Source organism: Taudactylus pleione, unplaced genomic scaffold, assembly GCF_031769625.1.
Source record: "Taudactylus pleione unplaced genomic scaffold, aTauple2 ptg001248l, whole genome shotgun sequence".
Taxonomy (NCBI): Eukaryota; Metazoa; Chordata; class Amphibia; order Anura; family Myobatrachidae; genus Taudactylus; species Taudactylus pleione.
This window is the reverse complement of record NW_028285648.1, coordinates 64-141967: the sequence shown is the minus strand read 5'-3', so window position 1 is coordinate 141967 and position 141904 is coordinate 64.

Below are 141904 nucleotides of genomic sequence, written 5' to 3'. Positions count from 1 at the left end.
ACTGCATAGGGGGATTACTACTGGGGGAACTGCATAGGGGGATTACCACTGGGGGCACTGCATAGGGGGATTACTACTTTGGGCACTGCATAGGGGGCTACTACTGGGGGCACTGCATAGGGGGCTACTACTGGGGGCACTGCATAGGGGGACTACTACTGGGAGCACTGCATAGGGGGGACCACTACTGGGGGCACTGCATAGGGGGGACCACTGGGGCACTGCATAAGAGGGACCACTTCTGAGGGCACTGCATGGGGGGCTACTACTGGGGGCACTGCATAGGGGGCTGTATATGTGTCAGTGTGTCTGTATATATGTCAGTGTGTGAGTATCTGTGTCAGTGTGTATGTATCTGTGTCATTGTGTGTGTATATGTGTCAGTGTGTGTGTCTGTATGTGTGTCAGTGCGCATGTGTATCTGTGTCAGTGTATCTGTCAGTGTGTGTGTGTGTCAGTGTCTGTATATGTGTCTGTGTATGTGCGTATCTGTGTCAGTGTGTGTGTGTCTGTATGTGTGTCAGTGTGTGTGTGTATCTGTGTTAGTGTGTGTGTCTGTCAGTGTGGGTGTATATGTGTCAGTGTGTGTGTGTATCTGTGTCGGTGTGTGTGTGTATCTGTGTCGGTGTGTGCTTATCTGTGTCAGTGTGTGCTGTGTATATGTGTCAGTGTGTGTGTGTATCTGTGCCAGTGTGTGTATCTATGTTAGTGTGTCTGTATATGTGTCAGTGTGTGTGCATATATGTGTCAATGTGTGTGTGTCTGTCAGTGTGTGTATCTGTGTCAGTGTGTGTGTGTATCTGTTGCGGTGGGGAGGTGACGGTGTGGCTGAGAGACAACACGATGGGGAGGTGATGGTGTGGCTGAGAGACAACACGGTGGGGAGGTGATGGTGTGGCTGAGAGATGACACAGTGAGGAGGTGATGGTGTGGCTGAGAGACGACATGGTGGGGAGGTGATGGTGTGGCTGAGAGATGACACAGTGGGGAGGTGATGGTGTGGCTGAGAGATGACACGATGGGGAGGTGATGGTGTGGCTGAGAGATGACATGGTGGGGAGGTGATGGTGTGGCTGAGAGATGACACAGTGGGGAGGTGATGGTGTGGCTGAGAGATGACATGGTGGGGAGGCGATGGTGTGCTGAGAGACGACACAGTGGGGAGGTGATGGTGTGGCTGAGAGACAACACAGTAGGGAGGTGATGGTGTGCTGAGATGATGCAGGTGGGGGAGGCGATGGTGTGCTGAGATGATACGATGGGGAGGTGATGGTGTGCTGAGGGATGACGCAGTGGGGAGGTGATGGTGTACTGAGAGATGCAGGGGGAGAGGCGATGGTGTGCGGAGGGATGACGCAGTAGGGAGGTGATGGTGTGGCTGAGAGACGACGCAACGGGGGAGGCGATGGTCTGCTGAGAGACGACACAGGGGGAGATGTGTGCTGAGGGACACAGGGGGAAGGAAGTTACATAGTGGGCCACGAGTCTAATTGAAACGCTGTTGTATAATGATTCCTACACAAACAGGCACCTTCCGGACGATGTGATCTATATGAATAGTGAATACCGACTGAAGATGCCGTCTTCCCATGGAGGATACATTTCTTCAGAGGTTCCACATTGTGAGAAACCACCGTATAGGTAAGGTGCATATGGAAAGGAAAGGAAAGGAATGTTCCCAGAGCAATGAGTGACGAGGAATGGGTGGCGTGTCATGTTTGCAGGCTCCCGTTTCAGTGACCACGCCCCTTTGGGATGTAACCACAGCCATTTTCTGCTGCATTCCTTCGGCGCGCATATACATTTTGCTGTGTGTGTGTGCCGTTCTTCAACTTGCCCTGGGCTCCAAAGACCCTAGTTACGCCTCTGCCTACCACACACAGACACACATATACACACTAGGGTTAATCTTTGACCGAAGACAATTACCCTACCAGCAGTGGCGCCTACGCTATCACTTCATTGCTGTCCAGCCTTAGGGCCTGATTCAGAGCCGGACGCTATTTGCGGTCGTTCGTTCTGAAAAAAGGGGTGGCTATTCAAATGAACCGTTCGCTCTTTGCGGTCTGTTGACGCCTCTAGGTCTGAACGAGCGAACAAAACTTGCGGTCGTTTTTTTTTAAACTACACCCCCTGGCCGCTCACATCCTACGTCATGTCCGCTATTTATTAGATTAATCGAGTACATCGACCAGCGTATGAACTGCTCGCTGTTCTTGTGGCTGGTTTTTCCTACCGCAATCTTGCGAGCAGTCTCTGACTATAAAATAACCCAGTGACGTGGTCAATGACGCTGCTGTATTAATTATGCACACCCATAAAACGCCCGTTTTGACCTTTAAGCACGCCTGCGTTCGGATCTCCACTCCCCGTTTTCAAGCACCTTCCCCTGTTACCACCCACATACGCCTCCTCCTGTCACTCAAAATAGCAGGCACTCGCTATTTAGCGAACAAACGATTTTTGGCCGCACTGACTGGTTCGCGCATGCGTACTACGATCCGTACGCATGCGCAGTTGGGCAAACATCGCTCGGAACGAACGAGCGGCCGCTAACGAGCGGCTCTGAATCAGACCCTTAGTGTTCGGCATGAGCACTTACACTGCCTATAAGTTTAAACTTCCGCCACTAATAATTAGCGGTGAAAGTGTCCGTGCTCGGGCTCGCGGTCACATGCTTTATGAAGAAGCTTTCTTGCCATCTGAGCATTGCTATAGTATCCACGGGTGTAACTTGCAGCGAGTTGGATACTTGGGGCCTGATTCAGCCAGGAACGCAGATGCAAATACGTACGCAGATGGACGATGTTTGCTTTCTGCGCATGCGTATGCCTCGCAGTGCACGTGCGCAAGTGGCTCACCGCGAACAGGAAAGTGATTACAGAGATCACACAGATTCATTGTAAAGTGAGTGACAGGAAGAAGTGCCGTTTGTGGGTGGTTACGGGGAGAGGTCGGCTGAACACAGGCGTGCCAGTGCGTTTTAACGCCGTTACAGGGGCGTGCATAAATTAGCCGCTGCGATCCCATACGTAGCCTGAGTGTTCACTGCGTACAGGAAACTTAGCAATTTATAAATGAGGTCTGACCTGCCCATAGGAGGGGGGACCCGCTACTTGCCAAAGGCAGAAGGATAGTGGGGAAGGGGGGCTGCTGCTAGGAGTAAGGGTGCACAGCACCACTTAAATATGCTCTGGGTGTAGGCTGTGCAAAGTGGGTCCCTCCTGGACCCACCGCCTATTATAGACACACCTATGCATAAATCAGGAGTGTGGATTGAAAGGTCTACAGTCAAAAGGTAGACAATGTCTAGATAGATAGACACCAGATGTTAGATCGACAATTGGTTGACACGGACAGAAGGCTGAGACACTAAAGGTCAACATGTAAGAAGGTCAACCAGTACAAATGGTCGATAGGGTCAAAATGTCGGCACAAAAATGGTCAACACATTTTTGTTTGTTTTCTAACCCTAATCTTCACCCTAACCCTAACCCTCCCCTTGGTGCCTAACCCTAACCCTCCGGTAAGTGCCTAACCCCAAAAAAATACATGTGTCAACCATTTTCGTGTCAACCTTTTGTACCTTTAGACGTTCTTACATCCCTACCTTTAGTGTGTCAACCTTTTGTCCCTGCCGACCTTTTGTCTGTCTAACATCTGGCATCTACCTGGACAATGTCGACTTTTTTACTGTAGATTTATCGACCAAATACCAAAAGACTATTGCAGTGGCCATCAGGACCCTGAGGAGGATTTTGGAAGCCCTGTCCTCTATTTGATACATCTGCATGGTAATTGTTTAGTTATATTATTGCAAAATGCGGCAAATTGGTCCCGTGTTTCATTTTGCGATTTACCTCTAATATTCATAAATAAATTGGCCCCTATATGTAGTTTTTTTTTTTTTTTTTATAGAGACCTCGGGCCTGAATGAGAGCAGCACGCAATGCTGATTTTCACAGAGTAGAGCGATTAGTTTTGCTAGTGCACGTGCGTGAAAATCTCTAAACTCGTCCGGCGCATGCGTTGCACAGTGTGTACAAACAGAGGCGCGGTTGCAATTAAGACGTGTGGTATCAGAAATGTCTTGGAAAATGCTGGGAGTTCCTGGGCGGGGACTGGGAGGCAGCTAAAGAGACAGGTGACCGCAAAAAACACACAGAAGAGGCCGCCTTTGATTCAGCTCCCTAGTAACATTTCATATCCAAAATTAAACCCTGTATAAAGCTGCATACACACACAACGATTTAGTTAATGAACGATTTTAGTAAACGATTTTTTTCCCTTGAAAAAATTAACTAAAATCGTTTACTAAAGTTGTTCATTTACTAAATGTAATAAACGATTTTTTAGAACTACAAACGATTTTTGCATATTAACTTACTGAAAATCGTTCAGTTGACAAGTCTGACTGAACTACAAATTACAAACTACAAACGTGAACGCGCATGAACGGTAATCATTCATCGTTTGACTCAGAAAGTGAACGATTTTTTCAAACGATTATCGTTAAACGATATCGTTTAACGATAATCGTTAAAACAATCGTTGTGTGTGTATGCACCTTAAGAGATAGACAGGAATAGGTAGATATTAAAATGTTTCATTCAGTTGAGTTTCTGTATTTCTCAGCTACAGACACATAACCGCCTGACAAGGGTCACCTAGTAGGGAGGCTGAAAAGGTGTCGGTTGTTCAGTCACTTACCGTCGGCTATTGATGACTGGATAATTCAAGAGCCCTAAAGCACTAGTTTGAGACTCCATATTCTAATCAGGGCCCTGTGCAGGACGGTACCTTGTCACTCCTCAGCGACCGAAAATGGGTGTATGGCCTAATTACCATAGGCCATGCCCCCTAAATGACATTTGTGGCCGGAGGCCGACCACACGTGATTAAAATGGCTGCCACGGCGCAGAAGAGATTAACCCTCATGCCGCGGCACCATTTTTAAAAGGACCTTTAGGCGCAGTGAGCCACGTACTGCGAATGTATACGTAATGTGTTTGAACATGTCATTCAATGTGCTGTACGCAGTTGTGGAAATGTACTTTTTGAATCTATAGCCTATGCACTTATAAGGAATGTATAAGTTTTGTTTTAGACGGCTGTAACATTTAAGTTAAATGGTTATGAGACATTGTCACCTCCTAGTGATATGATAATTATCCTGATGTAGTGACCAAACCTTCGTTTACAGCACTGTCATTGAAATGCGGGCTAGGAAGGCTCCTGTGTGTCTCTATGGACAATACCCCTGCAAGTTTGGGGAAAGCAGGGATTTAGGAAGCTTCTATGTTGTGTAAGAACTTAGAAGGTGATAAGACTCAGAAAGCCAGAACTTGTTTATTCCTAGACATGTGAAAAGACGAATGCAATAGGAATTTGCATTATATTTACCTTGTCAGAAACAGTATATGCTAACTCAGTTTGTGCTTAGGAAACCAAATGTATTTTGGGTGGTATCGAGGAAATTGATATAATTTCTGTGAAATGTAAGACGTATTTATTTATGTTTTGTGAGACAGCCTGATTGGCTAAGAGGAACCCGGGGCGAACTTACCCCTGTAGTAATGTGTATTGGAGTAGCATAAAAGAAGGCTTCGTGCCTGGTAAAATTTGTACATCCTTGTAAATCCTGTGTGGAGAAGAATTGCTGTAACATCTTTTGTATGCTGATTATTCCCCTTCAATCCAAAGGGAGGGTCTTTTTTAAGACTTTGAGCAATAGACTCCTTTGCCTATTCGATTGTATCTGAATCCTGCGACCAACAGAATTGCGCCAAACACTATTCCGTTCTCCTACTGTTCCGGGTTGAGCCGAGCGTCTCCGAAGTTCAAGCCCTCTGCCGCTACCGTGCAGAGCCTGCTTCATTGCGAGGGATCAGGTGGGAACAGCCGACACCAAACAGGAGGTGTGTCCCCAGTTAGTCGACGCATACGCAGCAGAGCGGTTCCAGGCGCCGGCGGTAGGAGCCTGAGTGTACCTAAAAAGCGGTTCCAAACGCTGATGGTAGAATTTGGTGGTGGCAGCATAGTTACGCCCATGGCGCAGTGGGCGGAGTCAGTGACAGGCGATCACTGACGGTAAGCGGCAATCTCTGATACCCCAAGTTCCACTGGGGATCAAAACCCCAATCTGTGATCGGGAGTCCGGGCTGGAAGCCATCCGGTCACAACATTATTTGCCCCCAGCCCTCTTCCTGCACTGAATGGTGCGGCATCCATTCCTCTTCTGCGGGGCCCAACTTCCCGACCATCCACGGGACACTTTGCCTCGAGGGTAAAACAGCTGGGCAGTGCCTGAAAAACAGGACTGTCCTGCTGAAATCGGTTGTGAGGGGTGCACTTTCATTGGGTTGGCACCCCTGTTCGCCCGCACTGGTCGAACATGGCTCAAGCCGGCCCTGATTATATTTAAGCAGCTCATACTGGCTTGTTGCAGGTGACTACATAAGAGGAATCATTTTCACCAATTACCATTTTTTTATGTTTTCCAGGAGAAGAGCTCGGGTGCCGGTGGGAGGTGGCTGCTCAAACTGCGGGAGGAGGAAGAGTTAAACAGAAATCTCTTTTATTTGATGGAACTTTATGGAACCTTTAGATCTGATTCTGAGGGATTTTTTAGTTCTTGGGAAATGTCTGGAGTCTGTACAAATCCGGATGTCTATGTATAAAAGGCACAATCGCTCGTAGGATGCTCGGTAATCCAATTAATGTACCAGGGGCTGCCAGCCTGCTCAATGCCAACTCGGGCTTATATTGTCAGATCTCCCTTGGGCCGCGCAACGTGTGTTAGAGGGGACGAGCTGCAGAAGGGCTTCATAAGCTGCTCGCTCATCGGGGAATGTGGAATTTGGCTCTGGAGCAGCTGAGGGGCAGAACCAGACAATAACAGTGAGAAGAATTACACCTGCGTGTGGTCCCGGGTGATGTGCCAGCAGCCAACGCACTGAAGCCGAGGCCACTGGTGGGCAACTGGTTTCCGCTAATATGACAACAGACTCAGGGATAATCCCTCGGTGGTTGCTGTGAGGTTTCCTGTGCTTTTGTCCCTGCAGGCAGATTAACCCTTCCGTACACCACTGGCTGAAGATCATATCCCTTGCAGCTTGTGCCAGACGTGGGCTGGATGCGTTTGGGGTTCGTGGAAACATGTGACTCAGAGAGCGAATGCAGAGGATGGAACTAATGATTAGATCGGCCGTCATGGCTTCCAGGAGGAAGAGCATAGCTGTAATTTATGGATATTTGTGAAATAGTTTCTATGACTGTTGGTGTATATAATCCAATGCCAGCTACATAGGGAGCCCTGCCCTGGTCTACATACTGGCACGTGTACGGAAAAAGCAGAGCGCCCTGGGATAATTGCCCTCCTGGCCCCCTAACTAGCCCTTCCTTGGCTAATTGCAGGTCCCTGACAGCCGTCTATATGGTCCTCCTATCTCAGTTGTCACTAACACCCGCCTATATGGTCCTCCTATCTCAGTTGTCACTAACACCCGCCTATATGGTCCTCCTATCTCAGTTGTCACTAACACCCGCCTATATGGTCCTCCTATCTCAGTTGTCACTAACAGCCATCTATATGTTCCTCCTATCTCAGTTGTCACTAACAGCCATCTATATGTTTCTCCTATCTCAGTTGTCACTAACAGCTATCTATATGTTCCTCCTATGTCAGTTGTCACTAACACCCGCCTATATGGTCCTCCTAACTCAGTTGTCACTAACACCCGCCTATATGGTCCTCCTATCTCAGTTGTCACTAACACCCGCCTATATGGTCCTCCTATCTCAGTTGTCACTAACAGCCATCTATATGTTCCTCCTATCTCAGTTGTCACTAACAGCATCTATATGTTCCTCCTATCTCAGTTGTCACTAACAGCCATCTATATGTTCCTCCTATCTCTGTTGTCACTAACAGCCATCTATATGTTCCTCCTATCTCAGTTGTCACTAACAGCTATCTATATGTTCCTCCTATCTCAGTTGTCACTAACACCCGCCTATATGGTCCTCCTATCTCAGTTGTCACTAACACCCGCCTATATGTTCCTCCTATCTAAGTTGTCACTAACAGCCATCTATATGTTCCTCCTATCTCAGTTGTCACTAACAGCATCTATATGTTCCTCCTATCTCAGTTGTCACTAACAGCATCTATATGTTCCTCCTATCTCAGTTGTCACTAACACCCGCCTATATGGTCCCCTATCTCAGTTGTCACTAACACCCGTCTACAGTATATGGTCCTCCTATCTCACTGGGCAGTTTTTAGGATTCAGGATGCTTTGAGAAAAATACTGCAACATCGCCACGATCCCTGTTAATCGCTATTTCTAATTGAATCTTATATTTATAAGCTGCGCGCATTCACGCAATGTATGCAAGTTTTATGCCGTAAATTCATTTTTGCAAACTAGCATCTAATTGTATTGACCCCTAAACATACTGAGCCGCTGTTTGAAAAACTGCCAGTGCTGAGAACTGTCTCCTCTCCTCACTGCCAGTGCTGACAACTGTCTCCTCTCACTGCCAGTGCTGACAACTGTCTCCTCCTCTTGCTGCCAGCGCTGACAACTGTCTCCTCCTCTCCTCACTGCCAGCACTGACAACTGTCTCCTCCTCTCGCTGCCAGCGCTGACAACTGTCTCCTCCTCTCCTCACTGCCAGCGCTGACAACTGTCTCCTCCTCTCCTCACTGCCAGCTCTGACAACTGTCTCCTCCTCTCGCTGCCAGCGCTGACAACTCTCCTCCTCTCGCTGCCAGCACTGACTACTGTCTCCTCTCCTCGCTGCCAGCGCTGACAACTGTCTCCTCCTCTCGCTGCCAGCGCTGACAACTGTCTCCTCTCCTCACTGCCAGCGCTGACAACTGTCTCCTCACCTCGCTGCCAGCGCTGACTACTGTCTCCACTCCTCACTGCCAGCGCTGACAACTGTTTCCTCTCCTTGCTGCCAGCGCTGACAACTGTCTCCTCACCTCCTCACTGCCAGCACTGACAACTGTATCCTCCTCTCGCTGCCAGCGCTGACAACTGTCTCCTCCTCTCCTCACTGCCAGCGCTGACACCTGTCTCCTCCTCTCGCTGCCAGCACTGACAACTGTCTCCTCCTCTCGCTGCCAGCACTGACTACTGTCTCCTCTCCTTGCTGCCAGCGCTGACAACTGTCTCCTCCTCTCGCTGCCAGAGCTGACAACTGTCTCCTCCTCTCGCTGCCAGCGCTGACAATTGTCTCCTCTCCTCACTGCCAGCGCTGACAACTGTCTCCTCTCCTCACTGCCAGCGCTGACAACTGTCTCCTCCTCTCGCTGCCAGCGCTGACAACTGTCTTCTCTCCACACTGCCAGCGCTGACAACTGTCTCCTCTCCTCACTGCCAGCGCTGACAACTGTCTCCTCTCCTCACTGCCAGCGCTGACAACTGTCTCCTCCTCTCGCTGCCAGCGCTGACAACTGTCTCCTCACCTCACTGCCAGCGCTGACTACTGTTTCCTCTCCTGTCTCCTCTCCTCGCTGCCAGCGCTGACAACTGTCTCCTCCTCTCCTCACTGCCAGCGCTGACAACTGTCTCCTCCTCTCGCTGCCAGCGCTGACAACTGTCTCCTCTCCTCACTGCCAGCGCTGACAACTGTCTCCTCACCTCGCTGCCAGCGCTGACTACTGTCTCCTCTCCTCACTGCCAGCGCTGACAACTGTTTCCTCTCCTTGCTGCCAGCGCTGACAACTGTCTCCTCACCTCCTCACTGCCAGCGCTGACAACTGTCTCCTCCTCTCGCTGCCAGCGTTGACAACTGTCTCCTCCTCTCCTCACTGCCAGCGCTGACACCTGTCTCCTCCTCTCGCTGCCAGCACTGACAACTGTCTCCTCCTCTCGCTGCCAGCACTGACTACTGTCTCCTCTCCTTGCTGCCAGCGCTGACAACTGTCTCCTCCTCTCGCTGCGAGAGCTGACAACTGTCTCCTACTCTCGCTACCAGCGCTGACAATTGTCTCCTCTCCTCACTGCCAGCGCTGACTACTGTCTCCTCTCCTCACTGCCAGCGCTGACAACTGTCTCCTCCTCTCGCTGCCAGTGCTGACAACTGTCTCCTCACCTCCTCACTGCCAGCACTGACAACTGTCTCCTCCTCTCGATGCCAGCGCTGACAACTGTCTCCTCCTCTCCTCACTGCCAGCGCTGACACCTGTCTCCTCCTCTCGCTGCCAGCACTGACAACTGTCTCCTCCTCTCGCTGCCAGCACTGACTACTGTCTCCTCTCCTTGTTGCCAGCGCTGACAACTGTCTCCTCCTCTCGCTGCAAGAGCTGACAACTGTCTCCTCCTCTCGCTGCCAGCGCTGACAATTGTCTCCTCTCCTCACTGCCAGCGCTGACAACTGTCTCCTCTCCTCACTGCCAGCGCTGACAACTGTCTCCTCCTCTCGCTGCCAGCCCTGACAACTGTCTCCTCTCCACACTGCCAGCGCTGACAACTGTCTCCTCTCCTCACTGCCAGCGCTGACAACTGTCTCCTCTCCTCACTGCCAGCGCTGACAACTGTCTCCTCCTCTCGCTGCCAGCGCTGACAACTGTCACCTCACCTCACTGCCAGCGCTGACTACTGTTTCCTCTCCTTGCTGCCAGCGCTGACAACTGTCTCCTCCTCTCCTCACTGCCAGCGCTGACAACTGTCTCCTCCTCTCGCTGCGAGCACTGACAACTGTCTCCTCTCCTCGCTGCCAGTGCTGACAACTGTCTCCTCCTCTCCTCACTGCCAGCGCTGACTACTGTCTCCTCCTCTCGCTGCCAGCGCTGACAAGTGTCTCCTCACGTCACTGCCAGCGCTGACAACTGTCTCCTCTCGCTGCCAGCGCTGACAACTGTCTCCTCACCTCACTGCCAGCGCTGACAACTGTCTCCTCCTCTCGCTGCCAGCGCTGACAAGTGTCTCCTCACGTCACTGCCAGCGCTGACAACTGTCTCCTCTCGCTGCCAGCGCTGACAACTGTCTCCTCACCTCACTGCCAGCGCTGACAACTGTCTCCTCCTCTCCTCACTGCCAGCGCTGACTACTGTTTCCTCTCCTCACTGCCAGCGCTGACAACTGTCTCCTCCTCTCGCTGCCATCGCTGACAACTGTCTCCTCACCTCACTGCCAGCGCTGACTACTGTTTCCTCTCCTTGCTGCCAGCGCTGACAACTGTCTCCTCCTCTCCTCACTGCCAGCGCTGACAACTGTCTCCTCCTCTCGCTGCCAGCGCTGACAACTGTCTCCTCTCCTCGCTGCCAGCACTGACAAGTGTCTCCTCCTCTCCTCACTGCCAGCGCTGACAACTGTCTCCTCCTCTCACTGTCAGCGCTGACAACTGTCTCCTCCTCTCGCTGCCAGCGCTGACAAGTGTCTCCTCACGTCACTGCCAGCGCTGACAACTGTCTCCTCTCGCTGCCAGCGCTGACAACTGTCTCCTCACCTCACTGCCAGCGCTGACAACTGTCTCCTCCTCTCCTCACTGCCAGCGCTGACTACTGTTTCCTCTCCTCACTGCCAGCGCTGACAACTGTCTCCTCCTCTCGCTGCCATCGCTGACAACTGTCTCCTCACCTCACTGCCAGCGCTGACTACTGTTTCCTCTCCTTGCTGCCAGCGCTGACAACTGTCTCCTCCTCTCCTCACTGCCAGCGCTGACAACTGTCTCCTCCTCTCGCTGCCAGCGCTGACAACTGTCTCCTCTCCTCGCTGCCAGCGCTGACAACTGTCTCCTCCTCTCCTCACTGCCAGCGCTGACTACTGTTTCCTCTCCTTGCTGCCAGCGCTGACAAGTGTCTCCTCCTCTCCTCACTGCCAGCGCTGACAACTGTCTTCTCCTCACTGCCAGCGCTGACAACTGTCTCCTCCTCTCGCTGCCAGCACTGACAAGTGTCTCCTCACCACACTGCCAGCGCTGACAACTGTCTCCTCTCGCTGCCAGCGCTGACAACTGTCTCCTCACCTCACTGCCAGCGCTGACAACTGTCTCCTCCTCTCCTCACTGCCAGCGCTGACAACTGTCTCCTCCTCTCCTCACTGCCAGCGCTGACAACTGTCTCCTCCTCTCCTTGCTGCCAGCGCTGACAACTGTCTCCTCACCTCACTGCCAGCGCTGACTACTGTTTCCTCTCCTTGCTGCCAGCGCTGACAAGTGTCTCCTCCTCTCCTCACTGCCAGCGCTGACAACTGTCTCCTCCTCTCCTCACTGCCAGCTCTGACAACTGTCTCCTCTCACTGCCAGTGCTGACAACTGTCTCCTCCTCTTGCTGCCAGCGCTGACAACTGTCTCCTCCTCTCCTCACTGCCAGCACTGACAACTGTCTCCTCCTCTCGCTGCCAGCGCTGACAACTGTCTCCTCCTCTCCTCACTGCCAGCGCTGACAACTGTCTCCTCCTCTCCTCACTGCCAGCTCTGACAACTGTCTCCTCCTCTCGCTGCCAGCGCTGACAACTCTCCTCCTCTCGCTGCCAGCACTGACTACTGTCTCCTCTCCTCGCTGCCAGCGCTGACAACTGTCTCCTCCTCTCGCTGCCAGCGCTGACAACTGTCTCCTCTCCTCACTGCCAGCGCTGACAACTGTCTCCTCACCTTGCTGCCAGCGCTGACTACTGTCTCCACTCCTCACTGCCAGCGCTGACAACTGTTTCCTCTCCTTGCTGCCAGCGCTGACAACTGTCTCCTCACCTCCTCACTGCCAGCACTGACAACTGTATCCTCCTCTCGCTGCCAGCGCTGACAACTGTCTCCTCCTCTCCTCACTGCCAGCGCTGACACCTGTCTCCTCCTCTCGCTGCCAGCACTGACAACTGTCTCCTCCTCTCGCTGCCAGCACTGACTACTGTCTCCTCTCCTTGCTGCCAGCGCTGACAACTGTCTCCTCCTCTCGCTGCCAGAGCTGACAACTGTCTCCTCCTCTCGCTGCCAGCGCTGACAATTGTCTCCTCTCCTCACTGCCAGCGCTGACAACTGTCTCCTCTCCTCACTGCCAGCGCTGACAACTGTCTCCTCCTCTCGCTGCCAGCGCTGACAACTGTCTCCTCTCCACACTGCCAGCGCTGACAACTGTCTCCTCTCCTCACTGCCAGCGCTGACAACTGTCTCCTCTCCTCACTGCCAGCGCTGACAACTGTCTCCTCCTCTCGCTGCCAGCGCTGACAACTGTCTCCTCACCTCACTGCCAGCGCTGACTACTGTTTCCTCTCCTGTCTCCTCTCCTCGCTGCCAGCGCTGACAACTGTCTCCTCCTCTCCTCACTGCCAGCGCTGACAACTGTCTCCTCCTCTCGCTGCCAGCGCTGACAACTGTCTCCTCTCCTCACTGCCAGCGCTGACAACTGTCTCCTCACCTCGCTGCCAGCGCTGACTACTGTCTCCTCTCCTCACTGCCAGCGCTGACAACTGTTTCCTCTCCTTGCTGCCAGCGCTGACAACTGTCTCCTCACCTCCTCACTGCCAGCGCTGACAACTGTCTCCTCCTCTCGCTGCCAGCGTTGACAACTGTCTCCTCCTCTCCTCACTGCCAGCGCTGACACCTGTCTCCTCCTCTCGCTGCCAGCACTGACAACTGTCTCCTCCTCTCGCTGCCAGCACTGACTACTGTCTCCTCTCCTTGCTGCCAGCGCTGACAACTGTCTCCTCCTCTCGCTGCGAGAGCTGACAACTGTCTCCTACTCTCGCTACCAGCGCTGACAATTGTCTCCTCTCCTCACTGCCAGCGCTGACTACTGTCTCCTCTCCTCACTGCCAGCGCTGACAATTGTCTCCTCCTCTCGCTGCCAGTGCTGACAACTGTCTCCTCACCTCCTCACTGCCAGCACTGACAACTGTCTCCTCCTCTCGCTGCCAGCGCTGACAACTGTCTCCTCCTCTCCTCACTGCCAGCGCTGACACCTGTCTCCTCCTCTCGCTGCCAGCACTGACAACTGTCTCCTCCTCTCGCTGCCAGCACTGACTACTGTCTCCTCTCCTTGCTGCCAGCGCTGACAACTGTCTCCTCCTCTCGCTGCCAGAGCTGACAACTGTCTCCTCCTCTCGCTGCCAGCGCTGACAATTGTCTCCTCTCCTCACTGCCAGCGCTGACAACTGTCTCCTCTCCTCACTGCCAGCGCTGACAACTGTCTCCTCCTCTCGCTGCCAGCGCTGACAACTGTCTCCTCTCCACACTGCCAGCGCTGACAACTGTCTCCTCTCCTCACTGCCAGCGCTGACAACTGTCTCCTCTCCTCACTGCCAGCGCTGACAACTGTCTCCTCCTCTCGCTGCCAGCGCTGACAACTGTCTCCTCACCTCACTGCCAGCGCTGACTACTGTTTCCTCTCCTGTCTCCTCTCCTCGCTGCCAGCGCTGACAACTGTCTCCTCCTCTCCTCACTGCCAGCGCTGACAACTGTCTCCTCCTCTCGCTGCCAGCGCTGACAACTGTCTCCTCTCCTCACTGCCAGCGCTGACAACTGTCTCCTCACCTCGCTGCCAGCGCTGACTACTGTCTCCTCTCCTCACTGCCAGCGCTGACAACTGTTTCCTCTCCTTGCTGCCAGCGCTGACAACTGTCTCCTCACCTCCTCACTGCCAGCGCTGACAACTGTCTCCTCCTCTCGCTGCCAGCGTTGACAACTGTCTCCTCCTCTCCTCACTGCCAGCGCTGACACCTGTCTCCTCCTCTCGCTGCCAGCACTGACAACTGTCTCCTCCTCTCGCTGCCAGCACTGACTACTGTCTCCTCTCCTTGCTGCCAGCGCTGACAACTGTCTCCTCCTCTCGCTGCGAGAGCTGACAACTGTCTCCTACTCTCGCTACCAGCGCTGACAATTGTCTCCTCTCCTCACTGCCAGCGCTGACTACTGTCTCCTCTCCTCACTGCCAGCGCTGACAACTGTCTCCTCCTCTCGCTGCCAGTGCTGACAACTGTCTCCTCACCTCCTCACTGCCAGCACTGACAACTGTCTCCTCCTCTCGCTGCCAGCGCTGACAACTGTCTCCTCCTCTCCTCACTGCCAGCGCTGACACCTGTCTCCTCCTCTCGCTGCCAGCACTGACAACTGTCTCCTCCTCTCGCTGCCAGCACTGACTACTGTCTCCTCTCCTTGTTGCCAGCGCTGACAACTGTCTCCTCCTCTCGCTGCAAGAGCTGACAACTGTCTCCTCCTCTCGCTGCCAGCGCTGACAATTGTCTCCTCTCCTCACTGCCAGCGCTGACAACTGTCTCCTCTCCTCACTGCCAGCGCTGACAACTGTCTCCTCCTCTCGCTGCCAGCGCTGACAACTGTCTCCTCTCCACACTGCCAGCGCTGACAACTGTCTCCTCTCCTCACTGCCAGCGCTGACAACTGTCTCCTCTCCTCACTGCCAGCGCTGACAACTGTCTCCTCCTCTCGCTGCCAGCGCTGACAACTGTCACCTCACCTCACTGCCAGCGCTGACTACTGTTTCCTCTCCTTGCTGCCAGCGCTGACAACTGTCTCCTCCTCTCCTCACTGCCAGCGCTGACAACTGTCTCCTCCTCTCGCTGCCAGCGCTGACTACTGTCTCCTCTCCTCACTGCCAGCGCTGACAACTGTTTCCTCTCCTTGCTGCCAGCGCTGACAACTGTCTCCTCACCTCCTCACTGCCAGCGCTGACAACTGTCTCCTCCTCTCGCTGCCAGCGTTGACAACTGTCTCCTCCTCTCCTCACTGCCAGCGCTGACACCTGTCTCCTCCTCTCGCTGCCAGCACTGACAACTGTCTCCTCCTCTCGCTGCCAGCACTGACTACTGTCTCCTCTCCTTGCTGCCAGCGCTGACAACTGTCTCCTCCTCTCGCTGCGAGAGCTGACAACTGTCTCCTACTCTCGCTACCAGCGCTGACAATTGTCTCCTCTCCTCACTGCCAGCGCTGACTACTGTCTCCTCTCCTCACTGCCAGCGCTGACAATTGTCTCCTCCTCTCGCTGCCAGTGCTGACAACTGTCTCCTCACCTCCTCACTGCCAGCACTGACAACTGTCTCCTCCTCTCGCTGCCAGCGCTGACAACTGTCTCCTCCTCTCCTCACTGCCAACGCTGACACCTGTCTCCTCCTCTCGCTGCCAGCACTGACAACTGTCTCCTCCTCTCGCTGCCAGCACTGACTACTGTCTCCTCTCCTTGCTGCCAGCGCTGACAACTGTCTCCTCCTCTCGCTGCCAGAGCTGACAACTGTCTCCTCCTCTCGCTGCCAGCGCTGACAATTGTCTCCTCTCCTCACTGCCAGCACTGACAACTGTCTCCTCTCCTCACTGCCAGCGCTGACAACTGTCTCCTCCTCTCGCTGCCAGCGCTGACAACTGTCTCCTCTCCACACTGCCAGCGCTGACAACTGTCTCCTCTCCTCACTGCCAGCGCTGACAACTGTCTCCTCTCCTCACTGCCAGCGCTGACAACTGTCTCCTCCTCTCGCTGCCAGCGCTGACAACTGTCTCCTCACCTCACTGCCAGCGCTGACTACTGTTTCCTCTCCTGTCTCCTCTCCTCGCTGCCAGCGCTGACAACTGTCTCCTCCTCTCCTCACTGCCAGCGCTGACAACTGTCTCCTCCTCTCGCTGCCAGCGCTGACAACTGTCTCCTCTCCTCACTGCCAGCGCTGACAACTGTCTCCTCACCTCGCTGCCAGCGCTGACTACTGTCTCCTCTCCTCACTGCCAGCGCTGACAACTGTTTCCTCTCCTTGCTGCCAGCGCTGACAACTGTCTCCTCACCTCCTCACTGCCAGCGCTGACAACTGTCTCCTCCTCTCGCTGCCAGCGTTGACAACTGTCTCCTCCTCTCCTCACTGCCAGCGCTGACACCTGTCTCCTCCTCTCGCTGCCAGCACTGACAACTGTCTCCTCCTCTCGCTGCCAGCACTGACTACTGTCTCCTCTCCTTGCTGCCAGCGCTGACAACTGTCTCCTCCTCTCGCTGCGAGAGCTGACAACTGTCTCCTACTCTCGCTACCAGCGCTGACAATTGTCTCCTCTCCTCACTGCCAGCGCTGACTACTGTCTCCTCTCCTCACTGCCAGCGCTGACAACTGTCTCCTCCTCTCGCTGCCAGTGCTGACAACTGTCTCCTCACCTCCTCACTGCCAGCACTGACAACTGTCTCCTCCTCTCGCTGCCAGCGCTGACAACTGTCTCCTCCTCTCCTCACTGCCAGCGCTGACACCTGTCTCCTCCTCTCGCTGCCAGCACTGACAACTGTCTCCTCCTCTCGCTGCCAGCACTGACTACTGTCTCCTCTCCTTGTTGCCAGCGCTGACAACTGTCTCCTCCTCTCGCTGCAAGAGCTGACAACTGTCTCCTCCTCTCGCTGCCAGCGCTGACAATTGTCTCCTCTCCTCACTGCCAGCGCTGACAACTGTCTCCTCTCCTCACTGCCAGCGCTGACAACTGTCTCCTCCTCTCGCTGCCAGCGCTGACAACTGTCTCCTCTCCACACTGCCAGCGCTGACAACTGTCTCCTCTCCTCACTGCTAGCGCTGACAACTGTCTCCTCTCCTCACTGCCAGCGCTGACAACTGTCTCCTCCTCTCGCTGCCAGCGCTGACAACTGTCACCTCACCTCACTGCCAGCGCTGACTACTGTTTCCTCTCCTTGCTGCCAGCGCTGACAACTGTCTCCTCCTCTCCTCACTGCCAGCGCTGACAACTGTCTCCTCCTCTCGCTGCGAGCGCTGACAACTGTCTCCTCTCCTCGCTGCCAGCGCTGACAACTGTCTCCTCCTCTCCTCACTGCCAGCGCTGACTACTGTCTCCTCCTCTCGCTGCCAGCACTGACAAGTGTCTCCTCACGTCACTGCCAGCGCTGACAACTGTCTCCTCTCGCTGCCAGCGCTGACAACTGTCTCCTCACCTCACTGCCAGCGCTGACAACTGTCTCCTCCTCTCGCTGCCAGCGCTGACAAGTGTCTCCTCTCCTCACTGCCAGCGCTGACAACTGTCTCCTCCTCTCGCTGCCAGCGCTGACAACTGTCTCCTCACCTCACTGCCAGCGCTGACTACTGTTTCCTCTCCTGTCTCCTCTCCTCGCTGCCAGCGCTGACAACTGTCTCCTCCTCTCCTCACTGCCAGCGCTGACAACTGTCTCCTCCTCTCGCTGCCAGCGCTGACAACTGTCTCCTCTCCTCACTGCCAGCGCTGACAACTGTCTCCTCACCTCGCTGCCAGCGCTGACTACTGTCTCCTCTCCTCACTGCCAGCGCTGACAACTGTTTCCTCTCCTTGCTGCCAGCGCTGACAACTGTCTCCTCACCTCCTCACTGCCAGCGCTGACAACTGTCTCCTCCTCTCGCTGCCAGCGTTGACAACTGTCTCCTCCTCTCCTCACTGCCAGCGCTGACACCTGTCTCCTCCTCTCGCTGCCAGCACTGACAACTGTCTCCTCCTCTCGCTGCCAGCACTGACTACTGTCTCCTCTCCTTGCTGCCAGCGCTGACAACTGTCTCCTCCTCTCGCTGCGAGAGCTGACAACTGTCTCCTACTCTCGCTACCAGCGCTGACAATTGTCTCCTCTCCTCACTGCCAGCGCTGACTACTGTCTCCTCTCCTCACTGCCAGCGCTGACAATTGTCTCCTCCTCTCGCTGCCAGTGCTGACAACTGTCTCCTCACCTCCTCACTGCCAGCACTGACAACTGTCTCCTCCTCTCGCTGCCAGCGCTGACAACTGTCTCCTCCTCTCCTCACTGCCAGCGCTGACACCTGTCTCCTCCTCTCGCTGCCAGCACTGACAACTGTCTCCTCCTCTCGCTGCCAGCACTGACTACTGTCTCCTCTCCTTGTTGCCAGCGCTGACAACTGTCTCCTCCTCTCGCTGCAAGAGCTGACAACTGTCTCCTCCTCTCGCTGCCAGCGCTGACAATTGTCTCCTCTCCTCACTGCCAGCGCTGACAACTGTCTCCTCTCCTCACTGCCAGCGCTGACAACTGTCTCCTCCTCTCGCTGCCAGCGCTGACAACTGTCTCCTCTCCACACTGCCAGCGCTGACAACTGTCTCCTCTCCTCACTGCTAGCGCTGACAACTGTCTCCTCTCCTCACTGCCAGCGCTGACAACTGTCTCCTCCTCTCGCTGCCAGCGCTGACAACTGTCACCTCACCTCACTGCCAGCGCTGACTACTGTTTCCTCTCCTTGCTGCCAGCGCTGACAACTGTCTCCTCCTCTCCTCACTGCCAGCGCTGACAACTGTCTCCTCCTCTCGCTGCGAGCGCTGACAACTGTCTCCTCTCCTCGCTGCCAGCGCTGACAACTGTCTCCTCCTCTCCTCACTGCCAGCGCTGACTACTGTCTCCTCCTCTCGCTGCCAGCACTGACAAGTGTCTCCTCACGTCACTGCCAGCGCTGACAACTGTCTCCTCTCGCTGCCAGCGCTGACAACTGTCTCCTCACCTCACTGCCAGCGCTGACAACTGTCTCCTCCTCTCGCTGCCAGCGCTGACAAGTGTCTCCTCTCCTCACTGCCAGCGCTGACAACTGTCTCCTCCTCTCGCTGCCAGCGCTGACAACTGTCTCCTCACCTCACTGCCAGCGCTGACTACTGTTTCCTCTCCTGTCTCCTCTCCTCGCTGCCAGCGCTGACAACTGTCTCCTCCTCTCCTCACTGCCAGCGCTGACAACTGTCTCCTCCTCTCGCTGCCAGCGCTGACAACTGTCTCCTCTCCTCACTGCCAGCGCTGACAACTGTCTCCTCACCTCGCTGCCAGCGCTGACTACTGTCTCCTCTCCTCACTGCCAGCGCTGACAACTGTTTCCTCTCCTTGCTGCCAGCGCTGACAACTGTCTCCTCACCTCCTCACTGCCAGCGCTGACAACTGTCTCCTCCTCTCGCTGCCAGCGTTGACAACTGTCTCCTCCTCTCCTCACTGCCAGCGCTGACACCTGTCTCCTCCTCTCGCTGCCAGCACTGACAACTGTCTCCTCCTCTCGCTGCCAGCACTGACTACTGTCTCCTCTCCTTGCTGCCAGCGCTGACAACTGTCTCCTCCTCTCGCTGCGAGAGCTGACAACTGTCTCCTACTCTCGCTACCAGCGCTGACAATTGTCTCCTCTCCTCACTGCCAGCGCTGACTACTGTCTCCTCTCCTCACTGCCAGCGCTGACAACTGTCTCCTCCTCTCGCTGCCAGTGCTGACAACTGTCTCCTCACCTCCTCACTGCCAGCACTGACAACTGTCTCCTCCTCTCGCTGCCAGCGCTGACAACTGTCTCCTCCTCTCCTCACTGCCAGCGCTGACACCTGTCTCCTCCTCTCGCTGCCAGCACTGACAACTGTCTCCTCCTCTCGCTGCCAGCACTGACTACTGTCTCCTCTCCTTGTTGCCAGCGCTGACAACTGTCTCCTCCTCTCGCTGCAAGAGCTGACAACTGTCTCCTCCTCTCGCTGCCAGCGCTGACAATTGTCTCCTCTCCTCACTGCCAGCGCTGACAACTGTCTCCTCTCCTCACTGCCAGCGCTGACAACTGTCTCCTCCTCTCGCTGCCAGCGCTGACAACTGTCTCCTCTCCACACTGCCAGCGCTGACAACTGTCTCCTCTCCTCACTGCTAGCGCTGACAACTGTCTCCTCTCCTCACTGCCAGCGCTGACAACTGTCTCCTCCTCTCGCTGCCAGCGCTGACAACTGTCACCTCACCTCACTGCCAGCGCTGACTACTGTTTCCTCTCCTTGCTGCCAGCGCTGACAACTGTCTCCTCCTCTCCTCACTGCCAGCGCTGACAACTGTCTCCTCCTCTCGCTGCGAGCGCTGACAACTGTCTCCTCTCCTCGCTGCCAGCGCTGACAACTGTCTCCTCCTCTCCTCACTGCCAGCGCTGACTACTGTCTCCTCCTCTCGCTGCCAGCACTGACAAGTGTCTCCTCACGTCACTGCCAGCGCTGACAACTGTCTCCTCTCGCTGCCAGCGCTGACAACTGTCTCCTCACCTCACTGCCAGCGCTGACAACTGTCTCCTCCTCTCGCTGCCAGCGCTGACAAGTGTCTCCTCACGTCACTGCCAGCGCTGACAACTGTCTCCTCTCGCTGCCAGCGCTGACTACTGTCTCCTCACCTCACTGCCAGCGCTGACAACTGTCTCCTCCTCTCCTCACTGCCAGCGCTGACTACTGTTTCCTCTCCTCACTGCCAGCGCTGACAACTGTCTCCTCCTCTCGCTGCCATCGCTGACAACTGTCTCCTCACCTCACTGCCAGCGCTGACTACTGTTTCCTCTCCTTGCTGCCAGCGCTGACAACTGTCTCCTCCTCTCCTCACTGCCAGCGCTGACAACTGTCTCCTCCTCTCGCTGCCAGCGCTGACAACTGTCTCCTCTCCTCGCTGCCAGCACTGACAAGTGTCTCCTCCTCTCCTCACTGCCAGCGCTGACAACTGTCTCCTCCTCTCACTGTCAGCGCTGACAACTGTCTCCTCCTCTCGCTGCCAGCGCTGACAAGTGTCTCCTCACGTCACTGCCAGCGCTGACAACTGTCTCCTCTCGCTGCCAGCGCTGACAACTGTCTCCTCACCTCACTGCCAGCGCTGACCACTGTCTCCTCCTCTCCTCACTGCCAGCGCTGACTACTGTTTCCTCTCCTCACTGCCAGCGCTGACAACTGTCTCCTCCTCTCGCTGCCATCGCTGACAACTGTCTCCTCACCTCACTGCCAGCGCTGACTACTGTTTCCTCTCCTTGCTGCCAGAGCTGACAACTGTCTCCTCCTCTCCTCACTGCCAGCGCTGACAACTGTCTCCTCCTCTCGCTGCCAGCGCTGACAACTGTCTCCTCTCCTCGCTGCCAGCGCTGACAACTGTCTCCTCCTCTCCTTACTGCCAGCGCTGACTACTGTTTCCTCTCCTTGCTGCCAGCGCTGACAAGTGTCTCCTCCTCTCCTCACTGCCAGCGCTGACAACTGTCTCCTCTCGCTGCCAGCGCTGACAACTGTCTCCTCACCTCACTGCCAGCGCTGACAACTGTCTCCTCCTCTCCTCACTGCCAGCGCTGACAACTGTCTCCTCCTCTCCTCACTGCCAGCGCTGACAACTGTCTCCTCCTCTCCTTGCTGCCAGCGCTGACAACTGTCTCCTCACCTCACTGCCAGCGCTGACTACTGTTTCCTCTCCTTGCTGCCAGCGCTGACAAGTGTCTCCTCCTCTCCTCACTGCCAGCGCTGACAACTGTCTCCTCCTCTCGCTGCCAGCGCTGACAACTGTCTCCTCCTCTCCTCACTGCCAGCGCTGACAACTGTCTCCTCCCCTCACTGCCAGCACTGACTACTGTCTCCTCCCCTCACTGCCAGCGCTGACAACTGTCTCCTCACCTCACTGCCAGCGCTGACAACTGTCTCCTCACCTCACTGCCAGCGCTGACAACTGTCTCCTCACTCGCTGCCAGCGCTGACAACTGTCTCCTCCTCTCCTCACTGCCAGCGCTGACTACTGTTTCCTCTCCTCGCTGCCAGCGCTGACAACTGTCTCCTCCTCTCCTCACTGCCAGCGCTTGCAACTGTCTCCTCTCCTCGCTGCCAGCGCTGACAACTGTCTCCTCCTCTCCTCACTGTCAGCGCTGACAACTGTCTCCTCTCCTCGCTGCCAGCGCTGACAACTGTCTCCTCCTCTCGCTGACAGCACTGACTACTGTCTCCTCCCCTCACTGCCAGCGCTGACAACTGTCTCCTCTCCTCACTGCCAGCGCTGACAACTGTCTCCTCCTCTCCTCACTGCCAGCGCTGACAACTGTCTCCTCCTCTCGCTGCCAGCGCTGACAACTGTCTCCTCTCCTTGCTGCCAGCGCTGACAACTGTCTCCTCCTCTCCTCACTGCCAGCGCTGACAACTGTCTCCTCCTCTCCTCACTGCCAGCGCTGACAACTGTCTCCTCCTCTCGCTGCCAGCGCTGACAACTGTCTCCTCACCTCACTGCTAGCGCTGACAACTGTCTCCTCCTCTCCTCACTGCCAGCGCTGACAACTGTTTCCTCTCCTCACTCCCAGCGCTGACAACTGTCTCCTCCTCTCGCTGCCAGCGCTGACAACTGTCTCCTCCTCTCCTCACTGCCAGCGCTGACAACTGTTTCCTCTCCTCACTGCCAGCGCTGACAACTGTCTCCTCTCCTCGCTGCCAGCGCTGACAACTGTCTCCTCCTCTCCTCACTGCCAGTGCTGACGACTGCCTCCTCCTCTCCTCACTGCCAGCGCTGACAACTGTTTCCTCTCCTCACTGCCAGCGCTGACAACTGTCTCCTCTCCTCGCTGCCAGCGCTGACAACTGTCTCCTCCTCTCCTCACTGCCAGCGCTGACTACTGTTTCCTCTCCTTGCTGCCAGCGCTGACAAGTGTCTCCTCCTCTCCTCACTGCCAGCGCTGACAACTGTCTCCTCCTCTCCTCACTGCCAGCGCTGACAACTGTCTCCTCCTCTCGCTGCCAGCGCTGACAAGTGTCTCATCCCGTCACTGCCAGCGCTGACAACTGTCTCCTCTCGCTGCCAGCGCTGACAACTGTCTCCTCACCTCACTGCCAGCGCTGACAACTGTCTCCTCCTCTCGCTGCCAGCGCTGACAACTGTCTCCTCACCTCACTGCCAGCGCTGACAACTGTCTCCTCTCCTCACTGCCAGCGCTGACAACTGTCTCCTCCTCTCGCTGCCAGCGCTGACAACTGTCTCCTCTCCACACTGCCAGCGCTGACAACTGTCTCCTCTCCTCACTGCCAGCGCTGACAACTGTCTCCTCTCCTCACTGCCAGCGCTGACAACTGTCTCCTCCTCTCGCTGCCAGCGCTGACAACTGTCACCTCACCTCACTGCCAGCGCTGACTACTGTTTCCTCTCCTTGCTGCCAGCGCTGACAACTGTCTCCTCCTCTCCTCACTGCCAGCGCTGACAACTGTCTCCTCCTCTCGCTGCGAGCGCTGACAACTGTCTCCTCTCCTCGCTGCCAGCGCTGACAACTGTCTCCTCCTCTCCTCACTGCCAGCGCTGACTACTGTCTCCTCCTCTCGCTGCCAGCGCTGACAAGTGTCTCCTCACGTCACTGCCAGCGCTGACAACTGTGTCCTCTCGCTGCCAGCGCTGACAACTGTCTCCTCACCTCACTGCCAGCGCTGACAACTGTCTCCTCCTCTCGCTGCCAGCGCTGACAAGTGTCTCCTCACGTCACTGCCAGCGCTGACAACTGTCTCCTCTCGCTGCCAGCGCTGACAACTGTCTCCTCACCTCACTGCCAGCGCTGACAACTGTCTCCTCCTCTCCTCACTGCCAGCGCTGACTACTGTTTCCTCTCCTCACTGCCAGCGCTGACAACTGTCTCCTCCTCTCGCTGCCATCGCTGACAACTGTCTCCTCACCTCACTGCCAGCGCTGACTACTGTTTCCTCTCCTTGCTGCCAGCGCTGACAACTGTCTCCTCCTCTCCTCACTGCCAGCGCTGACAACTGTCTCCTCCTCTCGCTGCCAGCGCTGACAACTGTCTCCTCTCCTCGCTGCCAGCACTGACAAGTGTCTCCTCCTCTCCTCACTGCCAGCGCTGACAACTGTCTCCTCCTCTCACTGTCAGCGCTGACAACTGTCTCCTCCTCTCGCTGCCAGCGCTGACAAGTGTCTCCTCACGTCACTGCCAGCGCTGACAACTGTCTCCTCTCGCTGCCAGCGCTGACAACTGTCTCCTCACCTCACTGCCAGCGCTGACAACTGTCTCCTCCTCTCCTCACTGCCAGCGCTGACTACTGTTTCCTCTCCTCACTGCCAGCGCTGACAACTGTCTCCTCCTCTCGCTGCCATCGCTGACAACTGTCTCCTCACCTCACTGCCAGCGCTGACTACTGTTTCCTCTCCTTGCTGCCAGCGCTGACAACTGTCTCCTCCTCTCCTCACTGCCAGCGCTGACAACTGTCTCCTCCTCTCGCTGCCAGCGCTGACAACTGTCTCCTCTCCTCGCTGCCAGCGCTGACAACTGTCTCCTCCTCTCCTCACTGCCAGCGCTGACTACTGTTTCCTCTCCTTGCTGCCAGCGCTGACAAGTGTCTCCTCCTCTCCTCACTGCCAGCGCTGACAACTGTCTCCTCTCGCTGCCAGCGCTGACAACTGTCTCCTCACCTCACTGCCAGCGCTGACAACTGTCTCCTCCTCTCCTCACTGCCAGCGCTGACAACTGTCTCCTCCTCTCCTCACTGCCAGCGCTGACAACTGTCTCCTCCTCTCCTTGCTGCCAGCGCTGACAACTGTCTCCTCACCTCACTGCCAGCGCTGACTACTGTTTCCTCTCCTTGCTGCCAGCGCTGACAAGTGTCTCCTCCTCTCCTCACTGCCAGCGCTGACAACTGTCTCCTCCTCTCGCTGCCAGCGCTGACAACTGTCTCTTCCTCTCCTCACTGCCAGCGCTGACAACTGTCTCCTCCCCTCACTGCCAGCACTGACTACTGTCTCCTCCCCTCACTGCCAGCGCTGACAACTGTCTCCTCACCTCACTGCCAGCGCTGACAACTGTCTCCTCACCTCACTGCCAGCGCTGACAACTGTCTCCTCACTCGCTGCCAGCGCTGACAACTGTCTCCTCCTCTCCTCACTGCCAGCGCTGACTACTGTTTCCTCTCCTCGCTGCCAGCGCTGACAACTGTCTCCTCCTCTCCTCACTGCCAGCGCTTGCAACTGTCTCCTCTCCTCGCTGCCAGCGCTGACAACTGTCTCCTCCTCTCCTCACTGTCAGCGCTGACAACTGTCTCCTCTCCTCGCTGCCAGCGCTGACAACTGTCTCCTCCTCTCGCTGACAGCACTGACTACTGTCTCCTCCCATCACTGCCAGCGCTGACAACTGTCTCCTCTCCTCACTGCCAGCGCTGACAACTGTCTCCTCCTCTCCTCACTGCCAGCGCTGACAACTGTCTCCTCCTCTCGCTGCCAGCGCTGACAACTGTCTCCTCTCCTTGCTGCCAGCGCTGACAACTGTCTCCTCCTCTCCTCACTGCCAGCGCTGACAACTGTCTCCTCCTCTCCTCACTGCCAGCGCTGACAACTGTCTCCTCCTCTCGCTGCCAGTGCTGACAACTGTCTCCTCACCTCACTGCTAGCGCTGACAACTGTCTCCTCCTCTCCACACTGCCAGCGCTGACAACTGTTTCCTCTCCTCACTCCCAGCGCTGACAACTGTCTCCTCCTCTCGCTGCCAGCGCTGACAACTGTCTCCTCCTCTCCTCACTGCCAGCGCTGACAACTGTTTCCTCTCCTCACTGCCAGCGCTGACAACTGTCTCCTCTCCTCGCTGCCAGCGCTGACAACTGTCTCCTCCTCTCCTCACTGCCAGTGCTGACGACTGCCTCCTCCTCTCCTCACTGCCAGCGCTGACAACTGTTTCCTCTCCTCACTGCCAGCGCTGACAACTGTCTCCTCTCCTCGCTGCCAGCGCTGACAACTGTCTCCTCCTCTCCTCACTGCCAGCGCTGACTACTGTTTCCTCTCCTTGCTGCCAGCGCTGACAAGTGTCTCCTCCTCTCCTCACTGCCAGCGCTGACAACTGTCTCCTCCTCTCCTCACTGCCAGCGCTGACAACTGTCTCCTCCTCTCGCTGCCAGCGCTGACAAGTGTCTCATCCCGTCACTGCCAGCGCTGACAACTGTCTCCTCTCGCTGCCAGCGCTGACAACTGTCTCCTCACCTCACTGCCAGCGCTGACAACTGTCTCCTCCTCTCGCTGCCAGCGCTGACAACTGTCTCCTCACCTCACTGCCAGCGCTGACTACTGTTTCCTCTCCTTGCTGCCAGCGCTGACAACTGTCTCCTCCTCTCCTCACTGCCAGCGCTGACAACTGTCTCCACCTCTCCTCACTGCCAGCGCTGACAACTGTCTCCTCTTCTCGCTGCCAGCACTGACAAGTGTCTCCTCCCATCACTGCCTGCACTGACAACTGTCTCCTCTCACTGCCAGCGCTGACAACTGTCTCCTCTCCTCACTGCCAGCGCTGACAACTGTCTCCTCCTCTCGCTGCCAGCGCTGACAACTGTCTCCTCACCTCACTGCCAGCGCTGACTACTGTTTCCTCTCCTTGCTGCCAGCGCTGACAACTGTCTCCTCCTCTCCTCACTGCCAGCGCTGACAACTGTCTCCTCCTCTCGCTGCCAGCGCTGACAACTATCTCCTCTCCTCGCTGCCAGCGCTGACAACTGTCTCCTCCTCTCCTCACTGCCAGCGCTGACTACTGTTTCCTCTCCTTGCTGCCAGCGCTGACAACTGTCTCCTCACCTCACTGCCAGCGCTGACAACTGTCTTCTCCTCACTGCCAGCGCTGACAACTGTCTCCTCCTCTCGCTGCCAGCGCTGACAACTGTCTCCTCACCTCTCTGCCAGCGCTGACAACTGTCTCCTCTCGCTGCCAGCGCTGACAACTGTCTCCTCACCTCACTGCCAGTGCTGACAACTGTCTCCTCCTCTCCTCACTGCCAGCGCTGACAACTGTCTCCTCCTCTCGCTGCCAGCGCTGACAACTGTCTCCTCACCTCTCTGCCAGCGCTGACAACTGTCTCCTCTCGCTGCCAGCGCTGACAACTGTCTCCTCTCCTCACTGCCAGCGCTGACAACTGTCTCCTCCTCTCCTCACTGCCAGCTCTGACAACTGTCTCCTCCTCTCCTCACTGCCAGCGCTGACAACTGTCTCCTACTCTCGCTACCAGCGCTGACAATTGTCTCCTCTCCTCACTGCCAGCGCTGACTACTGTCTCCTCTCCTCACTGCCAGCGCTGACAACTGTCTCCTCCTCTCGCTGCCAGCGCTGACAACTGTCTCCTCACCTCCTCACTGCCAGCACTGACAACTGTCTCCTCCTCTCGCTGCCAGCGCTGACAACTGTCTCCTCCTCTCCTCACTGCCAGCGCTGACACCTGTCTCCTCCTCTCGCTGCCAGCACTGACAACTGTCTCCTCCTCTCGCTGCCAGCACTGACTACTGTCTCCTCTCCTTGTTGCCAGCGCTGACAACTGTCTCCTCCTCTCGCTGCAAGAGCTGACAACTGTCTCCTCCTCTCGCTGCCAGCGCTGACAATTGTCTCCTCTCCTCACTGCCAGCGCTGACAACTGTCTCCTCTCCTCACTGCCAGCGCTGACAACTGTCTCCTCCTCTCGCTGCCAGCGCTGACAACTGTCTCCTCTCCACACTGCCAGCGCTGACAACTGTCTCCTCTCCTCACTGCCAGCGCTGACAACTGTCTCCTCTCCTCACTGCCAGCGCTGACAACTGTCTCCTCCTCTCGCTGCCAGCGCTGACAACTGTCACCTCACCTCACTGCCAGCGCTGACTACTGTTTCCTCTCCTTGCTGCCAGCGCTGACAACTGTCTCCTCCTCTCCTCACTGCCAGCGCTGACAACTGTCTCCTCCTCTCGCTGCGAGCGCTGACAACTGTCTCCTCTCCTCGCTGCCAGCGCTGACAACTGTCTCCTCCTCTCCTCACTGCCAGCGCTGACTACTGTTTCCTCTCCTTGCTGCCAGCGCTGACAAGTGTCTCCTCCTCTCCTCACTGCCAGCGCTGACAACTGACTCCTCCTCTCCTCACCGTCAGCGCAGACAACTGTCTCCTCCTCTCGCTGCCAGCGCTGACAAGTGTCTCCTCACGTCACTGCCAGCGCTGACAACTGTCTCCTCTCGCTGCCAGCGCTGACAACTGTCTCCTCACCTCACTGCCAGCGCTGACAACTGTCTCCTCCTCTCCTCACTGCCAGCGCTGACTACTGTTTCCTCTCCTCACTGCCAGCGCTGACAACTGTCTCCTCCTCTCGCTGCCATCGCTGACAACTGTCTCCTCACCTCACTGCCAGCGCTGACTACTGTTTCCTCTCCTTGCTGCCAGCGCTGACAACTGTCTCCTCCTCTCCTCACTGCCAGCGCTGACAACTGTCTCCTCCTCTCGCTGCCAGCGCTGACAACTGTCTCCTCTCCTCGCTGCCAGCGCTGACAACTGTCTCCTCCTCTCCTCACTGCCAGCGCTGACTACTGTTTCCTCTCCTTGCTGCCAGCGCTGACAAGTGTCTCCTCCTCTCCTCACTGCCAGCGCTGACAACTGTCTTCTCCTCACTGCCAGCGCTGACAACTGTCTCCTCCTCTCGCTGCCAGCACGGACAAGTGTCTCCTCACCACACTGCCAGCGCTGACAACTGTCTCCTCTCGCTGCCAGCGCTGACAACTGTCTCCTCACCTCACTGCCAGCGCTGACAACTGTCTCCTCCTCTCCTCACTGCCAGCGCTGACAACTGTCTCCTCCTCTCCTCACTGCCAGCGCTGACAACTGTCTCCTCCTCTCCTTGCTGCCAGCGCTGACAACTGTCTCCTCACCTCACTGCCAGCGCTGACTACTGTTTCCTCTCCTTGCTGCCAGCGCTGACAAGTGTCTCCTCCTCTCCTCACTGCCAGCGCTGACAACTGTCTCCTCCTCTCGCTGCCAGCGCTGACAACTGTCTCCTCCTCTCCTCACTGCCAGCGCTGACAACTGTCTCCTCCCCTCACTGCCAGCACTGACTACTGTCTCCTCCCCTCACTGCCAGCGCTGACAACTGTCTCCTCACCTCACTGCCAGCGCTGACAACTGTCTCCTCACCTCACTGCCAGCGCTGACAACTGTCTCCTCTCCTCGCTGCCAGCGCTGACAACTGTCTCCTCCTCTCCTCACTGCCAGCGCTGACTACTGTTTCCTCTCCTCGCTGCCAGCGCTGACAACTGTCTCCTCCTCTCCTCACTGCCAGCGCTTGCAACTGTCTCCTCTCCTCGCTGCCAGCGCTGACAACTGTCTCCTCCTCTCCTCACTGTCAGCGCTGACAACTGTCTCCTCTCCTCGCTGCCAGCGCTGACAACTGTCTCCTCCTCTCGCTGCCAGCACTGACTACTGTCTCCTCCCCTCACTGCCAGCGCTGACAACTGTCTCCTCTCCTCACTGCCAGCGCTGACAACTGTCTCCTCCTCTCCTCACTGCCAGCGCTGACAACTGTCTCCTCCTCTCCTCACTGCCAGCGCTGACAACTGTCTCCTCCTCTCGCTGCCAGCGCTGACAACTGTCTCCTCACCTCACTGCTAGCGCTGACAACTGTCTCCTCCTCTCCTCACTGCCAGCGCTGACAACTGTTTCCTCTCCTCACTCCCAGCGCTGACAACTGTCTCCTCCTCTCGCTGCCAGCGCTGACAACTGTCTCCTCCTCTCCTCACTGCCAGCGCTGACAACTGTTTCCTCTCCTCACTGCCAGCGCTGACAACTGTCTCCTCTCCTCGCTGCCAGCGCTGACAACTGTCTCCTCCTCTCCTCACTGCCAGTGCTGACGACTGCCTCCTCCTCTCCTCACTGCCAGCGCTGACAACTGTTTCCTCTCCTCACTGCCAGCGCTGACAACTGTCTCCTCTCCTCGCTGCCAGCGCTGACAACTGTCTCCTCCTCTCCTCACTGCCAGTGCTGACGACTGCCTCCTCCTCTCCTCACTGCCAGCGCTGACAACTGTTTCCTCTCCTCACTGCCAGCGCTGACAACTGTCTCCTCTCCTCGCTGCCAGCGCTGACAACTGTCTCCTCCTCTCCTCACTGCCAGCGCTGACAACTATTTCCTCTCCTCACTGCCAGCGCTGACAACTGTCTCCTCTCCTCGCTGCCAGTGCTGACAACTGTCTCCTCCTCTCCTCACTGCCAGCGCTGACAACTGTTTCCTCTCCTCACTGCCAGCGCTGACAACTGTCTCCTCTCCTCGCTGCCAGCGCTGACAACTGTCTCCTCCTCTCCTCACTGCCAGCGCTGACTACTGTTTCCTCTCCTTGCTGCCAGCGCTGACAAGTGTCTCCTCCTCTCCTCACTGCCAGCGCTGACAACTGTCTCCTCCTCTCCTCACTGCCAGCGCTGACAACTGTCTCCTCCTCTCGCTGCCAGCGCTGACAAGTGTCTCCTCCCGTCACTGCTAGCGCTGACAACTGTCTCCTCTCGCTGCCAGCGCTGCAACTGTCTCCTCACCTCACTGCCAGCGCTGACAACTGTCTCCTCCTCTCGCTGCCAGCGCTGACAACTGTCTCCTCACCTCACTGCCAGCGCTGACTACTGTTTCCTCTCCTTGCTGCCAGCGCTGACAACTGTCTCCTCCTCTCCTCACTGCCAGCGCTGACAACTGTCTCCACCTCTCCTCACTGCCAGCGCTGACAACTGTCTCCTCTTCTCGCTGCCAGCACTGACAAGTGTCTCCTCCCGTCACTGCCAGCACTGACAACTGTCTCCTCTCACTGCCAGCGCTGACAACTGTCTCCTCTCCTCACTGCCAGCGCTGACAACTGTCTCCTCCTCTCGCTGCCAGCGCTGACAACTGTCTCCTCACCTCACTGCCAGCGCTGACTACTGTTTCCTCTCCTTGCTGCCAGCGCTGACAACTGTCTCCTCCTCTCCTCACTGCCAGCGCTGACAACTGTCTCCACCTCTCCTCACTGCCAGCGCTGACAACTGTCTCCTCTTCTCGCTGCCAGCACTGACAAGTGTCTCCTCCCGTCACTGCCAGCACTGACAACTGTCTCCTCTCACTGCCAGCGCTGACAACTGTCTCCTCTCCTCACTGCCAGCGCTGACAACTGTCTCCTCCTCTCGCTGCCAGCGCTGACAACTGTCTCCTCACCTCACTGCCAGCGCTGACTACTGTTTCCTCTCCTTGCTGCCAGCGCTGACAACTGTCTCCTCCTCTCCTCACTGGCAGCGCTGACAACTGTCTCCTCCTCTCGCTGCCAGCGCTGACAACTGTCTCCTCTCCTCGCTGCCAGCGCTGACAACTGTCTCCTCCTCTCCTCACTGCCAGCGCTGACTACTGTTTCCTCTCCTTGCTGCCAGCGCTGACAACTGTCTCCTCACCTCACTGCCAGCGCTGACAACTGTCTTCTCCTCACTGCCAGCGCTGACAACTGTCTCCTCCTCTCGCTGCCAGCGCTGACAACTGTCTCCTCACCTCTCTGCCAGCGCTGACAACTGTCTCCTCACGCTGCCAGCGCTGACAACTGTCTCCTCACCTCACTGCCAGCGCTGACAACTGTCTCCTCCTCTCCTCACTGCCAGCGCTGACAACTGTCTCCTCCTCTCGCTGCCAGCGCTGACAACTGTCTCCTCACCTCTCTGCCAGCGCTGACAACTGTCTACTCTCGCTGCCAGCGCTGACAACTGTCTCCTCTCCTCACTGCCAGCGCTGACAACTGTCTCCTCCTCTCACTGCCAGCGCTGACAACTGTCTCCTCCCCTCACTGCCAGCGCTGACAACTGTCTCCTCTCCTCACTGCCAGCGCTGACAACTGTCTCCTCCTCTCGCTGCCAGCGCTGACAACTGTCTCCTCACCTCACTGCCAGCGCTGACATCTGTTTCCTCTCCTTTGCTGCCAGCGCTGATAACTGTCTCCTCCTCTCCTCACTGCCAGCGCTGACAACTGTCTCCTCCTCTCGCTGCCAGCGCTGACAACTGTCTCCTCTCCTCGCTGCCAGCGCTGACAACTGTCTCCTCCTCTCCTCACTGCCAGCGCTGACTACTGTTTCCTCTCCTTGCTGCCAGCGCTGACAAGTGTCTCCTCCTCTCCTCACTGCCAGCTCTGACAACTGTCTCCTCCTCTCCTCACTGCCAGCGCTGACAACTGTCTCCTCCTCTCGCTGCCAGCGCTGACAACTGTCTCCTCACCTCACTGCCAGTGCTGACAACTGTCTCCTCTCGCTGCCAGCGCTGACAACTGTCTCCTCACCTCACTGCCAGCGCTGACAACTTTCTCCTCCTCTCCTCACTGCCAGCGCTGACTACTGTTTCCTCTCCTTGCTGCCAGCGCTGACAAGTGTCTCCTCCTCTCCTCACTGCCAGCGCTGACAACTGTTTCCTCTCCTCACTGCCAGCGCTGACAACTGTCTCCTCCTCTCGCTGCCAGCGCTGACAACTGTCTCCTCCTCTTCACACTGCCAGCGCTGACAACTGTCTCCTCTCCTCGCTGCCAGCGCTGACAACTGTCTCCTCCTCTCCTCACTGCCAGCGCTGACTACTGTTTCCTCTCCTTGCTGCCAGCGCTGACAAGTGTCTCCTCCTCTCCTCACTGCCAGCTCTGACAACTGTCTCCTCCTCTCCTCACTGCCAGCGCTGACAACTGTCTCCTCCTCTCGCTACCAGCGCTGACAACTGTCTCCTCACCTCACTGCCAGTGCTGACAACTGTCTCCTCTCGCTGCCAGCGCTGACAACTGTCTCCTCACCTCACTGCCAGCGCTGACAACTGTCTCCTCCTCTCCTCACTGCCAGCGCTGACTACTGTTTCCTCTCCTTGCTGCCAGCGCTGACAAGTGTCTCCTCCTCTCCTCACTGCCAGCGCTGACAACTGTTTCCTCTCCTCACTGCCAGCGCTGACAACTGTCTCCTCCTCTCGCTGCCAGCGCTGACAACTGTCTCCTCTCCTCGCTGCCAGCGCTGACAACTGTCTCCTCCTCTCCACACTGCCAGCGCTGACAACTGTCTCCTCCTCTCCTCACTGCCAGTGCTGACAACTGTTTCCTCTCCTCACTGCCAGCGCTGACAACTGTCTCCTCCTCTCGCTGCCAGCGCTGACAACTGTCTCCTCTCCTCGCTGCCGGCGCTGACAACTGTCTCCTCCTCTCCTCACTGCCAGCGCTGACTACTGTTTCCTCTCCTTGCTGCCAGCGCTGACAACTGTCTCCTCCTCTCCTCACTGCCAGCGCTGACAACTGTCTCCTCCTCTCGCTGCCAGCGCTGACAACTGTCTCCTCCTCTCGCTGCCAGCACTGACTACTGTTTCCTCCCCTCACTGCCAGCGCTGACAACTGTCTCCTCACCTTCCTGCCAGCGCTGACAACTGTCTCCTCCTCTCCTCACTGCCAGCGCTGACTACTGTTTCCTCTCCTTGCTGCCAGCGCTGACATCTGTCTCCTCCTCTCCTCACTGCCAGCGCTGACTACTGTTTCCTCTCCTTGCTGCCAGCGCTGACAACTGTCTCCTCTCCTCACTGCCAGTGCTGACAACTGTCTCCTCCTCTCTCTGCCAGCGCTGACAACTGTCTCCTCTCCACACTGCCAGCGCAGACAACTGTCTCCTCTCCTCACTGCCAGCGCTGACAACTGTCTCCTCTCCTCACTGTCGGCGCTGACAACTGTCTCCTCCTCTCGCTGCCAGCGCTGACAACTGTCTCCTCACCTCACTGCCAGCGCTGACTACTGTTTCCTCTCCTTGCTGCCAGCGCTGACAACAGTGTCCTCCTCTCCTCACTGCCAGCGCTGACAACTGTCTCCTCCTCTCCTCACTGTCAGCGCTGACAACTGTCTCCTCTCCTCGCTGCCAGCGCTGACAACTGTCTCCTCCTCTACTCACTGCCAGCGCTGACTACTGTTTCCTCTCCTTGCTGCCAGCGCTGACAAGTGTCTCCTCCTCTCCTCACTGCCAGCGCTGACAACTGCCTCCTCCTCTCCTCACTGCCAGCGCTGACAACTGTCTCCTCCTCTCGCTGCCAGCGCTGACTACTGTTTCCTCTCCTTGCTGCCAGCGCTGACAACTGTCTCGTCTCCTCACTGCCAGTGCTGACAACTGTCTCCTCCTCTCGCTGCCAGCGCTGACAACTGTCTCGTCTCCACACTGCCAGCGCTGACAACTGTCTCCACTCCTCACTGCCAGCGCTGACAACTGTCTCCTCTCCTCACTGCCAGCGCTGACAACTGTCTCCTCCTCTCGCTGCCAGCGCTGACAACTGTCTCCTCACCTCACTGCCAGCGCTGACTACTGTTTCCTCTCCTCACTGCCAGCGTTGACAACTGTCTCCTCCTCTCCTCACTGCCAGCGCTGACAACTGTCTCCTCTCCTCGCTGCCAGCGCTGACAACTGTCTCCTCCTCTACTCACTGCCAGCGCTGACTACTGTTTCCTCTCCTTGCTGCCAGCGCTGACAAGTGTCTCCTCCTCTCCTCACTGCCAGCGCTGACAACTGTCTCCTCCTCTCCTCACTGCCAGCGCTGACAACTGTCTCCTCCTCTCGCTGCCAGCGCTGACAACTGTCTCCTCACCTCTCTGCCAGCGCTGACAACTGTCTCCTCTCGCTGCCAGCGCTGACAACTGTCTCCTCTCCTCACTGCCAGCGCTGACAACTGTCTCCTCCTCTCGCTGCCAGCGCTGACAACTGTCTCCTCACCTCACTGCCAGCGCTGACTACTGTTTCCTCTCCTTGCTGCCAGCGCTGACAACAGTCTCCTCCTCTCCTCACTGCCAGCGCTGACAACTGTCTCTTCCTCTCCTCACTGCCAGCGCTGACAACTGTCTCCTCTCCTCGCTGCCAGCGCTGACAACTGTCTCCTCCTCTACTCACTGCCAGCGCTGACTACTATTTCCTCTCCTTGCTGCCAGCGCTGACAAGTGTCTCCTCCTCTCCTCACTGCCAGCGCTGACAACTGTCTCCTCCTCTCCTCACTGCCAGCGCTGACAACTGTCTACTCCTCTCGCTGCCAGCGCTGACTACTGTTTCCTCTCCTTGCTGCCAGCGCTGACAACTGTCTCCTCTCCTCACTGCCAGTGCTGACAACTGTCTCCTCCTCTCGCTGCCAGCGCTGACAACTGTCTCCTCTCCACACTGCCAGCGCTGACAACTGTCTCCTCTCCTCACTGCCAGCGCTGACAACTGTCTCCTCACCTCACTGCCAGCGCTGACTACTGTTTCCTCTCCTTGCTGCCAGCGCTGACAACTGTCTCCTCTCCTCACTGCCAGCGCTGACAACTGTCTCCTCCACTCCTCACTGCCAGCGCTGACAACTGTCTCCTCCCCTCGCTGCCAGCGCTGACAACTGTCTCCTCCTCTACTCACTGTCAGCGCTGACTACTGTTTCCTCTCCTTGCTGCCAGCGCTGACAACTGTCTCCTCCTCTCCTCACTGCCAGCGCTGACTACCGTCTCCTCCTCTCCTCACTGCCAGCGCTGACAACTGTCTCCTCCTCTCGCTGCCAGCGCTGACAACTGTCTCCTCACCTCTCTGCCAGCGCTGACAACTGTCTCCTCTCGCTGCCAGCGCTGACAACTGTCTCCTCACCTCACTGCCAGTGCTGACAACTGTCTCCTCCTCTCCTCACTGCCAGCGCTGACAACTGTCTCCTCTCCTCACTGCCAGCGCTGACTACTGTTTCCTCTCCTCCCTGCCAGCGCTGACAACTGTCTCCTCCTCTCCTTGCTGCCAGCGCTGACAACTGTCTCCTCACCTCACTGCCAGCGCAGACTACTGTTTCCTCTCCTTGCTGCCAGCGCTGACAACTGTCTCCTCCTCTCCTCACTGCCAGCGCTGACAACTGTCTCCTCCTCTCGCTGCCAGCGCTGACAACTGTCTCCTCTCCTCACTGCCAGCGCTGACAACTGTCTCCTCCTCTCGCTGCCAGCGCTGACAACTGTCTCCTCACCTCACTGCCAGCACTGACATCTGTTTCCTCTCCTTGCTGCCAGCGCTGACAACTGTCTCCTCCTCTCCTCACTGCCAGCGCTGACTACTGTTTCCTCTCCTTGCTGCCAGCGCTGACAAGTGTCTCCTCCTCTCCTCACTGCCAGCTCTGACAACTGTCTCCTCCTCTCCTCACTGCCAGCGCTGACAACTCTCTCCTCCTCTCGCTGCCAGCGCTGACAACTGTCTCCTCACCTCACTGCCAGTGCTGACAACTGTCTCCTCTCGCTGCCAGCGCTGACAACTGTCTCCTCACCTCACTGCCAGCGCTGACAACTGTCTCCTCCTCTCCTCACTGCCAGCGCAGACTACTGTTTCCTCTCCTTGCTGCCAGCGCTGACAAGTGTCTCCTCCTCTCCTCACTGCCAGCGCTGACAACTGTTTCCTCTCCTCACTGCCAGCGCTGACAACTGTCTCCTCCTCTCGCTGCCAGCGCTGACAACTGTCTCCTCCTCTTCACACTGCCAGCGCTGACAACTGTCTCCTCTCCTCGCTGCCAGCGCTGACAACTGTCTCCTCCTCTCCTCACTGCCAGCGCTGACTACTGTTTCCTCTCCTTGCTGCCAGCGCTGACAAGTGTCTCCTCCTCTCGCTGCCAGCGCTGACAACTGTCTCCTCTCCTCGCTGCGGGCGCTGACAACTGTCTCCTCCTCTCCTCACTGCCAGCGCTGACAACTGTCTCCTCCTCTCGCTGCCAGCGCTGACAACTGTCTCCTCCTCTCGCTGCCAGCACTGACTACTGTTTCCTCCCCTCACTGCCAGCGCTGACAACTGTCTCCTCACCTTCCTGCCAGCGCTGACAACTGTCTCCTCCTCTCCTCACTGCCAGCGCTGACTACTGTTTCCTCTCCTTGCTGCCAGCGCTGACATCTGTCTCCTCCTCTCCTCACTGCCAGCGCTGACTACTGTTTCCTCTCCTTGCTGCCAGCGCTGACAACTGTCTCCTCTCCTCACTGCCAGTGCTGACAACTGTCTCCTCCTCTCTCTGCCAGCGCTGACAACTGTCTCCTCTCCACACTGCCAGCGCAGACAACTGTCTCCTCTCCTCACTGCCAGCGCTGACAACTGTCTCCTCTCCTCACTGTCAGCGCTGACAACTGTCTCCTCCTCTCGCTGGCAGCGCTGACAACTGTCTCCTCACCTCACTGCCAGCGCTGACTACTGTTTCCTCTCCTTGCTGCCAGCGCTGACAACAGTGTCCTCCTCTCCTCACTGCCAGCGCTGACAACTGTCTCCTCCTCTCCTCACTGCCAGCGCTGACAACTGTCTCCTCTCCTCGCTGCCAGCGCTGACAACTGTCTCCTCCTCTACTCACTGCCAGCGCTGACTACTGTTTCCTCTCCTTGCTGCCAGCGCTGACAAGTGTCTCCTCCTCTCCTCACTGCCAGCGCTGACAACTGCCTCCTCCTCTCCTCACTGCCAGCGCTGACAACTGTCTCCTCCTCTCGCTGCCAGCGCTGACTACTGTTTCCTCTCCTTGCTGCCAGCGCTGACAACTGTCTCGTCTCCTCACTGCCAGTGCTGACAACTGTCTCCTCCTCTCGCTGCCAGCGCTGACAACTGTCTCGTCTCCACACTGCCAGCGCTGACAACTGTCTCCTCTCCTCACTGCCAGCGCTGACAACTGTCTCCTCTCCTCACTGCCAGCGCTGACAACTGTCTCCTCCTCTCGCTGCCAGCGCTGACAACTGTCTCCTCACCTCACTGCCAGCGCTGACTACTGTTTCCTCTCCTTGCTGCCAGCGCTGACAACTGTCTCCTCCTCTCCTCACTGCCAGCGTTGACAACTGTCTCCTCCTCTCCTCACTGCCAGCGCTGACAACTGTCTCCTCTCCTCGCTGCCAGCGCTGACAACTGTCTCCTCCTCTACTCACTGCCAGCGCTGACTACTGTTTCCTCTCCTTGCTGCCAGCGCTGACAAGTGTCTCCTCCTCTCCTCACTGCCAGCGCTGACAACTGTCTCCTCCTCTCCTCACTGCCAGCGCTGACAACTGTCTCCTCCTCTCGCTGCCAGCGCTGACAACTGTCTCCTCTCCTCGCTGCGGGCGCTGACAACTGTCTCCTCCTCTCCTCACTGCCAGCGCTGACAACTGTCTCCTCCTCTCGCTGCCAGCGCTGACAACTGTCTCCTCCTCTCGCTGCCAGCACTGACTACTGTTTCCTCCCCTCACTGCCAGCGCTGACAACTGTCTCCTCACCTTCCTGCCAGCGCTGACAACTGTCTCCTCCTCTCCTCACTGCCATCGCTGACTACTGTTTCCTCTCCTTGCTGCCAGCGCTGACATCTGTCTCCTCCTCTCCTCACTGCCAGCGCTGACTACTGTTTCCTCTCCTTGCTGCCAGCGCTGACAACTGTCTCCTCTCCTCACTGCCAGTGCTGACAACTGTCTCCTCCTCTCTCTGCCAGCGCTGACAACTGTCTCCTCTCCACACTGCCAGCGCAGACAACTGTCTCCTCTCCTCACTGCCAGCGCTGACAACTGTCTCCTCTCCTCACTGTCAGCGCTGACAACTGTCTCCTCCTCTCGCTGGCAGCGCTGACAACTGTCTCCTCACCTCACTGCCAGCGCTGACTACTGTTTCCTCTCCTTGCTGCCAGCGCTGACAACAGTGTCCTCCTCTCCTCACTGCCAGCGCTGACAACTGTCTCCTCCTCTCCTCACTGCCAGCGCTGACAACTGTCTCCTCTCCTCGCTGCCAGCGCTGACAACTGTCTCCTCCTCTACTCACTGCCAGCGCTGACTACTGTTTCCTCTCCTTGCTGCCAGCGCTGACAAGTGTCTCCTCCTCTCCTCACTGCCAGCGCTGACAACTGCCTCCTCCTCTCCTCACTGCCAGCGCTGACAACTGTCTCCTCCTCTCGCTGCCAGCGCTGACTACTGTTTCCTCTCCTTGCTGCCAGCGCTGACAACTGTCTCGTCTCCTCACTGCCAGTGCTGACAACTGTCTCCTCCTCTCGCTGCCAGCGCTGACAACTGTCTCGTCTCCACACTGCCAGCGCTGACAACTGTCTCCTCTCCTCACTGCCAGCGCTGACAACTGTCTCCTCTCCTCACTGCCAGCGCTGACAACTGTCTCCTCCTCTCGCTGCCAGCGCTGACAACTGTCTCCTCACCTCACTGCCAGCGCTGACTACTGTTTCCTCTCCTTGCTGCCAGCGCTGACAACTGTCTCCTCCTCTCCTCACTGCCAGCGTTGACAACTGTCTCCTCCTCTCCTCACTGCCAGCGCTGACAACTGTCTCCTCTCCTCGCTGCCAGCGCTGACAACTGTCTCCTCCTCTACTCACTGCCAGCGCTGACTACTGTTTCCTCTCCTTGCTGCCAGCGCTGACAAGTGTCTCCTCCTCTCCTCACTGCCAGCGCTGACAACTGTCTCCTCCTCTCCTCACTGCCAGCGCTGACAACTGTCTCCTCCTCTCGCTGCCAGCGCTGACAACTGTCTCCTCACCTCTCTGCCAGCGCTGACAACTGTCTCCTCTCGCTGCCAGCGCTGACAACTGTCTCCTCTCCTCACTGCCAGCGCTGACAACTGTCTCCTCCTCTCGCTGCCAGCGCTGACAACTGTCTCCTCACCTCACTGCCAGCGCTGACAACTGTTTCCTCTCCTTGCTGCCAGCGCTGACAACAGTCTCCTCCTCTCCTCACTGCCAGCGCTGACAACTGTCTCTTCCTCTCCTCACTGCCAGCGCTGACAACTGTCTCCTCTCCTCGCTGCCAGCGCTGACAACTGTCTCCTCCTCTACTCACTGCCAGAGCTGACTACTATTTCCTCTCCTTGCTGCCAGCGCTGACAAGTGTCTGCTCCTCTCCTCACTGCCAGCGCTGACAACTGTCTCCTCCTCTCCTCACTGCCAGCGCTGACAACTGTCTACTCCTCTCGCTGCCAGCGCTGACTACTGTTTCCTCTCCTTGCTGCCAGCGCTGACAACTGTCTCCTCTCCTCACTGCCAGTGCTGACAACTGTCTCCTCCTCTCCACACTGCCAGCGCTGACAACTGTCTCCTCTCCACACTGCCAGCGCTGACAACTGTCTCCTCTCCTCACTGCCAGCGCTGACAACTGTCTCCTCTCCTCACTGCCAGCGCTGACAACTGTCTCATCCTCTCGCTGCCAGCGCTGACAACTGTCTCCTCACCTCACTGCCAGCGCTGACTACTGTTTCCTCTCCTTGCTGCCAGCGCTGACAACTGTCTCCTCTCCTCACTGCCAGCGCTGACAACTGTCTCCTCCACTCCTCACTGCCAGCGCTGACAACTGTCTCCTCCCCTCACTGCCAGCGCTGACAACTGTCTCCTCCTCTACTCACTGCCAGCGCTGACTACTGTTTCCTCTCCTTGCTGCCAGCGCTGACAAGTGTCTCCTCCTCTCCTCACTGCCAGCGCTGACTACCGTCTCCTCCTCTCCTCACTGCCAGCGCTGACAACTGTCTCCTCCTCTCGCTGCCAGCGCTGACAACTGTCTCCTCACCTCTCTGCCAGCGCTGACAACTGTCTCCTCTCGCTGCCAGCGCTGACAACTGTCTCCTCACCTCACTGCCAGTGCTGACAACTGTCTCCTCCTCTCCTCACTGCCAGCGCTGACAACTGTCTCCTCTCCTCACTGCCAGCGCTGACTTCTGTTTCCTCTCCTTGCTGCCAGCGCTGACAACTGTCTCCTCCTCTCCTCACTGCCAGCGCTGACAACTGTCTCCTCCTCTCGCTGCCAGCGCTGACAACTGTCTCCTCTCCTCACTGCCAGCGCTGACAACTGTCTCCTCCTCTCGCTGCCAGCGCTGACAACTGTCTCCTCACCTCACTGCCAGCGCTGACATCTGTTTCCTCTCCTTGCTGCCAGCGCTGACAACTGTCTCCTCCTCTCCTCACTGCCAGCGCTGACAACTGTCTCCTCCTCTCGCTGCCAGCGCTGACAACTGTCTCCTCTCCTCGCAGCCAGCGCTGACAACTGTCTCCTCCTCTCCTCACTGCCAGCTCTGACTACTGTTTCCTCTCCTTGCTGCCAGCGCTGACAAGTGTCTCCTCCTCTCCTCACTGCCAGCTCTGACAACTGTCTCCTCCTCTCCTCACTGCCAGCGCTGACAACTGTCTCCTCCTCTCGCTGCCAGCGCTGACAACTGTCTCCTCACCTCACTGCCAGTGCTGACAACTGTCTCCTCTCGCTGCCAGCGCTGACAACTGTCTCCTCACCTCACTGCCAGCGCTGACAACTGTCTCCTCCTCTCCTCACTGCCAGCGCTGACTACTGTTTCCTCTCCTTGCTGCCAGCGCTGACAAGTGTCTCCTCCTCTCCTCACTGCCAGCGCTGACAACTGTTTCCTCTCCTCACTGTCAGCGCTGACAACTGTCTCCTCCTCTCGCTGCCAGCGCTGACAACTGTCTCCTCCTCTCCACACTGCCAGCGCTGACAACTGTCTCCTCTCCTCGCTGCCAGCGCTGACAACTGTCTCCTCCTCTCCTCACTGCCAGCGCTGACTACTGTTTCCTCTCCTTGCTGCCAGCGCTGACAACTGTCTCCTCTCGCTGCCAGCGCTGACAACTGTCTCCTGACCTCACTGCCAGCGCTGACAACTGTCTCCTCCTCTCCTCACTGCCAGCGCTGACTACTGTTTCCTCTCCTTGCTGCCAGCGCTGACAAGTGTCTCCTCCTCTCCTCACTGCCAGCGCTGACAACTGTTTCCTCTCCTCACTGCCAGCGCTGACAACTGTCTCCTCCTCTCGCTGCCAGCGCTGACAACTGTCTCCTCTCCTCGCTGCCAGCGCTGACAACTGTCTCCTCCTCTCCACACTGCCAGCGCTGACAACTGTCTCCTCCTCTCCTCACTGCCAGTGCTGACAACTGTTTCCTCTCCTCACTGCCAGCGCTGACAACTGTCTCCTCCTCTCGCTGCCAGCGCTGACAACTGTCTCCTCTCCTCGCTGCCGGCGCTGACAACTGTCTCCTCCTCTCCTCACTGCCAGCGCTGACTACTGTTAACTCTCCTTGCTGCCAGCGCTGATAACTGTCTCCTCCTCTCCTCACTGCCAGCGCTGACAACTGTCTCCTCCTCTCGCTGCCAGCGCTGACAACTGTCTCCTCCTCTCGCTGCCAGCACTGACTACTGTTTCCTCCCCTCACTGCCAGCGCTGACAACTGTCTCCTCACCTTCCTGCCAGCGCTGACAACTGTCTCCTCCTCTCCTCACTGCCAGCGCTGACTACTGTTTCCTCTCCTTGCTGTCAGCGCTGACAACTGTCTCCTCTCCTCACTGCCAGTGCTGACAACTGTCTCCTCCTCTCGCTGCCAGCGCTGACAACTGTCTCCTCTCCACACTGCCAGCGCTGACAACTGTCTCCTCTCCTCACTGCCAGCGCTGACAACTGTCTCCTCCTCTCGCTGCCAGCGCTGACAACTGTCTCCTCCTCTCCTCACTGCCAGCGCTGACAACTGTCTCCTCTCCTCACTGCCAGCGCTGACAACTGTCTCCTCTCCTCACTGCCAGCGCTGACAACTGTCTCCTCCTCTCGCTGCCAGCGCTGACAACTGTCTCCTCCTCTCCTCACTGCCAGCGCTGACAACTGTCTCCTCTCCTCGCTGCCAGCGCTGACAATTGTCTCCTCCTCTACTCACTGCCAGCGCTGACTACTGTTTCCTCTCCTTGCTGCCAGCGCTGACAAGTGTCTCCTCACTGCCAGCGCTGACAACTGCCTCCTCCTCTCCTCACTGCCAGCGCTGACAACTGTCTCCTCCTCTCGCTGCCAGCGCTGACTACTGTTTCCTCTCCTTGCTGCCAGCGCTGACAACTGTCTCCTCTCCTCACTGCCAGTGCTGACAACTGTCTCCTCCTCTCGCTGTCAACGCTGACAACTGTCTCGTCTCCACACTGCCAGCGCTGACAACTGTCTCCTCTCCTCACTGCCAGCGCTGACAACTGTCTCCTCCTCTCGCTGCCAGCGCTGACAACTGTCTCCTCACCTCACTGCCAGCGCTGACTACTGTTTCCTCTCCTTGCTGCCAGCGCTGACAACTGTCTCCTCCTCTCCTCACTGCCAGCGTTGACAACTGTCTCCTCCTCTCCTCACTGCCAGCGCTGACAACTGTCTCCTCTCCTCGCTGCCAGCGCTGACAACTGTCTCCTCCTCTACTCACTGCCAGCGCTGACTACTGTTTCCTCTCCTTGCTGCCAGCGCTGACAAGTGTCTCCTCCTCACCTCACTGCCAGTGCTGACAACTGTCTCCTCCTCTCCTCACTGCCAGCGCTGACAACTGTCTCCTCTCCTCACTGCCAGCGCTGACTTCTGTTTCCTCTCCTTGCTGCCAGCGCTGACAACTGTCTCCTCCTCTCCTCACTGCCAGCGCTGACAACTGTCTCCTCCTCTCGCTGCCAGCGCTGACAACTGTCTCCTCTCCTCACTGCCAGCGCTGACAACTGTCTCCTCCTCTCGCTGCCAGCGCTGACAACTGTCTCCTCACCTCACTGCCAGCGCTGACATCTTTCCTCTCCTTGCTGCCAGCGCTGACAACTGTCTCCTCCTCTCCTCACTGCCAGCGCTGACAACTGTCTCCTCCTCTCGCTGCCAGCGCTGACAACTGTCTCCTCTCCTCGCAGCCAGCGCTGACAACTGTCTCCTCCTCTCCTCACTGCCAGCGCTGACTACTGTTTCCTCTCCTTGCTGCCAGCGCTGACAAGTGTCTCCTCCTCTCCTCACTGCCAGCTCTGACAACTGTCTCCTCCTCTCCTCACTGCCAGCGCTGACAACTGTCTCCTCCTCTCGCTGCCAGCGCTGACAACTGTCTCCTCACCTCACTGCCAGTGCTGACAACTGTCTCCTCTCGCTGCCAGCGCTGACAACTGTCTCCTCACCTCACTGCCAGCGCTGACAACTGTCTCCTCCTCTCCTCACTGCCAGCGCTGACTACTGTTTCCTCTCCTTGCTGCCAGCGCTGACAAGTGTCTCCTCCTCTCCTCACTGCCAGCGCTGACAACTGTTTCCTCTCCTCACTGTCAGCGCTGACAACTGTCTCCTCCTCTCGCTGCCAGCGCTGACAACTGTCTCCTCCTCTCCACACTGCCAGCGCTGACAACTGTCTCCTCTCCTCGCTGCCAGCGCTGACAACTGTCTCCTCCTCTCCTCACTGCCAGCGCTGACTACTGTTTCCTCTCCTTGCTGCCAGCGCTGACAACTGTCTCCTCTCGCTGCCAGCGCTGACAACTGTCTCCTGACCTCACTGCCAGCGCTGACAACTGTCTCCTCCTCTCCTCACTGCCAGCGCTGACTACTGTTTCCTCTCCTTGCTGCCAGCGCTGACAAGTGTCTCCTCCTCTCCTCACTGCCAGCGCTGACAACTGTTTCCTCTCCTCACTGCCAGCGCTGACAACTGTCTCCTCCTCTCGCTGCCAGCGCTGACAACTGTCTCCTCTCCTCGCTGCCAGCGCTGACAACTGTCTCCTCCTCTCCACACTGCCAGCGCTGACAACTGTCTCCTCCTCTCCTCACTGCCAGTGCTGACAACTGTTTCCTCTCCTCACTGCCAGCGCTGACAACTGTCTCCTCCTCTCGCTGCCAGCGCTGACAACTGTCTCCTCTCCTCGCTGCCGGCGCTGACAACTGTCTCCTCCTCTCCTCACTGCCAGCGCTGACTACTGTTAACTCTCCTTGCTGCCAGCGCTGATAACTGTCTCCTCCTCTCCTCACTGCCAGCGCTGACAACTGTCTCCTCCTCTCGCTGCCAGCGCTGACAACTGTCTCCTCCTCTCGCTGCCAGCACTGACTACTGTTTCCTCCCCTCACTGCCAGCGCTGACAACTGTCTCCTCACCTTCCTGCCAGCGCTGACAACTGTCTCCTCCTCTCCTCACTGCCAGCGCTGACTACTGTTTCCTCTCCTTGCTGTCAGCGCTGACAACTGTCTCCTCTCCTCACTGCCAGTGCTGACAACTGTCTCCTCCTCTCGCTGCCAGCGCTGACAACTGTCTCCTCTCCACACTGCCAGCGCTGACAACTGTCTCCTCTCCTCACTGCCAGCGCTGACAACTGTCTCCTCCTCTCGCTGCCAGCGCTGACAACTGTCTCCTCCTCTCCTCACTGCCAGCGCTGACAACTGTCTCCTCTCCTCACTGCCAGCGCTGACAACTGTCTCCTCTCCTCACTGCCAGCGCTGACAACTGTCTCCTCCTCTCGCTGCCAGCGCTGACAACTGTCTCCTCCTCTCCTCACTGCCAGCGCTGACAACTGTCTCCTCTCCTCGCTGCCAGCGCTGACAATTGTCTCCTCCTCTACTCACTGCCAGCGCTGACTACTGTTTCCTCTCCTTGCTGCCAGCGCTGACAAGTGTCTCCTCACTGCCAGCGCTGACAACTGCCTCCTCCTCTCCTCACTGCCAGCGCTGACAACTGTCTCCTCCTCTCGCTGCCAGCGCTGACTACTGTTTCCTCTCCTTGCTGCCAGCGCTGACAACTGTCTCCTCTCCTCACTGCCAGTGCTGACAACTGTCTCCTCCTCTCGCTGTCAACGCTGACAACTGTCTCGTCTCCACACTGCCAGCGCTGACAACTGTCTCCTCTCCTCACTGCCAGCGCTGACAACTGTCTCCTCCTCTCGCTGCCAGCGCTGACAACTGTCTCCTCACCTCACTGCCAGCGCTGACTACTGTTTCCTCTCCTTGCTGCCAGCGCTGACAACTGTCTCCTCCTCTCCTCACTGCCAGCGTTGACAACTGTCTCCTCCTCTCCTCACTGCCAGCGCTGACAACTGTCTCCTCTCCTCGCTGCCAGCGCTGACAACTGTCTCCTCCTCTACTCACTGCCAGCGCTGACTACTGTTTCCTCTCCTTGCTGCCAGCGCTGACAAGTGTCTCCTCCTCTCCTCACTGCCAGCGCTGACAACTGTCTCCTCCTCTCCTCACTGCCAGCGCTGACAACTGTCTCCTCCTCTCGCTGCCAGCGCTGACAACTGTCTCCTCACCTCTCTGCCAGCGCTGACAACTGTCTCCTCTCCTCACTGCCAGCGCTGACAACTGTCTCCTCTCCTCACTGCCAGCGCTGACAACTGTCTCCTCCTCTCGCTGCCAGCGCTGACAACTGTCTCCTCACCTCACTGCCAGCGCTGACTACTGTTTCCTCTCCTTGCTGCCAGCGCTGACAACTGTCTCTTCCTCTCCTCACTGCCAGCGCTGACAACTGTCTCCTCCACTCCTCACTGCCAGCGCTGACAACTGTCTCCTCCCCTCGCTGCCAGCGCTGACAACTGTCTCCTCCTCTACTCACTGCCAGCGCTGACTACTGTTTCCTCTCCTTGCTGCCAGCGCTGACAAGTGTCTCCTCCTCTCCTCACTGCCAGCGCTGACAACTGTCTCCTCCTCTCCTCACTGCCAGCGCTGACAACTGTCTCCTCCTCTCGCTGCCAGCGCTGACAACTGTCTCCTCACCTCTCTGCCAGCGCTGACAACTGTCTCCTCTCGCTGCCAGCGCTGACAACTGTCTCCTCACCTCACTGCCAGTGCTGACAACTGTCTCCTCCTCTCCACACTGCCAGCGCTGACAACTGTCTCCTCTCCTCACTGCCAGCGCTGACTACTGTTTCCTCTCCTCACTGCCAGCGCTGACAACTGTCTCCTCCTCTCCTTGCTGCCAGCGCTGACAACTGTCTCCTCACCTCACTGCCAGCGCTGACTACTGTTTCCTCTCCTTGCTGCCAGCGCTGACAACTGTCTCCTCCTCTCCTCACTGCCAGCGCTGACAACTGTCTCCTCCTCTCCTTGCTGCCAGCGCTGACAACTGTCTCCTCACCTCACTGCCAGCGCTGACTACTGTTTCCTCTCCTTGCTGCCAGCGCTGACAACTGTCTCCTCCTCTCCTCACTGCCAGCGCTGACTACTGTCTCCTCTCCTCGCTGCCAGCGCTGACAACTCTCCCCTCCTCTCCTCACTGCCAGCGCTGACTACTGTTTCCTATCCTTGCTGCCAGCGCTGACAACTGTCTCCTCCTCTCCTCACTGCCAGCGCTGACAACTGTCTCCTCCTCTCCTCACTGCCAGCGCTGACAACTGTCTCCTCCTCTCGCTGCCAGCGCTGACAACTGTCTCCTCACCTCACTGCCAGCGCTGACAACTGTCTCCTCTCACTGCCAGCGCTGATAACTGTCTTCTCACCTAACTGCCAGTGCTGACAACTGTCTCCTCCTCTCCTCACTGCCAGCGCTGACAACTGTCTCCTCCTCTCGCTACCAGCGCAGACAACTGTCTCCTCACCTCACTGCCAGCGCTGCCAACTGTCTCCTCTCGCTGCCAGCGCTGACAACTGTCTCCTCACCTCACTGCCAGCGCTGACAAATGTCTCCTCCTCTCCTCACTGCCAGCGCTGACTACTGTTTCCTCTCCTTGCTGCCAGCGCTGACAAGTGTCTCCTCCTCTCCTCACTGCCAGCGCTGACAACTGTCTCCTCCTCTCCTCACTGCCAGCGCTGACAACTGTTTCCTCTCCTCACTGCCAGCGCTGACAACTGTCTGCTCCTCTCGCTGCCAGCGCTGACAACTGTCTCCTCTCCTCGCTGCAAGCGCTGACAACTGTCTCCTCCTCTCCTCACTGCCAGCGCTGACAACTGTCTCCTCCTCTCCTCACTGCCAGCGCTGACAACTGTTTCCTCTCCTCACTGCCAGCGCTGACAACTGTCTCCTCCTCTCGCTGCCAGTGCTGACAACTGTCTCCTCTCCTCGCTGCCAGCGCTGACAACTGTCTCCTCCTCTCCACACTGCCAGCGCTGACTACTGTTTCCTCTCCTTGCTGCCAGCGCTGACAACTGTCTCCTCCTCTCCTCACTGCCAGCGCTGACAACTGTCTCCTCCTCTCGCTGCCAGCGCTGACAACTGTCTCCTCCTCTCGCTGCCAGCACTGACTACTGTTTCCTCCCCTCACTGCCAGCGCTGACAACTGTCTCCTCACCTCCCTGCCAGCACTGACAACTGTCTCCTCCTCTCCTCACTGCCATCACTGACTACTGTTTCCTCTCCTTGCTGCCAGCGCTGACAACTGTCTCCTCCTCTCCTCACTGCCAGCGCTGACTACTGTTTCTTCTCCTTGCTGCCAGCGCTGACAACTGTCTCCTCTCCTCACTGCCAGCGCTGACAACTGTCTCCTCCTCTCGCTGCCAGCGCTGACAACTGTCTCCTCTCCACACTGCCAGCGCTGACAACTGTCTTCTCTCCTCGCTGCCATCGCTGACAACTGTCTCCTCCTCTCGCTGCCAGCGCTGACAACTGTCTCCTCACCTCACTGCCAGCGCTGACTACTGTTTCCTCTCCTTGCTGCCAGCGCTGACAACTGTCTCCTCCTCTCCTCACTGCCAGCGCTGACAACTGTCTCCTCCTCTCCTCACTGCCAGCGATGACAACTGTCTCCTCTCCTCGCTGCCAGCTCTGAAAACTGTCTCCTCCTCTACTCACTGCCAGCGCTGACTACTGTTTCCTCTCCTTGCTGCCAGCGCTGACAAGTGTCTCCTCCTCTCCTCACTGCCAGAGCTGACAACTGTCTCCTCCTCTCCTCACTGCCAGCGCTGACAACTGTCTCCTCCTCTCGCTGCCAGCGCTGACAACTGTCTCCTCACCTCTCTGCCAGCGCTGACAACTGTCTCCTCTCGCTGCCAGCGCTGACAACTGTCTCCTCTCCTCACTGCCAGCGCTGACAACTGTCTCCTCCTCTCGCTGCCAGCGCTGACAACTGTCTCCTCACCTCACTGCCAGCGCTGACTACTGTTTCCTCTCCTTGCTGCCAGCGCTGACAACAGTCTACTCCTCTCCTCACTGCCAGCGCTGACAACTGTCTCCTCCTCTCCTCACTGCCAGCGCTGACAACTGTCTCCTCTCCTCGCTGCCAGCGCTGACAACTGTCTCCTCCTCTACTCACTGCCAGCGCTGACTACTATTTCCTCTCCTTGCTGCCAGCGCTGACAACTGTCACCTCCTCTCCTCACTGCCAGCGCTGACAACTGTCTCCCCCTCTCGCTGCCAGCGCTGACTACTGTCTCCTCACCTCTCTGCCAGCGCTGACAACTGTCTCCTCTCGCTGCCAGCGCTGACAACTGTCTCCTCTCCTCACTGCCAGCGCTGACAACTGTCTCCTCCTCTCGCTGCCAGCGCTGACAACTGTCTCCTCTCCTCACTGCCAGCGCTGACAACTGTCTCCTCTCCTCACTGCCAGCGCTGACAACTGTCTCCTCATCTCCTCACTGCCAGCGCTGACAACTGTCTCCTCTCCTCACTGCCAGCGCTGACAACTGTCTCCTCCTCTCGCTGCCAGCGCTGACAACTGTCTCCTCACCTCACTGCCAGCGCTGACTACTGTTTCCTCTCCTTGCTGCCAGCGCTGACAACAGTCTACTCCTCTCCTCACTGCCAGCGCTGACAACTGTCTCCTCCTCTCCTCACTGCCAGCGCTGACAACTGTCTCCTCTCCTCGCTGCCAGCGCTGACAACTGTCTCCTCCTCTACTCACTGCCAGCGCTGACTACTATTTCCTCTCCTTGCTGCCAGCGCTGACAAGTGTCTCCTCCTCTCCTCACTGCCAGCGCTGACAACTGTCACCTCCTCTCCTCACTGCCAGCGCTGACAACTGTCTCCCCCTCTCGCTGCCAGCGCTGACTACTGTTTCCTCTCCTTGCTGCCAGCGCTGACAACTGTCTCCTCTCCTCACTGCCAGTGCTGACAACTGTCTCCTCCTCTCGCTTCCAGCGCTGACAACTGTCTCCTCTCCTCACTGCCAGCGCTGACAACTGTCTCCTCTCCTCACTGCCAGCGCTGACTACTGTCTCCTCTCCTCACTGCCAGCGCTGACAACTGTCTCCTCTCCTCACTGCCAGCGCTGACAACTGTCTCCTCATCTCCTCACTGCCAGCGCTGACTACTGTTTCCTCTCCTTGCTGCCAGCGCTGACAACTGTCTCCTCTCCTCACTGCCAGCGCTGACAACTGTCTCCTCCTCTCGCTGCCAGCGCTGGCAACTGTCTCCTCTCCACTCTGCCAGCGCTGACAACTGTCTTCTCTCCTCGCTGCCAGCGCTGACAACTGTCTCATCCTCTCGCTGCCAGCGCTGACAACTGTCTCCTCACCTCACTGCCAGCGCTGACTACTGTTTCCTCTCCTTGCTGCCAGCGCTGACAACTGTCTCCTCCTCTCCTCACTGCCAGCGCTGACAACTGTCTCCTCCTCTCCTCACTGCCAGCGCTGACAACTGTCTCCTCTCCTCGCTGCCAGCGCTGACAAGTGTCTCCTCCTCTCCTCACTGCCAGCGCTGACAACTGTCTCCTCCTCTCCTCACTGCCAGCGCTGACAACTGTCTCCTCCTCTCGCTGCCAGCGCTGACAACTGTCTCCTCACCTCTCTGCCAGCGCTGACAACTGTCTCCTCTCGCTGCCAGCGCTGACAACTGTCTCCTCTCCTCACTGCCAGCGCTGACAACTGTCTCCTCCTCTCGCTGCCAGCGCTGACAACTGTCTCCTCACCTCACTGCCAGCGCTGACTACTGTTTCCTCTCCTTGCTGCCAGCACTGACAACAGTCTCCTCCTCTCCTCACTGCCAGCGCTGACAACTGTCTCCTCCTCTCCTCACTGCCAGCGCTGACAACTGTCTCCTCTCCTCGCTGCCAGCGCTGACAACTGTCTCCTCCTCTACTCACTGCCAGCGCTGACTACTATTTCCTCTCCTTGCTGCCAGCGCTGACAAGTGTCTCCTCCTCTCCTCACTGCCAGCGCTGACAACTGTCTCCTCCTCTCCTCACAGCAAGCGCTGACAACTGTCTCCTCCTCTCGCTGCCAGCGCTGACTACTGTTTCCTCTCCTTGCTGCCAGCGCTGACAACTGTCTCCTCTCCTCACTGCCAGTGCTGACAACTGTCTCCTCCTCTCGCTGCCAGCGCTGACAACTGTCTCCTCTCCTCACTGCCAACGCTGACAACTGTCTCCTCTCCTCACTGCCAGCGCTGACAACTGTCTCCTCTCCTCACTGCCAGCGCTGACAACTGTCTCCTCATCTCGCTGCCAGCGCTGACAACTGTCTCCTCACCTCACTGCCAGCGCTGACTACTGTTTCCTCTCCTTGCTGCCAGCGCTGATAACTGTCTCCTCCTCTCCTCACTGCCAGCGCTGACAACTGTCTGCTCCTCTCCTCACTGCCAGCGCTGACAACTGTCTCCTCTCTTTGCTGCCAGCGCTGACAACTGTCTCCTCCTCTACTCACTGCCAGCGCTGACTACTGTTTCCTCTCCTTGCTGCCAGCGCTGACAAGTTTCTCCTCCTCTCCTCACTGCCAGCGCTGACAACTGTCTCCTCCTCTCCTCACTGCCAGCGCTGACAACTGTCTCCTCCTCTCGCTGCCAGCGCTGACAACTGTCTCCTCTCCTCGCTGCCAGCGCTGACAACTGTCTCCTCCTCTCCTCACTGCCAGCGCTGTCTACTGTTTCCTCTCCTTGCTGCCAGCGCTGACAACTGTCTCCTCCTCTCCTCACTGCCAGCGCTGACAACTGTCTCCTCCTCTCCTCACTGCCAGCGCTGACAACTGTCTCCTCCTCTCGCTGCCAGCGCTTACAACTGTCTCCTCACCTCACTGCCAGCGCTGACAACTGTCTCCTCTCGCTGCTAGCGCTGACAGCTGTCTCCTCACCTAACTGCCAGCGCTGACAACTGTCTCCTCCTCTCCTCACTGTCAACGCTGACAACTGTCTCCTCCTCTCGCTACCAGCGCTGACAACTGTCTCCTCACCTCACTGCCAGCGCTGACAACTGTCTCCTCTCGCTGCCAGCGCTGACAACTGTCTCCTCACCTCACTGCCAGCGCTGACAAATGTCTCCTCCTCTCCTCACTGCCAGCGCTGACAACTGTCTCCTCTCCTCACTGCCAGCGCTGACAACTGTCTCCTCTCCTCACTGCCAGCGCTGACAACTGTCTCCTCATCTCCTCACTGCCAGCGCTTACTACTGTTTCCTCTCCTTGCTGCCAGCGCTGACAACTGTCTCCTCTCCTCACTGCCAGTGCTGACAACTGTCTCCTCCTCTCGCTGCCAGCGCTGACAACTGTCTCCTCTCCACACTGCCAGCGCTGACAACTGTCTTCTCTCCTCGCTGCCAGCGCTGACAACTGTCTCCTCCTCTCGCTGCCAGCGCTGACAACTGTCTCCTCACCTCACTGCCAGCGCTGACTACTGTTTCCTCTCCTTGCTGCCAGCGCTGACAACTGTCTCCTCCTCTCCTCACTGCCAGCGCTGACAACTGTCTCCTCCTTTCCTCACTGCCAGCGCTGACAACTGTCTCCTCTCCTCGCTGCCAGCTCTGAAAACTGTCTCCTCCTCTACTCACTGTCAGCGCTGACTACTGTTTCCTCTCCTTGCTGCCAGCGCTGACAAGTGTCTCCTCCTCTCCTCACTGCCAGCGCTGACAACTGTCTCCTCCTCTCCTCACTGCCAGCGCTGACAACTGTCTCCTCCTCTCGCTGCCAGCGCTGACAACTATCTCCTCACCTCTCTGCCAGCGCTGACAACTGTCTCCTCTCGCTGCCAGCGCTGACAACTGTCTCCTCTCCTCACTGCCAGCGCTGACAACTGTCTCCTCCTCTCGCTGCCAGCGCTGACAACTGTCTCCTCACCTCACTGCCAGCGCTGACTACTTTTTCCTCTCCTTGCTGCCAGCACTGACAACAGTCTCCTCCTCTCCTCACTGCCAGCGCTGAAAACTGTCTCCTCCTCTCCTCACTGCCAGCGCTGACAACTGTCTCCTCTCCTCGCTGCCAGCGCTGACAACTGTCTCCTCCTCTACTCACTGCCAGCGCTGACTACTATTTCCTCTCCTTGCTGCCAGCGCTGACAAGTGTCTCCTCCTCTCCTCACTGCCAGCGCTGACAACTGTCTCCTCCTCTCCTCACAGCAAGCGCTGACAACTGTCTCCTCCTCTCGCTGCCAGCGCTGACTACTGTTTCCTCTCCTTGCTGCCAGCGCTGACAACTGTCTCCTCTCCTCACTGCCAGTGCTGACAACTGTCTCCTCCTCTCGCTGCCAGCGCTGACAACTGTCTCCTCTCCTCACTGCCAGCGCTGACAACTGTCTCCTCTCCTCACTGCCAGCGCTGACAACTGTCTCCTCTCCTCACTGCCAGCGCTGACAACTGTCTCCTCATCTCGCTGCCAGCGCTGACAACTGTCTCCTCACCTCACTGCCAGCGCTGACTACTGTTTCCTCTCCTTGCTGCCAGCGCTGATAACTGTCTCCTCCTCTCCTCACTGCCAGCGCTGACAACTGTCTCCTCCTCTCCTCACTGCCAGCGCTGACAACTGTCTCCTCTCCTTGCTGCCAGCGCTGACAACTGTCTCCTCCTCTACTCACTGCCAGCGCTGACTACTGTTTCCTCTCCTTGCTGCCAGCGCTGACAAGTGTCTCCTCCTCTCCTCACTGCCAGCGCTGACAACTGTCTCCTCCTCTCCTCACTGCCAGCGCTGACAACTGTCTCCTCCTCTCGCTGCCAGCGCTGACAACTGTCTCCTCACCTCTCTGCCAGCGCTGACAACTGTCTCCTCTCGTTGCCAGCGCTGACAACTGTCTCCTCACCTCACTGCCAGTGCTGACAACTGTCTCCTCCTCTCCTCACTGCCAGCGCTGACTACTGTTTCCTCTCCTCACTGCCAGCGCTGACAACTGTCTCCTCCTCTCCTTGCTGCCAGCGCTGACAACTGTCTCCTCACCTCACTGCCAGCGCTGACTACTGTTTCCTCTCCATGCTGCCAGCGCTGACAACTGTCTCCTCCTCTCCTCACTGCCAGCGCTGACAACTGTCTCCTCCTCTCGCTGCCAGCGCTGACAACTGTCTCCTCTCCTCGCTGCCAGCGCTGACAACTGTCTCCTCCTCTCCTCACTGCCAGCGCTGACTACTGTTTCCTCTCCTTGCTGCCAGCGCTGACAACTGTCTCCTCCTCTCCTCACTGCCAGCGCTGACAACTGTCTCCTCCTCTCCTCACTGCCAGCGCTGACAACTGTCTCCTCCTCTCGCTGCCAGCGCTTACAACTGTCTCCTCACCTCACTGCCAGCGCTGACAACTGTCTCCTCTCGCTGCTAGCGCTGACAGCTGTCTCCTCACCTAACTGCCAGCGCTGACAACTGTCTCCTCCTCTCCTCACTGTCAGCGCTGACAACTGTCTCCTCCTCTCGCTACCAGCGCTGACAACTGTCTCCTCACCTCACTGCCAGCGCTGACAACTGTCTCCTCTCGCTGCCAGCGCTGACAACTGTCTCCTCACCTCACTGCCAGCGCTGACAAATGTCTCCTCCTCTCCTCACTGCCAGCGCTGACTAATGTTTCCTCTCCTTGCTGCCAGCGCTGACAAGTGTCTCCTCCTCTCCTCACTGCCAGCGCTGGCAACTGTCTCCTCCTCACCTCACTGCCAGCGCTGACAAATGTCTCCTCCTCTCCTCACTGCCAGCGCTGACAACTGTCTCCTCCTCTCGCTGCCAGCGCTGACAACTGTCTCCTCACCTCTCTGCCAGCGCTGACAACTGTCTCCTCTCGTTGCCAGCGCTGACAACTGTCTCCTCACCTCACTGCCAGTGCTGACAACTGTCTCCTCCTCTCCTCACTGCCAGCGCTGACTACTGTTTCCTCTCCTCACTGCCAGCGCTGACTACTGTCTCCTCCTCTCCTTGCTGCCAGCGCTGACAACTGTCTCCTCACCTCACTGCCAGCGCTGACTACTGTTTCCTCTCCATGCTGCCAGCGCTGACAACTGTCTCCTCCTCTCCTCACTGCCAGCGCTGACAACTGTCTCCTCCTCTCGCTGCCAGCGCTGACAACTGTCTCCTCTCCTCGCTGCCAGCGCTGACAACTGTCTCCTCCTCTCCTCACTGCCAGCGCTGACTACTGTTTCCTCTCCTTGCTGCCAGCGCTGACAACTGTCTCCTCCTCTCCTCACTGCCAGCGCTGACAACTGTCTCCTCCTCTCCTCACTGCCAGCGCTGACAACTGTCTCCTCCTCTCTCGCTGCCAGCGCTGACAACTGTCTCCTCACCTCACTGCCAGCGCTGACAACTGTCTCCTCTCGCTGCTAGCGCTGACAGCTGTCTCCTCACCTAACTGCCAGCGCTGACAACTGTCTCCTCCTCTCCTCACGGTCAGCGCTGACAACTGTCTCCTCCTCTCGCTACCAGCGCTGACAACTGTCTCCACACCTCACTGCCAGCGCTGACAACTGTCTCCTCTCGCTGCCAGCGCTGACAACTGTCTCCTCACCTCACTGCCAGCGCTGACAAATGTCTCCTCCTCTCCTCACTGCCAGCGCTGACTACTGTTTCCTCTCCTTGCTGCCAGCGCTGACAAGTGTCTCCTCCTCTCCTCACTGGCAGCGCTGACAACTGTCTCCTCCTCTCCTCACTGCCAGCGCTGACAACTGTTTCCTCTCCTCACTGCCAGCGCTGACAACTGTCTGCTCCTCTCGCTGCCAGCGCTGACAACTGTCTCCTCACCTCACTGCCAGCGCTGACAACTGTCTCCTCTCGCTGCCAGCGCTGACAACTGTCTCCTCTCGCTGCCAGCGCTGACAACTGTCTCCTCACCTCACTGCCAGCGCTGACAAATGTCTCCTCCTCTCCTCACTGCCAGCGCTGACTACTGTTTCCTCTCCTTGCTGCCAGCGCTGACAACTGTCTCCTCCTCTCCTCACTGCCAGCGCTGACAACTGTCTCCTCCTCTCGCTGCCAGCGCTGACAACTGTCTCCTCCTCTCGCTGCCAGCACTGACTACTGTTTCCTCCCCTCACTGCCAGCGCTGACAACTGTCTCCTCACCTCCCTGCCAGCGCTGACAACTGTCTCCTCCTCTCCTCACTGCCATCACTGACTACTGTTTCCTCTCCTTGCTGCCAGCGCTGACAACTGTCTCCTCCTCTCCTCACTGCCAGCGCTGACTACTGTTTCCTCTCCTTGCTGCCAGCGCTGACAACTGTCTCCTCTCCACACTGCCAGCGCTGACAACTGTCTTCTCTCCTCACTGCCAGCTCTGACAACTGTCTCCTCTCCTCACTGCCAGTGCTGACAACTGTCTCCTCCTCTCGCTGCCAGCGCTGACAACTGTCTCCTCACCTCACTGCCAGCGCTGACTACTGTTTCCTCTCCTTGCTGCCAGCGCTGACAACTGTCTCCTCCTCTCCTCACTGCCAGCGCTGACAACTGTCTCCTCCTCTCGCTGCCAGCGCTGACAACTGTCTCCTCTCCTCGCTGCCAGCGCTGACAACTGTCTCCTCCTCCCCTCACTGCCAGCGCTGACAACTGTCTCCTCACCTCTCTGCCAGCGCTGACAACTGTCTCCTCTCGCTGCCAGCGCTGACAACTGTCTCCTCACCTCACTGCCAGCGCTGACAACTGTCTCCTCCTCTCCTCACTGCCAGCGCTGACTACTGTTTCCTCTCCTCACTGCCAGCGCTGACAACTGTCTCCTCCTCTTGCTGCCAGCGCTGACAACTGTCTCCTCACCTCACTGCCAGCGCTGACTACTGTTTCCTCTCCTTGCTACGTGCGCTGACAACTGTCTCCTCCTCTCCTCACTGCCAGCGCTGACAACTGTCTCCTCCTCTCGCTGCCAGCGCTGACAACTGTCTCCTCTCCTCGCTGCCAGCGCTGACAACTGTCTCCTCCTCTCCTCACTGCCAGCGCTGACTACTGTTTCCTCTCCTTGCTGCCAGCGCTGACAAGTGTCTCCTCCTCTCCTCACTACCAGCGCTGACAACTGTCTCCTCCTCTCGCTGCCAGCGCTGACAACTGTCTCCTCTCCACACTGCCAGCGCTGACAACTGTCTTCTCTCCTCACTGCCAGCGCTGACTACTGTTTCCTCTCCTCACTGCCAGCGCTGACAACTGTCTCCTCCTCTCGCTGCCTTGCTGACAACTGTCTCCTCACCTCACTGCCAGCGCTGACTACTGTTTCCTCTCCTTGCTGCGAGCGCTGACAACTGTCTCCTCCTCTCCTCACTGCCAGCGCTGACAACTGTCTCCTCCTCTCGCTGCCAGCGCTGACAACTGTCTCCTCTCCACACTGCCAGCGCTGACAACTGTCTCCTCGTCTCCTCACTGCCAGCGCTGACAACTGTCTCCTCCTATCGCTGCCATGCTGACAACTGTCTCCTCACCTCACTGCCAGCGCTGACTACTGTTTCCTCTCCTTGCTGCCAGCGCTGACAACTGTCTCCTCTCCTCACTGCCAGCGCTGACAACTGTCTCCTCCTCTTGCTGCCAGCGCAGACAACTGTCTCCTCTCCACACTGCCAGCGCTGACAACTGTCTTCTCTCCTCACTGCCAGCGCTGACTACTGTTTCCTCTCCTCACTGCCAGCGCTGACAACTGTCTCCTCATCTCGCTGCCATGCTGACAACTGTCTCCTCACCTCACTGCCAGCGCTGACTACTGTTTCCTCTCCTTGCTGCGAGCGCTGACAACTGTCTCCTCCTCTCCTCACTGCCAGCGCTGACAACTGTCTCCTCCTCTCGCTGCCAGCGCTGACAACTGTCTCCTCTCCTCACTGCCAGCGCTGACAACTGTCTCCTCTTCTCCTCACTGCCAGCACTGACTACTGTTTCCTCTCCTTGCTGCCAGCGCTGACAAGTGTCTCCTCCTCTCCTCACTACCTGCGCTGACAACTGTCTCCTCCTCTCCTCACTGCCAGCGCTGACAACTGTCTCCTCCTCTCGCTGCCAGCGCTGACAACTGTCTCCTCACCTCACTGCCAGCGCTGACAACTGTCTCCTCTCGCTGCCAGCGCTGACAACTGTCTCCTCACCTCACTGCCAGCGCTGACAACTGTCTCCTCCTCTCCTCACTGCCAGCACTGACTACTGTTTCCTCTCCTTGCTGCCAGCGCTGACAACTGTCTCCTCCTCTCCTCACTGCCAGCGCTGACAACTGTCTCCTCCTCTCGCTGCCAGTGCTGACAACTGTCTCCTCCTCTCCTCACTGCCAGCGCTGACAACTGTCTCCTCCCCTCACTGCCAGCATTGACTACTGTCTCCTCCCCTCACTGCCAGCGCTGACAACTGTCTCCTCACCTCACTGCCAGCGCTGACAACTGTCTCCTCACCTCACTGCCAGCGCTGACAACTGTCTCCTCTCCTCGCTGCCAGCGCTGACAACTGTCTCCTCCTCTCCTCACTGCCAGCGCTGACTACTGTTTCCTCTCCTCGCTGCCAGCGCTGACAACTGTCTCCTCCTCTCCTCACTGCCAGCGCTGACAACTGTCTCCTCTCCTCGCTGCCAGTGCTGACAACTGTCTCCTCCTCTCCTCACTGCCAGCGCTGACAACTGTCTCCTCCTCTCCTCACTGCCAGCGCTGACTACTGTTTCCTCTCTTCGCTGCCAGCGCTGACAACTGTCTCCTCCTCTCCTCACTGCCAGCGCTGACAACTGTCTCCTCTCCTCGCTGCCAGCGCTGACAACTGTCTCCTCCTCTCCTCACTGCCAGCGCTGACAACTGTCTCCTCCTCTCGCTGCCAGCGCTGACAACTGTCTCCTCCTCTCGCTGCCAGCACTGACTACTGTCTCCTCCCCTCACTGCCAGCGCTGAGAACTGTCTCCTCTCCTCACTGCCAGCGCTGACAACTGTCTCCTCCTCTCCTCACTGCCAGCGCTGACAACTGTCTCCTCCTCTCGCTGCCAGCGCTGACAACTGTCTCCTCTCCTTGCTGCCAGCGCTGACAACTGTTTCCTCCTCTCCTCACTGCCAGCGCTGACAACTGTCTCCTCCTCTTGCTGCCAGCGCTGACAACTGTCTCCTCACCTCACTGCCAGCGCTGACAACTGTCTCTTCCTCTCCTCACTGCCAGCGCTGACTACTGTTTCCTCTCCTTGCTGCCAGCGCTGACAAGTGTCTCCTCCTCTCCTCACTGCCAGCGCTGACAACTGTCTCCTCCTCTCGCTGCCAGCGCTGACAACTGTCTCCTCCTCTCCTCACTGCCAGCGCTGACAACTGTCTCCTCTCACTGCCAGCGCTGACAACTGTCTCCACCTCTCCTCACTGCCAGCGCTGACAACTGTCTCCTCTCCTCGCTGCCAGTGCTGACAACTGTCTCCTCCTCTCCTCACTGCCAGCGCTGACAACTGTCTCCTCCTCTCCTCACTGCCAGCGCTGACTACTGTTTCCTCTCTTCGCTGCCAGCGCTGACAACTGTCTCCTCCTCTCCTCACTGCCAGCGCTGACAACTGTCTCCTCTCCTCGCTGCCAGCGCTGACAACTGTCTCCTCCTCTCCTCACTACCAGCGCTGACAACTGTCTCCTCCTCTCGCTGCCAGCGCTGACAACTGTCTCCTCCTCTCGCTGCCAGCACTGACTACTGTCTCCTCCCCTCACTGCCAGCGCTGAGAACTGTCTCCTCTCCTCACTGCCAGCGCTGACAACTGTCTCCTCCTCTCCTCACTGCCAGCGCTGACAACTGTCTCCTCCTCTCGCTGCCAGCGCTGACAACTGTCTCCTCTCCTTGCTGCCAGCGCTGACAACTGTTTCCTCCTCTCCTCACTGCCAGCGCTGACAACTGTCTCCCCCTCTTGCTGCCAGCGCTGACAACTGTCTCCTCACCTCACTGCCAGCGCTGACAACTGTCTCTTCCTCTCCTCACTGCCAGCGCTGACTACTGTTTCCTCTCCTTGCTGCCAGCGCTGACAAGTGTCTCCTCCTCTCCTCACTGCCAGCGCTGACAACTGTCTCCTCCTCTCGCTGCCAGCGCTGACAACTGTCTCCTCCTCTCCTCGCTGCCAGCGCTGACAACTGTCTCCTCTCACTGCCAGCGCTGACAACTGTCTCCACCTCTCCTCACTGCCAGCGCTGACTACTGTTTCCTCTCCTTGCTGCCAGCGCTGACAACTGTCTCCTCCTCTCGCTGCCAGCGCTGACAACTGTCTCCTCCTCTCCTCACTGCCAGCGCTGACAACTGTCTCCTCCCCTCACTGCCAGCACTGACTACTGTCTCCTCACCTCACTGCCAGCGCTGACAACTGTCTCCTCTCGCTGCCAGCGCTGACAACTGTCTCCTCACCTCACTGCCAGCGCTGACAACTGTCTCCACCTCTCCTCACTGCCAGCACTGACTACTGTTTCCTCTCCTTGCTGCCAGCGCTGACAAGTGTCTCCTCCTCTCCTCACTGCCAGCGCTGACAACTGTCTCCTCCTCTCGCTGCCAGTGCTGACAACTGTCTCCTCCTCTCCTCACTGCCAGCGCTGACAACTGTCTCCTCCCCTCACTGCCAGCACTGACTACTGTCTCCTCCCCTCACTGCCAGCGCTGACAGCTGTCTCCTCACCTCACTGCCAGCGCTGACTACTGTCTCCTCACCTCACTGCCAGCGCTGACAACTGTCTCCTCTCCTCGCTGCCAGCGCTGACAACTGTCTCCTCCTCTCCTCACTGCCAGCGCTGACTACTGTTTCCTCTCCTCGCTGCCAGCGCTGACAACTGTCTCCACCTCTCCTCACTGCCAGCGCTGACAACTGTCTCCTCTCCTCGCTGCCAGTGCTGACAACTGTCTCCTCCTCTCCTCACTGCCAGCGCTGACAACTGTCTCCTCCTCTCCTCACTGCCAGCGCTGACGACTGTTTCCTCTCTTCGCTGCCAGCGCTGACAACTGTCTCCTCTTCTCCTCACTGCCAGCGCTGACAACTGTCTCCTCTCCTCGCTGCCAGCGCTGACAACTGTCTCCTCCTCTCCTCACTGCTAGCGCTGACAACTGTCTCCTCCTCTCGCTGCCAGCGCTGACAACTGTCTCCTCCTCTCGCTGCCAGCACTGACTACTGTCTCCTCCCCTCACTGCCAGCGCTGACAACTGTCTCCTCTCCTCACTGCCAGCGCTGACAACTGTCTCCTCCTCTCCTCACTGCCAGCGCTGACAACTGTCTCCTCTCCTTGCAGCCAGTGCTGACAACTGTCTCCTCTCCATGCTGCCAGCGCTGACAACTGTTTCCTCCTCTCCTCACTGCCAGCGCTGACAACTGTCTCCTCCTCTCGCTGCCAGCGCTGACAACTGTCTCCTCACCTCACTGCCAGCGCTGACAACTGTCTCCTCCTCTCCTCACTGCCAGCGCTGACTACTGTTTCCTCTCCTTGCTGCCAGCGCTGACAAGTGTCTCCTCCTCTCCTCACTGCCAGCGCTGACAACTGTCTCCTCCTCTTGCTGCCAGCGCTGACAACTGTCTCCTCCTCTCCTCACTGCCAGCGCTGACAACTGTCTCCTCTCACTGCCAGCGCTGACAACTGTCTCCTCCTCTCCTCACTGCCAGCGCTGACTACTGTTTCCTCTCCTTGCTGCCAGCGCTGACAACTGTCTCCTCCTCTCGCTGCCAGCGCTGACAACTGTCTCCTCCTCTCCTCACTGCCAGCGCTGACAACTGTCTCCTCCCCTCACTGCCAGCACTGACTACTGTCTCCTCCCCTCACTGCCAGCGCTGACAACTGTCTCCTCACCTCACTGCCAGCGCTGACAACTGTCTCCTCCTCTCCTCACTGCCAGCGCTGACTACTGTTTCCTCTCTTCGCTGCCAGCGCTGACAACTGTCTCCTCCTCTCCTCACTGCCAGCGCTGACAACTGTCTCCTCTCCTCGCTGCCAGCGCTGACAACTGTCTCCTCCTCTCCTCACTGCCAGCGCTGACAACTGTCTCCTCCTCTCGCTGCCAGCGCTGACAACTGTCTCCTCCCCTCGCTGCCAGCGCTGACAACTGTCTCCTCCTCTCCTCACTGCCAGCGCTGACAACTGTCTCCTCTCCTCACTGCCAGCGCTGACAACTGTCTCCTCCTCTCCTCACCGCCAGTGCTGACAACTGTCTCCTCCTCTCCTCACTGCCAGCGCTGACTACTGTTTCCTCTCTTCGCTGCCAGCGCTGACAACTGTCTCCTCCTCTCCTCACTGCCACCGCTGACAACTGTCTCCTCTCCTCGCTGCCAGCGCTGACAACTGTCTCCTCCTCTCCTCACTGCCAGCGCTGACAACTGTCTCCTCCTCTCGCTGCCAGCGCTGACAACTGTCTCCTCCTCTCGCTTCCAGCACTGACTACTGTCTCCTCCCCTCACTGACAGCGCTGACAACTGTCTCCTCTCCTCACTGCCAGCGCTGACAACTGTCTCCTCCTCTCCTCACTGCCAGCACTGACAACTGTCTCCTCCTCTCGCTGCCAGCGCTGACAACTGTCTCCTCTCCTTGCTGCCAGCGCTGACAACTGTTTCCTCCTCTCCTCACTGCCAGCGCTGACAACTGTCTCCTCCTCTCCTCACTGCTAGCGCTGACAACTGTCTCCTCCTCTCGCTGCCAGCGCTGACAACTGTCTCCTCACCTCACTGCCAGCGCTGACAACTGTCTCCTCCTCTCCTCACTGCCAGCGCTGACTACTGTTTCCTCTCCTTGCTGCCAGCGCTGACAACTGTCTCCTCCTCTCGCTGCCAGCGCTGACAACTGTCTCCTCACCTCACTGCCAGCGCTGACAACTGTCTCCTCCTCTCCTCACTGCCAGCGCTGACTACTGTTTCCTCTCCTTGCTGCCAGCGCTGACAAGTGTCTCCTCCTCTCCTCTCTGCCAGCGCTGACAACTGTCTCCTCCTCTCGCTGCCAGTGCCTACAACTGTCTCCTCCTCTCCTCACTGCCAGCGCTGACAACTGTCTCCTCCCCTCACTGCCAGCACTGACTACTGTCTCCTCCCCTCACTGCCAGTGCTGACAACTGTCTCCTCACCTCATTGCCAGCACTGACAACTGTCTCCTCACCTCCCTGCCAGCGCTGACAACTGTCTCCTCTCCTCGCTGCCAGCGCTGACAACTGTCTCCTCCTCTCCTCACTGCCAGCGCTGACTACTGTTTCCTCCCTCGCTGCCAGCGCTGACAACTGTCTCCTCCTCTCCTCACTGCCAGCGCTGACTACTGTTTCCTCTCTTCGCTGCCAGCGCTGACAACTGTCTCCTCCTCTCCTCACTGCCAGCGCTGACAACTGTCTCCTCTCCTCGCTGCCAGCGCTGACAACTGTCTCCTCCTCTCCTCACTGCCAGCGCTGACAACTGTCTCCTCCTCTCGCTGCCAGCGCTGACAACTGTCTCCTCCTCTCGCTGCCAGCACTGACTACTGTCTCCTCCCCTCACTGCCAACGCTGACAACTGTCTCCTCTCCTCACTGCCAGCGCTGACAACTGTCTCCTCCTCTCCTCACTGCCACCGCTGACAACTGTCTCCTCCTCTCGCTGCCAGCGCTGAAAATTGACTCCTCTCCTTGCTGCCAGCGCTGACAACTGCTTCCTCCAATCCTCACTGCCAGCGCTGACAACTGTCTCCTCCTCTCCTCACTGCCAGCGCTGACAACTGTCTCCTCCTCTCGCTGCCAGCGCTGACAACTGTCTCCTCACCTCACTGCCAGCGCTGACAACTGTCTCCTCCTCTCCTCACTGCCAGCGCTGACTACTGTTTCCTCTCCTTGCTGCCAGCGCTGACAAGTGTCTCCTCCTCTCCTCACTGCCAGCGCTGACAACTGTCTCCTCCTCTCGCTTCCAGCGCTGACAACAGTCTCCTCCTCTCCTCACTGCCAGCGCTGACAACTGTCTCCTCCCCTCACTGCCAGCACTGACTACTGTCTCCTCCCCTCACTGCCAGCGCTGACAACTGTCTCCTCACCTCTCGGCCAGCGCTGACAACTGTCTCCTCTCCTCGCTGCCAGCGCTGAGAACTGTCTCCTCCTCTCCTCACTGCCAGCGCTGACTACTGTTTCCACTCTTCGCTGCCAGCGCGGACATCTGTCTCCTCCTCTCCTCACTGCCAGCGCTGACAACTGTCTCCTCTCCTCGCTACCAGCGCTGACAACTGTCTCCTCCTCTCCTCACTGCCAGCGCTGACAACTGTCTCCTCCTCTCCTCACTGCCAGCGCTGACAACTGTCTCCTCTCCTCGCTGCCAGCGCTGACAACTGTCTCCTCCTCTCCTCACTGCCAGCGCTGACAACTGTCTCCTCCTCTCGCTGCCAGCGCTGACAACTGTCTCCTCCTCTCGCTGCCAGCACTGACTACTGTCTCCTCCCCTCACTGCCAGCGCTGACAACTGTCTCCTCTCCTCACTGCCAGCGCTGACAACTGTCTCCTCCTCTCCTCACTGCCAGCGCTGACAACTGTCTCCTCCTCTCGCTGCCAGCGCTGACAACTGTCTCCTCTCCTTGCTGCCAGCGCTGACAACTGTTTCCTCCTCTCCTCACTGCCAGCGCTGACAACTGTCTCCTCCTCTCGCTGCCAGCGCTGACAACTCTCTCCTCACCTCACTGCCAGCGCTGACAACTGTCTCCTCCTCTCCTCACTGCCAGCGCTGACTACTGTTTCCTCTCCTTGCTGCCAGCGCTGACAAGTGTCTCCTCCTCTCCTCAGTGCCAGTGCTGACAACTGTCTCCTCCTCTCGCTGCCAGCGCTGACAACTGTCTCCTCCTCTCCTCACTGCCAGCGCTGACAACTGTCTCCTCTCACTGCCAGCGCTGACAACTGTCTCCTCCTCTCCTCACTGCCAGCGCTGACTACTGTTTCCTCTCCTTGCTGACAGCGCTGACAACTGTCTCCTCCTCTCGCTGCCAGCGCTGACAACTGTCTCCTCCTCTCCTCACTGCCAGCGCTGACAACTGTCTCCTCCCCTCACTGCCAGCACTGACTACTGTCTCCTCCCCTCACTGCCAGCGCTGACAACTGTCTCCTCACCTCACTGCCAGCGCTGACAATTGTCTCCTCACCTCTCGGCCAGCGCTGACAACTGTCTCCTCTCCTCGCTGCCAGCGCTGAGAACTGTCTCCTCCTCTCCTCACTGCCAGCGCTGACTACTGTTTCCACTCTTCGCTGCCAGCGCGGACAACTGTCTCCTCCTCTCCTCACTGCCAGCGCTGACAACTGTCTCCTCTCCTCGCTGCCAGCGCTAACAACTGTCTCCTCCTCTCCTCACTGCCAGCGCTGACTACTGTCTCCTCCTCTCCTCACTGCCAGCGCTGACTACTGTTTCCTCTCTTCGCTGCCAGCGCTGACAACTGTCTCCTCCTCTCCTCACTGCCAGCGCTGACAACTGTCTCCTCTCCTCGCTGCCAGCGCTGACAACTGTCTCCTCCTCTCCTCACTGCCAGCGCTGACAACTGTCTCCTCTCCTCGCTGCCAGCGCTGACAACTGTCTCCTCCTCTCCTCACTGCCAGCGCTGACAACTGTCTCCTCCTCTCGCTGCCAGCGCTGACAACTGTCTCCTCCCCTCGCTGCCAGCGCTGACAACTGTCTCCTCCTCTCCTCACTGCCAGCGCTGACAACTGTCTCCTCTCCTCGCTGCCAGCGCTGACAACTGTCTCCTCCTCTCCTCACTGCCAGTGCTGACAACTGTCTCCTCCTCTCCTCACTGCCAGCGCTGACTACTGTTTCCTCTCTTCGCTGCCAGCGCTGACAACTGTCTCCTCCTCTCCTCACTGCCAGCGCTGACAACTGTCTCCTCTCCTCGCTGCCAGCGCTGACAACTGTCTCCTCCTCTCCTCACTGCCAGCGCTGACAACTGTCTCCTCCTCTCGCTGCCAGCGCTGACAACTGTCTCCTCCTCTCGCTGCCAGCACTGACTACTGTCTCCTCCCCTCACTGCCAGCGCTGACAACTGTCTCCTCTCCTCACTGCCAGCGCTGACAACTGTCTCCTCCTCTCCTCACTGCCAGCGCTGACAACTGTCTCCTCCTCTCGCTGCCAGCGCTGACAACTGTCTCCTCTCCTTGCTGCCAGCGCTGACAACTGTTTCCTCCTCTCCTCACTGCCAGCGCTGACAACTGTCTCCTCCTCTCCTCACTGCTAGCGCTGACAACTGTCTCCTCCTCTCGCTGCCAGCGCTGACAACTGTCTCCTCCTCTCCTCACTGCCAGCGCTGACTACTGTTTCCTCTCCTTGCTGCCAGCGCTGACAACATTCTCCTCCTCTCGCTGCCAGCGCTGACAACTGTCTCCTCACCTCACTGCCAGCGCTGACAACTGTCTCCTCTCGCTTCCAGCGCTGACAACTGTCTCCTCACCTCACTGCCAGCGCTGACAACTGTCTCCTCCTCTCCTCACTGCCAGCGCTGACAACTGTCTCCTCCTCTCGCTGCCAGTGCTGACAACTGTCTCCTCCTCTCCTCACTGCCAGCGCTGACAACTGTCTCCTCCCCTCACTGCCAGCACTGACTACTGTCTCCTCCCCTCACTGCCAGTGCTGACAACTGTCTCCTCACCTCATTGCCAGCGCTGACAACTGTCTCCTCACCTCACTGCCAGCGCTGACAACTGTCTCCTCTCCTCGCTGCCAGCGCTGACAACTGTCTCCTCCTCTCCTCACTGCCAGCGCTGACTACTGTTTCCTCCCTCGCTGCCAGCGCTGACAACTGTCTCCTCCTCTCCTCACTGCCAGCGCTGACTACTGTTTCCTCTCTTCGCTGCCAGCGCTGACAACTGTCTCCTCCTCTCCTCACTGCCAGCGCTGACAACTGTCTCCTCTCCTCACTGCCAGCGCTGACAACTGTCTCCTCCTCTCCTCGCTGCCAGCGCTGACATCTGTCTCCTCTCCTCGCTGCCAGCGCTGACAACTGTCTCCTCCTCTCCTCACTGCCAGCGCTGACTACTGTTTCCTCTCCTTGCTGCCAGCGCTGACAACTGTCTCCTCCTCTCCTCACTGCCAGCGCTGACAACTGTCTCCTCCTATCGCTGCCATGCTGACAACTGTCTCCTCACCTCACTGCCAGCGCTGACTACTGTTTCCTCTCCTTGCTGCCAGCGCTGACAACTGTCTCCTCCTCTCCTCACTGCCAGCGCTGACAACTGTCTCCTCCTCTCGCTGCCAGCGCTGACAACTGTCTCCTCACCTCACTGCCAGCGCTGACAACTGTCTCCTCTCGCTTCCAGCGCTGACAACTGTCTCCTCACCTCACTGCCAGCGCTGACAACTGTCTCCTCCTGTCCTCACTGCCAGCGCTGACTACTGTTTCCTCTCCTTGCTGCCAGCGCTGACAAGTGTCTCCTCCTCTCCTCACTGCCAGCGCTGACAACTGTCTCCTCCTCTCGCTGCCGGTGCTGACAACTGTCTCCTCCTCTCCTCACTGCCAGCGCTGACAACTGTCTCCTCCCCTCACTGCCAGCACTGACTACTGTCTCCTCCCCTCACTGCCAGTGCTGACAACTGTCTCCTCACCTCATTGCCAGCGCTGACAACTGTCTCCTCACCTCACTGCCAGCGCTGACAACTGTCTCCTCTCCTCGCTGCCAGCGCTGACAACTGTCTCCTCCTCTCCTCACTGCCAGCGCTGACTACTGTTTCCTCCCTCGCTGCCAGCGCTGACAACTGTCTCCTCCTCTCCTCACTGCCAGCGCTGACTACTGTTTCCTCTCTTCGCTGCCAGCGCTGACAACTGTCTCCTCCTCTCCTCACTGCCAGCGCTGACAACTGTCTCCTCTCCTCACTGCCAGCGCTGACAACTGTCTCCTCCTCTCCTCGCTGCCAGCGCTGACATCTGTCTCCTCTCCTCGCTGCCAGCGCTGACAACTGTCTCCTCCTCTCCTCACTGCCAGCGCTGACTACTGTTTCCTCTCCTTGCTGCCAGCGCTGACAACTGTCTCCTCTCCTCACTGCCAGCGCTGACAACTGTCTCCTCCTCTCCTCACTGCCAGCACTGACAACTGTCTCCTCCTCTCGCTGCCAGCGCTGACAACTGTCTCCTCTCCTTGCTGCCAGCGCTGACAACTGTTTCCTCCTCTCCTCACTGCCAGCGCTGACAACTGTCTCCTCCTCTCCTCACTGCTAGCGCTGACAACTGTCTCCTCCTCTCGCTGCCAGCGCTGACAACTGTCTCCTCACCTCACTGCCAGCGCTGACAAGTGTCTCCTCCTCTCCTCACTGCCAGCGCTGACTACTGTTTCTTCTCCTTGCTGCCAGCGCTGAGAACTGTCTCCTCCTCTCGCTGCCAGCGCTGACAACTGTCTCCTCACCTCACTGCCAGCGCTGACAACTGTCTCCTCCTCTCCTCACTGCCAGCGCTGACTACTGTTTCCTCTCCTTGCTGCCAGCGCTGACAAGTGTCTCCTCCTCTCCTCTCTGCCAGCGCTGACAACTGTCTCCTCCTCTCGCTGCCAGCGCTGACAACTGTCTCCTCACCTCACTGCCAGCGCTGACAACTGTCTCCTCCTCTCCTCACTGCCAGCGCTGACTACTGTTTCCTCTCCTTGCTGCCAGCGCTGACAAGTGTCTCCTCCTCTCCTCTCTGCCAGCGCTGACAACTGTCTCCTCCTCTCGCTGCCAGTGCTGACAACTGTCTCCTCCTCTCCTCACTGCCAGCGCTGACAACTGTCTCCTCCCCTCACTGCCAGCACTGACTACTGTCTCCTCCCCTCACTGCCAGTGCTGACAACTGTCTCCTCACCTCATTGCCAGCACTGACAACTGTCTCCTCACCTCCCTGCCAGCGCTGACAACTGTCTCCTCTCCTCGCTGCCAGCGCTGACAACTGTCTCCTCCTCTCCTCACTGCCAGCGCTGACTACTGTTTCCTCCCTCGCTGCCAGCGCTGACAACTGTCTCCTCCTCTCCTCACTGCCAGCGCTGACTACTGTTTCCTCTCTTCGCTGCCAGCGCTGACAACTGTCTCCTCCTCTCCTCACTGCCAGCGCTGACAACTGTCTCCTCTCCTCGCTGCCAGCGCTGACAACTGTCTCCTCCTCTCCTCACTGCCAGCGCTGACAACTGTCTCCTCCTCTCGCTGCCAGCGCTGACAACTGTCTCCTCCTCTCGCTGCCAGCACTGACTACTGTCTCCTCCCCTCACTGCCAACGCTGACAACTGTCTCCTCTCCTCACTGCCAGCGCTGACAACTGTCTCCTCCTCTCCTCACTGCCACCGCTGACAACTGTCTCCTCCTCTCGCTGCCAGCGCTGAAAATTGTCTCCTCTCCTTGTTGCCAGCGCTGACAACTGCTTCCTCCAATCCTCACTGCCAGCGCTGACAACTGTCTCCTCCTCTCCTCACTGCCAGCGCTGACAACTGTCTCCTCCTCTCGCTGCCAGCGCTGACAACTGTCTCCTCACCTCACTGCCAGCGCTGACAACTGTCTCCTCCTCTCCTCACTGCCAGCGCTGACTACTGTTTCCTCTCCTTGCTGCCAGCGCTGACAAGTGTCTCCTCCTCTCCTCACTGCCAGCGCTGACAACTGTCTCCTCCTCTCGCTTCCAGCGCTGACAACAGTCTCCTCCTCTCCTCACTGCCAGCGCTGACAACTGTCTCCTCCCCTCACTGCCAGCACTGACTACTGTCTCCTCCCCTCACTGCCAGCGCTGACAACTGTCTCCTCACCTCTCGGCCAGCGCTGACAACTGTCTCCTCTCCTCGCTGCCAGCGCTGAGAACTGTCTCCTCCTCTCCTCACTGCCAGCGCTGACTACTGTTTCCACTCTTCGCTGCCAGCGCGGACATCTGTCTCCTCCTCTCCTCACTGCCAGCGCTGACAACTGTCTCCTCTCCTCGCTACCAGCGCTGACAACTGTCTCCTCCTCTCCTCACTGCCAGCGCTGACAACTGTCTCCTCCTCTCCTCACTGCCAGCGCTGACAACTGTCTCCTCTCCTCGCTGCCAGCGCTGACAACTGTCTCCTCCTCTCCTCACTGCCAGCGCTGACAACTGTCTCCTCCTCTCGCTGCCAGCGCTGACAACTGTCTCCTCCTCTCGCTGCCAGCACTGACTACTGTCTCCTCCCCTCACTGCCAGCGCTGACAACTGTCTCCTCTCCTCACTGCCAGCGCTGACAACTGTCTCCTCCTCTCCTCACTGCCAGCGCTGACAACTGTCTCCTCCTCTCCTCACTGCCAGCGCTGACAACTGTCTCCTCCTCTCGCTGCCAGCGCTGACAACTTTCTCCTCTCCTTGCTGCCAGCGCTGACAACTGTTTCCTCCTCTCCTCACTGCCAGCGCTGACAACTGTCTCCTCCTCTCGCTGCCAGCGCTGACAACTCTCTCCTCACCTCACTGCCAGCGCTGACAACTGTCTCCTCCTCTCCTCACTGCCAGCGCTGACTACTGTTTCCTCTCCTTGCTGCCAGCGCTGACAAGTGTCTCCTCCTCTCCTCAGTGCCAGTGCTGACAACTGTCTCCTCCTCTCGCTGCCAGCGCTGACAACTGTCTCCTCCTCTCCTCACTGCCAGCGCTGACAACTGTCTCCTCTCACTGCCAGCGCTGACAACTGTCTCCTCCTCTCCTCACTGCCAGCGCTGACTACTGTTTCCTCTCCTTGCTGACAGCGCTGACAACTGTCTCCTCCTCTCGCTGCCAGCGCTGACAACTGTCTCCTCCTCTCCTCACTGCCAGCGCTGACAACTGTCTCCTCCCCTCACTGCCAGCACTGACTACTGTCTCCTCCCCTCACTGCCAGCGCTGACAACTGTCTCCTCACCTCACTGCCAGCGCTGACAATTGTCTCCTCACCTCTCGGCCAGCGCTGACAACTGTCTCCTCTCCTCGCTGCCAGCGCTGAGAACTGTCTCCTCCTCTCCTCACTGCCAGCGCTGACTACTGTTTCCACTCATCGCTGCCAGCGCGGACAACTGTCTCCTCCTCTCCTCACTGCCAGCGCTGACAACTGTCTCCTCTCCTCGCTGCCAGCGCTAACAACTGTCTCCTCCTCTCCTCACTGCCAGCGCTGACAACTGTCTCCTCCTCTCCTCACTGCCAGCGCTGACTACTGTTTCCTCTCTTCGCTGCCAGCGCTGACAACTGTCTCCTCCTCTCCTCACTGCCAGCGCTGACAACTGTCTCCTCTCCTCGCTGCCAGCGCTGACAACTGTCTCCTCCTCTCCTCACTGCCAGCGCTGACAACTGTCTCCTCTCCTCGCTGCCAGCGCTGACAACTGTCTCCTCCTCTCCTCACTGCCAGCGCTGACAACTGTCTCCTCCTCTCGCTGCCAGCGCTGACAACTGTCTCCTCCCCTCGCTGCCAGCGCTGACAACTGTCTCCTCCTCTCCTCACTGCCAGCGCTGACAACTGTCTCCTCTCCTCGCTGCCAGCGCTGACAACTGTCTCCTCCTCTCCTCACTGCCAGCGCTGACAACTGTCTCCTCCTCTCGCTGCCAGCGCTGACAACTGTCTCCTCCCCTCGCTGCCAGCGCTGACAACTGTCTCCTCCTCTCCTCACTGCCAGCGCTGACAACTGTCTCCTCTCCTCGCTGCCAGCGCTGACAACTGTCTCCTCCTCTCCTCACTGCCAGTGCTGACAACTGTCTCCTCCTCTCCTCACTGCCAGCGCTGACAACTGTCTCCTCCTCTCCTCACTGCCAGCGCTGACAACTGTCTCCTCTCCTCGCTGCCAGCGCTGACAACTGTCTCCTCCTCTCCTCACTGCCAGCGCTGACAACTGTCTCCTCCTCTCGCTGCCAGCGCTGACAACTGTCTCCTCCTCTCGCTGCCAGCACTGACTACTGTCTCCTCCCCTCACTGCCAGCGCTGACAACTGTCTCCTCTCCTCACTGCCAGCGCTGACAACTGTCTCCTCCTCTCCTCACTGCCAGCGCTGACAACTGTCTCCTCCTCTCGCTGCCAGCGCTGACAACTGTCTCCTCTCCTTGCTGCCAGCGCTGACAACTGTTTCCTCCTCTCCTCACTGCCAGCGCTGACAACTGTCTCCTCCTCTCGCTGCCAGCGCTGACAACTCTCTCCTCACCTCACTGCCAGCGCTGACAACTGTCTCCTCCTCTCCTCACTGCCAGCGCTGACTACTGTTTCCTCTCCTTGCTGCCAGCGCTGACAAGTGTCTCCTCCTCTCCTCAGTGCCAGTGCTGACAACTGTCTCCTCCTCTCGCTGCCAGCGCTGACAACTGTCTCCTCCTCTCCTCACTGCCAGCGCTGACAACTGTCTCCTCTCACTGCCAGCGCTGACAACTGTCTCCTCCTCTCCTCACTGCCAGCGCTGACTACTGTTTCCTCTCCTTGCTGACAGCGCTGACAACTGTCTCCTCCTCTCGCTGCCAGCGCTGACAACTGTCTCCTCCTCTCCTCACTGCCAGCGCTGACAACTGTCTCCTCCCCTCACTGCCAGCACTGACTACTGTCTCCTCCCCTCACTGCCAGCGCTGACAACTGTCTCCTCACCTCACTGCCAGCGCTGACAATTGTCTCCTCACCTCTCGGCCAGCGCTGACAACTGTCTCCTCTCCTCGCTGCCAGCGCTGAGAACTGTCTCCTCCTCTCCTCACTGCCAGCGCTGACTACTGTTTCCACTCTTCGCTGCCAGCGCGGACAACTGTCTCCTCCTCTCCTCACTGCCAGCGCTGACAACTGTCTCCTCTCCTCGCTGCCAGCGCTAACAACTGTCTCCTCCTCTCCTCACTGCCAGCGCTGACAACTGTCTCCTCCTCTCCTCACTGCAAGCGCTGACTACTGTTTCCTCTCTTCGCTGCCAGCGCTGACAACTGTCTCCTCCTCTCCTCACTGCCAGCGCTGACAACTGTCTCCTCTCCTCGCTGCCAGCGCTGACAACTGTCTCCTCCTCTCCTCACTGCCAGCGCTGACAACTGTCTCCTCTCCTCGCTGCCAGCGCTGACAACTGTCTCCTCCTCTCCTCACTGCCAGCGCTGACAACTGTCTCCTCCTCTCGCTGCCAGCGGTGACAACTGTCTCCTCCCCTCGCTGCCAGCGCTGACAACTGTCTCCTCCTCTCCTCACTGCCAGCGCTGACAACTGTCTCCTCTCCTCGCTGCCAGCGCTGACAACTGTCTCCTCCTCTCCTCACTGCCAGTGCTGACAACTGTCTCCTCCTCTCCTCACTGCCAGCGCTGACTACTGTTTCCTCTCTTCGCTGCCAGCGCTGACAACTGTCTCCTCCTCTCCTCACTGCCAGCGCTGACAACTGTCTCCTCTCCTCGCTGCCAGCGCTGACAACTGTCTCCTCCTCTCGCTGCCAGCACTGACTACTGTCTCCTCCCCTCACTGCCAGCGCTGACAACTGTCTCCTCTCCTCACTGCCAGCGCTGACAACTGTCTCCTCCTCTCCTCACTGCCAGCGCTGACAACTGTCTCCTCCTCTCGCTGTCAGCGCTGACAACTGTCTCCTCTCCTTGCTGCCAGCGCTGACAACTGTTTCCTCCTCTCCTCACTGCCAGCGCTGACAACTGTCTCCTCCTCTCCTCACTGCTAGCGCTGACAACTGTCTCCTCCTCTCGCTGCCAGCGCTGACAACTGTCTCCTCACCTCACTGCCAGCGCTGACAACTGTCTCCTCCTCTCCTCACTGCCAGCGCTGACTACTGTTTCCTCTACTTGCTGCCAGCGCTGACAACATTCTCCTCCTCTCGCTGCCAGCGCTGACAACTGTCTCCTCACCTCACTGCCAGCGCTGACAACTGTCTCCTCTCGCTTCCAGCGCTGACAACTGTCTCCTCACCTCACTGCCAGCGCTGACAACTGTCTCCTCCTCTCCTCACTGCCAGCGCTGACTACTGTTTCCTCTCCTTGCTGCCAGCGCTGACAAGTGTCTCCTCCTCTCCTCACTGCCAGCGCTGACAACTGTCTCCTCCTCTCGCTGCCAGTGCTGACAACTGTCTCCTCCTCTCCTCACTGCCAGCGCTGACAACTGTCTCCTCCCCTCACTGCCAGCACTGACTACTGTCTCCTCCCCTCACTGCCAGTGCTGACAACTGTCTCCTCACCTCATTGCCAGCGCTGACAACTGTCTCCTCACCTCACTGCCAGCGCTGACAACTGTCTCCTCTCCTCGCTGCCAGCGCTGACAACTGTCTCCTCCTCTCCTCACTGCCAGCGCTGACTACTGTTTCCTCCCTCGCTGCCAGCGCTGACAACTGTCTCCTCCTCTCCTCACTGCCAGCGCTGACTACTGTTTCCTCTCTTCGCTGCCAGCGCTGACAACTGTCTCCTCCTCTCCTCACTGCCAGCGCTGACAACTGTCTCCTCTCCTCACTGCCAGCGCTGACAACTGTCTCCTCCTCTCCTCGCTGCCAGCGCTGACATCTGTCTCCTCTCCTCGCTGCCAGCGCTGACAACTGTCTCCTCCTCTCCTCACTGCCAGCGCTGACTACTGTTTCCTCTCCTTGCTGCCAGCGCTGACAACTGTCTCCTCCTCTCCTCACTGCCAGCGCTGACAACTGTCTCCTCCTATCGCTGCCATGCTGACAACTGTCTCCTCACCTCACTGCCAGCGCTGACTACTGTTTCCTCTCCTTGCTGCCAGCGCTGACAACTGTCTCCTCCTCTCCTCACTGCCAGCGCTGACAACTGTCTCCTCCTCTCGCTGCCAGCGCTGACAACTGTCTCCTCACCTCACTGCCAGCGCTGACAACTGTCTCCTCTCGCTTCCAGCGCTGACAACTGTCTCCTCACCTCACTGCCAGCGCTGACAACTGTCTCCTCCTCTCCTCACTGCCAGCGCTGACTACTGTTTCCTCTCCTTGCTGCCAGCGCTGACAAGTGTCTCCTCCTCTCCTCACTGCCAGCGCTGACAACTGTCTCCTCCTCTCGCTGCCAGTGCTGACAACTGTCTCCTCCTCTCCTCACTGCCAGCGCTGACAACTGTCTCCTCCCCTCACTGCCAGCACTGACTACTGTCTCCTCCCCTCACTGCCAGTGCTGACAACTGTCTCCTCACCTCATTGCCAGCGCTGACAACTGTCTCCTCACCTCACTGCCAGCGCTGACAACTGTCTCCTCTCCTCGCTGCCAGCGCTGACAACTGTCTCCTCCTCTCCTCACTGCCAGCGCTGACTACTGTTTCCTCCCTCGCTGCCAGCGCTGACAACTGTCTCCTCCTCTCCTCACTGCCAGCGCTGACTACTGTTTCCTCTCTTCGCTGCCAGCGCTGACAACTGTCTCCTCCTCTCCTCACTGCCAGCGCTGACAACTGTCTCCTCTCCTCACTGCCAGCGCTGACAACTGTCTCCTCCTCTCCTCGCTGCCAGCGCTGACATCTGTCTCCTCTCCTCGCTGCCAGCGCTGACAACTGTCTCCTCCTCTCCTCACTGCCAGCGCTGACTACTGTTTCCTCTCCTTGCTGCCAGCGCTGACAACTGTCTCCTCTCCTCACTGCCAGCGCTGACAACTGTCTCCTCCTATCGCTGCCATGCTGACAACTGTCTCCTCACCTCACTGCCAGCGCTGACTACTGTTTCCTCTCCTTGCTGCCAGCGCTGACAACTGTCTCCTCTCCTCACTGCCAGCGCTGACAACTGTCTCCTCCTCTCGCTGCCAGCGCTGACAACTGTCTCCTCTCCACACTGCCAGCGCTGACAACTGTCTTCTCTCCTCACTGCCAGCGCTGACTACTGTTTCCTCTCCTCACTGCCAGCGCTGACAACTGTCTCCTCCTTTCGCTGCCATGCTGACAACTGTCTCCTCACCTCACTGCCAGCGCTGACTACTGTTTCCTCTCCTTGCTGCGAGCGCTGACAACTGTCTCCTCCTCTCCTCACTGCCAGCGCTGACAACTGTCTCCTCCTCTCGCTGCCAGCGCTGACAACTGTCTCCTCTCCTCACTGCCAGCGCTGACAACTGTCTCCTCCTCTCCTCACTGCCATCACTGACTACTGTTTCCTCTCCTTGCTGCCAGCGCTGACAACTGTCTCCTCCTCTCGCTGCCAGCACTGACTACTGTTTCCTCCCCTCACTGCCAGCGCTGACAACTGTCTCCTCACCTCCCTGCCAGCGCTGACAACTGTCTCCTCCTCTCCTCACTGCCAGCGCTGACTACTGTCTCCTCTCCTCGCTGCCAGCGCTGACAACTGTCTCCTCTCCTCACTGCCAGCGCTGACAACTGTCTCCTCCTCTCGCTGCCAGCGCTGACAACTGTCTCCTCTCCACACTGCCAGCGCTGACAACTGTCTTCTCTCCTCACTGCCAGCGCTGACTACTGTTTCCTCTCCTCACTGCCAGCGCTGACAACTGTCTCCTCCTCTCGCTGCCAGCGCTGACTACTGTTTCCTCTCCTTGCTGCGAGCGCTGACAACTGTCTCCTCCTCTCCTCACTGCCAGCGCTGACAACTGTCTCCTCACCTCACTGCCAGCGCTGACTACTGTTTCCTCTCCTTGCTGCGAGCGCTGACAACTGTCTCCTCCTCTCCTCACTGCCAGCGCTGACAACTGTCTCCTCCTCTCGCTGCCAGCGCTGACAACTGTCTCCTCTCCACACTGCCAGCGCTGACAACTGTCTCCTCCTCTCCTCACTGCCAGCGCTGACAACTGTCTCCTCCTATCGCTGCCATGCTGACAACTGTCTCCTCACCTCACTGCCAGCGCTGACTACTGTTTCCTCTCCTTGCTGCCAGCGCTGACAACTGTCTCCTCTCCTCACTGCCAGCGCTGACAACTGTCTCCTCCTCTCGCTGCCAGCGCTGACAACTGTCTCCTCTCCACACTGCCAGCGCTGACAACTGTCTTCTCTCCTCACTGCCAGCGCTGACTACTGTTTCCTCTCCTCACTGCCAGCGCTGACAACTGTCTCCTCCTCTCGCTGCCATGCTGACAACTGTCTCCTCACCTCACTGCCAGCGCTGACTACTGTTTCCTCTCCTTGCTGCGAGCGCTGACAACTGTCTCCTCCTCTCCTCACTGCCAGCGCTGACAACTGTCTCCTCCTCTCGCTGCCAGCGCTGACAACTGTCTCCTCTCCTCAATGCCAGCGCTGACAACTGTCTCCTCCTCTCCTCACTGCCAGCACTGACTACTGTTTCCTCTCCTTGCTGCCAGCGCTGACAAGTGTCTCCTCCTCTCCTCACTACCTGCGCTGACAACTGTCTCCTCCTCTCCTCACTGCCAGCGCTGACAACTGTCTCCTCCTCTCGCTGCCAGCGCTGACAACTGTCTCCTCACCTCACTGCCAGCGCTGACAACTGTCTCCTCTCGCTGCCAGCGCTGACAACTGTCTCCTCTTCTCCTCACTGCCAGCACTGACTACTGTTTCCTCTCCTTGCTGCCAGCGCTGACAAGTGTCTCCTCCTCTCCTCACTGCCAGCGCTGACAACTGTCTCCTCCTCTCACTGCCAGTGCTGACAACTGTCTCCTGCTCTCCTCACTGCCAGCGCTGACAACTGTCTCCTCCCCTCACTGCCAGCACTGACTACTGTCTCCTCCCCTCACTGCCAGCGCTGACAACTGTCTCCTCACCTCACTGCCAGCGCTGACAACTGTCTCCTCTCCTCGCTGCCAGCGCTGACAACTGTCTCCTCCTCTCCTCACTGCCAGCGCTGACTACTGTTTCCTCTCCTCGCTGCCAGCGCTGACAACTGTCTCCTCCTCTCCTCACTGCCAGCGCTGACAACTGTCTCCTCCTCTCGCTGCCAGCGCTGACAACTGTCTCCTCCTCTCCTCACTGCCAGCGCTGACAACTGTCTCCTCTCACTGCCAGCGCTGACAACTGTCTCCACCTCTCCTCACTGCCAGCGCTGACTACTGTTTCCTCTCCTTGCTGCCAGCGCTGACAACTGTCTCCTCCTCTCGCTGCCAGCGCTGACAACTGTCTCCTCCTCTCCTCACTGCCAGCGCTGACAACTGTCCCCTCCCCTCACTGCCAGCACTGACTACTGTCTCCTCACCTCACTGCCAGCGCTGACAACTGTCTCCTCTCGCTGCCAGCGCTGACAACTGTCTCCTCACCTCACTGCCAGCGCTGACAACTGTCTCCACCTCTCCTCACTGCCAGCACTGACTACTGTTTCCTCTCCTTGCTGCCAGCGCTGACAAGTGTCTCCTCCTCTCCTCACTGCCAGCGCTGACAACTGTCTCCTCCTCTCGCTGCCAGTGCTGACAACTGTCTCCTCCTCTCCTCACTGCCAGCGCTGACAACTGTCTCCTCCCCTCACTGCCAGCACTGACTACTGTCTCCTCCCCTCACTGCCAGCGCTGACAACTGTCTCCTCACCTCACTGCCAGCGCTGACTACTGTCTCCTCACCTCACTGCCAGCGCTGACAACTGTCTCCTCTCCTCGCTGCCAGCGCTGACAACTGTCTCCTCCTCTCCTCACTGCCAGCGCTGACAACTGTCTCCTCCTCTCCTCACTGCCAGCGCTGACAACTGTCTCCTCTCCTCGCTGCCAGTGCTGACAACTGTCTCCTCCTCTCCTCACTGCCAGCGCTGACAACTGTCTCCTCCTCTCCTCACTGCCAGCGCTGACGACTGTTTCCTCTCTTCGCTGCCAGCGCTGACAACTGTCTCCTCCTCTCCTCACTGCCAGCGCTGACAACTGTCTCCTCTCCTCGCTGCCAGCGCTGACAACTGTCTCCTCCTCTCCTCACTGCCAGCGCTGACAACTGTCTCCTCCTCTCGCTGCCAGCGCTGACAACTGTCTCCTCCTCTCGCTGCCAGCACTGACTACTGTCTCCTCCCCTCACTGCCAGCGCTGACAACTGTCTCCTCTCCTCACTGCCAGCGCTGACAACTGTCTCCTCCTCTCCTCACTGCCAGCGCTGACAACTGTCTCCTCCTCTCGCTGCCAGCGCTGACAACTGTCTCCTCTCCTTGCTGCTAGCGCTGACAACTGTTTCCTCCTCTCCTCACTGCCAGCGCTGACAACTGTCTCCTCCTCTCGCTGCCAGCGCTGACAACTGTCTCCTCACCTCACTGCCAGCGCTGACAACTGTCTCCTCCTCTCCTCACTGCCAGCGCTGACTACTGTTTCCTCTCCTTGCTGCCAGCGCTGACAAGTGTCTCCTCCTCTCCTCACTGCCAGCGCTGACAACTGTCTCCTCCTCTCGCTGCCAGCGCTGACAACTGTCTCCTCCTCTCCTCACTGCCAGCGCTGACAACTGTCTCCTCTCACTGCCAGCGCTGACAACTGTCTCCTCCTCTCCTCACTGCCAGCGCTGACTACTGTTTCCTCCTCTCGCTGCCAGCGCTGACAACTGTCTCCTCCTCTCCTCACTGCCAGCGCTGACAACTGTCTCCTCCCCTCACTGCCAGCACTGACTACTGTCTCCTCCCCTCACTGCCAGCGCTGACAACTGTCTCCTCACCTCACTGCCAGCGCTGACAATTGTCTCCTTACCTCTCGGCCAGCGCTGACAACTGTCTCCTCTCCTCGCTGCCAGCGCTGAGAACTGTCTCCTCCTCTCCTCACTGCCAGCGCTGACTACTGTTTCCACTCTTCGCTGCCAGCGCGGACAACTGTCTCCTCCTCTCCTCAATGCCAGTGCTGACAACTGTCTCCTCCTCTCCTCACTGCCAGCGATGACTACTGTTTCCTCCCCTCGCTGCCAGTGCTGACAACTGTCTCCTCCTCTCCTCACTGCCAGCGCTGACAACTGTCTCCTCTCCTCGCTGCCAGCGCTGACAACTGTCTCCTCCTCTCCTCACTGCCAGTGCTGACAACTGTCTCCTCCTCTCCTCACTGCCAGCGATGACTACTGTTTCCTCTCTTCGCTGACAGCGCTGACAACTGTCTCCTCCTCTCCTCACTGCCAGCGCTGACAACTGTCTCCTATCCTCGCTGCCAGCGCTAACAACTGTCTCCTCCTCTCCTCACTGCCAGTGCTGACAACTGTCTCCTCCTCTCCTCACTGCCAGCGATGACTACTGTTTCCTCCCCACGCTGCCAGTGCTGACAACTGTCTCCTCCTCTCCTCACTGCCAGCGCTGACAACTGTCTCCTCTCCTCGCTGCCAGCGCTGACAACTGTCTCCTCCTCTCCTCACTGCCAGTGCTGACAACTGTCTCCTCCTCTCCTCACTGCCAGCGATGACTACTGTTTCCTCTCTTCGCTGACAGCGCTGACAACTGTCTCCTCCTCTCCTCACTGCCAGCGCTGACAACTGTCTCCTCTCCTCGCTGCCAGCGCTGACAACTGTCTCCTCCTCTCCTCACTGCCAGCGCTGACAACTGTCTCCTCCTCTCGCTGCCAGCGCTGACAACTGTCTCCTCCTCTCGCTGCCAGCACTGACTACTGTCTCCTCCCCTCACTGCCAGCGCTGACAACTGTCTCCTCTCCTCACTGCCAGCTCTGACAACTGTCTCCTCCTCTCCTCACTGCCAGCGCTGACAACTGTCTCCTCCTCTCGCTGCCAGCGCTGACAACTGTCTCCTCTCCTTGCTGCCAGCGCTGACAACTGTTTCCTCCTCTCCTCACTGCCAGCGCTGACAACTGTCTCCTCCTCTCATCACTGCTAGCGCTGACAACTGTCTCCTCCTCTCGCTGCCAGCGCTGACAACTGTCTCCTCTCCTCGCTGCCAGCGCTGACAACTGTCTCCTCCTCTCCTCACTGCCAGCGCTGACAACTGTCTCCTCCTCTCCTCACTGCCAGCGCTGACAACTGTCTCCTCTCCTCGCTGCCAGTGCTGACAACTGTCTCCTCCTCTCCTCACTGCCAGCGCTGACAACTGTCTCCTCCTCTCCTCACTGCCAGCGCTGACGACTGTTTCCTCTCTTCGCTGCCAGCGCTGACAACTGTCTCCTCCTCTCCTCACTGCCAGCGCTGACAACTGTCTCCTCTCCTCGCTGCCAGCGCTGACAACTGTCTCCTCCTCTCCTCACTGCCAGCGCTGACAACTGTCTCCTCCTCTCGCTGCCAGCGCTGACAACTGTCTCCTCCTCTCGCTGCCAGCACTGACTACTGTCTCCTCCCCTCACTGCCAGCGCTGACAACTGTCTCCTCTCCTCACTGCCAGCGCTGACAACTGTCTCCTCCTCTCCTCACTGCCAGCGCTGACAACTGTCTCCTCCTCTCGCTGCCAGCGCTGACAACTGTCTCCTCTCCTTGCTGCTAGCGCTGACAACTGTTTCCTCCTCTCCTCACTGCCAGCGCTGACAACTGTCTCCTCCTCTCGCTGCCAGCGCTGACAACTGTCTCCTCACCTCACTGCCAGCGCTGACAACTGTCTCCTCCTCTCCTCACTGCCAGCGCTGACTACTGTTTCCTCTCCTTGCTGCCAGCGCTGACAAGTGTCTCCTCCTCTCCTCACTGCCAGCGCTGACAACTGTCTCCTCCTCTCGCTGCCAGCGCTGACAACTGTCTCCTCCTCTCCTCACTGCCAGCGCTGACAACTGTCTCCTCTCACTGCCAGCGCTGACAACTGTCTCCTCCTCTCCTCACTGCCAGCGCTGACTACTGTTTCCTCCTCTCGCTGCCAGCGCTGACAACTGTCTCCTCCTCTCCTCACTGCCAGCGCTGACAACTGTCTCCTCCCCTCACTGCCAGCACTGACTACTGTCTCCTCCCCTCACTGCCAGCGCTGACAACTGTCTCCTCACCTCACTGCCAGCGCTGACAATTGTCTCCTTACCTCTCGGCCAGCGCTGACAACTGTCTCCTCTCCTCGCTGCCAGCGCTGAGAACTGTCTCCTCCTCTCCTCACTGCCAGCGCTGACTACTGTTTCCACTCTTCGCTGCCAGCGCGGACAACTGTCTCCTCCTCTCCTCACTGCCAGTGCTGACAACTGTCTCCTCCTCTCCTCACTGCCAGCGATGACTACTGTTTCCTCCCCTCGCTGCCAGTGCTGACAACTGTCTCCTCCTCTCCTCACTGCCAGCGCTGACAACTGTCTCCTCTCCTCGCTGCCAGCGCTGACAACTGTCTCCTCCTCTCCTCACTGCCAGTGCTGACAACTGTCTCCTCCTCTCCTCACTGCCAGCGATGACTACTGTTTCCTCTCTTCGCTGACAGCGCTGACAACTGTCTCCTCCTCTCCTCACTGCCAGCGCTGACAACTGTCTCCTATCCTCGCTGCCAGCGCTAACAACTGTCTCCTCCTCTCCTCACTGCCAGTGCTGACAACTGTCTCCTCCTCTCCTCACTGCCAGCGATGACTACTGTTTCCTCCCCTCGCTGCCAGTGCTGACAACTGTCTCCTCCTCTCCTCACTGCCAGCGCTGACAACTGTCTCCTCTCCTCGCTGCCAGCGCTGACAACTGTCTCCTCCTCTCCTCACTGCCAGTGCTGACAACTGTCTCCTCCTCTCCTCACTGCCAGCGATGACTACTGTTTCCTCTCTTCGCTGACAGCGCTGACAACTGTCTCCTCCTCTCCTCACTGCCAGCGCTGACAACTGTCTCCTCTCCTCGCTGCCAGCGCTGACAACTGTCTCCTCCTCTCCTCACTGCCAGCGCTGACAACTGTCTCCTCCTCTCGCTGCCAGCGCTGACAACTGTCTCCTCCTCTCGCTGCCAGCACTGACTACTGTCTCCTCCCCTCACTGCCAGCGCTGACAACTGTCTCCTCTCCTCACTGCCAGCTCTGACAACTGTCTCCTCCTCTCCTCACTGCCAGCGCTGACAACTGTCTCCTCCTCTCGCTGCCAGCGCTGACAACTGTCTCCTCTCCTTGCTGCCAGCGCTGACAACTGTTTCCTCCTCTCCTCACTGCCAGCGCTGACAACTGTCTCCTCCTCTCCTCACTGCTAGCGCTGACAACTGTCTCCTCCTCTCGTTGCCAGCGCTGACAACTGTCTCCTCACCTCACTGCCAGCGCTGACAAATGTCTCCTCCTCTCCTCACTGCCAGCGCTGACTACTGTTTCCTCTCCTTGCTGCCAGCGCTGACAACTGTCTCCTCCTCTCGCTGCCAGCGCTGACAACTGTCTCCTCACCTCACTGCCAGCGCTGACAACTGTCTCCTCTCGCTGCCAGCGCTGACAACTGTCTCCTCACCTCACTGCCAGCGCTGACAACTGTCTCCTCCTCTCCTCACTGCCAGCGCTGACTACTGTTTCCTCTCCTTGCTGCCAGCGCTGACAAGTGTCTCCTCCTCTCCTCACTGCCAGCGCTGACAACTGTCTCCTCCTCTCGCTGCCAGTGCTGACAACTGTCTCCTCCTCTCCTCACTGCCAGCGCTGACAACTGTCTCCTCCCCTCACTGCCAGCACTGACTACTGTCTCCTCCCCTCACTGCCAGTGCTGACAACTGTCTCCTCACCTCATTGCCAGCGCTGACAACTGTCTCCTCACCTCACTGCCAGCGCTGACAACTGTCTCCTCTCCTCGCTGCCAGCGCTGACAACTGTCTCCTCCTCTCCTCACTGCCAGCGCTGACTACTGTTTCCTCCCTCGCTGCCAGCGCTGACAACTGTCTCCTCCTCTCCTCACTGCCAGCATTGACTACTGTTTCCTCTCTTCGCTGCCAGCGCTGACAACTGTCTCCTCCTCTCCTCACTGCCAGCGCTGACAACTGTCTCCTCTCCTCGCTGCCAGCGCTGACAACTGTCTCCTCCTCTCCTCACTGCCAGCGCTGACAACTGTCTCCTCCTCTCGCTGCCAGCGCTGACAACTGTCTCCTCCTCTCGCTGCCAGCACTGACTACTGTCTCCTCCCCTCACTGCCAATGCTGACAACTGTCTCCTCTCCTCACTGCCAGCGCTGACAACTGTCTCCTCCTCTCCTCACTGCCAGCGCTGACAACTGTCTCCTCCTCTCGCTGCCAGCGCTGAAAACTGTCTCCTCTCCTTGCTGCCAGTGCTGACAACTGCTTCCTCCAATCCTCACTGCCAGCGCTGACAACTGTCTCCTCCTCTCCTCACTGCCAGCGCTGACAACTGTCTCCTCCTCTCCTCACTGCCAGCGCTGACAACTGTCTCCTCCTCTCGCTGCCAGCGCTGACAACTGTCTCCTCCTCTCCTCACTGCCAGCGCTGACAACTGTCTCCTCTCACTGCCAGCGCTGACAACTGTCTCCACCTCTCCTCACTGCCAGCGCTGACTACTGTTTCCTCTCCTTGCTGCCAGCGCTGACAACTGTCTCCTCCTCTCGCTGCCAGCGCTGACAACTCTCTCCTCCTCTCCTCACTGCCAGCGCTGACAACTGTCCCCTCCCCTCACTGCCAGCACTGACTACTGTCTCCTCACCTCACTGCCAGCGCTGACAACTGTCTCCTCTCGCTGCCAGCGCTGACAACTGTCTCCTCACCTCACTGCCAGCGCTGACAACTGTCTCCACCTCTCCTCACTGCCAGCACTGACTACTGTTTCCTCTCCTTGCTGCCAGCGCTGACAAGTGTCTCCTCCTCTCCTCACTGCCAGCGCTGACAACTGTCTCCTCCTCTCGCTGCCAGTGCTGACAACTGTCTCCTCCTCTCCTCACTGCCAGCGCTGACAACTGTCTCCTCCCCTCACTGCCAGCACTGACTACTGTCTCCTCCCCTCACTGCCAGCGCTGACAACTGTCTCCTCACCTCACTGCCAGCGCTGACTACTGTCTCCTCACCTCACTGCCAGCGCTGACAACTGTCTCCTCTCCTCGCTGCCAGCGCTGACAACTGTCTCCTCCTCTCCTCACTGCCAGCGCTGACAACTGTCTCCTCCTCTCCTCACTGCCAGCGCTGACAACTGTCTCCTCTCCTCGCTGCCAGTGCTGACAACTGTCTCCTCCTCTCCTCACTGCCAGCGCTGACAACTGTCTCCTCCTCTCCTCACTGCCAGCGCTGATGACTGTTTCCTCTCTTCGCTGCCAGCGCTGACAACTGTCTCCTCCTCTCCTCACTGCCAGCGCTGACAACTGTCTCCTCTCCTCGCTGCCAGCGCTGACAACTGTCTCCTCCTCTCCTCACTGCCAGCGCTGACAACTGTCACCTCCTCTCGCTGCCAGCGCTGACAACTGTCTCCTCCTCTCGCTGCCAGCACTGACTACTGTCTCCTCCCCTCACTGCCAGCGCTGACAACTGTCTCCTCTCCTCACTGCCAGCGCTGACAACTGTCTCCTCCTCTCCTCACTGCCAGCGCTGACAACTGTCTCCTCCTCTCGCTGCCAGCGCTGACAACTGTCTCCTCTCCTTGCTGCTAGCGCTGACAACTGTTTCCTCCTCTCCTCACTGCCAGCGCTGACAACTGTCTCCTCCTCTCTCTGCCAGCGCTGACAACTGTCTCCTCTCCTCACTGCCAGCGCTGACAACTGTCTCCTCCTCTCGCTGCCAGCGCTGACAACTGTCTCCTCACCTCACTGCCAGCGCTGACTACTGTTTCCTCTCCTTGCTGCCAGCGCTGACAAGTGTCTCCTCCTCTCCTCACTGCCAGCGCTGACAACTGTCTCCTCCTCTCGCTGCCAGCGCTGACAACTGTCTCCTCCTCTCCTCACTGCCAGCGCTGACAACTGTCTCCTCCCCTCACTGCCAGCGCTGACAACTGTCTCCTCACCTCACTGCCAGCGCTGACAATTGTCTCCTTACCTCTCGGCCAGCGCTGACAACTGTCTCCTCTCCTCGCTGCCAGCGCTGAGAACTGTCTCCTCCTCTCCTCACTGCCAGCGCTGACTACTGTTTCCACTCTTCGCTGCCAGCGCGGACAACTGTCTCCTCCTCTCCTCACTGCCAGTGCTGACAACTGTCTCCTCCTCTCCTCACTGCCAGCGATGACTACTGTTTCCTCCCCTCGCTGCCAGTGCTGACAACTGTCTCCTCCTCTCCTCACTGCCAGCGCTGACAACTGTCTCCTCTCCTCGCTGCCAGCGCTGACAACTGTCTCCTCCTCTCCTCACTGCCAGTGCTGACAACTGTCTCCTCCTCTCCTCACTGCCAGCGATGACTACTGTTTCCTCTCTTCGCTGACAGCGCTGACAACTGTCTCCTCCTCTCCTCACTGCCAGCGCTGACAACTGTCTCCTATCCTCGCTGCCAGCGCTAACAACTGTCTCCTCCTCTCCTCACTGCCAGTGCTGACAACTGTCTCCTCCTCTCCTCACTGCCAGCGATGACTACTGTTTCCTCTCTTCGCTGACAGCGCTGACAACTGTCTCCTCCTCTCCTCACTGCCAGCGCTGACAACTGTCTCCTCTCCTCGCTGCCAGCGCTGACAACTGTCTCCTCCTCTCCTCACTGCCAGCGCTGACAACTGTCTCCTCCTCTCGCTGCCAGCGCTGACAACTGTCTCCTCCTCTCGCTGCCAGCACTGACTACTGTCTCCTCCCCTCACTGCCAGCGCTGACAACTGTCTCCTCTCCTCACTGCCAGCTCTGACAACTGTCTCCTCCTCTCCTCACTGCCAGCGCTGACAACTGTCTCCTCCTCTCGCTGCCAGCGCTGACAACTGTCTCCTCTCCTTGCTGCCAGCGCTGACAACTGTTTCCTCCTCTCCTCACTGCCAGCGCTGACAACTGTCTCCTCCTCTCCTCACTGCTAGCGCTGACAACTGTCTCCTCCTCTCGCTGCCAGCGCTGACAACTGTCTCCTCACCTCACTGCCAGCGCTGACAAATGTCTCCTCCTCTCCTCACTGCCAGCGCTGACTACTGTTTCCTCTCCTTGCTGCCAGCGCTGACAACTGTCTCCTCCTCTCGCTGCCAGCGCTGACAACTGTCTCCTCACCTCACTGCCAGCGCTGACAACTGTCTCCTCTCGCTGCCAGCGCTGACAACTGTCTCCTCACCTCACTGCCAGCGCTGACAACTGTCTCCTCCTCTCCTCACTGCCAGCGCTGACTACTGTTTCCTCTCCTTGCTGCCAGCGCTGACAAGTGTCTCCTCCTCTCCTCACTGCCAGCGCTGACAACTGTCTCCTCCTCTCGCTGCCAGTGCTGACAACTGTCTCCTCCTCTCCTCACTGCCAGCGCTGACAACTGTCTCCTCCCCTCACTGCCAGCACTGACTACTGTCTCCTCCCCTCACTGCCAGTGCTGACAACTGTCTCCTCACCTCATTGCCAGCGCTGACAACTGTCTCCTCACCTCACTGCCAGCGCTGACAACTGTCTCCTCTCCTCGCTGCCAGCGCTGACAACTGTCTCCTCCTCTCCTCACTGCCAGCGCTGACTACTGTTTCCTCCCTCGCTGCCAGCGCTGACAACTGTCTCCTCCTCTCCTCACTGCCAGCATTGACTACTGTTTCCTCTCTTCGCTGCCAGCGCTGACAACTGTCTCCTCCTCTCCTCACTGCCAGCGCTGACAACTGTCTCCTCTCCTCGCTGCCAGCGCTGACAACTGTCTCCTCCTCTCCTCACTGCCAGCGCTGACAACTGTCTCCTCCTCTCGCTGCCAGCGCTGACAACTGTCTCCTCCTCTCGCTGCCAGCACTGACTACTGTCTCCTCCCCTCACTGCCAATGCTGACAACTGTCTCCTCTCCTCACTGCCAGCGCTGACAACTGTCTCCTCCTCTCCTCACTGCCAGCGCTGACAACTGTCTCCTCCTCTCGCTGCCAGCGCTGAAAACTGTCTCCTCTCCTTGCTGCCAGTGCTGACAACTGCTTCCTCCAATCCTCACTGCCAGCGCTGACAACTGTCTCCTCCTCTCCTCACTGCCAGCGCTGACAACTGTCTCCTCCTCTCCTCACTGCCAGCGCTGACAACTGTCTCCTCCTCTCGCTGCCAGCGCTGACAACTGTCTCCTCCTCTCCTCACTGCCAGCGCTGACAACTGTCTCCTCTCACTGCCAGCGCTGACAACTGTCTCCACCTCTCCTCACTGCCAGCGCTGACTACTGTTTCCTCTCCTTGCTGCCAGCGCTGACAACTGTCTCCTCCTCTCGCTGCCAGCGCTGACAACTCTCTCCTCCTCTCCTCACTGCCAGCGCTGACAACTGTCCCCTCCCCTCACTGCCAGCACTGACTACTGTCTCCTCACCTCACTGCCAGCGCTGACAACTGTCTCCTCTCGCTGCCAGCGCTGACAACTGTCTCCTCACCTCACTGCCAGCGCTGACAACTGTCTCCACCTCTCCTCACTGCCAGTACTGACTACTGTTTCCTCTCCTTGCTGCCAGCGCTGACAAGTGTCTCCTCCTCTCCTCACTGCCAGCGCTGACAACTGTCTCCTCCTCTCGCTGCCAGTGCTGACAACTGTCTCCTCCTCTCCTCACTGCCAGCGCTGACAACTGTCTCCTCCCCTCACTGCCAGCACTGACTACTGTCTCCTCCCCTCACTGCCAGCGCTGACAACTGTCTCCTCACCTCACTGCCAGCGCTGACTACTGTCTCCTCACCTCACTGCCAGCGCTGACAACTGTCTCCTCTCCTCGCTGCCAGCGCTGACAACTGTCTCCTCCTCTCCTCACTGCCAGCGCTGACAACTGTCTCCTCCTCTCCTCACTGCCAGCGCTGACAACTGTCTCCTCTCCTCGCTGCCAGTGCTGACAACTGTCTCCTCCTCTCCTCACTGCCAGCGCTGACAACTGTCTCCTCCTCTCCTCACTGCCAGCGCTGACGACTGTTTCCTCTCTTCGCTGCCAGCGCTGACATCTGTCTCCTCCTCTCCTCACTGCCAGCGCTGACAACTGTCTCCTCTCCTCGCTGCCAGCGCTGACAACTGTCTCCTCCTCTCCTCACTGCCAGCGCTGACAACTGTCACCTCCTCTCGCTGCCAGCGCTGACAACTGTCTCCTCCTCTCGCTGCCAGCACTGACTACTGTCTCCTCCCCTCACTGCCAGCGCTGACAACTGTCTCCTCTCCTCACTGCCAGCGCTGACAACTGTCTCCTCCTCTCCTCACTGCCAGCGCTGACAACTGTCTCCTCCTCTCGCTGCCAGCGCTGACAACTGTCTCCTCCTCTCCTCACTGCCAGCGCTGACAACTGTCTCCTCTCACTGCCAGCGCTGACAACTGTCTCCTCCTCTCCTCACTGCCAGCGCTGACTACTGTTTCCTCTCCTCGCTGCCAGCGCTGAGAACTGTCTCCTCCTCTCCTCACTGCCAGCACTGACTACTGTCTCCTCCCCTCACTGCCAGCGCTGACAATAAGATCTGTATTGGTTTACTGCTTTACAATACTTTAACACCTGATTAGCTTACTTAACTTAAGTTACAAATAAATAAAGACACGGACACCAGAGCTTGGCTAAAAAAGGTCACAGCTTTTTATTTATAAATTAAATTCAATCAACCTAACCAGGGTGGCCAAGAGACGCTGCAACTCAGTTCTAGCTTTCACCTTGCTCAATACTCGGAGGACGACTAAACGACCCCCCTTCAAGACGTACTAACGATGCGAGAGTCTCACTTCCCTCCTGGGCCAATCCGAGGTGCTTTCGCACTAAAACAGCACCCGGGTCCCCCCGCAAAGAGAAGGACAAATTCGCCAGGGGCAATGAGGGACAGTGCCCCCACAAAGTTGTCTTACGCCACCTAAAGCCACTGAGTTGCAGCGAACTCCCGCCAAAGCCAGGCCCTAAGGAAAGACTGGCCCGCCACCCAAAAACTACACCAAAAATGAGAATAAATCCTTCACAAACAAACTGGTCCCCACAGCATTCAAATGCACACCATCATGACGAAGGAACTTCCCAATATCACCAACCAAAAAGCCACGACTCACCAAAATTCCTCCAATTTTTTCCACATGCTTGGCAATCGCAACATTCGCTTTCTTACGTGCTCTCTCCAAAGCACCATACTTGCGCACTCCCCTCCATGTCAAACGAGGCATCATTTCAGACCATACAATCCGAATATTGGGCCACTGCAAACGTATCTCGTCCATCACTTCACGAATCCTGACAATCAGCTCCACACCTTTCAACTGGCCCACATCATTGCCACCAACATGTAAAACCAATATATTCGGAACTCCCCACTTAGCCACCGATGAAACTATCAGTGCCAAAACAGATGCAACACGCAAGCCCCTAACACCAATCCAACGCACTCTAAACCTGCGAGGCCACAAAACCTGTTTTTGGGACAACACATATTTTTCCGCCCAAAAAATATATGAGTGACCAAGAAGCCACACCTGCCCCTCTTCTTCCGTCAATGCTGTGGAAAAAGAGAGAACCTAACCGTGAGAACCGCACCAAACCCAATTCCAACGGACACAACTTTAGTAACACATAGCAACTGACTAGCAGGGATGCAGAACTGGGGAAAACAGGAACCCGAGTGAAGAAGAAAAACCAAAAAACCTGCCCGTGAACCAAATGGGTCAAATCATGGCTAACGGGAGGAAAAATTAAAAATCCCTTCACACCCCCAATTGCTCAACGCTAACCGTTGACCAATTGGCGGGTAAGCAACGTTTTCGGGTTAACGCAGGGTGCGCCCCTATACCTTATCGCAGCGCACGTACTTTTTATATGCAGCTGACTTCCAGCGCCCCACCTTCTGAATGTCCTGCACAGACGCCCCTGAGAGGGCCGCACAAGTAGCAGCGCCAATACGAAAAGAATGCGTGCCATACTCTGAAGGATTCAAACCCAATTCTAACAAACATTTCTTAAAAACCGCTGCAAATTGAAACTTGGTCAGAGGAGTGCCATCCGCATGAATTAGCCACTGCACACCCCGACTAGGACGTAACTCCATAAACCTGGCAGCTAACTGAACTGGACAGATGTCTAAATCCCTATTCTTATGCAGAGTAACCCATTTCCCCCTGCCTGTTTGATCTGTTTTGGAGAAACGCAGCTTGCAAAGTATCGCTGAGTCACGAAAAACAATGTCTTTTAACAAAAGACCAGAAACTGTGGAAGTTTTATTGGTAGACACTACCTCGCTAACACGAAACGCCCCAAAAAATGCTACCGCAAAAGCAAGCCTAAAAAGAAAAGTTTCATACAAATCAACCGCTATCTTTCCCATTGAAGTCAACAAGCCAGACAAAAGCTGCAAATCGACTGGCCGGCGAGAGTCTGAACGAGCTGGCGACCCCTTAGCCCAACCCCTCAAAGCCTTCACTAACACGAAAGCCTTGGTGGGGTCATGCAAACCTTTTAATTTGCAGAAAAAGGAGATACCAGCAAGCGCGGAACCTATAAACGCTCTAGATCTGCCCTGCTGATAACGAAACCAAACAAAAGATGAAATCAACTGTTCCGGAGGCTTACCCTCCACGTCTGGGAGAGCACAATGCGTGCACCAATCCCGCCAAGTGGCTGAGTAAGCCCGGAAAGTCGATGGAGCAAGCGACTTTAACGCCAAACCTTCTAAGCCGGCCTGATAATCTGCCACACAAACGAGGGGCAGACCAAACCAACATTAGAAGCCGACGGCACCAGCGCCCGGAAGCGATCAAATTGAAATCGGGACAGCGCGTCTGCAATGTCATTACACACCCCTGGCACATGCTTCGCCCTGAATCTAATATTAAACTCCAAGCAGTGCAAAACTAAATGTCGGAGCAAACGCAAAACAAAATGCGAAGACGAACGCTGATTGTTGATGGCATGAACCACACCCAAATTGTCGCACCAAAATACTACATGACAGTTGCTCAGTCGCACGGACCAAAGTTCAACTGATACGACAATTGGAAAAAGTTCCAGCAGCAACAAGTTATCCGTCAAACCCTCTTCACGCCAAGCTATCGGCCACGGAGCCGCGCACCATTCCCCATTGAAAAAGGCCCCAAAACCGGATGATCCAGCCGCATCCGTAAAAAGTTGCAACGAACTGTTCGCTAATGGAGGCGAAGGCCAAATGCGTTCACCATTAAAGTGTATCAAAAATCTATTCCACATGCGAAGATCCTCCTTTATCACCGCGGACAGGCGAATGTAGTGATGCGGCCGAACCACGCCAGCTGTTGCCCTCTCCAATATTCTACAAAAGACCCTACCCACAGGAATAAAACGGCAAGCAAAATTTAAAGAGCCGAGGAGAGACTGAACTCTACGTAACCTTACTGAATCCTCTGCTAAGCAGACCTCAATAAGACCACGCAGCTTCTCAACCTTATCAATGGGAAGTCTACAACAGCCCTCTATCGTATCTATCTCAATTCCCAAATAAGATAAACAAACAGACGGACCCTCTGTCTTCTCGTTAGCAACGGGAACACTCTAAATAAGGACTGCGCAGAAAAAAGGAGGTCAGCACAAACGTCACTTCTTCCTGGACCCATAAAGAGAAAATCATCTAAATAGTGTGCTATGCCCGTTTTTCCGGTCCCGGCATGGAGACACCACTGAAGAAAGGAGCTGAATTTCTCAAAATAGGCACAGGAAACCGCGCAGCCCATAGGTAAACACTTATCTACAAAATAGCCCGAATCTAACCTAAAACCCAGAAATCTCATGGCCTCAGGATGCATTGGTAATAAACGAAAACCTGATTCTATATCTAATTTAGCCAACAAAGCGCCATGTCCAAAACTACGAACTAAATTCAAGGTATCGTCAAATGATTGGTAAACTACCCTACGACAATTCTCTGGTATGGCATCATTAACAGAACCTCCCTGCGGATATGAAAGATGCTGAATCAACCGAAACTTGCCCGGCACTTTTTTAGGAACTACGCCAACTGGAGAAATACAGAGATTATGCAAGGGAGGACAAGGAAAAGGACCCTCCATCCTCCCCAGCAAAACCTCCGCACACACCTTAACCCTCAATTCCCCGGGAAAATCCCTGGCAGAGCGCAAATTCTGGGATGCCCTAACAATCAACTGCCTGTCAATGGGTAAACGAAAACCTACTGAAAAACCTTCGTAAAGAAAAAGTGCATCCTCTCTACATGGGTATAAATGTAACCATCTAATAAGAGAATCTAAACGGACTGGAGAACAAGCCTTAACTAGCACTCTTGGGGCCCTCAGCACGGTCCTGGGGAATACCTCCTGCCCCACGTCGACAGTCCTTGGCCGGATGCTCACCTCCGCAGAGACGACAGGAGTGGCGAAAGCGACACCCCGACCCCCTAGTACATTTGGAGTCGTTGTAGGCAAAGCATTTCCCTCTCCCCACTCCTGTCGACCCCTGTCTGGTGGCAGCATAGCTTTTCCGAGGAGGCGCACCGTCCAACGGAGGCCGACGCTGTTGAGAGACCTCTAACCAGACTTCAACATCCTTAACCCCGAAAGGAATAACTAAAGAACTGTCATGTTTTTTCCTAAATTGTGAATCATATTCACGCCATGCCAAGTTACGAGACCTGACGAACATGTCGAGCACTAAAAATAGATACCTGAGAATGTTAACGTGCTCCTGCGCCCTGGTCTCCAAATAACATGTCGCAAATATGAGCATGCCTTTCAACCACGTATTAAAGTTGCAAAAAGCATCTTCTCCTATGCCTCCCGATTTTTTAGCCTGCACCAAACCTTTCCTCATGTCATCTGTGAGTGAAAACAGGTCTACAAATTTCCCATTGCGAATTTTGCCTTTTACACTTTTCCGTAAGCCTCGTAGCACCGCAGTATTCGCGCAATGCACTGTATCTGCCCCTGCTTCCTGCGCTTTTGCCCCTGACTCATCAGACCTCCTAGTCTCGCCACCTGACTTTTTCGCCAGCCGCCGCGCAACCAGTCTAGCAATTTTACGGGGGCGAGCGGGGGAACCAGAAGAGTGAGATGAAGAAGAAGAAGAGTCAGAAGAAGACAAAGGAGTTTCATACTCACCAGAACCAGATGGAAGCGGACCCGCTTCAGCAGACTTCTCCCTTGACGGCGCCACAGCTTCAGATACCGGTGCCGAATCTTCCTGTCCCGAAGCAGGCAATGAAAGAACTGCGGACACCTCACCACTTGGACCATCAGATACTTCAAGGCCTGGAACTAAGGAAGACGTGTGAGCCACCGCAGAAACGGACCCGGAAACCTCCGGGGTGGGAAGGGACAGGAGGCGGAATGGCTGGCGCCCGCGCAGGAGGCGACAAACTGGGCGGGGGAAAAACAGAGGCAGTTTGGCCGGAGTGTGTGCTGAAAGAGGAAACTGGGGGCAAAGGCGGTGGCGCAGCCGCTGCAGGTGGGTAAACTTGCCAAGCTGGCAGGTACGGGTACTGAAACTGCGCATGCTGAAAAGCAGGAGGATATGCCGAAGGAGGGGCCGCGAAATGGGGAGAATAAAAGTGGGCAGGAGGAACAGCAACAGAAGATGACAAAATCGGAGGAGCTATGCCTGAGCTCCAAGAAGTCTGACCCCAAGAAGGGCCTGCCATAGAAAGGGGGGGTGGTGCATTAAAGGAGGGTGCCTGGCTGCCGGCTGGGGTGTACCATGGGGGTTGAATAGAAACCGGCACAACGTGCCCAAATGATACTCCAGCAAATGGAGTAGCGGGAAAAGTTGGGGAGCTTAAACGCTGCGCCAAACCCCCCGAAAAATGTGGAAAGGTGCCTGGGAAATAGGGAGACCCCGCACCTAAAATGGCCGCCTGAGGCAAGATGGCCGCCGGGCCCGCCGCATGGGCCAGGCCGGCTGGGCCACCGGAAATCAAAGCGGCAGAGGTCGCAGCCGCGGTGGCCACGACACCACCGGACCCAACATGAGGCCAGGACGGGGCTGAGGTCAGGTGACCTCCGCTGCTTGAATGGGGAGACCCGCGGAAAATGCGGCGCGCACGTGACTGACGCCGCCGAGAGCCCCCGCCGGAGCCGCAGGCAAAGCAGGTGTGCAAGGGGACCCCAGCAGCGCCAAAGGAGACGCGACGCTGACCGAAGAGAGGGTGAGCGGACAGGGATGCGCAGACCCGTCGCGCGCTGGAGAAGCAGGGACCGCGATGCTGCCAGAAGAGCTGGCGCCGGGGCGAGGTGGGGATGTAGGCGCGCCAGCTGCAGAAGCACGCGGGGAAAGAGTGCAGGCAGAGGAGGGAGCGGACCCAGCAGCCGCTGGGGGGCCGATGACAAGGGGGGCAGAGCCGCTCGGGGTGGATGAATGAAACTGGGAAGGGGAGGTTGGGGGAGATAAGCGGGCGGGAACAGAGCGCAGAGGGCACGAAAATTCAGCCAGCCAGCGGGGAGGGGGGGCATCGCGACGAGGACGAGACATGGTGAAAAAAGACAGTGGTAACAAAGTAAATAGGATAAATATGCCAGAGATACTCAGCCTTTCCGAAATTCCACTGCAAAAGAGGCTGAGCTGCCCTCTAACCCTTCCTTATATATCCTCCATTTAACTCCTCCTATCCCTCTGCCTATAGGATGATCTGGCCACCTGACACAAACCCTTCACTCAGCCAACCAGGCTGTCATATACAAAAACACCTTGCAGAAACCATCAATCTTATCTATCCTCAATCCTATACAGATTTCGTCTACCATTGTCTCCTTACCTCTCGGCCAGCGCTGACAACTGTCTCCTCTCCTCGCTGCCAGCGCTGAGAACTGTCTCCTCCTCTCCTCACTGCCAGCGCTGACTACTGTTTCCACTCTTCGCTGCCAGCGCGGACAACTGTCTCCTCCTCTCCTCACTGCCAGCGCTGACAACTGTCTCCTATCCTCGCTGCCAGCGCTAACAACTGTCTCCTCCTCTCCTCACTGCCAGCGATGACTACTGTTTCCTCCCCTCGCTGCCAGTGCTGACAACTGTCTCCTCCTCTCCTCACTGCCAGCGCTGACTACTGTTTCCACTCTTCGCTGCCAGCGCGGACAACTGTCTCCTCCTCTCCTCACTGCCAGCGCTGACAACTGTCTCCTATCCTCGCTGCCAGCGCTAACAACTGTCTCCTCCTCTCCTCACTGCCAGCGCTGACTACTGTTTCCTCTCCTTGCTGCCAGCGCTGAGAACTGTCTCCTCCTCTCCTCACTGCCAGCGCTGACTACTGTTTCCACTCTTCGCTGCCAGCGCGGACAACTGTCTCCTCCTCTCCTCACTGCCAGCGCTGACAACTGTCTCCTATCCTCGCTGCCAGCGCTGAGAACTGTCTCCTCCTCTCCTCACTGCCAGCGCTGACTACTGTTTCCACTCTTCGCTGCCAGCGCGGACAACTGTCTCCTCCTCTCCTCACTGCCAGCGCTGACAACTGTCTCCTATCCTCGCTGCCAGCGCTAACAACTGTCTCCTCCTCTCCTCACTGCCAGTGCTGACAACTGTCTCCTCCTCTCCTCACTGCCAGCGATGACTACTGTTTCCTCCCCTCGCTGCCAGTGCTGACAACTGTCTCCTCCTCTCCTCACTACCAGCGCTGACTACTGTTTCCACTCTTCGCTGCCAGCGCGGACAACTGTCTCCTCCTCTCCTCACTGCCAGCGCTGACAACTGTCTCCTATCCTCGCTGCCAGCGCTAACAACTGTCACCTCCTCTCCTCACTGCCAGCGCTGACTACTGTTTCCTCTCCTTGCTGCCAGCGCTGAGAACTGTCTCCTCCTCTCCTCACTGCCAGCGCTGACTACTGTTTCCACTCTTCGCTGCCAGCGCGGACAACTGTCTCCTCTCCTCACTGCCAGCGCTGACAACTGTCTCCTATCCTCGCTGCCAGCGCTAACAACTGTCTCCTCCTCTCCTCACTGCCAGTGCTGACAACTGTCTCCTCCTCTCCTCACTGCCAGCGATGACTACTGTTTCCTCCCCTCGCTGCCAGTGCTGACAACTGTCTCCTCCTCTCCTCACTGCCAGCGCTGACTACTGTTTCCACTCTTCGCTGCCAGCGCGGACAACTGTCTCCTCCTCTCCTCACTGCCAGCGCTGACAACTGTCTCCTATCCTCGCTGCCAGCGCTAACAACTGTCTCCTCCTCTCCTCACTGCCAGCGCTGACTACTGTTTCCTCTCCTTGCTGCCAGCGCTGAGAACTGTCTCCTCCTCTCCTCACTGCCAGCGCTGACTACTGTTTCCACTCTTCGCTGCCAGCGCGGACAACTGTCTCCTCCTCTCCTCACTGCCAGCGCTGACAACTGTCTCCTATCCTCGCTGCCAGCGCTAACAACTGTCTCCTCCTCTCCTCACTGCCAGTGCTGACAACTGTCTCCTCCTCTCCTCACTGCCAGCGATGACTACTGTTTCCTCCCCTCGCTGCCAGTGCTGACAACTGTCTCCTCCTCTCCTCACTGCCAGCACTGACAACTGTCTCCTCTCCTCGCTGCCAGCGCTGACAAATGTCTCCTCCTCTCCTCACTGCCAGTGCTGACAACTGTCTCCTCCTCTCCTCACTGCCAGCGATGACTACTGTTTCCACTCTTCGCTGCCAGCGCGGACAACTGTCTCCTCCTCTCCTCACTGCCAGCGCTGACAACTGTCTCCTATCCTCGCTGCCAGCGCTAACAACTGTCTCCTCCTCTCCTCACTGCCAGCGCTGACTACTGTTTCCTCTCCTTGCTGCCAGCGCTGAGAACTGTCTCCTCCTCTCCTCACTGCCAGCGCTGACTACTGTTTCCACTCTTCGCTGCCAGCGCGGACAACTGTCTCCTCCTCTCCTCACTGCCAGCGCTGACAACTGTCTCCTATCCTCGCTGCCAGCGCTAACAACTGTCTCCTCCTCTCCTCACTGCCAGTGCTGACAACTGTCTCCTCCTCTCCTCACTGCCAGCGATGACTACTGTTTCCTCCCCTCGCTGCCAGTGCTGACAACTGTCTCCTCCTCTCCTCACTGCCAGCACTGACAACTGTCTCCTCTCCTCGCTGCCAGCGCTGACAAATGTCTCCTCCTCTCCTCACTGCCAGTGCTGACAACTGTCTCCTCCTCTCCTCACTGCCAGCGATGACTACTGTTTCCTCTCTTCGCTGACAGCGCTGACAACTGTCTCCTCCTCTCCTCACTGCCAGCGCTGACAACTGTCTCCTCTCCTCGCTGCCAGCGCTGACAACTGTCTCCTCCTCTCCTCACTGCCAGCGCTGACAACTGTCTCCTCCTCTCGCTGCCAGCGCTGACAACTGTCTCCTCCTCTCGCTGCCAGCACTGACTACTGTCTCCTCCCCTCACTGCCAGCGCTGACAACTGTCTCCTCTCCTCACTGCCAGCTCTGACAACTGTCTCCTCCTCTCCTCACTGCCAGCGCTGACAACTGTCTCCTCCTCTCGCTGCCAGCGCTGACAACTGTCTCCTCTCCTTGCTGCCAGCGCTGACAACTGTTTCCTCCTCTCCTCACTGCCAGCGCTGACAACTGTCTCCTCCTCTCCTCACTGCTAGCGCTGACAACTGTCTCCTCCTCTCGCTGCCAGCGCTGACAACTGTCTCCTCACCTCACTGCCAGCGCTGACAACTGTCTCCTCCTCTCCTCACTGCCAGCGCTGACTACTGTTTCCTCTCCTTGCTGCCAGCGCTGACAACTGTCTCCTCCTCTCGCTGCCAGCGCTGACAACTGTCTCCTCACCTCACTGCCAGCGCTGACAACTGTCTCCTCTCGCTGCCAGCGCTGACAACTGTCTCCTCACCTCACTGCCAGCGCTGACAACTGTCTCCTCCTCTCCTCACTGCCAGCGCTGACTACTGTTTCCTCTCCTTGCTGCCAGCGCTGACAAGTGTCTCCTCCTCTCCTCACTGCCAGCGCTGACAACTGTCTCCTCCTCTCGCTGCCAGTGCTGACAACTGTCTCCTCCTCTCCTCACTGCCAGCGCTGACAACTGTCTCCTCCCCTCACTGCCAGCACTGACTACTGTCTCCTCCCCTCACTGCCAGTGCTGACAACTGTCTCCTCACCTCATTGCCAGCGCTGACAACTGTCTCCTCACCTCACTGCCAGCGCTGACAACTGTCTCCTCTCCTCGCTGCCAGCGCTGACAACTGTCTCCTCCTCTCCTCACTGCCAGCGCTGACTACTGTTTCCTCCCTCGCTGCCAGCGCTGACAACTGTCTCCTCCTCTCCTCACTGCCAGCATTGACTACTGTTTCCTCTCTTCGCTGCCAGCACTGACAACTGTCTCCTCCTCTCCTCACTGCCAGCGCTGACAACTGTCTCCTCTCCTCGCTGCCAGCGCTGACAACTGTCTCCTCCTCTCCTCACTGCCAGCGCTGACAACTGTCTCCTCCTCTCGCTGCCAGCGCTGACAACTGTCTCCTCCTCTCGCTGCCAGCACTGACTACTGTCTCCTCCCCTCACTGCCAATGCTGACAACTGTCTCCTCTCCTCACTGCCAGCGCTGACAACTGTCTCCTCCTCTCCTCACTGCCAGCGCTGACAACTGTCTCCTCCTCTCGCTGCCAGCGCTGAAAACTGTCTCCTCTCCTTGCTGCCAGCGCTGACAACTGCTTCCTCCAATCCTCACTGCCAGCGCTGACAACTGTCTCCTCCTCTCCTCACTGCCAGCGCTGACAACTGTCTCCTCCTCTCGCTGCCAGCGCTGACAACTGTCTCCTCCTCTCCTCACTGCCAGCGATGACTACTGTTTCCTCTCCTCGCTGCCAGCGCTGAGAACTGTCTCCTCCTCTCCTCACTGCCAGCGCTGACTACTGTTTCCACTCTTCGCTGCCAGCGCGGACAACTGTCTCCTCCTCTCCTCACTGCCAGCGCTGACAACTGTCTCCTATCCTCGCTGCCAGCGCTAACAACTGTCTCCTCCTCTCCTCACTGCCAGCGATGACTACTGTTTCCTCCCCTCGCTGCCAGTGCTGACAACTGTCTCCTCCTCTCCTCACTGCCAGCGCTGACTACTGTTTCCACTCTTCGCTGCCAGCGCGGACAACTGTCTCCTCCTCTCCTCACTGCCAGCGCTGACAACTGTCTCCTATCCTCGCTGCCAGGGCTAACAACTGTCTCCTCCTCTCCTCACTGCCAGCGCTGACTACTGTTTCCTCTCCTTGCTGCCAGCGCTGAGAACTGTCTCCTCCTCTCCTCACTGCCAGCGCTGACTACTGTTTCCACTCTTCGCTGCCAGCGCGGACAACTGTCTCCTCCTCTCCTCACTGCCAGCGCTGACAACTGTCTCCTATCCTCGCTGCCAGCGCTGAGAACTGTCTCCTCCTCTCCTCACTGCCAGCGCTGACTACTGTTTCCACTCTTCGCTGCCAGCGCGGACAACTGTCTCCTCCTCTCCTCACTGCCAGCGCTGACAACTGTCTCCTATCCTCGCTGCCAGCGCTAACAACTGTCTCCTCCTCTCCTCACTGCCAGCGCTGACTACTGTTTCCTCTCCTTGCTGCCAGCGCTGAGAACTGTCTCCTCCTCTCCTCACTGCCAGCGCTGACTACTGTTTCCACTCTTCGCTGCCAGCGCGGACAACTGTCTCCTCCTCTCCTCACTGCCAGCGCTGACAACTGTCTCCTATCCTCGCTGCCAGCGCTAACAACTGTCTCCTCCTCTCCTCACTGCCAGTGCTGACAACTGTCTCCTCCTCTCCTCACTGCCAGCGATGACTACTGTTTCCTCCCCTCGCTGCCAGTGCTGACAACTGTCTCCTCCTCTCCTCACTGCCAGCGCTGACTACTGTTTCCACTCTTCGCTGCCAGCGCGGACAACTGTCTCCTCCTCTCCTCACTGCCAGCGCTGACAACTGTCTCCTATCCTCGCTGCCAGCGCTAACAACTGTCTCCTCCTCTCCTCACTGCCAGCGCTGACTACTGTTTCCTCTCCTTGCTGCCAGCGCTGAGAACTGTCTCCTCCTCTCCTCACTGCCAGCGCTGACTACTGTTTCCACTCTTCGCTGCCAGCGCGGACAACTGTCTCCTCCTCTCCTCACTGCCAGCGCTGACAACTGTCTCCTATCCTCGCTGCCAGCGCTAACAACTGTCTCCTCCTCTCCTCACTGCCAGTGCTGACAACTGTCTCCTCCTCTCCTCACTGCCAGCGATGACTACTGTTTCCTCCCCTCGCTGCCAGTGCTGACAACTGTCTCCTCCTCTCCTCACTGCCAGCGCTGACTACTGTTTCCACTCTTCGCTGCCAGCGCGGACAACTGTCTCCTCCTCTCCTCACTGCCAGCGCTGACAACTGTCTCCTATCCTCGCTGCCAGCGCTAACAACTGTCTCCTCCTCTCCTCACTGCCAGCGCTGACTACTGTTTCCTCTCCTTGCTGCCAGCGCTGAGAACTGTCTCCTCCTCTCCTCACTGCCAGCGCTGACTACTGTTTCCACTCTTCGCTGCCAGCGCGGACAACTGTCTCCTCCTCTCCTCACTGCCAGCGCTGACAACTGTCTCCTATCCTCGCTGCCAGCGCTAACAACTGTCTCCTCCTCTCCTCACTGCCAGTGCTGACAACTGTCTCCTCCTCTCCTCACTGCCAGCGATGACTACTGTTTCCTCCCCTCGCTGCCAGTGCTGACAACTGTCTCCTCCTCTCGCTGCCAGCACTGACTACTGTCTCCTCCCCTCACTGCCAATGCTGACAACTGTCTCCTCTCCTCACTGCCAGCGCTGACAACTGTCTCCTCCTCTCCTCACTGCCAGCGCTGACAACTGTCTCCTCCTCTCGCTGCCAGCGCTGAAAACTGTCTCCTCTCCTTGCTGCCAGCGCTGACAACTGCTTCCTCCAATCCTCACTGCCAGCGCTGACAACTGTCTCCTCCTCTCCTCACTGCCAGCGCTGACAACTGTCTCCTCCTCTCGCTGCCAGCGCTGACAACTGTCTCCTCCTCTCCTCACTGCCAGCGATGACTACTGTTTCCTCTCCTCGCTGCCAGCGCTGAGAACTGTCTCCTCCTCTCCTCACTGCCAGCGCTGACTACTGTTTCCACTCTTCGCTGCCAGCGCGGACAACTGTCTCCTCCTCTCCTCACTGCCAGCGCTGACAACTGTCTCCTATCCTCGCTGCCAGCGCTAACAACTGTCTCCTCCTCTCCTCACTGCCAGCGATGACTACTGTTTCCTCCCCTCGCTGCCAGTGCTGACAACTGTCTCCTCCTCTCCTCACTGCCAGCGCTGACTACTGTTTCCACTCTTCGCTGCCAGCGCGGACAACTGTCTCCTCCTCTCCTCACTGCCAGCGCTGACAACTGTCTCCTATCCTCGCTGCCAGCGCTAACAACTGTCTCCTCCTCTCCTCACTGCCAGCGCTGACTACTGTTTCCTCTCCTTGCTGCCAGCGCTGAGAACTGTCTCCTCCTCTCCTCACTGCCAGCGCTGACTACTGTTTCCACTCTTCGCTGCCAGCGCGGACAACTGTCTCCTCCTCTCCTCACTGCCAGCGCTGACAACTGTCTCCTATCCTCGCTGCCAGCGCTGAGAACTGTCTCCTCCTCTCCTCACTGCCAGCGCTGACTACTGTTTCCACTCTTCGCTGCCAGCGCGGACAACTGTCTCCTCCTCTCCTCACTGCCAGCGCTGACAACTGTCTCCTATCCTCGCTGCCAGCGCTAACAACTGTCTCCTCCTCTCCTCACTGCCAGCGCTGACTACTGTTTCCTCTCCTTGCTGCCAGCGCTGAGAACTGTCTCCTCCTCTCCTCACTGCCAGCGCTGACTACTGTTTCCACTCTTCGCTGCCAGCGCGGACAACTGTCTCCTCCTCTCCTCACTGCCAGCGCTGACAACTGTCTCCTATCCTCGCTGCCAGCGCTAACAACTGTCTCCTCCTCTCCTCACTGCCAGTGCTGACAACTGTCTCCTCCTCTCCTCACTGCCAGCGATGACTACTGTTTCCTCCCCTCGCTGCCAGTGCTGACAACTGTCTCCTCCTCTCCTCACTGCCAGCGCTGACTACTGTTTCCACTCTTCGCTGCCAGCGCGGACAACTGTCTCCTCCTCTCCTCACTGCCAGCGCTGACAACTGTCTCCTATCCTCGCTGCCAGCGCTAACAACTGTCTCCTCCTCTCCTCACTGCCAGCGCTGACTACTGTTTCCTCTCCTTGCTGCCAGCGCTGAGAACTGTCTCCTCCTCTCCTCACTGCCAGCGCTGACTACTGTTTCCACTCTTCGCTGCCAGCGCGGACAACTGTCTCCTCCTCTCCTCACTGCCAGCGCTGACAACTGTCTCCTATCCTCGCTGCCAGCGCTAACAACTGTCTCCTCCTCTCCTCACTGCCAGTGCTGACAACTGTCTCCTCCTCTCCTCACTGCCAGCGATGACTACTGTTTCCTCCCCTCGCTGCCAGTGCTGACAACTGTCTCCTCCTCTCCTCACTGCCAGCGCTGACTACTGTTTCCACTCTTCGCTGCCAGCGCGGACAACTGTCTCCTCCTCTCCTCACTGCCAGCGCTGACAACTGTCTCCTATCCTCGCTGCCAGCGCTAACAACTGTCTCCTCCTCTCCTCACTGCCAGCGCTGACTACTGTTTCCTCTCCTTGCTGCCAGCGCTGAGAACTGTCTCCTCCTCTCCTCACTGCCAGCGCTGACTACTGTTTCCACTCTTCGCTGCCAGCGCGGACAACTGTCTCCTCCTCTCCTCACTGCCAGCGCTGACAACTGTCTCCTATCCTCGCTGCCAGCGCTAACAACTGTCTCCTCCTCTCCTCACTGCCAGTGCTGACAACTGTCTCCTCCTCTCCTCACTGCCAGCGATGACTACTGTTTCCTCCCCTCGCTGCCAGTGCTGACAACTGTCTCCTCCTCTCCTCACTGCCAGCACTGACAACTGTCTCCTCTCCTCGCTGCCAGCGCTGACAAATGTCTCCTCCTCTCCTCACTGCCAGTGCTGACAACTGTCTCCTCCTCTCCTCACTGCCAGCGATGACTACTGTTTCCACTCTTCGCTGCCAGCGCGGACAACTGTCTCCTCCTCTCCTCACTGCCAGCGCTGACAACTGTCTCCTATCCTCGCTGCCAGCGCTAACAACTGTCTCCTCCTCTCCTCACTGCCAGCGCTGACTACTGTTTCCTCTCCTTGCTGCCAGCGCTGAGAACTGTCTCCTCCTCTCCTCACTGCCAGCGCTGACTACTGTTTCCACTCTTCGCTGCCAGCGCGGACAACTGTCTCCTCCTCTCCTCACTGCCAGCGCTGACAACTGTCTCCTATCCTCGCTGCCAGCGCTAACAACTGTCTCCTCCTCTCCTCACTGCCAGTGCTGACAACTGTCTCCTCCTCTCCTCACTGCCAGCGATGACTACTGTTTCCTCCCCTCGCTGCCAGTGCTGACAACTGTCTCCTCCTCTCCTCACTGCCAGCACTGACAACTGTCTCCTCTCCTCGCTGCCAGCGCTGACAAATGTCTCCTCCTCTCCTCACTGCCAGTGCTGACAACTGTCTCCTCCTCTCCTCACTGCCAGCGATGACTACTGTTTCCTCTCTTCGCTGACAGCGCTGACAACTGTCTCCTCCTCTCCTCACTGCCAGCGCTGACAACTGTCTCCTCTCCTCGCTGCCAGCGCTGACAACTGTCTCCTCCTCTCCTCACTGCCAGCGCTGACAACTGTCTCCTCCTCTCGCTGCCAGCGCTGACAACTGTCTCCTCCTCTCGCTGCCAGCACTGACTACTGTCTCCTCCCCTCACTGCCAGCGCTGACAACTGTCTCCTCTCCTCACTGCCAGCTCTGACAACTGTCTCCTCCTCTCCTCACTGCCAGCGCTGACAACTGTCTCCTCCTCTCGCTGCCAGCGCTGACAACTGTCTCCTCTCCTTGCTGCCAGCGCTGACAACTGTTTCCTCCTCTCCTCACTGCCAGCGCTGACAACTGTCTCCTCCTCTCCTCACTGCTAGCGCTGACAACTGTCTCCTCCTCTCGCTGCCAGCGCTGACAACTGTCTCCTCACCTCACTGCCAGCGCTGACAACTGTCTCCTCCTCTCCTCACTGCCAGCGCTGACTACTGTTTCCTCTCCTTGCTGCCAGCGCTGACAACTGTCTCCTCCTCTCGCTGCCAGCGCTGACAACTGTCTACTCACCTCACTGCCAGCGCTGACAACTGTCTCCTCTCGCTGCCAGCGCTGACAACTGTCTCCTCACCTCACTGCCAGCGCTGACAACTGTCTCCTCCTCTCCTCACTGCCAGCGCTGACTACTGTTTCCTCTCCTTGCTGCCAGCGCTGACAAGTGTCTCCTCCTCTCCTCACTGCCAGCGCTGACAACTGTCTCCTCCTCTCGCTGCCAGTGCTGACAACTGTCTCCTCCTCTCCTCACTGCCAGCGCTGACAACTGTCTCCTCCCCTCACTGCCAGCACTGACTACTGTCTCCTCCCCTCACTGCCAGTGCTGACAACTGTCTCCTCACCTCATTGCCAGCGCTGACAACTGTCTCCTCACCTCACTGCCAGCGCTGACAACTGTCTCCTCTCCTCGCTGCCAGCGCTGACAACTGTCTCCTCCTCTCCTCACTGCCAGCGCTGACTACTGTTTCCTCCCTCGCTGCCAGCGCTGACAACTGTCTCCTCCTCTCCTCACTGCCAGCATTGACTACTGTTTCCTCTCTTCGCTGCCAGCGCTGACAACTGTCTCCTCCTCTCCTCACTGCCAGCGCTGACAACTGTCTCCTCTCCTCGCTGCCAGCGCTGACAACTGTCTCCTCCTCTCCTCACTGCCAGCGCTGACAACTGTCTCCTCCTCTCGCTGCCAGCGCTGACAACTGTCTCCTCCTCTCGCTGCCAGCACTGACTACTGTCTCCTCCCCTCACTGCCAATGCTGACAACTGTCTCCTCTCCTCACTGCCAGCGCTGACAACTGTCTCCTCCTCTCCTCACTGCCAGCGCTGACAACTGTCTCCTCCTCTCGCTGCCAGCGCTGAAAACTGTCTCCTCTCCTTGCTGCCAGCGCTGACAACTGCTTCCTCCAATCCTCACTGCCAGCGCTGACAACTGTCTCCTCCTCTCCTCACTGCCAGCGCTGACAACTGTCTCCTCCTCTCGCTGCCAGCGCTGACAACTGTCTCCTCCTCTCCTCACTGCCAGCGATGACTACTGTTTCCTCTCCTCGCTGCCAGCGCTGAGAACTGTCTCCTCCTCTCCTCACTGCCAGCGCTGACTACTGTTTCCACTCTTCGCTGCCAGCGCGGACAACTGTCTCCTCCTCTCCTCACTGCCAGCGCTGACAACTGTCTCCTATCCTCGCTGCCAGCGCTAACAACTGTCTCCTCCTCTCCTCACTGCCAGCGATGACTACTGTTTCCTCCCCTCGCTGCCAGTGCTGACAACTGTCTCCTCCTCTCCTCACTGCCAGCGCTGACTACTGTTTCCACTCTTCGCTGCCAGCGCGGACAACTGTCTCCTCCTCTCCTCACTGCCAGCGCTGACAACTGTCTCCTATCCTCGCTGCCAGCGCTAACAACTGTCTCCTCCTCTCCTCACTGCCAGCGCTGACTACTGTTTCCTCTCCTTGCTGCCAGCGCTGAGAACTGTCTCCTCCTCTCCTCACTGCCAGCGCTGACTACTGTTTCCACTCTTCGCTGCCAGCGCGGACAACTGTCTCCTCCTCTCCTCACTGCCAGCGCTGACAACTGTCTCCTATCCTCGCTGCCAGCGCTGAGAACTGTCTCCTCCTCTCCTCACTGCCAGCGCTGACTACTGTTTCCACTCTTCGCTGCCAGCGCGGACAACTGTCTCCTCCTCTCCTCACTGCCAGCGCTGACAACTGTCTCCTATCCTCGCTGCCAGCGCTAACAACTGTCTCCTCCTCTCCTCACTGCCAGCGCTGACTACTGTTTCCTCTCCTTGCTGCCAGCGCTGAGAACTGTCTCCTCCTCTCCTCACTGCCAGCGCTGACTACTGTTTCCACTCTTCGCTGCCAGCGCGGACAACTGTCTCCTCCTCTCCTCACTGCCAGCGCTGACAACTGTCTCCTATCCTCGCTGCCAGCGCTAACAACTGTCTCCTCCTCTCCTCACTGCCAGTGCTGACAACTGTCTCCTCCTCTCCTCACTGCCAGCGATGACTACTGTTTCCTCCCCTCGCTGCCAGTGCTGACAACTGTCTCCTCCTCTCCTCACTGCCAGCGCTGACTACTGTTTCCACTCTTCGCTGCCAGCGCGGACAACTGTCTCCTCCTCTCCTCACTGCCAGCGCTGACAACTGTCTCCTATCCTCGCTGCCAGCGCTAACAACTGTCTCCTCCTCTCCTCACTGCCAGCGCTGACTACTGTTTCCTCTCCTTGCTGCCAGCGCTGAGAACTGTCTCCTCCTCTCCTCACTGCCAGCGCTGACTACTGTTTCCACTCTTCGCTGCCAGCGCGGACAACTGTCTCCTCCTCTCCTCACTGCCAGCGCTGACAACTGTCTCCTATCCTCGCTGCCAGCACTAACAACTGTCTCCTCCTCTCCTCACTGCCAGTGCTGACAACTGTCTCCTCCTCTCCTCACTGCCAGCGATGACTACTGTTTCCTCCCCTCGCTGCCAGTGCTGACAACTGTCTCCTCCTCTCCTCACTGCCAGCGCTGACTACTGTTTCCACTCTTCGCTGCCAGCGCGGACAACTGTCTCCTCCTCTCCTCACTGCCAGCGCTGACAACTGTCTCCTATCCTCGCTGCCAGCGCTAACAACTGTCTCCTCCTCTCCTCACTGCCAGCGCTGACTACTGTTTCCTCTCCTTGCTGCCAGCGCTGAGAACTGTCTCCTCCTCTCCTCACTGCCAGCGCTGACTACTGTTTCCACTCTTCGCTGCCAGCGCGGACAACTGTCTCCTCCTCTCCTCACTGCCAGCGCTGACAACTGTCTCCTATCCTCGCTGCCAGCGCTAACAACTGTCTCCTCCTCTCCTCACTGCCAGTGCTGACAACTGTCTCCTCCTCTCCTCACTGCCAGCGATGACTACTGTTTCCTCCCCTCGCTGCCAGTGCTGACAACTGTCTCCTCCTCTCCTCACTGCCAGCACTGACAACTGTCTCCTCTCCTCGCTGCCAGCGCTGACAAATGTCTCCTCCTCTCCTCACTGCCAGTGCTGACAACTGTCTCCTCCTCTCCTCACTGCCAGCGATGACTACTGTTTCCACTCTTCGCTGCCAGCGCGGACAACTGTCTCCTCCTCTCCTCACTGCCAGCGCTGACAACTGTCTCCTATCCTCGCTGCCAGCGCTAACAACTGTCTCCTCCTCTCCTCACTGCCAGCGCTGACTACTGTTTCCTCTCCTTGCTGCCAGCGCTGAGAACTGTCTCCTCCTCTCCTCACTGCCAGCGCTGACTACTGTTTCCACTCTTCGCTGCCAGCGCGGACAACTGTCTCCTCCTCTCCTCACTGCCAGCGCTGACAACTGTCTCCTATCCTCGCTGCCAGCGCTAACAACTGTCTCCTCCTCTCCTCACTGCCAGTGCTGACAACTGTCTCCTCCTCTCCTCACTGCCAGCGATGACTACTGTTTCCTCCCCTCGCTGCCAGTGCTGACAACTGTCTCCTCCTCTCCTCACTGCCAGCACTGACAACTGTCTCCTCTCCTCGCTGCCAGCGCTGACAAATGTCTCCTCCTCTCCTCACTGCCAGTGCTGACAACTGTCTCCTCCTCTCCTCACTGCCAGCGATGACTACTGTTTCCTCTCTTCGCTGACAGCGCTGACAACTGTCTCCTCCTCTCCTCACTGCCAGCGCTGACAACTGTCTCCTCTCCTCGCTGCCAGCGCTGACAACTGTCTCCTCCTCTCCTCACTGCCAGCGCTGACAACTGTCTCCTCCTCTCGCTGCCAGCGCTGACAACTGTCTCCTCCTCTCGCTGCCAGCACTGACTACTGTCTCCTCCCCTCACTGCCAGCGCTGACAACTGTCTCCTCTCCTCACTGCCAGCTCTGACAACTGTCTCCTCCTCTCCTCACTGCCAGCGCTGACAACTGTCTCCTCCTCTCGCTGCCAGCGCTGACAACTGTCTCCTCTCCTTGCTGCCAGCGCTGACAACTGTTTCCTCCTCTCCTCACTGCCAGCGCTGACAACTGTCTCCTCCTCTCCTCACTGCTAGCGCTGACAACTGTCTCCTCCTCTCGCTGCCAGCGCTGACAACTGTCTCCTCACCTCACTGCCAGCGCTGACAACTGTCTCCTCCTCTCCTCACTGCCAGCGCTGACTACTGTTTCCTCTCCTTGCTGCCAGCGCTGACAACTGTCTCCTCCTCTCGCTGCCAGCGCTGACAACTGTCTCCTCACCTCACTGCCAGCGCTGACAACTGTCTCCTCTCGCTGCCAGCGCTGACAACTGTCTCCTCACCTCACTGCCAGCGCTGACAACTGTCTCCTCCTCTCCTCACTGCCAGCGCTGACTACTGTTTCCTCTCCTTGCTGCCAGCGCTGACAAGTGTCTCCTCCTCTCCTCACTGCCAGCGCTGACAACTGTCTCCTCCTCTCGCTGCCAGTGCTGACAACTGTCTCCTCCTCTCCTCACTGCCAGCGCTGACAACTGTCTCCTCCCCTCACTGCCAGCACTGACTACTGTCTCCTCCCCTCACTGCCAGTGCTGACAACTGTCTCCTCACCTCATTGCCAGCGCTGACAACTGTCTCCTCACCTCACTGCCAGCGCTGACAACTGTCTCCTCTCCTCGCTGCCAGCGCTGACAACTGTCTCCTCCTCTCCTCACTGCCAGCGCTGACTACTGTTTCCTCCCTCGCTGCCAGCGCTGACAACTGTCTCCTCCTCTCCTCACTGCCAGCATTGACTACTGTTTCCTCTCTTCGCTGCCAGCGCTGACAACTGTCTCCTCCTCTCCTCACTGCCAGCGCTGACAACTGTCTCCTCTCCTCGCTGCCAGCGCTGACAACTGTCTCCTCCTCTCCTCACTGCCAGCGCTGACAACTGTCTCCTCCTCTCGCTGCCAGCGCTGACAACTGTCTCCTCCTCTCGCTGCCAGCACTGACTACTGTCTCCTCCCCTCACTGCCAATGCTGACAACTGTCTCCTCTCCTCACTGCCAGCGCTGACAACTGTCTCCTCCTCTCCTCACTGCCAGCGCTGACAACTGTCTCCTCCTCTCGCTGCCAGCGCTGAAAACTGTCTCCTCTCCTTGCTGCCAGCGCTGACAACTGCTTCCTCCAATCCTCACTGCCAGCGCTGACAACTGTCTCCTCCTCTCCTCACTGCCAGCGCTGACAACTGTCTCCTCCTCTCGCTGCCAGCGCTGACAACTGTCTCCTCCTCTCCTCACTGCCAGCGATGACTACTGTTTCCTCTCCTCGCTGCCAGCGCTGAGAACTGTCTCCTCCTCTCCTCACTGCCAGCGCTGACTACTGTTTCCACTCTTCGCTGCCAGCGCGGACAACTGTCTCCTCCTCTCCTCACTGCCAGCGCTGACAACTGTCTCCTATCCTCGCTGCCAGCGCTAACAACTGTCTCCTCCTCTCCTCACTGCCAGCGATGACTACTGTTTCCTCCCCTCGCTGCCAGTGCTGACAACTGTCTCCTCCTCTCCTCACTGCCAGCGCTGACTACTGTTTCCACTCTTCGCTGCCAGCGCGGACAACTGTCTCCTCCTCTCCTCACTGCCAGCGCTGACAACTGTCTCCTATCCTCGCTGCCAGCGCTAACAACTGTCTCCTCCTCTCCTCACTGCCAGCGCTGACTACTGTTTCCTCTCCTTGCTGCCAGCGCTGAGAACTGTCTCCTCCTCTCCTCACTGCCAGCGCTGACTACTGTTTCCACTCTTCGCTGCCAGCGCGGACAACTGTCTCCTCCTCTCCTCACTGCCAGCGCTGACAACTGTCTCCTATCCTCGCTGCCAGCGCTGAGAACTGTCTCCTCCTCTCCTCACTGCCAGCGCTGACTACTGTTTCCACTCTTCGCTGCCAGCGCGGACAACTGTCTCCTCCTCTCCTCACTGCCAGCGCTGACAACTGTCTCCTATCCTCGCTGCCAGCGCTAACAACTGTCTCCTCCTCTCCTCACTGCCAGCGCTGACTACTGTTTCCTCTCCTTGCTGCCAGCGCTGAGAACTGTCTCCTCCTCTCCTCACTGCCAGCGCTGACTACTGTTTCCACTCTTCGCTGCCAGCGCGGACAACTGTCTCCTCCTCTCCTCACTGCCAGCGCTGACAACTGTCTCCTATCCTCGCTGCCAGCGCTAACAACTGTCTCCTCCTCTCCTCACTGCCAGTGCTGACAACTGTCTCCTCCTCTCCTCACTGCCAGCGATGACTACTGTTTCCTCCCCTCGCTGCCAGTGCTGACAACTGTCTCCTCCTCTCCTCACTGCCAGCGCTGACTACTGTTTCCACTCTTCGCTGCCAGCGCGGACAACTGTCTCCTCCTCTCCTCACTGCCAGCGCTGACAACTGTCTCCTATCCTCGCTGCCAGCGCTAACAACTGTCTCCTCCTCTCCTCACTGCCAGCGCTGACTACTGTTTCCTCTCCTTGCTGCCAGCGCTGAGAACTGTCTCCTCCTCTCCTCACTGCCAGCGCTGACTACTGTTTCCACTCTTCGCTGCCAGCGCGGACAACTGTCTCCTCCTCTCCTCACTGCCAGCGCTGACAACTGTCTCCTATCCTCGCTGCCAGCGCTAACAACTGTCTCCTCCTCTCCTCACTGCCAGTGCTGACAACTGTCTCCTCCTCTCCTCACTGCCAGCGATGACTACTGTTTCCTCCCCTCGCTGCCAGTGCTGACAACTGTCTCCTCCTCTCCTCACTGCCAGCGCTGACTACTGTTTCCACTCTTCGCTGCCAGCGCGGACAACTGTCTCCTCCTCTCCTCACTGCCAGCGCTGACAACTGTCTCCTAACCTCGCTGCCAGCGCTAACAACTGTCTCCTCCTCTCCTCACTGCCAGCGCTGACTACTGTTTCCTCTCCTTGCTGCCAGCGCTGAGAACTGTCTCCTCCTCTCCTCACTGCCAGCGCTGACTACTGTTTCCACTCTTCGCTGCCAGCGCGGACAACTGTCTCCTCCTCTCCTCACTGCCAGCGCTGACAACTGTCTCCTATCCTCGCTGCCAGCGCTAACAACTGTCTCCTCCTCTCCTCACTGCCAGTGCTGACAACTGTCTCCTCCTCTCCTCACTGCCAGCGATGACTACTGTTTCCTCCCCTCGCTGCCAGTGCTGACAACTGTCTCCTCCTCTCCTCACTGCCAGCACTGACAACTGTCTCCTCTCCTCGCTGCCAGCGCTGACAAATGTCTCCTCCTCTCCTCACTGCCAGTGCTGACAACTGTCTCCTCCTCTCCTCACTGCCAGCGATGACTACTGTTTCCACTCTTCGCTGCCAGCGCGGACAACTGTCTCCTCCTCTCCTCACTGCCAGCGCTGACAACTGTCTCCTATCCTCGCTGCCAGCGCTAACAACTGTCTCCTCCTCTCCTCACTGCCAGCGCTGACTACTGTTTCCACTCCTTGCTGCCAGCGCTGAGAACTGTCTCCTCCTCTCCTCACTGCCAGCGCTGACTACTGTTTCCACTCTTCGCTGCCAGCGCGGACAACTGTCTCCTCCTCTCCTCACTGCCAGCGCTGACAACTGTCTCCTATCCTCGCTGCCAGCGCTAACAACTGTCTCCTCCTCTCCTCACTGCCAGTGCTGACAACTGTCTCCTCCTCTCCTCACTGCCAGCGATGACTACTGTTTCCTCCCCTCGCTGCCAGTGCTGACAACTGTCTCCTCCTCTCCTCACTGCCAGCACTGACAACTGTCTCCTCTCCTCGCTGCCAGCGCTGACAAATGTCTCCTCCTCTCCTCACTGCCAGTGCTGACAACTGTCTCCTCCTCTCCTCACTGCCAGCGATGACTACTGTTTCCTCTCTTCGCTGACAGCGCTGACAACTGTCTCCTCCTCTCCTCACTGCCAGCGCTGACAACTGTCTCCTCTCCTCGCTGCCAGCGCTGACAACTGTCTCCTCCTCTCCTCACTGCCAGCGCTGACAACTGTCTCCTCCTCTCGCTGCCAGCGCTGACAACTGTCTCCTCCTCTCGCTGCCAGCACTGACTACTGTCTCCTCCCCTCACTGCCAGCGCTGACAACTGTCTCCTCTCCTCACTGCCAGCTCTGACAACTGTCTCCTCCTCTCCTCACTGCCAGCGCTGACAACTGTCTCCTCCTCTCGCTGCCAGCGCTGACAACTGTCTCCTCTCCTTGCTGCCAGCGCTGACAACTGTTTCCTCCTCTCCTCACTGCCAGCGCTGACAACTGTCTCCTCCTCTCCTCACTGCTAGCGCTGACAACTGTCTCCTCCTCTCGCTGCCAGCGCTGACAACTGTCTCCTCACCTCACTGCCAGCGCTGACAACTGTCTCCTCCTCTCCTCACTGCCAGCGCTGACTACTGTTTCCTCTCCTTGCTGCCAGCGCTGACAACTGTCTCCTCCTCTCGCTGCCAGCGCTGACAACTGTCTCCTCACCTCACTGCCAGCGCTGACAACTGTCTCCTCTCGCTGCCAGCGCTGACAACTGTCTCCTCACCTCACTGCCAGCGCTGACAACTGTCTCCTCCTCTCCTCACTGCCAGCGCTGACTACTGTTTCCTCTCCTTGCTGCCAGCGCTGACAAGTGTCTCCTCCTCTCCTCACTGCCAGCGCTGACAACTGTCTCCTCCTCTCGCTGCCAGTGCTGACAACTGTCTCCTCCTCTCCTCACTGCCAGCGCTGACAACTGTCTCCTCCCCTCACTGCCAGCACTGACTACTGTCTCCTCCCCTCACTGCCAGTGCTGACAACTGTCTCCTCACCTCATTGCCAGCGCTGACAACTGTCTCCTCACCTCACTGCCAGCGCTGACAACTGTCTCCTCTCCTCGCTGCCAGCGCTGACAACTGTCTCCTCCTCTCCTCACTGCCAGCGCTGACTACTGTTTCCTCCCTCGCTGCCAGCGCTGACAACTGTCTCCTCCTCTCCTCACTGCCAGCATTGACTACTGTTTCCTCTCTTCGCTGCCAGCGCTGACAACTGTCTCCTCCTCTCCTCACTGCCAGCGCTGACAACTGTCTCCTCTCCTCGCTGCCAGCGCTGACAACTGTCTCCTCCTCTCCTCACTGCCAGCGCTGACAACTGTCTCCTCCTCTCGCTGCCAGCGCTGACAACTGTCTCCTCCTCTCGCTGCCAGCACTGACTACTGTCTCCTCCCCTCACTGCCAATGCTGACAACTGTCTCCTCTCCTCACTGCCAGCGCTGACAACTGTCTCCTCCTCTCCTCACTGCCAGCGCTGACAACTGTCTCCTCCTCTCGCTGCCAGCGCTGAAAACTGTCTCCTCTCCTTGCTGCCAGCGCTGACAACTGCTTCCTCCAATCCTCACTGCCAGCGCTGACAACTGTCTCCTCCTCTCCTCACTGCCAGCGCTGACAACTGTCTCCTCCTCTCGCTGCCAGCGCTGACAACTGTCTCCTCACCTCACTGCCAGCGCTGACAAGTGTCTCCTCCTCTCCTCACTGCCAGCGCTGACAACTGTCTCCTCCTCTCGCTTCCAGCGCTGACAACAGTCTCCTCCTCTCCTCACTGCCAGCGCTGACAACTGTCTCCTCCCCTCACTGCCAGCACTGACTACTGTCTCCTCCCCTCACTGCCAGCGCTGACAACTGTCTCCTCACCTCACTGCCAGCGCTGACAACTGTCTCCTCACCTCTCGGCCAGCGCTGACAACTGTCTCCTCTCCTCGCTGCCAGCGCTGAGAACTGTCTCCTCCTCTCCTCACTGCCAGCGCTGACTACTGTTTCCTCTCTTCGCTGCCAGCGCGGACATCTGTCTCCTCCTCTCCTCACTGCCAGCGCTGACAACTGTCTCCTCTCCTCGCTACCAGCGCTGACAACTGTCTCCTCCTCTCCTCACTGCCAGCGCTGACAACTGTCTCCTCCTCTCGCTGCCAGCGCTGACAACTGTCTCTTCCTCTCGCTGCCAGCTCTGACTACTGTTTCCTCCCCTCCCTGCCAGCGCTGACAACTGTCTCCTCACCTCCCTGCCAGCGCTGACAACTGTCTTCTCCTCTCCTCACTGCCAGCGCTGACTACTGTTTCCTCTCCTTGCTGCCAGCGCTGACAACTGTCTCCTCCTCTCCTCACTGCCAGCGCTGACTACTGTTTCCTCTCCTTGCTGCCAGCGCTGACAACTGTCTCCTCCTCTCCTCACTGCCAGCGCTGACAACTGTCTCCTCTCCACACTGCCAGCGCTGACAACTGTCTCCTCTCCTCCCTGCCAGCGCTGATAACTGTCTCCTCTCCTCACTGCCAGCGCTGACAACTGTCTCCTCCTCTCGCTGCCAGCGCTGACAACTGTCTCCTCCTCTCGCTGCCAGCGCTGACAACTGTCTGCCCTCCTCGCTGCCAACGCTGACAACTGTCTCCTCCTCTCCTGACTGCCAGCGCTGACTACTGTTTCCTCTCCTTGCTGCCAGCGCTGACAAGTGTCTCCTCTTCTCCTCACTGCCAGCGCTGACAACTGTCTCCTCCTCTCCTCACTGCCAGCGCTGACAACTGTAACCTCCTCTCTCTGCCAGCGCTGACAACTGTCTCCTCACCTCTCTGCCAGCGCTGACAACTGTCTCCTCTCGTTGCCAGCGCTGACAACTGTCTCCTCTCGTTGCCAGCGCTGACAACTGTCTCCTCACCTCACTGCCAGCGCTGACAAGTGTCTCCTCCTCTCCTCACTGCCAGCGCTGACTACTGTTTCCTCTCCTCACTGCCAGCGCTGACAACTGTCTCCTCCTCTCCTTGCTGCCAGCGCTAACAACTGTCTCCTCACCTCACTGCCAGCGCTGACTACTGTTTCCTCTCCTCGCTGCCAGCGCTGACAACTGTCTCCTCACCTCACTGCCAGCGCTGACTACTGTTTCCTCTCCTTGCTGCCAGCGCTGACAACTGTCTCCTCCTCTCCTCACTGCCAGCGCTGACAACTGTCTCCTCCTCTCGTTGCCAGCGCTGACAACTTTCTCCTCCTCTCCTCACTGCCAGCGCTGACAACTGTTTTCTCTCCTCACTGCCAGCGCTGACAACTATCTCCTCTCCTCGCTGCCAGCGCTGACAACTGTCTCCTCCTCTCCTCACTGCCAGTGCTGACTACTGTCTCCTCCTCTCCTCACTGCCAGCGCTGACAACTGTTTCCTCTCCTCACTGCCAGCGCTGACAACTGTCTCCTCTCCTCGCTGCCAGCGCTGACAACTGTCTCCTCCTCTCCTCACTGCCAGCGCTGACAACTGTTTCCTCTCCTCAGTGCCAGCGCTGACAACTGTCTCCTCTCCTCGCTGCCAGCGCTGACAACTGTCTCCTCCTTTCCTCACTGCCAGCGCTGACAACTGTTTCCTCTCCTCACTGCCAGCGCTGACAACTGTCTCCTCTCCTCGCTGCCAGCGCTGATAACTGTCTCCTCCTCTCCTCACTGCCAGCGCTGACAACTGTCTCCTCCTCTCCTCACTGCCAGCGCTGACAACTGTTTCCTCTCCTCACTGCCAGCGCTGACAACTGTCTCCTCCTCTCGCTGCCAGCGCTGACAACTGTCTCCTCTCCTCGCTGCCAGCGCTGACAACTGTCTCCTCCTCTCCTCGCTGCCAGCGCTGACAACTGTCTCCTCCTCTCGCTGCCAGCGCTGACAACTGTCTCCTCACCTCTCTGCCAGCGCTGACAACTGTCTCCTCTCGCTGCCAGCGCTGACAACTGTCTCCTCTCGCTGTCAGCGCTGACAACTGTCTCCTCACCTCACTGCCAGCGCTGACAACTGTCTCCTCCTCACCTCACTGCCAGCGCTGACTACTGTTTCCTCTTCTCTCTGCCAGCGCTGACAACTGTCTCCTCCTCTCGCTGCCAGCGCTGACAACTGTCTCCTCACCTCACTGCCAGCGCTGACTACTGTTTCCTCTCCTCGCTGCCAGCGCTGACAACTGTCTCCTCCTCTCCTCACTGCCAGCGCTGACTACTGTTTCCTCTCCTTGCTGCCAGCGCTGACAAGTGTCTCCTCCTCTCCTCACTGCCAGCGCTGACAACTGTCTCCTCCTCTCGCTGCCAGCGCTGACAACTGTCTCCTCCTCTACTCACTGCCAGCACTGCCAACTGTCTCCTCCCCTCACTGCCAGCGCTGACTACTGTTTCCTCTCCTTGCTGCCAGCGCTGACAAGTGTCTCCTCCTCTCCTCACTGCCAGCGCTGACAACTGTCTCCTCCTCTCGCTGCCAGCGCTGACAACTGTCTCCTCCTCCCCTCACTGCCAGCGCTGACAACTGTCTCCTCAACTCACTGCCAGCGCTGACAACTGTCTCCTCACCTCACTGCCAGCGCTGACAACTGTCTCCTCTCCTCGCTGCCAGCGCTGACAACTGTCTCCTCCTCTCCTCACTGCCAGCGCTGACTACTGTTTCCACTCCTCGCTGCCAGCGCTGACAACTGTCTCCTCCTCTCCTCACTGCCAGCGCTGACAACTGTCTCCTCTCCTCGCTGCCAGCGCTGACAACTGTCTCCTCCTCTCCTCACTGCCAGCGCTGACAACTGTCTCCTCCTCTCCTCACTGCCAGCGCTTACTACTGTTTCCTCTCTTCGCTGCCAGCGCTGACAACTGTCTCCTCCTCTCCTCACTGCCAGCGCTGACAACTGTCTCCTCTCCTCGCTGCCAGCGCTGACAACTGTCTCCTCCTCTCCTTACTGCCAGCGCTGACTACTGTTTCCTCTCCTTGCTGCCAGCGCTGACAAGTGTCTCCTCCTCTCCTCACTGTCAGCGCTGACAACTGTCTCCTCCTCTCGCTGCCAGCGCTGACAACTGTCTCCTCCTCTACTCACTGCCAGCACTGACAACTGTCTCCTCCCCTCACTGCCAGCACTGACTACTGTCTCCTCCCCTCACTGCCAGCGCTGACAACTGTCTCCTCACCTCACTGCCAGCGCTGACAACTGTCTCCTCACCTCACTGCCAGCGCTGACAACTGTCTCCTCTCCTCGCTGCCAGCGCTGACAACTGTCTCCTCCTCTCCTCACTGCCAGCGCTGACTACTGTTTCCACTCCTCGCTGCCAGCGCTGACAACTGTCTCCTCCTCTCCTCACCGCCAGCGCTGACAACTGTCTCCTCTCCTCGCTGCCAGCGCTGACAACTGTCTCCTCCTCTCCTCACTGCCAGCGCTGACAACTGTCTCCTCCTCTCCTCACTGCCAGCGCTTACTACTGTTTCCTCTCTTCGCTGCCAGCGCTGACAACTGTCTCCTCCTCTCCTCACTGCCAGCGCTGACAACTGTCTCCTCTCCTCGCTGCCAGCGCTGACAACTGTCTCCTCCTCTCCTCACTGCCAGCGCTGACAACTGTCTCCTCTCCTTGCTGCCAGCGCTGACAACTGTTTCCTCCTCTCCTCACTGCCAGCGCTGACAACTGTCTCCTCCTCTCCTCACTGCCAGCGCTGACAACTGTCTCCTCCTCTCGCTGCCAGTGCTGACAACTGTCTCCTCACCTCACTGCCAGCGCTGACAACTGTCTCCTCCTCTCCTCACTGCCAGCGCTGACAACTGTTTCCTCTCCTCTCTCCCAGCGCTGACAACTGTCTCCTCCTCTCGTTGCCAGAGCTGACAACTTTCTCCTCCTCTCCTCACTGCCAGCGCTGACAACTGTTTCCTCTCCTCACTGCCAGCGCTGACAACTATCTCCTCTCCTCGCTGCCAGCGCTGACAACTGTCTCCTCCTCTCCTCACTGCCAGTGCTAACTACTGTCTCCTCCTCTCCTCACTGCCAGCGCTGACAACTGTTTCCTCTCCTCACTTCCAGCGCTGACAACTGTCTCCTCTCCTCGCTGCCAGCGCTGACAACTGTCTCCTCCTCTCCTCACTGCCAGCGCTGACAACTGTTTCCTCTCCTCACTGCCAGCGCTGACAACTGTCTCCTCTCCTCGCTGCCAGCGCTGACAACTGTCTCCTCCTTTCCTCACTGCCAGCGCTGACAACTGTTTCCTCTCCTCACTGCCAGCGCTGACAACTGTCTCCTCTCCTCGCTGCCAGCGCTGACAACTGTCTCCTCCTCTCCTCACTGCCAGCGCTGACAACTGTCTCCTCCTCTCCTCACTGCCAGTGCTGACAACTGTTTCCTCTCCTCACTGCCAGCGCTGACAACTGTCTCCTCCTCTCGCTGCCAGCGCTGACAACTGTATCCTCTCCTCGCTGCCAGCGCTGACAACTGTCTCCTCCTCTCCTCACTGCCAGCGCTGACAACTCTCTCCTCCTCTCCTCACTGCCCGCGCTGACTACTGTTTCCTCTCCTCGCTGCCAGCGCTGACATCTGTCTCCTCCTCTCCTCACTGCCAGCGCTGACAACTGTCTCCTCTCCTCGCTGCCAGCGATGACAACAGTCTCCTCCTCTCCTCACTGCCAGCGCTGACAACTGTCTCCTCCTCTCGCTGCCAGCGCTGACAACTGTCTCCTCCTCTCGCTGCCAGCGCTGACAACTGTCTCCTCCCCTCACTGCCAGCGCTGACAACTGTCTCCTCCTCTCCTCACTGCCAGCGCTGACAACTGTCTCCTCCTCTCGCTGCCAGCGCTGACAACTGTCTCCTCACCTCACTGCCAGCGCTGACAACCGTCTCCTCTCGCTGCCAGCGCTAACAACTGTCTTCTCACCTCACTGCCAGCGCTGACAACTGTCTCCTCCTCTCACTGCCAGCGCTGACTACTGTTTCCTCTCCTTGCTGCCAGCGCTGACAAGTGTCTCCTCCTCTCCTCACTGCCAGCGCTGACAACTGTCTCCTCCTCTCGCTGCCAGCGCTGACAACTGTCTCCTCCTCTCCTCACTGCCAGCGCTGACAACTGTCTCCTCCCCTCACTGCCAGCACTGACTACTGTCTCCTCCCCTCACTGCCAGTGCTGACAACTGTCTCCTCACCTCACTGCCAGCGCTGACAACTGTCTCCTCACCTCACTGCCAGCGCTGACAACTGTCTCCTCTCCTCACTGCCAGCGCTGACAACTGTCTTCTCATCTCCTCACTGCCAGCGCTGACTACTGTTTCCTCTCCTCGCTGCCAGCGCTGACAACTGTCTCCTCCTCTACTCACTGCCAGCGCTGACAACTGTCTCCTCTCCTCGCTGCCAGCGCTGACAACTGTCTCCTCCTCTCGCTGCCAGCGCTGACAACTGTCTCCTCCTCTCGCTGCCAGCGCTGACTACTGTCTCCTCCCCTCACTGCCAGCGCTGACAACTGTCTCCTCTCCTCACTGCCAGCGCTGACAACTGCCTCCTCCTCTCCTCACTGCCAGCGCTGACAACTGTCTCCTCCTCTCGCTGCCAGCGCTGACAACTGTCTCCTCTCCTTGCTGCCAGCGCTGACAACTGTCCCCTCCTCTCCTCACTGCCAGCGCTGACAACTGTCTCCTCCTCATCTCACTGCCAGCGCTGACAACTGTCTCCTCCTCTCCTCACTGCCAGCGCTGACAACTGTTTCCTCTCCTCACTCCCAGCGCTGACAACTGTCTACTCCTCTCGCTGCCAGCGCTGACAACTTTCTCCTCCTCTCCCCACTGCCAGCGCTGACAACTGTTTCCTCTCCTCACTGCCAGCGCTGACAACTGTTTCCTCTCCTCACTGCCAGCGCTGACAACTGTCTCCTCTCCTCGCTGCCAGCGCTGACAACTGTCTCCTCCTCTCCTCACTGCCAGCGCTGACAACTGTCTCCTCTCCTTGCTGCCAGCGCTGACAACTGTCTCCTCCTTTCCTCACTGCCAGCGCTGACAACTGTTTCATCCTCTCCTCACTGCCAGCGCTGACAACTGTTTCCTCTCCTCACTGCCAGTGCTGACAACTGTCTCCTCTCCTCGCTGCCAGCGCTGACAACTATCTCCTCCTCTCCTCACTGCCAGCGCTGACAACTGTCTCCTCCTCTCCTCACTGCCAGCGCTGACAACTGTTTCCTCTCCTCACTGCCAGCGCTGACAACTGTCTCCTCCTCTCGCTGCCAGCGCTGACAACTGTCTCCTCTCCTCCCTGCCAGCGCTGACAACTGTCTCCTCCTCTCCTCACTGCCAGCGCTGACAACTGTCTCCTCCTCTCCTCACTGCCAGCGCTGACTACTGTTTCCTCTCCTCGCTGCCAGCGCTGACAACTGTCTCCTCCTCTCCTCACTGCCAGCGCTGACAACTGTCTCCTCTCCTCGCTGCCAGCGCTGACAACTGTCTCCTCCTCTCCTCACTGCCAGCGCTGACAACTGGCTCCTCCTCTCGCTGCCAGCGCTGACAACTGTCTCCTCCTCTCGCTGCCAGCGCTGACAACTGTCTCCTCCCCTCACTGCCAGCGCTGACAACTGTCTCCTCTCCTCACTGCCAGCGCTGACAACTATCTCCTCCTCTCCACACTGCCAGCGCTGACAAGTGTCTCCTCCTCTCCTCACTGCCAGCGCTGACAACTGTCTCCTCCTCTCGCTGCCAGCGCTGACAACTGTCTCCTCCTCTCCTCACTGCCAGCGCTGACAACTGTCTCCTCACCTCACTGCCAGTGCTGACAACTGTCTCCTCCTCTCCTCACTGCCAGCGCTGACAACTGTTTGCTCTCCTCACTGCCAGCGCTGACAACTGTCTCCTCCTCTCCTCACTGCCAGCGCTGACTACTGTTTCCTCTCCTCACTGCCAGCGCTGACAACTGTCTCCTCCTCTCGCTGCCAGCGCTGACAACTGTCTCCTCCTCTCGCTGCCAGCGCTGACAACTGTCTCCTCTCCTCGCTGCCTGCGCTGATAACTGTCTCCTCCTCTCCTCACTGCCAGCGCTGACAACTGTCTCCTCCTCTCCTCACTGCCAGCGCTGACAACTGTTTCCTCTCCTCACTGCCAGCGCTGACAACTGTCTCCTCCTCTCGCTGCCAGCGCTGATAACTGTCTCTCTCCTCGCTGCCAGCGCTGACAACTGTCTCCTCCTCTCCTCACTGCCAGCGCTGACTACTGTTTCCACTCCTTACTGCCAGCGCTGACAACTGTCTCCTCCTCTCCTCACTGCCAGCGCTGACAACTGTTTCCTCTCCTCACTGCCAGCGCTGACAACTGTTTCCTCTCCTCACTGCCAGCGCTGACAACTGTCTCCTCCTCTCGCTGCCAGCGCTGATAACTGTCTCCTCTCCTCGCTGCCAGCGCTGACAACTGTCTCCTCCTCTCCTCACTGCCAGCGCTGACTACTGTTTCCTCTCCTCGCTGCCAGCGCTGACAACTGTCTCCTCCTCTACTCACTGCCAGCGCTGACAACTGTCTCCTCCTCTCGCTGCCAGCGCTGACAACTGTCTCCTCCTCTCGCTGCCAGCGCTGACAACTGTCTCCTCCCCTCACTGCCAGCGCTGACAACTGTCTCCTCCTCTCCTCACTGCCAGCGCTGACAACTGTCTCCTCCTCTCGCTGCCAGCGCTGACAACTGTCTCCTCACCTCACTGCCAGCGCTGACAACCGTCTCCTCTCGCTGCCAGCGCTGACAACTGTCTCCTCACCTCACTGCCAGCGCTGACAACTGTCTCCTCCTCTCACTGCCAGCGCTGACTACTGTTTCCTCTCCTTGCTGCCAGCGCTGACAAGTGTCTCCTCCTCTCCTCACTGCCAGCGCTGACAACTGTCTCCTCCTCTCGCTGCCAGCGCTGACAACTGTCTCCTCCTCTCCTCACTGCCAGCGCTGACAACTGTCTCCTCCCCTCACTGCCAGCACTGACTACTGTCTCCTCCCCTCACTGCCAGTGCTGACAACTGTCTCCTCACCTCACTGCCAGCGCTGACAACTGTCTCCTCACCTCACTGCCAGCGCTGACAACTGTCTCCTCTCCTCGCTGCCAGCGCTTACAACTGTCTCCTCCTCTCCTCACTGCCAGCGCTGACTACTGTTTCCTCTCCTCGCTGCCAGCGCTGACAACTGTCTCTCTCCTCGCTGCCAGCGCTGACTACTGTTTCCTCTCCTTGCTGCCAGCGCTGACAACTGTCTCCTCCTCTCCTCACTGCCAGCGCTGACAACTGTTTCCTCTCCTCACTGCCAGCGCTGACAACTGTCTCCTCTCCTCGCTGCCAGCGCTGACAACTGTCTCCTCCTCTCCTCACTGCCAGCGCTGACTACTGTTTCCTCTCCTCGCTGCCAGCGTTGACAACTGTCTCCTCCTCTACTCACTGCCAGCGCTGACAACTGTCTCCTCCTCTCGCTGCCAGCGCTGACAACTGTCTCCTCCCCTCACTGCCAGCGCTGACAACTGTCTCCTCCTCTCCTCACTGCCAGCGCTGACAACTGTCTCCTCCTCTCGCTGCCAGCTCTGACAACTGTCTCCTCACCTCACTGCCAGCGCTGACAACCGTCTCCTCTCGCTGCCAGCGCTGACAACTGTCTCCTCACCTCACTGCCAGCGCTGATAACTGTCTCCTCCTCTCACTGCCAGCGCTGACTACTGTTTCCTCTCCTTGCTGCCAGCGCTGACAAGTGTCTCCTCCTCTCCTCACTGCCAGCGCTGACAACTGTCTCCTCCTCTCGCTGCCAGCGCTGACAACTGTCTCCTCCTCTCCTCACTGCCAGCGCTGACAACTGTCTCCTCCCCTCACTGCCAGCACTGACTACTGTCTTCTCCCCTCACTGCCAGTGCTGACAACTGTCTCCTCACCTCACTGCCAGCGCTGACAACTGTCTCCTCACCTCACTCCCAGCGCTGACAACTGTCTCCTCTCCTCGCTGCCAGCGCTGACAACTGTCTCCTCCTCTCCTCACTGCCAGCGCTGACTACTGTTTCCTCTCCTCGCTGCCAGCGCTGACAACTGTCTCCTCCTCTCCTCACTGCCAGCGCTGACAACTGTCTCCTCTCCTCGCTGCCAGCGCTGACAACTGTCTCCTCCTCTCCTCACTGCCAGCGCTGACAACTGTCTCCTCCTCTCCTCACTGCCAGCGCTGACTACTGTTTCCTCTCCTCGCTGCCAGCGCTGACAACTGTCCCCTCCTCTCCTCACTGCCAGCGCTGACAACTGTCTCCTCCTCTCCTCACCGCCAGCGCTGACAACTGTCTCCTCCTCTCCTCACAGCCAGCGCTGACAACTGTCTCCTCACCTCACTGCCAGCGCTGACAACTGTCTCCTCCTCTCCTCACTGCCAGCGCTGACAACTGTTTCCTCTCCTCACTCCCAGCGCTGACAACTGTCTCCTCCTCTCCTCACTGCTAGCGCTGACAACTGTCTCCTTCTCTCCTCACTGCCAGCGCTGACTACTGTTTCCTCTCCTCGCTGCCAGCGCTGACAACTGTCTCCTCCTCTCCTCACTGCCAGCGCTGACAACTGTCTCCTCTCCTCGCTGCCAGCGCTGACAACTGTCTCCTCCTCTCCTCACTGCCAGCGCTGACAACTGTCTCCTCCTCTCCTCACTGCCAGCGCTGACTACTGTTTCCTCTCCTCGCTGCCAGCGCTGACAACTGTCTCCTCCTCTCCTCGCTGCCAGCGCTGACAACTGTCTCCTCCTCTACTCACTGCCAGCGCTGACAACTGTCTCCTCTCCTTGCTGCCAGCGCTGACAACTGTCTCATCCTCTCGCTGCCAGCGCTGACAACTGTCTCCTCTCCTTGCTGCCAGCACTGACAACTGTCCCCTCCTCTCCTCACTGCCAGCGCTGACAACTGTCTCCTCCTCTCCTCACTGCCAGCGCTGACAACTGTCTCCTCCTCTCCTCACAGCCAGCGCTGACAACTGTCTCCTCACCTCACTGCCAGCGCTGACAACTGTCTCCTCCTCTCCTCACTGCCAGCGCTGACAACTGTTTCCTCTCCTCACTCCCAGCGCTGACAACTGTCTACTCCTCTCGCTGCCAGCGCTGACAACTTTCTCCTCCTCTCCCCACTGCCAGCGCTGACAACTGTTTCCTCTCCTCACTGCCAGCGCTGACAACTATCTCCTCTCCTCGCTGCCAGCGCTGACAACTGTCTCTTCCTCTCCTCACTGCCAGCGCTGACAACTGTTTCCTCTCCTCACTGCCAGCGCTGACAACTGTCTCCTCCTCTCGCTGCCAGCACTGATAACTGTCTCTCTCCTCGCTGCCAGCGCTGACAACTGTCTCCTCCTCTCCTCACTGCCAGCGCTGACTACTGTTTCCTCTCCTTGCTGCCAGCGCTGACAACTGTCTCCTCCTCTCTTCACTGCCAGCGCTGACAACTGTTTCCTCTCCTCACTGCCAGCGCTGACAACTGTCTCCTCCTCTCGCTGCCAGCGCTGATAACTTTCTCCTCTCCTCGCTGCCAGCGCTGACAACTGTCTCCTCCTCTCCTCACTGCCAGCGCTGACTACTGTTTCCTCTCCTCGCTGCCAGCGCTGACAACTGTCTCCTCCTCTACTCACTGCCAGCGCTGACAACTGTCTCCTCCTCTCGCTGCCAGCGCTGACAACTGTCCCCTCCTCTCGCTGCCAGCGATGACAACTGTCTCCTCCCCTCACTGCCAGCGCTGACAACTGTCTCCTCCTCTCCTCACTGCCAGCGCTGACAACTGTCTCCTCCTCTCGCTGCCAGCGCTGACAACTGTCTCCTCACCTCACTGCCAGCGCTGACAACCGTCTCCTCTCGCTGCCAGCGCTGACAACTGTCTCCTCACCTCACTGCCAGCGCTGACAACTGTCTCCTCCTCCCACTGCCAGCGCTGACTACTGTTTCCTCTCCTTGCTGCCAGCGCTGACAAGTGTCTCCTCCTGTCCTCACTGCCAGCGCTGACAACTGTCTCCTCCTCTCGCTGCCAGCGCTGACAACTGTCTCCTCCTCTCCTCACTGCCAGCGCTGACAACTGTCTCCTCCCCTCACTGCCAGCACTGACTACTGTCTCCTCCCCTCACTGCCAGTGCTGACAACTGTCTCCTCACCTCACTGCCAGCGCTGACAACTGTCTCCTCACCTCACTGCCAGCGCTGACAACTGTCTCCTCTCCTCGCTGCCAGCGCTGACAACTGTCTCCTCCTCTCCTCACTGCCAGCGCTGACTACTGTTTCCTCTCCTCGCTGCCAGCGCTGACAACTGTCTCTCTCCTCGCTGCCAGCGCTGACTACTGTTTCCTCTCCTTGCTGCCAGCGCTGACAACTGTCTCCTCCTCTCCTCACTGCCAGCGCTGACAACTGTTTCCTCTCCTCACTGCCAGCGCTGACAACTGTCTCCTCTCCTCGCTGCCAGCGCTGACAACTGTCTCCTCCTCTCCTCACTGCCAGCGCTGACTACTGTTTCCTCTCCTCGCTGCCAGCGTTGACAACTGTCTCCTCCTCTACTCACTGCCAGCGCTGACAACTGTCTCCTCCTCTCGCTGCCAGCGCTGACAACTGTCTCCTCCCCTCACTGCCAGCGCTGACAACTGTCTCCTCCTCTCCTCACTGCCAGCGCTGACAACTGTCTCCTCCTCTCGCTGCCAGCTCTGACAACTGTCTCCTCACCTCACTGCCAGCGCTGACAACCGTCTCCTCTCGCTGCCAGCGCTGACAACTGTCTCCTCACCTCACTGCCAGCGCTGATAACTGTCTCCTCCTCTCACTGCCAGCGCTGACTACTGTTTCCTCTCCTTGCTGCCAGCGCTGACAAGTGTCTCCTCCTCTCCTCACTGCCAGCGCTGACAACTGTCTCCTCCTCTCGCTGCCAGCGCTGACAACTGTCTCCTCCTCTCCTCACTGCCAGCGCTGACAACTGTCTCCTCCCCTCACTGCCAGCACTGACTACTGTCTTCTCCCCTCACTGCCAGTGCTGACAACTGTCTCCTCACCTCACTGCCAGCGCTGACAACTGTCTCCTCACCTCACTCCCAGCGCTGACAACTGTCTCCTCTCCTCGCTGCCAGCGCTGACAACTGTCTCCTCCTCTCCTCACTGCCAGCGCTGACTACTGTTTCCTCTCCTCGCTGCCAGCGCTGACAACTGTCTCCTCCTCTCCTCACTGCCAGCGCTGACAACTGTCTCCTCTCCTCGCTGCCAGCGCTGACAACTGTCTCCTCCTCTCCTCACTGCCAGCGCTGACAACTGTCTCCTCCTCTCCTCACTGCCAGCGCTGACTACTGTTTCCTCTCCTCGCTGCCAGCGCTGACAACTGTCCCCTCCTCTCCTCACTGCCAGCGCTGACAACTGTCTCCTCCTCTCCTCTCCGCCAGCGCTGACAACTGTCTCCTCCTCTCCTCACAGCCAGCGCTGACAACTGTCTCCTCACCTCACTGCCAGCGCTGACAACTGTCTCCTCCTCTCCTCACTGCCAGCGCTGACAACTGTTTCCTCTCCTCACTCCCAGCGCTGACAACTGTCTCCTCCTCTCCTCACTGCTAGCGCTGACAACTGTCTCCTTCTCTCCTCACTGCCAGCGCTGACTACTGTTTCCTCTCCTCGCTGCCAGCGCTGACAACTGTCTCCTCCTCTCCTCACTGCCAGCGCTGACAACTGTCTCCTCTCCTCGCTGCCAGCGCTGACAACTGTCTCCTCCTCTCCTCACTGCCAGCGCTGACAACTGTCTCCTCCTCTCCTCACTGCCAGCGCTGACTACTGTTTCCTCTCCTCGCTGCCAGCGCTGACAACTGTCTCCTCCTCTCCTCGCTGCCAGCGCTGACAACTGTCTCCTCCTCTACTCACTGCCAGCGCTGACAACTGTCTCCTCTCCTTGCTGCCAGCGCTGACAACTGTCTCATCCTCTCGCTGCCAGCGCTGACAACTGTCTCCTCTCCTTGCTGCCAGCACTGACAACTGTCCCCTCCTCTCCTCACTGCCAGCGCTGACAACTGTCTCCTCCTCTCCTCACTGCCAGCGCTGACAACTGTCTCCTCCTCTCCTCACAGCCAGCGCTGACAACTGTTTCCTCTCCTCACTGCCAGCGCTGACAACTATCTCCTCTCCTCGCTGCCAGCGCTGACAACTGTCTCTTCCTCTCCTCACTGCCAGCGCTGACAACTGTTTCCTCTCCTCACTGCCAGCGCTGACAACTGTCTCCTCCTCTCGCTGCCAGCACTGATAACTGTCTCTCTCCTCGCTGCCAGCGCTGACAACTGTCTCCTCCTCTCCTCACTGCCAGCGCTGACTACTGTTTCCTCTCCTTGCTGCCAGCGCTGACAACTGTCTCCTCCTCTCTTCACTGCCAGCGCTGACAACTGTTTCCTCTCCTCACTGCCAGCGCTGACAACTGTCTCCTCCTCTCGCTGCCAGCGCTGATAACTTTCTCCTCTCCTCGCTGCCAGCGCTGACAACTGTCTCCTCCTCTCCTCACTGCCAGCGCTGACTACTGTTTCCTCTCCTCGCTGCCAGCGCTGACAACTGTCTCCTCCTCTACTCACTGCCAGCGCTGACAACTGTCTCCTCCTCTCGCTGCCAGCGCTGACAACTGTCCCCTCCTCTCGCTGCCAGCGATGACAACTGTCTCCTCCCCTCACTGCCAGCGCTGACAACTGTCTCCTCCTCTCCTCACTGCCAGCGCTGACAACTGTCTCCTCCTCTCGCTGCCAGCGCTGACAACTGTCTCCTCACCTCACTGCCAGCGCTGACAACCGTCTCCTCTCGCTGCCAGCGCTGACAACTGTCTCCTCACCTCACTGCCAGCGCTGACAACTGTCTCCTCCTCCCACTGCCAGCGCTGACTACTGTTTCCTCTCCTTGCTGCCAGCGCTGACAAGTGTCTCCTCCTGTCCTCACTGCCAGCGCTGACAACTGTCTCCTCCTCTCGCTGCCAGCGCTGACAACTGTCTCCTCCTCTCCTCACTGCCAGCGCTGACAACTGTCTCCTCCCCTCACTGCCAGCACTGACTACTGTCTCCTCCCCTCACTGCCAGTGCTGACAACTGTCTCCTCACCTCACTGCCAGCGCTGACAACTGTCTCCTCACCTCACTGCCAGCGCTGACAACTGTCTCCTCTCCTCGCTGCCAGCGCTGACAACTGTCTCCTCCTCTCCTCACTGCCAGCGCTGACTACTGTTTCCTCTCCTCGCTGCCAGCGCTGAAAACTGTCTCCTCCTCTCCTCACTGCCAGCGCTGACAACTGTCTCCTCACCTCACTGCCAGCGCTGACAACTGTCTCCTCTCCTCGCTGCCAGCGCTGACAACTGTCTCCTCCTCTCCTCACTGCCAGCGCTGACTACTGTTTCCTCTCCTCGCTGCCAGCGCTGAAAACTGTCTCCTCCTCTCCTCACTGCCAGCGCTGACAACTGTCTCCTCTCCTCGCTGCCAGCGCTGACAACTGTCTCCTCCTCTCCTCACTGCCAGCGCTGACAACTGTCTCCTCCTGTCCTCACTGCCAGCGCTGACTACTGTCTCCTCTCCTCGCTGCCAGCGCTGACAACTGTCTCCTCCTCTCGCTGCCAGCGCTGACAACTGTCTCCTCCTCTCGCTGCCAGCACTGACTAATGTCTCCTCCCCTCACTGCCAGCGCTGACAACTGTCTCCTCTCCTCACTGCCAGCGCTGACAACTATCTCCTCCTCTCCTCACTGCCAGCGCTGACAACTGTCTCCTCCTCTCGCTGCCAGCGCTGACAACTGTCTCCTCTCCTTGCTGCCAGCGCTGACAACTGTCCCCTCCTCTCCTCACTGCCAGCGCTGACAACTGTCTCCTCCTCTCCTCACTGCCAGCGCTGACAACTGTCTCCTCCTCTCCTCACAGCCAGCGCTGACAACTGTCTCCTCACCTCACTGCCAGCGCTGACAACTGTCTCCTCCTCTCCTCACTGCCAGCGCTGACAACTGTTTCCTCTCCTCACTCCCAGCGCCGACAACTGTCTACTCCTCTCGCTGCCAGCGCTGACAACTTTCTCCTCCTCTCCCCACTGCCAGCGCTGACAACTGTTTCCTCTCCTCACTGCCAGCGCTGACAACTATCTCCTCTCCTCGCTGCCAGCGCTGACAACTGTCTCCTCCTCTCCTCACTGCCAGTGCTGACGACTGTCTCCTCCTCTCCTCACTGCCAGCGCTGACAACTGTTTCCTCTCCTCACTGCCAGCGCTGACAACTGTCTCCTCTCCTCGCTGCCAGCGCTGACAACTGTCTCCTCCTCTCCTCACTGCCAGCGCTGACAACTGTTTCCTCTCCTCACTGCCAGCGCTGACAACTGTCTCCTCTCCTTGCTGCCAGCGCTGACAACTGTCTCCTCCTTTCCTCACTGCCAGCGCTGACAACTGTTTCCTCCTCTCCTCACTGCCAGTGCTGACAACTGTTTCCTCTCCTCACTGCCAGCGCTGACAACTGTCTCCTCTCCTCGCTGCCAGCGCTGACAACTGTCTCCTCCTCTCCTCACTGCCAGCGCTGACAACTGTTTCCTCTCCTCACTGCCAGCGCTGACAACTGTCTCCTCCTCTCGCTGCCAGCGCTGACAACTGTCTCCTCTCCTCGCTGCCAGCGCTGACAACTGTCTCCTCCTCTCCTCACTGCCAGCGCTGACAACTGTCTCCTCCTCCCCTCACTGCCAGCGATGACTACTGTTTCCTCTCCTCGCTGCCAGCGCTGACAACTGTCTCCTCCTCTCCTCACTGCCAGCGCTGACAACTGTCTCCTCTCCTCGCTGCCAGCGCTGACAACTGTCTCCTCCTCTCCTCACTGCCAGCGCTGACAACTGTCTCCTCCTCTCGCTGCCAGCGCTGACAACTGTCTCCTCCTCTCGCTGCCAGCGCTGACAACTGTCTCCTCCCCTCACTGCCAGCGCTGACAACTGTCTCCTCTCCTCACTGCCAGCCCTGACAACTATCTCCTCCTCTCCTCACTGCCAGCGCTGACAACTGTCTCCTCTCCTTGCTGCCAGCGCTGACAACTGTCTCCTCTCCTTGCTGCCAGCGCTGACAACTGTTTCCTCTCCTCACTGCCAGCGCTGACAACTGTCTCCTCCTCTCGCTGCCAGCGCTGACAACTGTTTCCTCCTCTCGCTGCCAGCGCTGACAACTGTCTCCTCCCCTCACTGCCAGCGCTGACAACTGTCTCCTCTCCTCACTGCCAGCCTTGACAACTATCTCCTCCTCTCCTCACTGCCAGCGCTGACAACTGTCTCCTCTCCTTGCTGCCAGCGCTGACAACTGTCTCCTCTCCTCACTGCCAGCGCTGACAACTGTTTCCTCTCCTCACTGCCAGCGCTGACAACTGTCTCTTCTCCTCGCTGCCAGCGCTGACAACTGTCTCCTCCTCTCCTCACTGCCAGCGCTGACAACTGTTTCCTCTCCTCACTGCCAGCGCTGACAACTGTCTCCTCTCCTCACTGCCAGCGCTGACAACTGTCTTCTCATCTCCTCACTGCCAGCGCTGACTACTGTTTCCTCTCCTCGCTGCCAGCGCTGACAACTGTCTCCTCCTCTACTCACTGCCAGCGCTGACAACTGTCTCCTCTCCTCGCTGCCAGCGCTGACAACTGTCTCCTCCTCTCGCTGCCAGCGCTGACAACTGTCTCCTCCTCTCGCTGCCAGCACTGACTACTGTCTCCTCCCCTCACTGCCAGCGCTGACAACTGTCTCCTCTCCTCACTGCCAGCGCTGACAACTGCCTCCTCCTCTCCTCACTGCCAGCGCTGACAACTGTCTCCTCCTCTCGCTGCCAGCGCTGACAACTGTCTCCTCTCCTTGCTGCCAGCGCTGACAACTGTCCCCTCCTCTCCTCACTGCCAGCGCTGACAACTGTCTCCTCCTCACCTCACTGCCAGCGCTGACAACTGTCTCCTCCTCTCCTCACTGCCAGCGCTGACAACTGTTTCCTCTCCTCACACCCAGCGCTGACAACTGTCTACTCCTCTCGCTGCCAGCGCTGACAACTTTTTCCTCCTCTCCCCACTGCCAGCGCTGACAACTGTTTCCTCTCCTCACTGCCAGCGCTGACAACTGTTTCCTCTCCTCACTGCCAGCGCTGACAACTGTCTCCTCTCCTCGCTGCCAGCGCTGACAACTGTCTCCTCCTCTCCTCACTGCCAGCGCTGACAACTGTCTCCTCTCCTTGCTGCCAGCGCTGACAACTGTCTCCTCCTTTCCTCACTGCCAGCGCTGACAACTGTTTCATCCTCTCCTCACTGCCAGCGCTGACAACTGTTTCCTCTCCTCACTGCCAGCGCTGACAACTGTCTCCTCTCCTCGCTGCCAGCGCTGACAACTATCTCCTCCTCTCCTCACTGCCAGCGCTGACAACTGTCTCCTCCTCTCCTCACTGCCAGCGCTGACAACTGTTTCCTCTCCTCACTGCCAGCGCTGACAACTGTCTCCTCCTCTCGCTGCCAGCGCTGACAACTGTCTCCTCTCCTCGCTGCCAGCGCTGACAACTGTCTCCTCCTCTCCTCACTGCCAGCGCTGACAACTGTCTCCTCCTCTACTCACTGCCAGCGCTGACTACTGTTTCCTCTCCTCGCTGCCAGCGCTGACAACTGTCTCCTCCTCTCCTCACTGCCAGCGCTGACAACTGTCTCCTCTCCTCGCTGCCAGCGCTGACAACTGTCTCCTCCTCTCCTCACTGCCAGCGCTGACAACTGTCTCCTCCTCTCGCTGCCAGCGCTGACAACTGTCTCCTCCTCTCGCTGCCAGCGCTGACAACTGTCTCCTCCCCTCACTGCCAGCGCTGACAACTGTCTCCTCTCCTCACTGCCAGCGCTGACAACTATCTCCTCCTCTCCACACTGCCAGCGCTGACAACTGTCTCCTCTCTTACTGCCAGCGCTGACAACTGTCTCCTCTCCTTGCTGCCAGCGCTGACAACTGTCTCCTCCTCTCCTCACTGCCAGCGCTGACAACTGTCTCCTCACCTCACTGCCAGTGCTGACAACTGTCTCCTCCTCTCCTCACTGCCAGCGCTGACAACTGTTTGCTCTCCTCACTGCCAGCGCTGACAACTGTCTCCTCCTCTCCTCACTGCCAGCGCTGACTACTGTTTCCTCTCCTCACTGCCAGCGCTGACAACTGTCTCCTCCTCTCGCTGCCAGCGCTGACAACTGTCTCCTCCTCTCGCTGCCAGCGCTGACAACTGTCTCCTCTCCTCGCTGCCTGCGCTGATAACTGTCTCCTCCTCTCCTCACTGCCAGCGCTGACAACTGTCTCCTCCTCTCCTCACTGCCAGCGCTGACAACTGTTTCCTCTCCTCACTGCCAGCGCTGACAACTGTCTCCTCCTCTCGCTGCCAGCGCTGATAACTGTCTCTCTCCTCGCTGCCAGCGCTGACAACTGTCTCCTCCTCTCCTCACTGCCAGCGCTGACTACTGTTTCCACTCCTTGCTGCCAGCGCTGACAACTGTCTCCTCCTCTCCTCACTGCCAGCGCTGACAACTGTTTCCTCTCCTCACTGCCAGCGCTGACAACTGTTTCCTCTCCTCACTGCCAGCGCTGACAACTGTCTCCTCCTCTCGCTGCCAGCGCTGATAACTGTCTCCTCTCCTCGCTGCCAGCGCTGACAACTGTCTCCTCCTCTCCTCACTGCCAGCGCTGACTACTGTTTCCTCTCCTCGCTGCCAGCGCTGACAACTGTCTCCTCCTCTACTCACTGCCAGCGCTGACAACTGTCTCCTCCTCTCGCTGCCAGCGCTGACAACTGTCTCCTCCTCTCGCTGCCAGCGCTGACAACTGTCTCCTCCCCTCACTGCCAGCGCTGACAACTGTCTCCTCCTCTCCTCACTGCCAGCGCTGACAACAGTCTCCTCCTCTCGCTGCCAGCGCTGACAACTGTCTCCTCACCTCACTGCCAGCGCTGACAACCGTCTCCTCTCGCTGCCAGCGCTGACAACTGTCTCCTCACCTCACTGCCAGCGCTGACAACTGTCTCCTCCTCTCACTGCCAGCGCTGACTACTGTTTCCTCTCCTTGCTGCCAGCGCTGACAAGTGTCTCCTCCTCTCCTCACTGCCAGCGCTGACAACTGTCTCCTCCTCTCGCTGCCAGCGCTGACAACTGTCTCCTCCTCTCCTCACTGCCAGCGCTGACAACTGTCTCCTCCCCTCACTGCCAGCACTGACTACTGTCTCCTCCCCTCACTGCCAGTGCTGACAACTGTCTCCTCACCTCACTGCCAGCGCTGACAACTGTCTCCTCACCTCACTGCCAGCGCTGACAACTGTCTCCTCTCCTCGCTGCCAGCGCTGACAACTGTCTCCTCTCCTCGCTGCCAGCGCTGACAACTATCTCCTCCTCTCCTCACTGCCAGCGCTGACAACTGTCTCCTCCTCTCCTCACTGCCAGCGCTGACAACTGTTTCCTCTCCTCACTGCCAGCGCTGACAACTGTCTCCTCCTCTCGCTGCCAGCGCTGACAACTGTCTCCTCTCCTCGCTGCCAGCGCTGACAACTGTCTCCTCCTCTCCTCACTGCCAGCGCTGACAACTGTCTCCTCCTCTACTCACTGCCAGCGCTGACTACTGTTTCCTCTCCTCGCTGCCAGCGCTGACAACTGTCTCCTCCTCTCCTCACTGCCAGCGCTGACAACTGTCTCCTCTCCTCGCTGCCAGCGCTGACAACTGTCTCCTCCTCTCCTCACTGCCAGCGCTGACAACTGTCTCCTCCTCTCGCTGCCAGCGCTGACAACTGTCTCCTCCTCTCGCTGCCAGCGCTGACAACTGTCTCCTCCCCTCACTGCCAGCGCTGACAACTGTCTCCTCTCCTCACTGCCAGCGCTGACAACTATCTCCTCCTCTCCACACTGCCAGCGCTGACAACTGTCTCCTCTCTTACTGCCAGCGCTGACAACTGTCTCCTCTCCTTGCTGCCAGCGCTGACAACTGTCTCCTCCTCTCCTCACTGCCAGCGCTGACAACTGTCTCCTCACCTCACTGCCAGTGCTGACAACTGTCTCCTCCTCTCCTCACTGCCAGCGCTGACAACTGTTTGCTCTCCTCACTGCCAGCGCTGACAACTGTCTCCTCCTCTCCTCACTGCCAGCGCTGACTACTGTTTCCTCTCCTCACTGCCAGCGCTGACAACTGTCTCCTCCTCTCGCTGCCAGCGCTGACAACTGTCTCCTCCTCTCGCTGCCAGCGCTGACAACTGTCTCCTCTCCTCGCTGCCTGCGCTGATAACTGTCTCCTCCTCTCCTCACTGCCAGCGCTGACAACTGTCTCCTCCTCTCCTCACTGCCAGCGCTGACAACTGTTTCCTCTCCTCACTGCCAGCGCTGACAACTGTCTCCTCCTCTCGCTGCCAGCGCTGATAACTGTCTCTCTCCTCGCTGCCAGCGCTGACAACTGTCTCCTCCTCTCCTCACTGCCAGCGCTGACTACTGTTTCCACTCCTTGCTGCCAGCGCTGACAACTGTCTCCTCCTCTCCTCACTGCCAGCGCTGACAACTGTTTCCTCTCCTCACTGCCAGCGCTGACAACTGTTTCCTCTCCTCACTGCCAGCGCTGACAACTGTCTCCTCCTCTCGCTGCCAGCGCTGATAACTGTCTCCTCTCCTCGCTGCCAGCGCTGACAACTGTCTCCTCCTCTCCTCACTGCCAGCGCTGACTACTGTTTCCTCTCCTCGCTGCCAGCGCTGACAACTGTCTCCTCCTCTACTCACTGCCAGCGCTGACAACTGTCTCCTCCTCTCGCTGCCAGCGCTGACAACTGTCTCCTCCTCTCGCTGCCAGCGCTGACAACTGTCTCCTCCCCTCACTGCCAGCGCTGACAACTGTCTCCTCCTCTCCTCACTGCCAGCGCTGACAACAGTCTCCTCCTCTCGCTGCCAGCGCTGACAACTGTCTCCTCACCTCACTGCCAGCGCTGACAACCGTCTCCTCTCGCTGCCAGCGCTGACAACTGTCTCCTCACCTCACTGCCAGCGCTGACAACTGTCTCCTCCTCTCACTGCCAGCGCTGACTACTGTTTCCTCTCCTTGCTGCCAGCGCTGACAAGTGTCTCCTCCTCTCCTCACTGCCAGCGCTGACAACTGTCTCCTCCTCTCGCTGCCAGCGCTGACAACTGTCTCCTCCTCTCCTCACTGCCAGCGCTGACAACTGTCTCCTCCCCTCACTGCCAGCACTGACTACTGTCTCCTCCCCTCACTGCCAGTGCTGACAACTGTCTCCTCACCTCACTGCCAGCGCTGACAACTGTCTCCTCACCTCACTGCCAGCGCTGACAACTGTCTCCTCTCCTCGCTGCCAGCGCTTACAACTGTCTCCTCCTCTCCTCACTGCCAGCGCTGACTACTGTTTCCTCTCCTCGCTGCCAGCGCTGACAACTGTCTCTCTCCTCGCTGCCAGCGCTGACTACTGTTTCCTCTCCTTGCTGCCAGCGCTGACAACTGTCTCCTCCTCTCCTCACTGCCAGCGCTGACAACTGTTTCCTCTCCTCACTGCCAGCGCTGACAACTGTTTCCTCTCCTCACTGCCAGTGCTGACAACTGTCTCCTCCTCTCGCTGCCAGCGCTGATAACTGTCTCCTCTCCTCGCTGCCAGCGCTGACAACTGTCTCCTCCTCTCCTCACTGCCAGCGCTGACTACTGTTTCCTCTCCTCGCTGCCAGCGTTGACAACTGTCTCCTCCTCTACTCACTGCCAGCGCTGACAACTGTCTCCTCCTCTCGCTGCCAGCGCTGACAACTGTCTCCTCCCCTCACTGCCAGCGCTGACAACTGTCTCCTCCTCTCCTCACTGCCAGCGCTGACAACTGTCTCCTCCTCTCGCTGCCAGCGCTGACAACTGTCTCCTCACCTCACTGCCAGCGCTGACAACCGTCTCCTCTCGCTGCCAGCGCTGACAACTGTCTCCTCACCTCACTGCCAGCGCTGATAACTGTCTCCTCCTCTCACTGCCAGCGCTGACTACTGTTTCCTCTCCTTGCTGCCAGCGCTGACAAGTGTCTCCTCCTCTCCTCACTGCCAGCGCTGACAACTGTCTCCTCCTCTCGCTGCCAGCGCTGACAACTGTCTCCTCCTCTCCTCACTGCCAGTGCTGACAACTGTCTCCTCCCCTCACTGCCAGCACTGACTACTGTCTTCTCCCCTCACTGCCAGTGCTGACAACTGTCTCCTCACCTCACTGCCAGCGCTGACAACTGTCTCCTCACCTCACTCCCAGCGCTGACAACTGTCTCCTCTCCTCGCTGCCAGCGCTGACAACTGTCTCCTCCTCTCCTCACTGCCAGCGCTGACTACTGTTTCCTCTCCTCGCTGCCAGCGCTGACAACTGTCTCCTCCTCTCCTCACTGCCAGCGCTGACAACTGTCTCCTCTCCTCACTGCCAGCGCTGACAACTGTCTCCTCCTCTCCTCACTGCCACCGCTGACAACTGTCTCCTCCTCTCCTCACTGCCAGCGCTGACTACTGTTTCCTCTCCTCGCTGCCAGCGCTGACAACTGTCCCCTCCTCTCCTCACTGCCAGCGCTGACAACTGTCTCCTCCTCTCCTCACTGCCAGCGCTGACAACTGTCTCCTCCTCTCCTCACAGCCAGCGCTGACAACTGTCTCCTCACCTCACTGCCAGCGCTGACAACTGTCTCCTCCTCTCCTCACTGCCAGCGCTGACAACTGTTTCCTCTCCTCACTCCCAGCGCTGACAACTGTCTCCTCCTCTCCTCACTGCTAGCGCTGACAACTGTCTCCTTCTCTCCTCACTGCCAGCGCTGACTACTGTTTCCTCTCCTCGCTGCCAGCGCTGACAACTGTCTCCTCCTCTCCTCACTGCCAGCGCTGACAACTGTCTCCTCTCCTCGCTGCCAGCGCTGACAACTGTCTCCTCCTCTCCTCACTGCCAGCGCTGACAACTGTCTCCTCCTCTCCTCACTGCCAGCGCTGACTACTGTTTCCTCTCCTCGCTGCCAGCGCTGACAACTGTCTCCTCCTCTCCTCGCTGCCAGCGCTGACAACTGTCTCCTCCTCTACTCACTGCCAGCGCTGACAACTGTCTCCTCTCCTTGCTGCCAGCGCTGACAACTGTCTCCTCCTCTCGCTGCCAGCGCTGACAACTGTCTCCTCCTCTCGCTGCCAGCACTGACTACTGTCTCCTCCCCTCACTGCCAGCGCTGACAACTGTCTCCTCTCCTCACAGCCAGCGCTGACAACTATCTCCTCCTCTCCTCACTGCCAGCGCTGACAACTGTCTCCTCCTCTCGCTGCCAGCGCTGACAACTGTCTCCTCTCCTTGCTGCCAGCACTGACAACTGTCCCCTCCTCTCCTCACTGCCAGCGCTGACAACTGTCTCCTCCTCTCCTCACTGCCAGCGCTGACAACTGACTCCTCCTCTCCTCACAGCCAGCGCTGACAACTGTCTCCTCACCTCACTGCCAGCGCTGACAACTGTCTCCTCCTCTCCTCACTGCCAGCGCTGACAACTGTTTCCTCTCCTCACTCCCAGCGCTGACAACTGTCTACTCCTCTCGCTGCCAGCGCTGACAACTTTCTCCTCCTCTCCCCACTGCCAGCGCTGACAACTGTTTCCTCTCCTCACTGCCAGCGCTGACAACTATCTCCTCTCCTCGCTGCCAGCGCTGACAACTGTCTATTCCTCTCCTCACTGCCAGCGCTGACAACTGTTTCCTCTCCTCACTGCCAGCGCTGACAACTGTCTCCTCCTCTCGCTGCCAGCACTGATAACTGTCTCTCTCCTCGCTGCCAGCGCTGACAACTGTCTCCTCCTCTCCTCACTGCCAGCGCTGACTACTGTTTCCTCTCCTTGCTGCCAGCGCTGACAACTGTCTCCTCCTCTCTTCACTGCCAGCGCTGACAACTGTTTCCTCTCCTCACTGCCAGCGCTGACAACTGTCTCCTCCTCTCGCTGCCAGCGCTGATAACTTTCTCCTCTCCTCGCTGCCAGCGCTGACAACTGTCTCCTCCTCTCCTCACTGCCAGCGCTGACTACTGTTTCCTCTCCTCGCTGCCAGCGCTGACAACTGTCTCCTCCTCTACTCACTGCCAGCGCTGACAACTGTCTCCTCCTCTCGCTGCCAGCGCTGACAACTGTCCCCTCCTCTCGCTGCCAGCGATGACAACTGTCTCCTCCCCTCACTGCCAGCGCTGACAACTGTCTCCTCCTCTCCTCACTGCCAGCGCTGACAACTGTCTCCTCCTCTCGCTGCCAGCGCTGACAACTGTCTCCTCACCTCACTGCCAGCGCTGACAACCGTCTCCTCTCGCTGCCAGCGCTGACAACTGTCTCCTCACCTCACTGCCAGCGCTGACAACTGTCTCCTCCTCCCACTGCCAGCGCTGACTACTGTTTCCTCCTCTCGCTGCCAGCGCTGACAACTGTCTCCTCACCTCACTGCCAGCGCTGACAACCGTCTCCTCTCGCTGCCAGCGCTGACAACTGTCTCCCTCACCTCACTGCCAGCGCTGACAACTGTCTCCTCCTCCCACTGCCAGCGCTGACTACTGTTTCCTCTCCTTGCTGCCAGCGCTGACAAGTGTCTCCTCCTGTCCTCACTGCCAGCGCTGACAACTGTCTCCTCCTCTCGCTGCCAGCGCTGACAACTGTCTCCTCCTCTCCTCACTGCCAGCGCTGACAACTGTCTCCCTCCCCCTCACTGCCAGCACTGACTACTGTCTCCTCCCCTCACTGCCAGTGCTGACAACTGTCTCCTCACCTCACTGCCAGCGCTGACAACTGTCTCCTCTCCTCGCTGCCAGCGCTGACAACTGTCTCCTCCTCTCCTCACTGCCAGCGCTGACTACTGTTTCCTCTCCTCGCTGCCAGCGCTGAAAACTGTCTCCTCCTCTCCTCACTGCCAGCGCTGACAACTGTCTCCTCTCCTCGCTGCCAGCGCTGACAACTGTCTCCTCCTCCCCTCACTGCCAGCGCTGACAACTGTCTCCTCCTCTCCTCACTGCCAGCGCTGACTACTGTTTCCTCTCCTCGCTGCCAGCGCTGACAACTGTCTCCTCCTCTACTCACTGCCAGCGCTGACAACTGTCTCCTCTCCTCGCTGCCAGCGCTGACAACTGTCTCCTCCTCTCGCTGCCAGAGCGCTGACAACTGTCTCCTCCTCTCGCTGCCAGCACTGACTACTGTCTCCTCCCCTCACTGCCAGCGCTGACAACTGTCTCCTCTCCTCACTGCCAGCGCTGACAACTATCTCCTCCTCTCCTCACTGCCAGCGCTGACAACTGTCTCCTCCTCTCGCTGCCAGCGCTGACAACTGTCTCCTCTCCTTGCTGCCAGCCGCTGACAACCTGTCCCCCTCCTCTCCTCACTGCCAGCGCTGACAACTGTCTCCTCCTCTCCTCACTGCCAGCGCTGACAACTGTCTCCTCCTCTCCTCCTCACAGCCAGCGCTGACAACTGTCTCCTCACCTCACTGCCAGCGCTGACAACTGTCTCCTCCTCTCCTCACTGCCAGCGCTGACAACTGTTTCCTCTCCTCACTCCCAGCGCTGACAACTGTCTACTCCTCTCGCTGCCAGCGCTGACAACTTTCTCCTCCTCTCCCCCACTGCCAGCGCTGACAACTGTTTCCTCTCCTCACTGCCAGCGCTGACAACTATCTCCTCTCCTCGCTGCCAGCGCTGACAACTGTCTCCTCCTCTCCTCACTGCCAGTGCTGACGACTGTCTCCTCCTCTCCCTCACTGCCAGCGCTGACAACTGTTTCCTCTCCTCACTGCCAGCGCTGACAACTGTCTCCTCTCCTCGCTGCCAGCGCTGACAACTGTCTCCTCCTCTCCTCACTGCCAGCGCTGACAACTGTTTCCTCTCCTCACTGCCAGCGCTGACAACTGTCTCCTCTCCTTGCTGCCAGCGCTGACAACTGTCTCCTCCTTTCCTCACTGGCCAGCGCTGACAACTGTTTCCTCCTCTCCTCACTGCCAGTGCTGACAACTGTTTCCTCTCCTCACTGCCAGCGCTGACAACTGTCTCCTCTCCTCGCTGCCAGCGCTGACAACTGTCTCCTCCTATCCTCACTGGCCAGCGCTGACAACTATTTCCTCTCCTCACTGCCAGCGCTGACAACTGTCTCCTCCTCTCGCTGCCAGCGCTGACAACTGTCTCCTCTCCCTCGCTGCCAGCGCTGACAACTGTCTCCTCCTCTTCCTCACTGCCAGCGCTGACAACTGTCTCCTCCTCCCCTCACTGCCAGCGATGACTACTGTTTCCTCTCCTCGCTGCCAGCGCTGACAACTGTCTCCTCCTCTCCTCACTGCCAGCGCTGACAACTGTCTCCTCTCCTCGCTGCCAGCGCTGACAACTGTCTCCTCCTCTCCTCACTGCCAGCGCTGACAACTGTCTCCTCCTCTCGCTGCCAGCGCTGACAACTGTCTCCTCCTCTCGCTGCCAGCGCTGACAACTGTCTCCCTCCCCTCACTGCCAGCGCTGGACAACTGTCTCCTCTCCTCACTGCCAGCCCTGACAACTATCTCCTCCTCTCCTCACTGCCAGCGCTGACAACTGTCTCCTCTCCTTGCTGCCAGCGCTGACAACTGTCTCCTCTCCTCACTGCCAGCGCTGACAACTGTTTGCTCTCCTCACTGCCAGCGCTGACAACTGTCTCCTCCTCTCCTCACTGCCAGCGCTGACTACTGTTTCCTCTCCTCACTGCCAGCGCTGACAACTGTCTCCTCCTCTCGCTGCCAGCGCTGACAACTGTCTCCTCCTCTCGCTGCCAGCGCTGACAACTGTCTCCTCTCCTCGCTGCCTGCGCTGATAACTGTCTCCTCCTCTCCTCACTGCCAGCGCTGACAACTGTCTCCTCCTCTCCTCACTGCCAGCGCTGACAACTGTTTCCTCTCCTCACTGCCAGCGCTGACAACTGTCTCCTCCTCTCGCTGCCAGCGCTGATAACTGTCTCTCTCCTCGCTGCCAGCGCTGACAACTGTCTCCTCCTCTCCTCACTGCAGCGCTGACTACTGTTTCCACTCCTTGCTGCCAGCGCTGACAACTGTCTCCTCCTCTCCTCACTGCCAGCGCTGACAACTGTTTCCTCTCCTCACTGCCAGCGCTGACAACTGTTTCCTCTCCTCACTGCCAGCGCTGACAACTGTCTCCTCCTCTCGCTGCCAGCGCTGATAACTGTCTCCTCTCCCTCGCTGCCAGCGCTGACAACTGTCTCCTCCTCTCCTCACTGCAGCGCTGACTACTGTTTCCTCTCCTCGCTGCCAGCGCTGACAACTGTCTCCTCCTCTACTCACTGCCAGCGCTGACAACTGTCTCCTCCTCTCGCTGCCAGCGCTGACAACTGTCTCCTCCTCTCGCTGCCAGCGCTGACAACTGTCTCCTCCCCTCACTGCCAGCGCAGACAACTGTCTCCTCCTCTCCTCACTGCCAGCGCTGACAACAGTCTCCTCCTCTCGCTGCCAGCGCTGACAACTGTCTCCTCACCTCACTGCCAGCGCTGACAAACCGTCTGCCTCTCGCTGCGCAGCGCTGACATCTGTCTCCTCACCTCACTGCCAGCGCTGACAACTGTCTCCTCCTCTCACTGCCAGCGCTGACTACTGTTTCCTCTCCTTGCTGCCAGCGCTGACAAGTGTCTCCTCCTCTCCTCACTGCCAGCGCTGACAACTGTCTCCTCCTCTCGCTGCCAGCGCTGACAACTGTCTCCTCCTCTCCTCACTGCCAGCGCTGACAACTGTCTCCTCCCCTCACTGCCAAGCACTGACTACTGTCTCCTCCCC